The sequence below is a fragment of the Lemur catta genome, chromosome 26 (assembly GCF_020740605.2).
Source record: "Lemur catta isolate mLemCat1 chromosome 26, mLemCat1.pri, whole genome shotgun sequence".
Taxonomy (NCBI): Eukaryota; Metazoa; Chordata; class Mammalia; order Primates; family Lemuridae; genus Lemur; species Lemur catta.
The window spans coordinates 1,475,347-1,606,660 of record NC_059153.1 but is presented as its reverse complement, the minus strand read 5'-3'; the positions used below and the strand labels follow the sequence as shown (position 1 = coordinate 1,606,660).

The following is a 131,314-nucleotide window of genomic DNA, read 5'->3' as shown; positions in this document are numbered from 1 at the left end:
GAGTCAACGGTGGCGACCTCGGAGTCCGACCGGGAACGGCCAAGCCCAGGGAGTTCGCACAAATCGTGGAATGAACTGACAGAAGTGATTTATGTGAATTTCGACTGCTGGACAGGGTGGATGATGTTTAGGATTTGCACTGGCTTACGGATGTCCCCATGGAACCAACAGCAACGGGACGCATCTCGGGCTGTCTCGCGCCCGTAGCATGTGGATTAAATGACTTGTCTGTGGTTGGTAACAGGATGGCAGCAGAAAAGAGCGTACAGGGCAATCCCCAACCGACGACTGTAAGGTGTTGTCACAGGACAGAAATTCCCCTCCAGTGAAAATGCACCTGAAATTAACCAAACGCTCCACATCATTGTCGTGGGAAATGCACCCATTGGAAGCTACGGAAAGGTTAAGAACCCAGAAGAAGAGAACCCACGCTGAAATGTATTTACCTTGGGTTTATTTTTCCTTTTCAGTAAGGAGCTTGTTTTCAATTTTACAAAGCCCAGGCATTTTGCCCAAAAGGCAATAGCAGATGGATTGGTTTGCTAGGATGCAAAGTAAATGGAAATTCAAACCAACAGCTTTTATGCACAATCACGGGTCCAATTCAGAAGTTTGCTGTCCATTTTGGTAACAGAGTGACCAGATTCAAAGGTGTAGCTGTACACAGGCAAGTTTGGGTGAGTATTCTACCTACTTCCTCTACTTTCTGACCCAAATATTTGGACATGATGATGTGTATAAATAAAATTTTCTACAGATCTCAAAAGATGTTATCATGGGCTTTTTGGTCCACGTACAGGGACGAAGTCAAAAAGCTCCAAATGAAGCCTGCAAGTCCCGTCTGCGTTCTTGCACGATATAAACCCCGAGGCTCCATCATGGGCCTCAGCAGGGAAGGCTGTTTAATGGGTAGTTTTGAATTTGTGGTTACTATTGAGCCTCAGTTTAAATATTGTGAAATAAATAATTAGGTCATTTTATTACACCACTGAAACATTTCCAAGTCAATATAAAAGCATAATTGTGAATGCGTCGCAGGGAATTTTTCAATCTACTCATTGTCAATGTGAGAAAGCAAATTATTCATCTTAATATCTATGTTTTGAAAGACAGTGACATCCCTCTCCCAGAAAGAGGTGCTTTCCTTTTCCTTTTCGTTTTTTAACTGCACTTTTTGTTCTTACGATATATCAAAGTTGCCTAAATTTGTAATTTGTCACCTTTCGAAAATAATGGCGCTGATGCCACGGCACTCTAGCCTGGGCAACAGAATGAGACTCTGTCTAAAAAAAAAAAAAGAAAGAAAGAAAGAGAGAGAGAGAGAGAGAGAGAGAGAGAGAGAAAGAAAGAAAGAAAGCAAAAACAATACAAGCAATATTACAACTTGGAAGATTGTAATACAATGAGTCCTTGCCATCAGGTAGCTTACTGTCTACTTGGAGAGAGAAAACCACCGAAAACAACTGGAAGTGAAGGCTGCAGACCCTCTGGATTTGGGGTTTTAGATATTCACCCTGTGCCAGGCCCATCCAAAGAGCAAACACCTATCATTTATTGAGTACTTACTGTATGCCAAGGACTATGCACACTCCTTTACCTACAGTCTCATTTAATCTTTGCAGCCACCTTCTGAGATAGGTATCATAATAACATCCACCACGTAAGAGGAAACCAAAGAGAAGTGAGACTGTCATTTACCCAAGATCACACTCAAGTAAATGGCGTCATTAGGATATAAATCCAGGACATTTTGCCTTCAAGGTTCATACTTTGACCACCGTGCCTTAAATTGCATCTACACTAATATAACTCTTTTGCTTAACAATACTCTTTTTTTAAAAAAATGTTTATTTTAAACTTTATCGAAAAAGCAAATTAAGATTATGTTACCATAATATAGGGCAACTGGCAAATAAAGAAAAATATAACCGTTATTAGATGAGTCTCATTCTGATTTTTTAAAATTTAGCACTATATCGTATGGTTTTTCCTCCCGGTCATTATATTAGTGGCTCCATGACGTGCCAAAAAATGTGTGTGTGTCTTTGTGTGTGCATTCATGGATGTGTTTCGAATTTAGTGTCTCCAAAATCTAGTAGTCTATTCATTTCAGAGCAGTTTAGTACAATAGTTTTACATTTTTCTATTAATGAAAACCCTCAGACTGTTTTCTTTATAGTGTCTACGACGCTATGTATACAAATGTCCTATATTAAATAAAAGTGTTCTGGGTTTGCAGAAAAGTAAGTGAAATGTGCCATGTGCCCACAGCTTATTAACATTATTGTCCACGTTACTTTTAGACCAGAGGAGGCTGGGAAGGCCGTGGGGAGAGGAGAAGTTTTGTGGCAGTCGGGGTGCAGGATGGCAGGGGTCTGGGTTTGGGGATGGAGGAAGTAGGGTGGATCGGAAGGATCTGCGGATCAATTGAGTATGGGATACAGCCAAAGATGACTCCTACTTTTTTCATTGATTTGAGCACTTGGTGGATGGCGGTGCCCTTTGGCAAAATGGGGAGTGCTTAGGTTGCAGCAGGTTTGTGGGGGAAGGTGATGAGTTTTGCACCTGATGAGTTTGAGATGTGAGATGTATAAATAAATGGAGACATCAAGTGGGCCGCTGGTACTTGTCTGGGACTCAGAAAAGAGGCACAGGCTGGAGACACACATTTGAGAATAGTCGCCATATAATAATGGCGACCATGAAAAAACAGGATGGCCTGGAAAGAACAGAGTGAGAAGAGACCCAAGGGAGAACCCAACGTTGTCGGTTACGTAAAGGGGGAGAACGCAGCAGGTGAGGCTGAACATACACAACCAGGAGAACGTGGTGTCAAGGAAAAGTCTCTTTTTGCAAAAGATGGGATGGTCATTGATACCAAATTCTCCTGAGAGAGCAAGTAATATACAGACTAAAAAATGTCCCTTGTACAAGAACAGGGTCTCTGTTTAAAAAAAAAAAAAGCCATTGGATTTGGTGACATATGGAGGTCTTTGTTGGCCTTAACCAGAGGAAGTTTGGCTGTTCCATGGTGGAAACCATTGAGTCGCACACCTTAAATGGGTGAATGATGCGTTTATTATATCTCAAAGCTTTTATATATATACACACATATATACACATATATAGTCAAGAAGTTATTTGGTTTTGAAACTAGCAAATTAAAACCAAAGTGAGAACATGAACAGAGAAGTGGGGAATATTTTACCTCTCCCTTTCGCTCAATAGTGTTTCTCTTCTGTCCGGTATGAGTTGGGAAATGAATTTCTGTTTTAGTATACTTTTTTTTTTTTTTTTTTTTGAGACAGAGTCTCGCTCTGTTGCCCGGGCTAGAGTGCCGTGGCGTCAGCCTCGCTCACAGCAACCTCAGACTCCTGGGCTCAAGTGATCCTCCTGCCTCAGCCTCCCGAGTAGCTGGGACTACAGGCATGCGCCACCATGCCCGGCTAATTTTTCTATATATATTTTTAGTTGTCCAGCTAATTTCTTTCTATTTTTAGTAGAGACGGGGTCTCACTCTTGCTCAGGCTGGTCTCGAACTCCTGACCTCGAGCGATCCTCCCGCCTCGGCCTCCCAGAGTGCTGGGATGACAGGCGTGAGCCACCGTGCCCGGCCTGGTACACATTTTTGTTAACAAAAAATCCCTTACTTGCCATTCTCACAGAATAAACGTGGAGCGAATGTCTCAGTAATACCTAGGATGGGTCTATGCTGAGCCTCCTTGAGGTGGCTTCCCCGGGTCAGAGCAGGCGTGTGACAAAATGAAGGTGATGGTGTGAAGGTCCATCTGTGGAGGTAAAGGGAGGGGCAGAAATGACAGGGTCGTGGGAGTGTCTCGTCCACGACTGGATGCTGCTGGGAGGACTTGGCAAAGCAGCTGACGCGGAGAGACGAGGGGGAGGACAGTCGGTGGACACGCCGGGAGGGGAAACATCCAGAACACAGAGGGAAGCCACCGTCGAGGAGATGGGAAGGAACAACTCCAGTACAACAGGCGGGAAAGGGAGAGAGGAAAAAGCATGCGGGCGGGCAGCGGTGATGGTGGACTGCTCGCAGAAAGCTGGAAAGGTTCCTGTCTGCGTTCCCGATTTCCTGCTAGTGAGGACGTGTGTATCAGCTTTCAGTTGCTGCTGTAACAAGCGATCCCAAACTCCCCCGCCTGGACCGACACACACACGTGTCATCTCACGGTTCTGTAAGTCACGAGTCCCCCAGACTTCTCCGCTGCTCTCTCATCTCCAGGTTCCCCACGGCCGGAGTCGAGGTGCTGGGTGGGCAGGGGGGGCCCGACTCGGGAGGCTCCGGGGAGTGGCCAGACCTGTCCTGGTGCTCAGCAGAATCCAGCTGCTTCCAGCTGCGGGACCATGTCCCTACTCCCCTGCGGCTGTCAGCTGGGGCCACGTAGCTCCTAGAGGCATCGTCCAGATCCTGCAACAGCCTGTAGCATCCTCTCGCACTGGGGATCTTTCTGATTTCTCCTGCCATGTCCCTGTGCCTCGGCTGGAGAGTGTTCTCTGCTTTTAAGGGTTCATGTGATTCAGTTGGGCCCACTAGGATAATCCAGGCTAATCTTGCCATTTGAAAGCCCATAATCTTAATTATACCTTCCGGGTCCCTTTGGCCAGGCGATATAATGCCTCCCCAGGTTTCAGGGGTTTGGGTGTGGACAGCGTTGGGCGCTCATTCTTTCGACCACAAGTTGACATCATCGACTGAGAATAAGGAAGTGGAACGGATGGGAAGTTGTAGAAACAATGGAAACAATTTGAAGCGACCATTCTGGAGAGTGAGAACAAGACCTGCCTAGAGAAACTTGGTAAAATGGACAGATGGCCCCGAAGGTGGAAGTGGAGTCATCCCAGGAGCACTTTCTCCGGCCGCTCTCCACCACCGGCATGGGCACAGCGGGCGGGGGGCACGGCCGGAACAGGGGGACAAAGGCGAGAGGGCATCCAGGGTGACGTCAGTGATACAATGGACAAGGGAACAAATGATGACAGGGTGAGAAGCAAATAGAGGAAGGGGCTGATCAATAAAGGAAAAGGGGACCAATGGCTTAGAGATCCTGAAGACACCGCGGAACATACGAACCACGGTGACAGGAGGAAGAATGTAGACGCGTAAGAGATCAAGTAGTAGAATTTATTATTCCTTATTTTAAAATATTTAATTGCCGGGCATGGTGGCTCACGCCTGTAATCCTAGCACTCTGGGAGGCCGAGGGGGGTGGATTGTTCAAGCTGAGGAGTTCGAGACCAGCCTGAGCAAGAGTGAGACCCCGTCTCTACTAAAAACAGACAGAAATTATATGGACAGCTAAAGATATATATATAGAAAATTATCCGGGCATGGTGGCGCATGCCTGTAGTCCCAGCTACTCGGGAGGCTGAGGCAGGAGGATCGCTTGAGCCCAGGAGTCTGAGGTTGCTGTGAGCGAGGCTGCCATGGCACTCTAGCCCTGGCAACAGAGCGAGACTCTGTCTCAAAATAAAATAAAATAAAATAAAATAAAATAAAATAAAATAAAATAAAATAAAATAAAATACAAAGGAGAATGCTGTTGCTGGAGGTCGTGCTGCCTGCAGACCTGAGTTCTCCACTGTCAGCTCAAACTAAAATGTCCACGGAGTTCAAAGTCTGCTTGTTTACCCAAACCTTTCCTAGAACGCAGGGAAGGTGACAATCGTACAGTTCTGCGCTTTCCATATGAAAGTACCCAGTCAGGGGCCTCAGACGTGTAATAAAGACCCTGTCCCTCATGTTTACAATTTCTCCATGGTGAATAGGGTCAGGCATAAAGAGACAGAAAAGAGGAGTAATAACAGATCAAAATCATTGAGTTCTCAACCTCCTCAACTTTCCAAAGCTTGTTTTCGGACAGTGGCCATTAAAGCCCGAGGTCTGTCCAGAAAGTATCCAGCCCTTGTTAATATACTGGGAACAGTTACCTGGCCGGATACTTTCCATATAGACCTTGGTATAAACGGTATACACAAGCTATAAATTCAGTGTGAAATAACACCTTGCTTTTGTCCTAACGGTGTTACTGAAAAGAATCCAGAGCACTTTCATATTCCATTAATCCATTTATTAGATCTTTACAACATCCCCGTAAATTAAGTTTCTCTGACTGCTTAGTCTGCATTCAGTATTTAATATCAAATGCCTAAAGATTCAGAGGAAAGTACTTGCCCTTTTCCAGCTGGTTCTCGTAAATTAATCTTGTCCTCCTTTTAACCCTTGCTTCCTCTGGTCTGGTTTCATTAATTGTATTTACTTTTCTTCTGATTAAATTTGAAGGAGAGAATTTACCTTATTTTGTGGGTGTGGAGTCCACTTTCCTCCTTTAGCAGTTTGTTGCTACTCAGTAAATACATTTGAATAATTGTACTCACCCATGTCGCATCCACCTCTCCCATAAACGTTTATCAAGCACTTACTATGTGCCGCGTTTTATAAGGAAGACAAAGGTGTAGCGTATAATCCTGGCTTCAGTGTTCGCAATACGGCTGGGGAAATAAGATAAACATAGAATTACATTTATCATAATGGGATCGTATTTCATCTGGAAGTAAATTGAAACTTCGTGTCCTTGTTTCACATTTATTTTCAGATGTTTCCAGCTCAGCTCACGGGCAACACGCCAATCTGCTTAGAACCGGTTTTTATTGTCTCTGGCAGTGCCAACAGGCTGGCTCTGGTGTCCCGCTGCCCTTCCTACATGCTGGGTAACTGAAGTTGCAGATAACTACAGAAATAGAATAAGCGAAGAGAAAAACCTGGAGTAACGATAGTAATTATACTCCCTGAAATGCAGAACCTCAGGTATTCAGCTACACATGCCCCCATGTAGGCAAGATCTTGGCAGGGAAAAAGGTGGCGTATTCAAGAGGGTAACTAAAAAGAGTTAAATGAAGCGACTATTTACAAAGGGTGGAGTCAGAGAGGCCAGTAAAGAGGCAACGAGAAACGATGTAGGACCCGGGGACACGGGGAAGTCACTACCACGTCCAGGCCTGCAGGGGGGACGGGGAGGGAAAGAAGTTTCCAGAGCTGATGAGAGCTGGAATCGTGGGAAAGGGGTTGCCACATGGGAGCTGCGGCCTCAGGTGGAGGAATGCATCTGCTCAGACCTGCAGCGAGAGAGAGAGAGAGAGAGAGAGAGAGAGAGAGAGAGAGAGAGAGAGAGAGAGAGAGAGAGAGAGTGAAACCTCCTCTCAGGCTTCTTCCTGGTTCCTCCTACTGCCCGACCCGACTCAGATGGGCAGGAAACCCAGGTGAGTGTGGTTGACCGACCCGCACGTCTCCCTGCGGCGTTTTGGGAGGCCATGGTGGGTGGGTTTGTGATAAGGTACTTCTAAAGCAGGAAACTCCAGCATCCCCAGCCCAGCTGGGGACAGGGATAAGAGGGCACAGGGAAGAGACCACAGTCTCAGAGTTCAACTTAGCCAATCACTTTTCCAAGCCCCCTTCTGCTACACCAATTGTGGTACAGCTTAGATACACAGTTGTCTGCCAAGACGCTAACATTCTATCGCTTCCTACTTTGGTGAGAAAGGGTTCTTTTTTTTTTTTGAGACAAAGTCTCACTCTGTCACCCAGGCTAGAGTGCCGTGGCGTCAGCCTCGCTCACAGCAACCTCAAACTCCTGGGCTCAAGAGATCCTCCTGCCTCAGCCTCCCGAGTAGCTGGGACTACAGGCATGTGCCACCATGCCCGGCTGAGTTTTTCTATATATCTTTAGTTGTCCAGTTAATTTCTTTCTATTTTTTAGTAGAGACGGGGTCTCACTCTTGCTCAGGCTGGTCTTGAACTCGTGACCTCGAGCGATCCTCCCGCCTCGGCCTCCCAGAGTGCTGGGATTACAGGTGTGAGCCACCACGCCCGGCCGAGAAAGGGTTCTTTTGTCAGGCCAAACCTTACCTTTATAGTGACAGCCAAGTAGAAGAAAAGGAAGTAAAATAAAGGTGAATAGTTATGCAGGGTTTCCCTGGAAAATCCCAAGTACACACAGCCACCCCCACACACACACACACACGCACCCTCCCACCCATGACAAAAGCCATCCTAAGATTTGTAATGCAAAAACTCCCTGTATAGCAACAAGCTGAATGGATAAATACGATAAATTAAAAAATAAAAAAAAAATTAAAAGAAAAAAAAACCTCCCTGAATGGCCTGTCCTTGGAAACATGCAGATAATCTGTGCTTAGGATCTTAATGACTTAGAATAGTTTGTGAGAACATTCTAGGGATATGGTAAGACACAAGTAATTCTTGAGTGTCACAGTGTACCAACTGCTTAGCCAGTTAAGGCTCTGGGACCCTTTGCTTGTCATAATGGCCATTTCTGGCCATGGATTCCCGGGCGTTGTCTGTTGGTGACAGAGTTCTTCTAAGCCGCTGGGCTTTCATCGAGGAGGTGGCAGAAGAACGTAGCCTGCCTTTATCTCCCCTTACTTTCTGGCCTCCAATTCCACGTGATCTTGACCCAACAGTGGCCATTGTAACCAAAGGATCTTCATCATCAATAAACTCAGCTACACAGCAATGAGGACAGAGAAGCAGATGTTGAGCTTGTCAATGAGGTCACTAGTGTCCCCTGCAGGAGCTTAGTGGAGCAGACCTTCCCAGCCGGCAATGCCGAGGCAGCCTGGGGGTCAGGAACAATTACAGGTGGGCTGAAGATAAACCCCTCATTTCCCGACACGGTCAGGAGCAGCTAAAGTGACTTTGTTGTCCTCAGGTGCCAAATGAATATGATCATTTTCTTTGGGTGCCGTAGCGCGGAGAGGTTGGAAAGAGGCTGCAGGGTGACAGCAGTGCCAGTCAGCCGGCAACTCTAGAGGACTAAGTGGAGAAAGGGAGGCGGAAGCTGTAGGTGTGGAGAATTCCTTCAGGACACAGGTCAGGGAAGGAGAGAGGAGGCATGGAGAGGTTCCAGCAGATTCAGCAGGCAAACGCTTGGGCACACACGCAGAGTGGGGAAGAGGAAGAAGTGAAAGATGCAGGGTGTCAGAGGGAACAGCCCTGAGGGAGTTACCGCCACCACTGCTATTCTCGTTATTAAATACGAGGTTCAGTTAACAGCAGAGAGGAAAGAGGCAGGGTCTCCATAAGAGTTTAAGAGAGGCCAGGCGGTGGCTCACGCCTGTAATCCTAGCACTCTGGGAGGCCGAGGCGGGAGGATCGCTCGAGGTCAGGAGTTTGAGACCAGCCTGAGCAAGAGCGAGACCCTGTCTCTACTAAAAATAGAAAGAAATTATCTGGCCAACTAAAAATATATATAGAAAAAATTAGCCGGGCATGGTGGTGCATGCCTGTAGTCCCAGCTACTCGGGAGGCTGAGGCAGGAGGATCGCTTGAGCCCAGGAGGTTGAGGCTGCTGTGAGCTGGGCTGATGCCACGGCACTCTAGCCAGGGTGACAGAGTGAGAATCTGTCTCAAAAAAAAAAAAAAAAAAAAAAAATTCAGGTTAGACTAGAGAGTCGCTGAAGCTGGGAAAGGCTGAGATTGGGGAAAGGGGTGAAGACTGAAGGCTCCGTGAACTTGAAGTGTAGGCTTGAGGACACTGTTGTCAGAGAGAGAGAGAGAGATTTATAAGTTTATTATTTCAGAGTCGGCACAGTTCCAAGTAATGATATAATTTAACCGAGCTCCGGCCAAGGAGTGTTTTTGCATAAGCGGCGTGGAAGGAATCCTGCAGCAGTCGCGGCAGTTAAGGATCTCGAGGTGGAGCTTTGAAAGGTGTGTGAAGTTAGCAGCTAAGCTGCACAGGGGAGGAGCGGAGGAAGAATCTGTCCCGACCTGCACCGCCTTCTGTTACCTTCCTGACTCCAAATCCATGTTTTCCAGCAAGTTCTTCTTGCCTTCGGGTCTGAGATCATCTTTGCTTCCCTGGGATTGGGTCCCCCTTACACTAAGAAACGTGTACTGAAGTCTTATGTGAATCAGTTTGTCCTTTTCCTTGCTTTCAAGACGGTGGCAGGCTGGGAATGCAAAGAACAATGAATAACAGAGAGGGAAATGCTGTTTAAGTTCCCCTCCTTGACTTAAAATTGTGCTGGAGGCTGTTCTGCCCAGGGCTTCTACTGGACAAAATTAAAAACAAAAACGAACCATAAAACACCTTCCTCTGCAAATCCCATGATGCTTTTTATGAGAAAAACAGTTGAGGCCAGTGACCTTTAAAATGGCATTTATTCTTTATTTGAGTAAGATGTTTATTACTCATGTATCTTATCGCGATTTGCAATCTCTGCGTGCGCTCTGCCAAGTCACATTGTGCTCTGACGGTGAATTAGGCAATTCCAGGGAGCTGGGCTCCCACAAAAGAGCTCATTTACACCCCCGTCCTCCCCAACACCTAAGCCATTTCCAGGGGATCATTTTAAAATAGTTGGAGAGGGCATGGTCAGGGGGTAAAGATGCTTGTGACTCGTTTTAGGATCTTATGAAGAAGTACTTGTCCTCCTCCGGGTAAAAGGTAAACATTAAACTTCTGGAAGGAAAACTGCGGTGCTCTCATCTCTGCCACACCGCCGGTCACATGGTGTGTCTGGGGGCAGTTCCACATGGCAGCACAGAGGACTAATGGTACGAGTCTCGGCAACGTGTGACTGAGACTTGCTCTCCCTGTGGGAGACCAGGAGCACCCAAACCAGCAAACACTTGGAAGGATCCTCTCGCACCTGAGCGTGTGGCCCCACATGGTGGCGAGTTTCAGGAGGACAGATTACACGCCTCAGTACAGCAGGTGACAGGAGGTGAACCTAAGAGACCGTCACTGTAAACTCTACGTACACGAGGACAGAGGACATTTCAAACCGAACACGTGACATCTTCTGCCTCCAGTTTTGGTCCCCTCCGTTCCAGTGCACGGGTGCTTTCTAGAATGCCCTTCTGGCTTTGTGGCTCCCCTGCTACAGCCCATTCCACAGTGGCCGGTTTCTCCCATTGCTCAGGGTGAAGCACAACTGGGAGAATAAATGACTTGATTTCTGCCTGCCACGCCCAGCTCCCACTCTTTTTTTTTTTTTTTTTTTGGAGACAGAGTCTCACTCTGTCACCCGGGCTAGAGTGCCGTGGGGTCAGCCCAGCTCACAGCAGCCTCAAACTCCTGGGCTCAAGTGATCCTCCTGCCTCAGCCTCCCGAGTAGCTGGGACTACAGGCATGCGCCACCATGCCCAGCTAATTTTCCTATATATATTTTTAGTTGTCCATATAATTTCTTTCTATTTTTAGTAGAGACGGGGTCTCGCTCTTGCTCAGGCTGGTCTCGAACTCCTGACCTCGAGCGATCCTCCCGCCTCAGCCTCCCAGAGTGCTGGGATGACAGGCGTGAGCCACCGCGCCCGGCCTCAGCTCCCAGTCTTACCATGTTAAACTTCTCTGAGTTTGTTTACAATGAGGAGGCTCTTCTCTGACTTCCTCTTTTAAAAGCTCCCTTCCCTTCTTTTTTATCTGGCTAACTCCTTATTTATCTGCACTCACATTAGATATCCCGCCGGGTGCACCTACGGCACCTTGACCTTCTCCTATCATAAGTCATTTCATTCCTCAGGTTGTTTATTGACTTTTCTTGCTGGACAATATTAGCTCACACTGAGTGTTTAGTACTCACCAGACCCTGCATCAAGCATTTTTCTTGGCCTATCTAAGGTGATTTTCATAACAATCTTGTGAGGGAGACACTTGATTACGAATAATTAAAGGAAGGTTTATGTTGAGTCATTTGCCTAAGTCACATGGCGAGTCATCGTCATAAGCACAGGATGGTGTCGGTCTCGCCTCTCATTTGATCCACGGCAGCAAGTGTACACCTGGCACCTGCATTTGAGACGTGCCGGGCGTATCTCAGCCTCACATCCCAGCAGGACGGGAAACTGAGGGACAGGTGAGAAGCAGCCAGGCTCCGACCGAGCAGCGGCTCCAGAGACCCAGCACTGAACTGCTCCACGGTTCTTCCTTCGCAGGAGCAGAAATGCTTAGAATTGCAGAGGTTTTAAGGAAATTAACAGCCAACAAATCAAAGCAAACTGAGATGCCACCATGTAATAAGGCAACTCCTTAGTCCTTGAGACCACTTCCCACGAACTCTTCCATCACATTGACAGCAGGATGGACGCGTCCGAAAGAACCTTTTTTTTTATCCTGGAGCATCCGAACTCCACTGTGTAGTAACCAGTGCTATAAAAATATTCAACTAAAACATTTCCTTCATTCTTTTGGCGCTGAAATATGTCACTTAAATGACATTCTCTGGAGAAAATGGGGAGAGGAATCCAATGGGATTAAGGTGAAAAGTTGAAGTCAACCAGCTCTGCTGGAAGAGGGCGGCTTCGGTCTGGGAAAAAAAAGAAGAATGGAAAAATCCCTGCAGCTCCTAACAAGGACAAAAAGTTTAGTTTGGCCTCGTCAAGTACAAATAGAGCTTGGGTGGCAGAGGAAAAAAGCGAAGGAATGCCTCGCAGTTGCCTTCTTCTCCCTTCCCCGGTGGAAAGTTTTATCGCTCTGTTGTTTCTGCTTTCCGAGCTATTTTGATAGTTTTTTTTACCCCCAAAGAATTGTTTTAAAGGGTCATCTCAGCAATTTTTTCCTTTTTAGAAAATAAATTTGAAAAATGATCTGATCTGGAGAAGGTAGAAAATAAAATTTAAAAAAAGGAAAAATGAATAAAAAATATTTATTTTGGGGTGATGATGATGGGAGGGATGAAGGCAAGGGATGCCTGAGTGAGGGGTCCCTCCCCCCTCAATCATCAGGTGCCGTGTCCCTGCAGCTGCGGTGGCTCTAGCAAAGGCCGCCCTGGTCATTGTCACACATTTGAAGCCAGAACCTTATCTGACTTGGCCGTTGTCTTCTCTGTAGCACCGCACTGTCCCGTGACGTGGGGCTGAGATCACATCCTGAGGGACAGCGCTAGGTGCCGACTCGGCCCCTCGGGCAGCTGCGTCCAACCCAGTGACTCCATCACACGCTGTCTGATCACCGCTGCTCTGACATTTTTTTAATGTTAAAGAAAGAAACTTCTATGTTGCTCGAGTCCCTATTACTTTGGGTTTTCGAAAACTTGCAACCACACCTAAACCTAACTCACAGAGTAAGAAAAGTTTTAGTTTAAATGCAGTGACAAGCTATTAAAGGATTTTTTTAAAAGTTGAGGTGAAATTCACGTAACATAAAACTAACCATCGAAAAGTGGACGGTTCCGTGGGATTTGGTACATTCACGGTGTTGTTCAACCACCGCTTTAGCTAATTCCGAAACAATCCCACCGCTCCAAATAAAACTCTCACTTGTTAAGCAGTTTCTCCCCGTAGCCCATTAAGAGGTTTTAAGCAAAGAACGATGTGGGTTTTTGTTTTTGTTTTTTTTTTTTTGAGACAGACTCTCGCTCTGTAACCAGGGCTAGAGGTCCGTGGTGTCAGCCTCGCTCACAGCAACCTCAAACTCCTGGGCGCAAGCGATCCTCCTGCCTCAGCCTCCCGAGTAGCTGGGACTACAGGCATGCGCCACCATGCCTGGCTAATTTTTTCTATATATATTTTTAGCTGTCCAGATCATTTCTTTCTATTTTTAGTAGAGACAGGGTCTTGCTCTTGCTCAGGCTGGTCTTAAACTCCTGACCTCAAGTCATTCTCCTGCCTTGGCCTCCCAGAGAGAATGATGTGGTTCGATTTCCATTTTCAAAAGGATTGAGCTGGACTCAGTGGCAGCAGCAGGAGGAATTAGGAGGCAGCGGTGACAGGCCAGGCAAGAGATCATGGGGCTGAACAGGGATGCGAGTTCACGGGTAGGGACAGGATGTTGCGGTGGACTTAGGGAGAAGGAGGTGACAGACAGGAGGAACTGAGTCTGACTCACAGCTGTCTGGCCTCGGGTTCTGGGTGGAGCCGGTTACTGAGATAGGGAAGATTGTGGGGAAGAACAGATTCAGGGGAGAACACTTAAAAATTCAACCTTGTACATGTTAAGTTTGACATTTCTGCATTAGGAAGACCAGATATCCTAATTATTTTACCCATATTCCATTATTGTATCTATTATAATACTTATTCATTGCACAGCACTAAGAGGAGACTTTTAAATTTTATTTTATTCCAAAACCATGCAGTGACTCCACGTCTAACTCTGAGTTAAAGCCACAGTCATGCCAATGATATATAACCCTTATATTCCCCCACCTCCAACCCACTCCCATCACCTCATCATCCATGGTCCTCGCTCATTCTGTTCCCCCTGGCCTCCATGCTGTTCCTTGCACATGCCAGCTCTGCTCTCACCTAAGGACCTTTGTTGTGTGTCTTCCTTTTGCCTGGAATGATTTTCCTACAGACGACATAAATATCTTCCCGACCTCATCTCCTTCAAGCCTCTGGCCAAATTTCAGCATCCCATCTCTACAAAAAAATAGAAAAATTAGCCAGGTGTGGTGGGACAGACTCGTAGTCCCAGCTACTCGGGAGGCTGAGGCAGGAGGATCGCTTGAGCCCAGGAGTTGGAGGTTTCTGTGAGCGAGGCTGATGCCACGGCACTCTAGTCTGGGCAGCAGAGCGAGACTCTGTCTCAAAAAAAAAAAGATTGGATGGGAGGGAAAGGAAGGGAGGTAGGAAGTGGGGACGGTTCTTTCAGGAAGCTCTGCCTGCAAAGGGATGGGGCAGCCGCCCAAATAATTAAGGAGGGATTTAAACTAAAAAAAAAAAAAAAAGAAAGAAAGTAATAATACTCAGCTAACACATCGATTAGTGCAGGGTTTATGAAGAAGAGCAAAGTCCCCCGCCCCACCCTTTCCAACTCCTGGTTCTCTGTTCGCTGACAAACATTGCAAGGTGGTTGCCCTGGGCGCAGGGGCAGGGCCGTGGTTTCCTGCCTGGAGGAGGAGGGCACAGACCACGGGACCCACGCGCGGCCTCTGCCTGCCGTCTGCTCGGAGAGGAGCATTCGCCGTCCTGTGAGCCAGCAGACGGGGCTCCAAGATCCCCCGTCCAGTGCTCCCCAGTGCCCAGCCCTGCAGGAGGAAGCCTGCCCACAGCGGGAGCAGGAGGTGAGGCCATCGGTCAGCACTCTCTGCAGAGCCCTGTGCTCACTCAGCATCACAAAGTCCTCGCTAGGAAAGGGCCCGTGCAAAGGTGAGAGAAAGAAAACTCACTCAGTTTGCAGCCCGGCTGGAAGTGAGGACGGCATCCCACGGGGCTCTGGGGCTCAGGCCTGAGATCCCAGCACTTTGGGAGGCCTAAGGCAGGAGGGCTGCTTGAGCACAAGAGTTCGAGTTCAGCCTGGGCAACCTTGCAAGACCCCATCTCTACAGAAAATTTAAAAAAATTAGCCGGGCACGGTAGTGTGTACCTGTAGTCCCAGCTATTCCGGGATGCCGAGCCAGGAGTATTGCTTGAGTCGGTCGAGGAGTTCGAGATCAGCCTGGGCAAACTTGCAAGACCTCATCTCTACAAAAAATTTAAAAAATTAGGGCTGCTTGAGGCCAGGAGTTCGAGATCAGCCTGGGCAACCTTGCAAGACCCCATCTCTACAGAAAATTTAAAAAAATTAGCCGGGCATGGCAGTGTGTACCTGTAGTCCCAGCTACTCGGGATGCCGAGCCAGGAGTATTGCTTGAGTCCAGGAGTTTGAGGTTGCTGTGAGCTGTGATGGCACCACTGCACTCTAGCCTGGGAGACAGAGCAAGACCCTATATCAAATAATAATGATAATAATATTTAGCAAATATATCTATGTGCCAGACACTATTCTAACCATTTTATTTGCATTATCTGATTTACCCTCATAACAACCCTATGGAAGGGGTAGTGTGACTTCCCTTCTTCTGCAGAAGGTGTGACTGAGACCCTGAAAAGTTCACTAGCCTGGCCAGGGGAGCGGAGCTGGTACGTGCTGAGAAGTGGGGTTCAGATGCAGGGAGTCTGGCTCCAGAACCTGTCTGACCACTAACTGTACTACACACTAGATAAATTCTTCAATCGCAGTGGAGTGAGCAAACTAAACAGCCCGGTTTGTTTATTTTGACCATGAAAATATTTGTTTTTCTGTGCCTTTCCTATGAACATAATCTTGACAGCTTACAGTATAACTTTTGCCTTGATTATGTGGTTATTGTTAGTTGTTTTGCTAAGGTTTCATTCATATTGGTCTTTTTACAGATACGATCTAGTTATGCTCAGGATACACGTTCTAAATTTTTTGTTTGTTTGTTTTTTGTTTTTTTTTATTCCCATGGATTTGCTTATTCTGGAACGTTCTCAATTTTGACTGCAGGACAGAGAGGTGTCTTGGCCGCAAACTAGATTGATCAAATAAACCTTCCAGCTGAATGGTTTTCCAAACAGGTTTGGCAAAAGATACATGTCTACTGAAGAGAGGTTTCATATCTAAGCATTGGTAGAGAATTCCCTTAGGAGGAAATGGCTAATATTGCACAACTAGCATTTTCCAGGGCAGTTTTAAGATACACAAGGAAATCTTTTAGTTTGGGAACTGATGTGCTGTCTACAGCTGAAGCCTTATCCAAAAGCTCATATTTCAGATTCTAAAGATGGATGCTGGCCGGGCGCGGTGGCTCACGCCTGTAATCCAGCACTCTGGGAGGCCGAGGCGGGAGGATCGCTCGAGGTCAGGAGTTCGAGGCCAGCCTGAACAAGGGCAAGGCCCTGTCTCTACTAAAAATAGAAAGAACTCAGTTGGACAACTAAAAACATATAGAAAAAAATTAGCCGGGCATGGTGGCGCGTGCCTGTAGTCCCAGCTACTTGGGAGGCTGAGGCAGGAGGATCGCTTGAGCTCAGGAGTTTGAGGTTGCTGTGAGCGAGGCTGACGCCACGGCACTCTAGACAGGGTGACAGAGTGGGACTCTGCCTCAAAAAAAAAAAAAAAAAAAAAAAAGATGGATGCTTCAGTTACTCTGTGTGTGTATGTGCATGTATACACCACACTATGGCTTTTCTATGAGTGAGATGACAATGACAATAATAATAACTATTATAACAAAAATTTACCGTTGGTGCTATGAGCCAGGATCTCTGCTAAGCAGAACACTGGGATAAAAACGAGATTTAATGAGAGACACGGAATGCAGCTAAGAGGTCAATGCACGGAAACGCCGCAGCGTACCGGGGCAGGATGCCACAGACTGAAAGGGAAGCAGGAGAGGAGTCAGAGCAGGCGAGGCTCCCTCACAGCAGCGCACGATCTTCCTGCAGAGTGTCCCGTCAGGATGTCCTCAGCTGGAGCTTCCAAGCCGCGACGTCCCTCTCCCCACAGGAGCCAATGCCTCGGTTGGCCGGATGTCCAGGGTGACTTCCCGGGTGGAAGGCTCTCTCCCCGCTGGCCTTCAGCAGCAGGAGGCTAGCAGTGGGGGACCGTCACGCCCCTGAACAGGTGAAACAACCAAAGGAGGTGTGGGGAGGAGGTAACGGCTTGTGATCGGACCTCCCGTGGTCCCTTGGTGTCCGTGCACAAGCGCTGACTTGTTGTTTTTTTTTTTTTTTTTTTTTGAGGCAGAGTCTCACTCTGTTGCCCGGGCTGGAGTGAGTGCCGTGGCGTCAGCCTCGCTCACAGCAACCTCAGACTCCTGGGCTCAAGCGATCCTCCTGCCTCAGCCTCCCGAGTAGCTGGGACTACAGGCATGCGCCACCATGCCCGGCTAATTTTTTCTATATATATTTTTAGCTGTCCAGATGATGTCTTTCTATTTTTAGCAGAGACGAGGTCTCGCTCTTGTTCAGGCTGGTCTCGAACTCCTGACCTCGAGCGATCCTCCCGCCTCGGCCTCCCAGAGTGCTGGGATGACAGGCACGAGCCACCGCGCCCGGCCTCCTAAGTGTCTTTCAATGAAATTTTATAATTTTTTTCTGTACAGGCCTTATAATCCTGTATTAGATTTATTTTTAGATATTTTATGTTTGAGTGATTTAAACGCAATCTCTTTCTGAATCATGTTTTCTTCGTGCCAGTTATGGTATGGCAATGTTTACCGAATACCTGGTAGATTTTACAGACATGCAACTACAGTTTGCACGTTGATGTTATGGTAATGTATTGTTTCGGCTAAGTTGTCTTTGCGATTTTTTTCATATAGGCTACCATATCATTTGTGAAATACTGAAGCCTGTTGTCTTCGATTTAGTTTTTTTGTCTTTCAGAGCGAGATTAACAGAAGTGGGCAAAGAGCCAGCAGTCTTGGAGCTGCTGCTCCCCTGTAAACCTGCAGTCTGGCACCATCTAGTGGCGACTGCTCCCTCCAGCCTGAATATCCACCCGAGAATGATTCAGGGTCTGCAGTTGAAGGGACTTCAGGAAAGCATCCGGGATTCCAGCAAATTCCTGGCTGGACAGTGCGAGCACACTGTTGGCCCAGTTTGGGAGTATTGAGTGGGGCAATTGCTGAGCAAGCAGGATTCGAACTGTACGTCCCCTCCGGGTTTTGTGCCATTTCCCTGCCTGGCTGCCCCTTCCAACTGTGCCCCCAACTTCGAAACAAGAATTTTATCCCCCCTTCCCCTCTGGATTGGGAGCAAAATGTCCATTCTATGGTCTCAAAATCTCTGGCATCCTGGGCGTAATTTCACAAGGCTTTACTAGGTTTTTGTATTTGTATATTTCTTCTCTCTCCTTCTAATATAAGCTTCAAAAAGTTGAGGATTTTTATCTGTTTTATTCACAGCCCTATTACCAATGAGGGGAAGAGGCCCCAGCGTGCAGACACTCAAAAATATTCATTGAATAAAATGAGTAAATGAATATGGAAATATTTTATCATATGGTAGATTGAGATGAGGGGGGTCTCATTCTTGCTCAGGCTGGTCTCGAACTCCTGACCTTGAGCGATCCTCCCTCCTCAACCTCCCAGAGGGCTGGGATTACCCGTGTGAGCCACCGCGCCCGGCCATTTGAGATTTGTCAATTTCTTCCTATAATTCTATCAATTAGGCTTTATATTTTTTATCAGGTGTGTCTCTTTTATCAGGTGCGTACAAAAACACCGTGTTTTACATATAGTAAGGTGTGCAAAGACAATTTGTGGTTTTGATTAAATTGCTATTTTCAGATGTTGATGACACCTAAATTAAGAACCTAGACTAATTTAGAGCAGGAAAAATCCCTTGAGATAAATTCACCCACTTCTGCCCCCTTATCTTATAGATGAGAAATAGGAGTTCCATAAAAGTTATGTGGTTTACGTAGGTCATGTAACCGGTAGAATACCTAGAATCCCAGCAAGTTATTTCCACTCACTATGAAAGTCTCCTTTGAATTACAGGCAAGCCATAGAATAAAAATATAATATTTAGTGACTGGCCTTATGAAAATCTTTATTTGGGGGCTTTTATTCCTAAGAAAAAAATGATGATGTTAATCACAAAGAAATGCTTCAGATGATATTCCTAAGTGATGTTTCAGAGTTTCTTTCAGCCTTATTTCTCTTCTCTTGTTCTAGGATATGCCTTCACAATTTTGCTGAATTGCTGATAAAATGGCACTGCTTCACTGAAGGTATAATTTTCTTTATAGATTGACATGGAAATCTTCTGGCAAGTCCCAGAGATTCGAAATGGGTAGACCCCATCTCCTAATTTCATCACTTTAGGGGTTAGGATTTCAACGTATGAATCTGGGGGGTGAACACAAATATTCAGACCATAGAAGCATTATCTTGGTTTCTCACTGCGGAAAGTGAGGATTCATCTCTCTCTCCCCTCTTACCACCATCACACACACGCTCATTCTCTTACCGCTCAACCTCTCTGTCTAGTTCTATTGCAATTTTTTTTTTTTTTTGAGACAGAGTCTCGCTCTGTTGCCTGGGCTAGAGTGAGGGCCGTGGCGTCAGCCTAGCTCACAGCAACCTCCAACTCCTGGGCTCAAGCCATCCTCCTGCCTCAGCCTCCCAAGAAGCTGGGACTATAGGCATGCGCCACCATGCCCAGCTAATTTTTTCTCTATATATTTTTAGCTGTCCAAATAATTTCTTTCTATTTTTTAGTAGAGACGGGGGTCTTGCTCTTGCTCAGGCTGGTCTCAAACTCCTGACCTCGAGCGATCCTCCCACTTTGGCCTCCCAGAGTGCTGGGATGACAGGCGTGAGCCACCGCGCCCGGCCTCTGAGGGCTTCTAACCTTGCTAACCTCCTCACGGGTTGCCCTAGGCCCGGCTCACAGCAGTCATCCTGGGATCTCTCTCTTCTGTCAATCTGGGGATTCCCTTTGGCTGTCTCCTGGGTGGAAATCCTCACTTTCCGGGCGCCATGTCTTTCTTTCATTTTCATAGAGTATGTCCTCCAATATATCCTTGAGAAAGGGTGTTTAATAATTCTAAGTTGGAAGTACTTTTCTTTCAGAGCTCTGATGGTATTGTTCCATTTATCTTCTATCAGTGGTTTTTCTTGATATCTTCGAATTCGTTTTTATTTCTGAATCTTTATTTGTGAACTTTTCATCTCCTCGGAAGTCTGTAGGACTTCCAAACAATTTGAGACTGTTGAGGAACAGTGTTCTGAAATTTCACAGTGCTATGTTTTGTGTGCTTGATTTTTATCTGTTGAGCTGAATATTCAGGGAAGGACGCAGGCATTTCGGTTCTAGAAAATGTTATTGAATAATTTTCATGGTTATTTCCTTCTGTGAGTTTTTCTCTGTTTTTCTTCCTGGAACTCCTATTATTTGGATGTTGGGTTTCCTGGACTGTTCTTTTCCTTCTTTCTTTAAAAAAAAATTCTCCTCTATTTCTCATCTCTTGGGCTTTCTGGACTGCATTTTGGGCAATATCTTCTTCACCTACTCTTTCATTCCTGCCATTATGTTTTTAACTTCCAAGAGCCCAAGTTTGTTTTCTATTTATGGCATTACCATTTCACTGGTAAATCAGTATACATCTCTCAAATAACTCCTTTAAAAATATAATTGCACTGCTATTATCACACCAGAAAAGAAAGTCTCCAATATCAAGAATTCAGGAACTTTTCAAATTTCACATATAGCCTCATACATTTGTTAAGAAGTTTTTTTTGTTCGAATCGGTATTCAAATATGTTCCATACATTTCAATTGTTTGATTTTTCTCTTAAGTTTTATTTTATTCTTTAGTTCTTTCTCATTTTTTCCCCGTCTTTGAATTATTGAAGAATCAGGTCATTTACAGAGTAGAGCTTTCCACAGCTTGGCTTTGACTGATTGCATTTGTCAAATGCAATTTCCTCTGTGTTAACTGTAAACTGATGTTATAATTAGTTCTAAAGGCTTGATTAGAGTCAAGTTTGATATTTTTTTGTTTGTGTTTTGCATGACTACTTCATCAGGAGACAAAAATGTAATGATGGTCTTTATTTTCATGATGTTAGTAGATGTCAAGGATCATTGTCTTTATCCATTCTTTCAGTAAAGGGTGTAAAATGGTGATGTTATAATTCTATCATTTCTTCTTTATTTATTAGCTGTACTTATATAAAGAGAAATTTTCCTTCATCAACTTTTTGGTTATCTGTTCTAATAGTCCAAGGAAAGCAGAGTAAATGCTTAATTTGCCCCCTTTATCTGCCAGTTTTTGAAATGAGTTGGTTTACTAACATTCTTCAATGTGACAATAAATTCTTCTTTTTAAATTATCATTATGTATACCTAGGTTGAAACCTATTTGATATGTTTCAATATCCTGTAGTTATTATCCCTTTAGTGTTCTAATTGTCCTATCTTTGACATGGGAAAGTTTCTTTTTTTTTCTTTTTTTTGAGACAGAGTCTCGCTCTGTTGCCCAGGCTAGAGTGCCATGGCGTCAGCCTTGCTCACAGCAACCTCAAACTCCTGGGCTCAAGCGATCCTCCTGCCTCAGCCTCCCGAGTAGCTGGGACTACAGGCATGCACCACCATGCCTGGCTAATTTTTTCTATATATATATATTTTTAGTTGTCCAGCTAATTTCTTTCTATTTTTAGTAGAGACGGGGTCTCGCTCTTGTTCAGGCTGGTCTCGAACTCCTGAGCTCAAACAATCCGCCTGCCTCGGCCTTCCAGAGTGCTAGGATTACAGGCATGAGCCACCGTGCCCAGCCCGGGAAAGTTTCTTTAAATTGGTTCCTGAGTCTGTTTGACATAATCCTAGTAGTTTTTGACAGTTTTTTTGTTTCTGGTTTGACAAGATGTTTCCGGCTCATTTGCATGACCCACGTCTGGTACCATGAATTTGAATTGACAGTATCAGTGTAAACTTACATTTTACCTTAAAAATTCTTTACTAAGATTAGAAGTATGGGCTAACTTACAGCAGTGAGCAGTTCTAGAACCCAGACTGTGAGATCTAAACATCATCTCCCTCTAACCAGCACCAAGACTGTTGGAGAAATGGCTGATTTCAGAAGTGGCACTGTTTTCTCATCAGAAGTTTGAGATCCTCTTCCAAGCTCATTCCTGTTATGGGCAGAATTCAGAATTATACTGAAATTCAGTTTTACATATAGACCCCAGATTAGGAATCCCCTAGACAAAGCTTAAGAGAACCGTTGAGATTTTCAATTGTCGAGTAACCTGATCAGATTTCCATCTTAGAAATGCCATTCTGACAGCAGGGTCAAGAATGGTGTGTGTGGCAGGGTGTGGACAGCAACACGTGGGAGAATGTTTAGGGAATGGGCTCAGTGATGATTCAGGTTGGATATAGCATGGGCCTAATTTAAGACAGTAGGCCAGGGCAGTGGCTCACATCTGTAATCCTAGTGTTCTGGGAGGCCGAGGCAGGAGGATTGCTTGAGGTAAGGAGTTCAAGACCAGCCTGAGCAAGAGCCAGACCCCGTTGTCACGGTTCAGTACACGGCTGGACTTTGAAGTGTTGCCCCAGATCTTGGGCTCCAGGCTTGGAAGAATCACAGGGAAAGATGACAGACACTCAGCAAGTGTGAGGGAAGAACTGATGGTGAACAAAGCTTAAGGGTGCGAAGCGCAAGGACATTTCCAAAGGAGAAATGGGTCTGTCTCTGCTAGTGGAAAAGACACCGTCCACTTCTATGTGTTTCCTTTTATAGATTAGTAGTCTAGGTAAAGGTTAGTTATAATTATTCATAACTATACATCACTGTTTTGGGGACTGAATTCTTTCCAGGTATAGACATGACTTAAAGGTTATGTTTCAGTCATTCTTTCTAGCATACGTACGGTAGGCAAAGAGCAATAACCTGGTGGTCAGTGTTCCATGGCCCTAATTACCCCATTCTTTTTTTTTTTCTTTTTCTTACACCGCCCCTCCCCTACCCCATTCTTTAAGACTGAAACAACTGCTTCCCCTGGTTATTTTCCTGTAACTCCTTCCTCCTTATGGTTTTTCTGTCACTTCTCTTTCCTATCTGTCTCGTTCCCATTAACTCTCACTTGGTTTTCTGTTGCTAATACCATCTCTACAAAGAAATAAAATCAGCCAGGTGTGGTCTATACTTAGCCAGGTGTGGTGGCGCATGCCTGTAGTCCCAGCCACTCGGGAGGCTGGGGCAGGAGGATCGCTTGAGCCCAGGAGTTTGAACTTGCAGTGAGCCATGATGATGCCACCGCTCTCTAGAAAAAAGATAAAACACAGCAGCAGTGGGGTCAGTGACAGCTACCAAGAGGCGGCGGTCTCAGGTCTTGGTGTGTGCTTAGCGTGTGCTTGGTGTGTGCTTGGTGTGTGCTTGTGCGACAGATGGGCAGGCTGCAAAATCTCCCGGTGGTGCCGGAGGAACCTCGGACCAGGGAGCTCAGACCACGACTGGGGGGGGGGGCGACAGGCGACAACCCGAGGAAGCTGGGCCACCCCGCGGCCCGTTCTCGAGGAACCAGCCCTGGGACAGGCAGGTGAACTTGGCAGTGGTCTCACGGGCCGGGGTTGCAGCCTGGGTCACCCAGCCCCGGCTTTCCGTCCCCGGAGGGTGTCCCGGGCAGCCGGAGACGCAGAAGCCCCTTCGGCCTAGCCGGGTACCTGATCCGAAGCGAGGGCTGCGAGCCGGGCAGGCGGCACCTTGTCCGTCGTCACCGGTCCCCCTTGAGAAATGGGGGACTGAGTTTTTTTTTTAATTGTGCGTGCAGTGGGATTTTAAAGCAAGCGTAACGCGGAGCATGATCCGCTCAGTCCACCGAGGGTCCCCTTTCGGGGCTGGAGGACATTTTGCAGACGTGGCCGGGCCGACGGGGGAACGGACGCGCGGACAGGAAGCGGCCCGGCCCGCGCAGGAACTGAGGGGCCGCAGCCCACGTCAGCGACCCCTTGCGCAGCCCCTCGCTCTGCGCATGCTCGCTCCCGGCGCACGCAGCGAGGCTCCACCCCGGTCCCCGGGCCCCGCCCCTTCCTCAGCATCGGGGCGGAGCGCCGAGCGCGCTCGCGTCGGGCCGAGCGCGGAAGCCCCGCCCCCAGCTCCGGCCTCGGCTTCTCGGGCGCCGCTTCGGCCTTCCCTGCGTGCCCCGCCCCGGGCTCATTCCGGGGCCGCGAGCACGAGCGCGTGCGCACGTCAGCGCGCGCCCGGCCGCGCCGCGAGGAGGCCCCGCCTCCCCGCCCGGCCCCGCCCCGCCCCGCCCCGCCGGCCCGCCCGGCGCCCGCTCCCCGCCCGGCGCCCGCGCGCTCCGCGGCCATGGAGATGCCCGGGAGCCTGTGCAAGAAAGTCAAGCTGAGCAACGACGCGCAGAGCTGGGTGAGCGGCGCGCGGGGCGAGGGCTGAGGCGCCGCGGCGGCTGGCGGAGCGTCCGGCCGAGCCGCTGCCTCCGTCCCGGCTCCTCTGCATCCTCGCGGGGGCGCGGGGGTGGGTTCCGGGGCGGCGGGCGGCCCGAGCCTGCGTCCGCGGGAGGAGCGCCCTGCCCGGCGCCGCGGCCCCGCCGGGACCTGAGGAGAATCCGTCGCCCTGAGGTGGCGGGGCCGGCGGGGCCGGGTTCGGTCCCATCCGTCACCGCGTCTTTCCGCGTCGGAGCCCCCGAGTGCGGCGCGCGCAACAATGTGGCCATTCACGAGCCGCGCCGCCCGGGGCACTGAGGGGCTTTGTGTCCCCGGGGGGGACTGCAGCGGCCCCGCACACCGGAGCTTCGGGGGCTCCGCGCCGCGTGACCCAGACGTGCGGGAAGGACGTCCGGCGACAACCGCCCGTTGGCTTTGTCGAGCCCGGTGTCCCTGTGTCCCCGTTCTGCGATTTGGAGGCGCAGAGTGGGGTCCCGCTCTGGGGCCCTGGTTTTCGGGTTGGATGGAGATTGGCATCGCACGGTCCGGAGGCCGCGCGAGGTTTAAGCGCTTTCTTTGCAAACCATTACTTGCCCTTGATGAGTCAAAGGAAAAAAAGAAAAAAAAAAAAAAAAAAAGAATCCATTTCGGGCAGATGCTCTTTTGAAATCATTAATTCGCCGTATCTGTCATCAGCAGGGATTGTCCTGCGAGTCCTCTCTCCGTCTAGTCGTTTGACCTCTCCATGCCAGGTGAGGGCGGAGAGGAGGTAGAAGGTGGGGAGCGGGGACCCCCGGCCTGGTCTCCGTTCTCAGCCTCGTCATTTGTTCGCTGTGGGATCTTGTGACTTCTTGGGACCTCAGCTGACTTAAGGGTACAGCAGTGTGTATGTCGCAGGGTTGTCTGCATGAGAGGAGGAGGCAATCTGCAAGTGCGGTGAAACCACTACCTTGAAACTGACACTGTGTTGCATCTGTTCCCTTCAGGAATTTCATGGTTACGTAAATATCATTGGCTAATTTATATTTACAGATAATTTCAGTTACACTGTCCTTTTTTTTTTTTTTCTTTTTCTGTTTTTTTTTTTTTTTTTTTTTTAAACAGGTCCCAAGAGAGGGGCCCGGGCGAGGTTCACGGGTCCCGAGAGAGGGGCCCGAGAAGTCGCCTACACTGCCCTTTTATTTACTCTGTTTGCCAGATTAGTGCGTATTCTATGTGGAAGCCTGTGCCAGACATGGAGATGAAAAATGTGGGACTTCGTGCTTTGCCTTCTGGTTGTTCATGGCCTGTGCTGGGGTTGTAAGTGGCACTTGCCGGGTGATGAGTATGTCTTTGCGGACCGCAGTGAGTGGTGTTAGAAGTCTTATTGTAATTTAGAGAAGTGAGTTTGGTGTGGGTGTCTGGGGGAGGTTTAATGGAGGAGCTCAGATTTCTGGGGCAGACAGAGACTGTGTGAATAAGTGCTGGGAATAAGAATTATTGTTTTTTACTCCAGGAACAATGAAGAAACTTGTTTGACTACTCTGGGGAGTCTTAGTTCGGGAGAGGAGATAAGATTGAATGGGTAGGCGGGGCACAGTGGCTCACGCCTGTAATCCTAGCACTCTGGGAGGCCGAGGCAGGTGGATCGCTTGAGTTCAGGAGTTCGAGACCAGCCTCAGCAAGAGCAAGACCCTGTCTCTACTAAAAATAGAAAGAAATCAGCTGGACAGCTAAAAATAATATAGAAAAAATTAGCTGGGCATGGTGGTGCATGCCTGTAGTCCCAGCTACTCGGGAGGCTGAGGCAGGAGGATCGCTTGTGCCCAGGAGTTTGAGGTTGCTGTGAGCTAGGCTGACGCCACGGCACTCTAGCCCAGGCAACAGAGTGAGACTCTGTCTCAAAAAAAAAAAAAAAAGGAAGATTGAATGGGTAAGGTGGGGCTAGGTTGTGCTCTTGCCAATGTTTGGCAGTAGAGTGAAGACATGATTTTGTGGGAGATTTTTGATGGGGCTAGAATTTTTAATTTTCTGAGGCTTGCAAAGTCTTTTCTCTTCTCTGTAGACCACCCATCACCTCTTCTTCTTGTAGACTTAAGTCAGCTGATGGGGATGCAAGTGTGAAGAACCCAGAGTCCTTTAAAGTTCTCCTCCTGGGATAGGATTGGTAATCCAAGAAGAGCCATCTGCTGAAGAAATGGAGACATGGCTAGAGCCCTGATGCAGAAGCCCTGGCGACCAGACAGGGTTCTAGTGAGGTTTACATGAATTAATAGATTAGTAGCCTGCCTGGCACCTGAGCACTGTTGATATTCTGGTTATTATCATTCGTCCACGGTGAGGGGGTGAAGGGCTGGCTCAGGGGCAGTGGCAGTACAGGAGGGGCTGCGTTCAAAACATTTAAGGACAAGTGTGGAGGGCCTGACCAGATTTAGGGGATGAAAAAGGGAGAAGTGTTAAAAGATGATCCCGAAGTTTTGATGCTTGGAAGTGGGGAGGAAGGTTATTACCTGCAGGGAAATGGGGAAATAGGTCAGGGGCAGGTGGAAAGGGGATCATAAACAGTGAAGGAGAGTTTACTGTGTGCCAGGTGCAGTTTGAAATGTTTTACCTAAATTAACTCATTGGATTTTTGCAACATTTCCAAGGTAGACATCACGGGAGACAGTGGTTAAAGGTAAGGACCCTGGAGCTGACTACCTGGGCTCGAATCTGGGCTCCACTGTTGATTAAACATATAACCTTTGGCTGGTCACTTAATTTCTCTGTGCCTCTCTCTAATCATTTATAAAACAGGAATGTAGCCTCACAGGGATATTACGAAGGTTAAAGAAGTTAACTGTTACTGTTATCATCCTCTTTATCATGATTAGTATCTCCGATTTGTAGATGAAGAAACTGAGGCACAGAGATGTCATAGAGCTCGTTAGTGGTGGATTTGAGGGACTGATTAGTGAAGACAGTCTATAAAAACAGAAATATGAGACACTTATGTAATTCAAAATTTTCTAGAGGACACATTAAAAAAGTAAAGAGAAACAGGTAAATAAATTTCAGTAACATGTTTTATTTAACCTCATATATCCAAAATACTATCATTTCAATATAAATATGTTTAATAATGTCATAGTATAAAATCATTAGTGAGATATTTTACCTTTTTTCTGTACTAAGTCTTTCAAATCTGGAGTATTTTTTTTTTTTTAACACATTTCAATTCAGACTAGCCACATTTCAAATCCTCGGTAGGAACATGTGGATAACACAGTTATAGGGATTGAGTTAGGTTGAGGTTGGAAGTAAAGATGTGTTGGTTAAATTTGTGTTAGAGAATATAGAGTAAATGTGAGACCAAATACTAAGCTTCGGGTAATATTTCCTGTTAAGGATCAGGTAAAGGAAGTGGATTTGTGGGAGATAGTAGGCAAAGAGACAGGGAAATGTCGTGTTCTGGCTCTGGGAAACGGTTAGAATTCCAGGAAGATTTCTCTACGTATTTACCAGAATAGTGAAAGAAAAACCAAGAATCTCCTGTCCCTGGGAGCTTTGTCGTACCTCCGTCTGGCAAAGCATCAGATGTGAGGAGTGTCATTACCTGATGGAACCTTTCTCCAGAGGGACCTTGCTCATCTGCTCTTGGGATGTGTTGGTTGGGCTGGGGGAAATTTGGGGCACTCAGCTCAGACCCAGCTGTCGTTCACGCATTTCGTGGAGTGGTTTTGGGCTGAATCCCTTGCTGGGCCCTGCCTTGCAGTGGCATTGGGTTCTGCTGCCCGGGGCAGGGTCTGATAGCCAGCGTGGCATTCACAAGCACAGACGATGTCGCCCGGGTTTGTTCTGCCAGTCCCTCCCCCATCGCTCCCCAGATTTCCACAGCTCAGCCCCGCTTGCCTTCTATACCTTACGTCCTCACGGTTTCACACAAGCCTTCCTTCTGCCTGGGGTGCCTGTTACTTTTCATCAGGGGGTGAAATCTTTAGAGCCTGGTGTTATTTTAGCTGAGCTGTGGGAAGTGTGTAGCCCTCAGGTGCACATATATGCAGTCGCACGTGGACTGAATTGCTCGTGCACCTCCGTGTTACATTGCACTCTCTCTGCTGCTATCACGTATCACGGAATCCTGATTCATCATAGATGTTTTGTATATGTGCTGCACTTCTGATACAACAACATGGGGGTGAGGGGCAGGGTGCAGAGTAGCTTGGGTGCTTCTGATATTAAAAGTCCTTAGATAACTTATTAAAACATTGATGAAGACAATTGAATATACAAAGAAATGGAAAGATATGCTGTATTCACGGATTGAGAGAATAAATATTGTTAAAATGTCCATACTACCCAAAGTGATCTACAGATTCAATGCGATCTCTATAAAAATTCAAATTCCAAGGATATTCTTCACAGAAATAGAAAAAAGCAATCCTAAAATTCATGTAGAACCACCAAAGACCCTGAAAAACCAAAGCAAACTTGAGCAAAAAGAACAAAGTGGGAGGCATCACACTACCTGACTTCAGAATATACCGCAAAGCTACGGCAGTAATCAAAACAGCCTGGAACTGGCATAAAAACAGACACGTAGACTAATGGAACAGAATAAAAAGCCCAGAAATAAATCTATGTGTTTATGGTTAATAGAGTTTTTAACATCAGTGCCAAGAATACTTAATGGGGAAAGGAGAGTTCATTAAATGGTGTTGGAAAACCTGTATATCCACATGCAGAAGAATGAAGTTAGACACTTACCTCACACCACAAAAATCAACTCAAAGTGGATTAAAGATTTAAATGTAAGATCAGAGGCTGTGAAACTACTAGAGAAAAACATAAGGGAAAAGCTCTGTGACCCTTTTGGCTATGAGCCTGTCTAAATTTTTAATGTCTTTCCCTCTCTCTTATTTCTTAGCAACATTTTTTGCTTTTTTTCCCCCCTTTTGACAGTTATTACTGTTTAACTTATATAACTTATTTATCTTGGTCCTTCCTTTTTTTTTTTTCATGTCCCTTTCACTAGTTCAGTGGTTTTTAAATTGAGCTTGCATCAGACTCACTTGGAGGGCTTGTTAAAATGCAGGTTTTTAGGCCTCACCCCAGAGTTTCTGCCTTAGTCAACCTGGGTCAGGATCTGAGAATTTCATTTCTGGAATATTCCCAGGAGACGTTGAAGCTGCCGGTCAGCACACCCTGGGAACTGCTGCACTAGCATGCCAGCTTCATGAAAACAGTGACTTGTAACAGTATTGTTGACTTGTCCATCAGCACCTAGAAGAATGTCAAGAATGTAGTATGCATTCAGTAAATATTTTCGAATAAGTGAATGATGAATACATCTGTTTTGAAAGATGAAAGTATATTCACATCTATTTCCTAACAAAATAGCTTGTTGAAAAGAACCTAAATTATGTTTTTTCTTCCTAGGAAGAAGAAATAAAGGCTAAGCAATTTTCTTTTTTTTGAAAACAGCTTTATTGAGATATAATTTGTATACCAATCGGCTGACCCATCTACAAAGTATACAATTCAATGATTTTTAGTACAAAGGCTCCTTGACTTAATGATGGAGTTATGTCCTGATAAACCCATCATAAGTTGAAAGTATTGTAAGTTGAAGATGTATTTATACACCTACCTACCGAAGATAAACATGCTCAGAACGCTTACCTTAGCCTATAGCTGGGCAAAATCATCAAGAGATGGAAACCCTGTTTTGTTCACTTGGCATGCAAGTAGGGCTTCAGTAAATGCTGGTGGAATGAATGATTGAATAAATGAACACGTGAGAAGACTAGGCTCTGGCCTGCCACTTACTATCTTGGGCAAGTTATTTGACTTCTCTCGGGTTTAATCCCTTCTTCTGTAAAACCACCATAGCAAGAGCACCTACATCATTAGGTTGCTGTGGGAGTTAAATTAATTGGCTTATGTAAAGCACTAGACACCATTCTAGTAAGCTTAGGAAAAAAAAAAGTCTAGGTGTTAGTTTTATCTTTTTTCTTCCTTTTGGCATAGGGCACTGACTGTGTGTTTGTAAGGACTATGTATTTACCTTTTAAAGGACTCAAGTGAACCAGAATTCTTTTTATTTTCTTTTTTCCAGGGGATGCAGAGAGCAACGAATGTCACCTATCAAGCCCACCATGTCAGCCGGAACAAGAGAGGGCAGGTCGTGGGGACCAGAGGTGGCTTTCGTGGCTGCACAGTTTGGCTAACAGGTACGGTCAAGTGAGGTAGACTAGCTTATTTTAAAAGCAGTGCTTAGAGACAGACTGGGACTTAGGAGTAAGCATATTGAAATTTTGAGCCGTGTTCTGTATTTGGAGCATTACAACATGTAACTGACATAGTTGCTTAATAACAACATACTTCCTTTTGGTAATTCCTCTCCTTCGTCCACAGCATTGATGTCAAATAAAGGGGGGAAACCAGAATGCATCTTAAAACTACCTTCCAGTAGATACTGCATTACATTCTGTGAAGTCCGGAGTGCAAATAAGACCTGGATTCTGCTCCAAGAATCTAACCATGTAAACCACATGTCTCTGCCCGTTTTATGCTGCTATAACAGAGAACAAAGACTGGGTAATTTATAATGAACAGGAATTTATTTCTCACGGTTCTGACGGCCAGATACAATAGGCTAGGCGCAACATCGGGGGGCCAGCATCTGGTGAGGGCCTTCTTGCCGTGCTCTGACGTGGTGGAAGGCGTCTGTTGGTGACAGAGAGCAAGAGATCAAACTCCCAGCTTCAGGCCTGTTTCTCATTGTGTTTATCCATCCATGAGGTGTTGCCCTCCTGACCAAACTCCCCCTCTTAGGCTCCACCTCGCTACACTGTTCCAACCATGCACCGTAGGAAGAGAAAGAATCAGCGATGGGGATTTTTCACATAAACATTTTCTATCATTCATTTTCTATCATTCAGCTTTTGCTTTGCCTTCTGATTTTTTGTTTTGGTTTTCCCAGTTTCTCTTTGGGCTTAGCCATAGCAGGCTGGTGGGAGGGTGAATTGATCCAGATTTTAGAAGTAGCATTAAAAATGATGGATCCTTTCACTTTTAGGAATTATATTTAAAATTTTGATACATCTCGCTAAATTGCCCACTAAAATTTTATAACAGTTTAACTCTCCCACCAGTAGTGTGGGAGAAGGTCCATTTCCCAGTGTGTTTGTCAACACTGGATATTACCAGTCATTAAAAATTTATGCTGATTTGCAGAAAATAACATTTCTGTGTTTTCTTGTTTTTTGTTTTTTTTTTTAAAGACAGGGTCTAACTCTGTAGCCCAGGTTGGAGAGCAGTGGTGTGATCATATCTCACTGTAGACTTGAACTCCTGTGCTCAGATGATCCTCCTGCCTCACCCTTCAGGGTAGCTGGGACTACAGGCATGTGCCACCACACCTGGCTAAATTTTTTTTAAGAAATTTTTTGTAGAGGTGGGGTCTTGCTATGTTGCCCAGGCTGGTCTTGAACTCCTGGCCTCAAGTGATCCTTCTGCCTCAGCCTCCCAAAGTGCTAGGATTATAGTCGTGAGCTACTGCTCCCGCCCTGTTTTCTGTTTCTTTAAAGTTACGTGGTTCAATTTTAGACAGGTCTGTTTGGTTTTGTATGAAAGAAGCAACACTCTCATATTCTTCCCATCTCCGCATTCTTAATTCTAGATTGTGGTTAAATTGTTGTTTTTATATTTCCTAGGTTTGTTAGCACTTAGATTCTGTTCCACATCTTAAATTTCTAAACTGTTTGTGTTTTAGTTCTATAAGTACGTTGGTTTAGTGCTCACCAACTCACCATCAGCTCTTTTACTATGGCTTGTCCACTCATGAGCTCTTTGAGTCAAGCCTTAATTGTCTGTGTTTCATTAAGTAGTTTTTGTAGGATGGTCTTCCGTGGGTTCTACATTCTCTGACTTTTATGTTTGAGAATGTCTGCCCAGTTTTTATCACAACTTGGCTGGGTGAAATGTACACTTGGTTCATAATATTGTTGTCTTGCAGTTTGAGAAACAGTACTCCATTGTCTTATGACATTAACTGTTCTGAAGAATTGTGAGGCTAATCAGATTCATTTCCTTCTCTTTTAGGAGCTTTCATTTTTTTCATCTGGATGCCTAAAGAATTTATTTTTCTTGAACATGTATATTCTGTTTATTTCACCACTAATGATGGTTGTAAATACTGTTTATCTGATCTTTTGGTGCTTGCTTTATGGTCTAGTGTGTAATCAGTCTTCAGAGACCACAGTCCCCGCCCCACCCCTGACTGGGACATGCTGGCTACAGGCAGCCGGGGTGGGCGTTTCCCTTCCCCGGGTCAGGTGGGCACTGCTAGAGCCCCGGCAGGTCAGGCTCTGGTTACGGAGTTTTTATAAAGGTCAGGCCTCGTTAAAGAGAACAGAGTGCGCTGGTGTATTTCAGAATGGTTCCTCTCTCCCCTCCCCATGTTGGAAGCAGGAAGGGATTTTTCTCTTGTATTTACTGTGGGAACATGATCGAATTCCTGGGGGTAAGACTCACAGTATTGTGGGGAGCCTCCATGATGGGCCCCCTTGGAATTTTTAACTTTCGGACTTGCAGGCGCTGAGCCGCCATCAGTTCCTCAGTCCCAGTTGAGGTTTTCCTACCCAGCACTGGGTCCCTCTGTGGTTTTCTGCCGGTCAGTCTCTGCTCCAGGGAGCTGTAGCTCCCTATGCTTGCCTGTCTCCCCCGTCTGGGGGCAGCGATTTGCTCTGTGTTCTCCCCTCTCTTACAGATCCAGGAAAAGTTGTTGATTTTTCAGTCGGTTCAGCCTTTTACTTGTTGTCAGGACATAGTGGTGACTTTGAAGCTGCTCATAGGCAGACCTGGAAAACCTGCAGTTTCCATAAATGTTTATTTGAAAAGAGTACGGGCTGGGCACGGTGGCTCACGGCTGTAATCCTAGCACTCTGGGAGGCCGAGGCGGGTGGATCATTTGAGCTCAGGAGTTCGAGACCAGCCTGAGCAAGAGCGAGACCCCGTCTCTACTAAAAATAGAAAGAAATTATATGGACAACTAAAAATATATATAGAAAAATTAGCCGGGCATGGTGGCGCGTGCCTGTAGTCCCAGCTACTCGGGAGGCTGAGGCAGGAGGATCGCTTGAGCCCAGGAGTCTGAGGTTGCTGTGAGCGAGGCTGACGCCACGGCACTCTAGCCCGGGCAATAGAGTGAGACTCTGTCTCAACAACAACAACAAAAAAAGAGTATGTATTCCCTGATGCGTGCAATATTCTGTTTATGGTCATTAGATCAAGCTTGTTAATTGTGTTGTCAGATGTGACAGCCTTCATTGCTTTTGTGGTTGATGTTCTTGGAAATGGGAGTCAGGATGTCTTTCTTTCTCTTGCAATTCAGTGGCTTAACCAGGATCTGTCTAAGGTAGGAATGTTTTGTGTACCGTTTTCCTAAACGTGGTTCACTGTTTCTCAGATTATGTTTCAGATAAATTTTCTTGTTTCGTATTTTTACACTTGCTGGTATGTTGATTTCCCAGGGCTGCTGTAAGAAATGAGACAGTTCTAGAGGCAACAAGTCCAAAGGCTTTTTCTTCGGTGAGGCTGGTGTTTTCAGTGGGCCGTTAGGGAGAATCTGTTTTGTTCCTTTCTCCTGGTGGGTGCTGGCAACGCTTGGTGTTCCTTGGTTTGTAGACAAGTCACTTCAATGTCTGCTTTTGTCTCCACGTGGCTTTCTTATAAGTTCACCAGTCACTGCATTTACGGCCCACCCTAACCCACTGTTACCTGCTCTTAATTTAACTTTGATTCCATCCACAAAGACTCTATTTCCAGATGAGATCACGTTCTGAGGTTCTAGGTGGACGTGAATATTTGGGGGGCACCATCCAATTCAGTGCAGTTGGTTTCTCTTCTTCAGGTATACCAGTTATCCTTACCTTAGTTGGGGATTGTCTACCCTCTGCATTATCTGTTAGTGTCCACCGGCTGCTTCCTGCCTGTGCCTTTTTGTCTGTGTTCACTGTGATCTTCTCAATTATACTTTTAACGTCAGTAATTCAGTTTACTACAGTGTCTATTCTTTGTTTCAAGTTAAATATATACATAAAAATATATAAATACACGTGTATATATAAACAGACAATTTTATTGTAATTTAAGTGGTTTTTGTTGTATAAAAAGTTTAGATTTTCGAGTTTCAGTTATTTCCTATCATACTTGGTGCTTAATTGGTAGTTAAAAACAATGATAGTAAAAACAGAGTGACCCAGTGCTCCTCAGCCACTATCTTTTCTTCCAGTTACTGTGTAACAAGTGACCCAAAAACCTCGTCGTGTCAAATAGCAACCATCAACCATTTTAATTTGCTTACCAGTCTGAGGGTAAGGAGGGGGTAAAATGGTAAGGAGTTGAAGAGAGCTCAGCTGGTTTTTATTTTTTTATTCTTTTTAGAAACAGGATCTCACTCTGTCGCCAGGCTGGAGTGCAGTGGCACGATGGTAGCTCACTGCGTCCTTGAGCTCCTGGGCTCGAGCGGCCCTCTCACCTGAGCCTCCCACGCAGCTGGGACTACAGGCATGAGCCGCTGCACCTGGCTTCAGCTGAGCAGCTTTTGCTTGGGTCTCGCTTGGCCATCGTCATGCTGGATTGGGTTGCAGTCATCTGAAGGCGCAGCTTGGCTGGGTGTCCAAGATGGCCTACTCTGTTGATGCTGCTTGTCACCTGGGAGCTGGGCTGGCTGACACTGTCAGCTAGAACGCCTGCTTGTGATCTCTCTAGCACGGTGGTCTCAGGGGAGTTAGTGGCTGGCTTGTCTCAAATTAAGTGACCACAGAAAAGCTGCATAGCCTTTTCTCGCCCAGCCTCAGAAGTCACACATCATTTTACTACATTCTTTTGGCCGCAGGGGAGTTCTAAGGCCAGCCCAGTTTCACGGGAAAGGAAACCAGACTGTACCTCTTGATGTAACAGTAGCAGCGTCACATTTCAGAAGGGAGCTCCTAGGAGGAGATATTTAGTTGCAGCCATCTTTGCAAAATATGGTGTGTTACACTTGTTAATATTTGGTTTTAAGGCCTGGGCAGGAGGATCGCTTGAGTCCAGGAGTCTGAGGTTGCTGTGAGCTAGGCTGACGCCATGGCACTCTAGCCAGGGCAACAGAGTGAGACTCTGTCTCAAAAAAAAAAAAAAAAAAAAAATATATATATACACACATATATGGTTTTAACGTATAAAGCAACTGATACTACATGGATCCTCTCAACATATCATCCTCTCTCACACAGTGTTTTCATTTAGCCTTCTGTATTACCATGACTTCTTTCAAGAGCATTGGTACATTAGATTTCAATTTTTTAAAATCTGTTTTTTTATAACCCATCTGGGCTATGAGTTTTGCAGTTACATCCTCACCAAGGTAGCAAGCATTAGAGCATTAGTGTGCTTTTTTTCCCTCTACCTCTTGGTTAGTGAGTAAACACCATTATTAGTAGAGGAAGGTGGCTTGAAATGACAGTATTCTTTTAAGGCTGATTACATTATAAATTAGACACCCAGATACTTTGGTCACAGTGGTCTGTGGCCCTGATGATCCTGGAGTACGGAGGAAACTTTGTAATATTTCACTTACTATTGTCCTTTCTTTTTCTTCCCTTGCTCGAACCAATGTGGGCATATAACTTTGTTTTAGAATGTGGTATGCAGCTGTAGAAACATGGTGACAAGGGGACAGAGTGAGTATCTACCCATCCGTGTCTGATACTAAAATTGGTTAAGCCCTTTTGAAGCTTACTGGTGATTTCTAGGATACCTTTGAGCATGGATACAAGTTATTAAAAGCAAATGCTTACTATGTGTAAACTATAGATACTTTCCCAGGTAAGGGTTAAATCTTAAAGAGAAGTATTGAATAAGAATGTCACTGAGAGACTGCCATGAATAATGAATGTAATTAAGCCCATAATTAACATTTTTTGTCACTAAGGAGTTATCCTTCTAACTTTGCATATGGAATCTGTTTGCTATGTTGAATTCTAGGCCTGTCTGGAGCGGGGAAGACGACGGTGAGCATGGCTTTGGAGGAGTACTTGGTTTGCCATGGTATTCCGTGCTACACTTTGGATGGTGACAACATTCGTCAAGGTCTCAATAAGAATCTCGGCTTTAGTCCTGAAGACAGAGAAGAGAATGTTCGACGCATTGCGGAAGTTGCCAAGCTGTTTGCAGATGCCGGCTTAGTGTGCATCACAAGTTTTATATCGCCTTACACACAGGTGTGTGGCTTTTGTGCCATTGCTTTTCTAATTACATTTATTAAGAATATGGTATCAGGCAAAGCATATAATTTAAACATTGACATCCAAATTAAACTAATTGACCTAAAGTTACAGGTCAGTTATTGTGCTGTGGCTTTCTGAGTACATCCAAAACTGAGAAAACCTGCCATTAAAACCTGGAGTATAACATTGTTGAACTCATGGCAATGGCCAAATCATTTGAGGCTTGACTTTGTAATTCAGTAACCCTATGGTGAATGCCTGTCAGGTGTCAGCCACCAGGGGAAAGCTAAGCTTCCCGTATGTCCTGCGGTGGCTTCTTTGCTCACACGTCTTTGGTTTCAGCTCTCATCATAGTCTTCCTCTCATTGTAGCAACACTGAATGACTTTTTCGTATTTCTCAGAAAAAAATCATGTTAGTTTCTCATCCTGGGAGTTTTGTTTCCCCCCTGCCTGGAAGGTACCTTCCTCTTCCTCCTGTTCCTCTCTCTGCAGTGTCAGCTGACTTCTGTTCATACTTTGACACTCACGTTGGGGATCTCTTCCTCCTGTGTACCTGCCTTCCTCCCTCAGGCTTTGCTGGGTACCTGTTTTGGGGGACTTTGTTATGTACCTTAGCACACTGTTTTATAAAAAATCCCAGTTCACTGATTGGTGGTACTAATAGTAGCTGTAGTGATGATATTGTTAATGATGACTGACATTTATCGGGCACTTACGATGTACTGGTAGCTGTTTCAAAATGCTTTTATGTAAACTAGCTCACGTAGTCTTCATCCCCCCGTGAGGACGGGGGACATGAGGAAGCAGGTGTGCGTGGCCCGAGGTCACACACTGCGCTGGCAGAGCCGGGACTTGCTCCCTGCCTGTCTGTAGCACCCGTGCTCTGGTCCCCCACGCTGTGCTGCCTCCAGACCCCACGGCTGCTTGAGGACCGAGACTGTTCCTTATTTATCTTTGTAATGTTCACATTAAGTCCAGCTCAATGTTTAGTGTTTGTTGGACGATGGCATATGGTGTGGAGGTGGGAGGCTAGTGAGTCTCTGCTCCGTCACAGTTCAAGCAGCAGCAACGGGAATAGAAGAGACGGGACATGTTTGAAGGCTCTTGAGCCTGTGGCATCAGTAGGGCTTAGTGTCTGCCTGATTGCTGGTTTTGGGGGGAAGTGAAAGAAGGTGCTTTCTGAATAGAGGGTGACACGACTGGGTTATGAAATGGAGGGTGGAAGGGAGGGGATGAGTATTCCATTTTAGGTGTGTCACTTTTGGAGTGCTAGTGGAGTGTATCCATGGAGATGACCACTGGGCCATTGGAAAATTGGTTCTAGGATCTAGAATCAGGAGTTACTAACTTGATTAGCTGAAATCTAGACGAGGTTGAGTATATTCAGAAGAGTATATAAAATAAGAAGAGAGGCACGGAAGGAAACTTGGGAACACCTTCATTTAAAATGACAGTTAGAATAGTGAGATCACAGCTTAATGGCTGTGCCAGAGACTACAGCTGTAAAGCTAATGAGGTGGTTTTAATATATGGGAATAAGATTTATGACAGAGGTATACAGTGGATCCTACTCTGAGAACCCAGAGGTAGCAAGAGCCCCCTGTCAGCCTGGGCATGCAGGGAAGGCTTCCTGGAGGAGGGGACCATGGAGATGTGCTGTGAGGGAGCACATTGCTTTGGCGTAAGGTACAGTGAGCCTGGTAGACTAGGCAGGTATTCGTCATTGATAGGGCATCACATGCAAGACTGAGAATGGGGGGCAGGTACAAGGTGATGCCTCACACTCAGAAACCTTGATTTTATCCCAAGGGGTGGCAAGGAGTCTCTGAGGAGTTCAGTGACACGGTCAGGTTTGCAGCTCTGTCATCCTGGGGACAGTGTAGGGTACGGCATTGGGCGGATCTAAGTTAGAAGCCAGAAGACTGACTGAAAGGACGTTGAAGTTGTCCAGACAAGAGAAGTGAGGGTGGACCAGGGAGTAGGGAAGGGCGAGCACGGCAGGTCGGAGTAATCTTTAGAGGTAAAACCTGAAGGGCTTTGTGGCCGAATGAAAGTGGAGGAAAGAGAGGAACCAGAACAGCTTTTGGGATTGTGGGTGAACAGTGTTGTCATCGTGTGCTTTGTGTGGTGTAAGAGGAAATGCAAGCTTGGAAGGAAAGGGAATGGCTTCTGTTTTGGGACCTAAGTTACTGGCACCTGTGTGACGTCAGTGAGGTGGGTTATGTAGGAAGAAGTTGGAAGTGTGTGTTTAGCTTCGGGAGGGAAGTCAGGGCTCAGCTTCAGTGTTGGTGCATATATTGTCGTTTGCACTATGAGGCCGTTGAAGGAAGCGCCCGAGGACTGTGTAGCGTGAGCAGTGGGCGCCGGTTGGCGTGTGGGGTGGGCGAAGGAGAGGATCCCCGGGGAGCCGCGTAGGGGGACCGGGGAGGGGCAGCTTGGGCATCCTGCGGGCAGCGGTGTGAAATGCACTCTGGTGTTTTAAACACGGAGAAGAACGTATGGATAAGGGAGAGTTTTTGTATGCTGTGTTAGTTCATTTGTTTTAACGGATGAGAGTGACTTGCACTTCTCTGTACAAGTTTGATGCCAGGGGACGAAGCCAGCGGACAGGGGGGAGGCTGCAGATCTCAGACCAAGTAGGGAGAAGGGGCTGAACGAGGTCCTGGAGGGGGGCATGAATGGGGAGGGGATTTAGAGCGTGTGAAGGGAGAAGTGGAGGGGAAGGTTGTTAGGTTGGAGATAAACTTGTGTGGCAGGGAGGGGGCTGACAGCTCTCACGCTTGAGGTTTCTTTTGGAAATAAAAAGTACGACCATCTGGTCAGCGTGGAAGCAGGTCGGGTTTGTCAGAGGGGCCACAGGAAGGTGGCGAGTCTTAAAAGGAGCTGCGTGGGAAGGGAAGGGTGGAAGTTGCAGGTGGCAGTTGAGGATGTTGGCACCACACTTGGGAACAGGGTGCGAGTGTGGCGCCTGCGCCTGGCATGACAGGACGGGTGGCTTTCTCCGGGGAGAACTGGGTTTTAGCTAAGACCAGGAAGAAGAGGAGGTGGACTTAGGAGGGACACAGTGTCCGGGCCAGGGTGGAGAGAGTTTAGACTGAGAGATGGAGGCGGCTGCTAGAGGTTTGGCGCACAGGGGCTGTGCAAATAGAGAGAAGCGGCCGTGGGGCTTGCGTTCGGCAAAGGAGTAAACCAGCCTCAGGGTTCTGAGTGGAGCCTTGGCCGGGTAGCTTTCGTGCCAGCCCAGGCTGCAGCTGAATGTGACGTTACAGAGGCCTCGTGACCCCTGCCTTCCAGCTGGACTCAGGCTCCACGTGGAACTCAGGTGACAGATTTCATGCACATCTGTCGCTTCCCTCCTGTTACTCCCCAGCGTCCTGGGTTTGCAGAACACGGTGCCTTTTAACACTGCTGTGAAGGACAGGAGTTACACTAATACAGTCTTGGGTTTATTTTTTCCAACTTATATTTTACAAGTATAAATTTTGCCTAATATATTTTCCACTAAATCGAGTGAAAAGCACTTTTTACTCGTCCTTGATATTAATACAGTACCTTTATAATCGGTGTGATCACTTGTTATTATTTCTGTGCACGTCTTTTTCTTTAAGGATCGCAACAACGCAAGGCAAATTCACGAGGGTGCAAGTTTACCTTTCTTTGAAGTCTTTGTCGATGCTCCTCTGCACGTCTGTGAACAAAGAGACGTCAAGGGACTGTACAAGAAAGCGCGGGCGGGAGAAATCAAAGGTCGGTGATGTTTTCCTCCCAGCTTGTCTTTGCTTAGATATTTTACCTTTCCCATCTGGGACTGAGGATCTTTTCTAAGAGACTGGCAGTGTGTAAGTGACTTGGGCTGCCTTGGGAAGAGAAAGTGGGTTTTATCCCCAGCTATTCAGAGCGGGGACTTTGGGGGTTGGTGAAAACCTGCTTGATATAATTCAGTGCTTGGCATTAGGTCAGATGTCAGTCAGGAGCTGCCGCCACTTCTCCTCCTTTTGTTCCATCAAAAATGCAGTGAGTGCTACAGCTATTGGGAAATACACCTGACCAGGGACAGTGTCTTGTGCTTATTTCCTTATTCATTCCATGTGCAACTGTTGAGTTAGAGTGCATTAATGTGGGGATGACTTAAAAGCGTGCGGGAGGAAGTGTGTAGGTTATATGCAAATACTGTGCCATTTCACTGAAGGGACTTGGGCATCTGCGGATTTTGGTATCCACAGGGAGTCCTGGAACCAGTCCCCACAGATACGGAGGGAGAGCTCTAGCCTTTGCTTTTTTGGTTTTGTGGTCTACTCCCGGAGTTTCCACTTTGATGAACATTTAGACGTTGAAGGAGAAATGTAGAACCCATTTCTGCTGTGGCCTTTGACACAGATCGTATTATTTACCTTGTAGATATCCTTTGACATTTTCCTGCTGTGTTATTGTTAGCAGAAGCCAAGGACATGCCGGCGGCATTACGGAATAAAGATAGATGGCGTTGTTTAGGGATCCGTGATTCATGCAGGTGACTTCTGTTTGCCTTCCTAGAAGTGGGTGTGGTGCCTGGGATTGTTACAGGAGCTCCTCGGAGCTCTCGGAATGATGGATTTTGATATTCAGCTTCTGGAACCGAAAAGGAAAATGTTGAATGGGAAGGACAATGCTTGTTATTCTGAGTTCTGTGTTTGGACCCTGGGACACTTTAGCATTTGGGGCAAGTGGCACCTGCTGTGGTGACATGTAGTCCCGAGGGCAAGGCTGATAGCGAGTCCTTCTGCCACAGGAGACCCAGCTCCTGGGTGAGGGCTGCTGCCCGTCACTCCTGTCACCTATGACGCTGGCCCTTTCTTAACTCAGAAGGAACAGGCTGCCTGGCCGGAATACGTCGCGACAACAGGAAGGAAAGCAGTTTCGCCCTTCAGCTCCTGTGTCACTCTCCACTGATAGGCCGTGTTCAGTTCAGTCTTTCGTGTAGAGATTTGGGGCAGAAAAGCAAAATGGTATGTCCAGGTTCCTAAAGTCTAAACCTTTTACTTACTTTAATTGTAGTTGGTTTTGTTGTTTCTACAAGGCTGGATTGGCGAGGGAGGTAGGTTTGTCTGCCCGGCTGGAGCAAGCTGCTTACGAGCAGGAACAACGGCTTGGATGTTTTTCTATCTTTCGAATTTAGCACAGTGCGTGGCCCAAACTGTATCCCCATCACATACGTAGTAAACGTTGGATGGGTGAGAAGGCAGAGTGCGGGTGGGGTGTTCAACGCACATCTACCGACACTTTCTATTCGCAGGGCGTGTATCTGGTGCTAGGGATAGAAAGATGAATGAGGCAACATCCAGAATGCCCTGGCGTCACTTACAATCTCTGCTTTATAACCGGGAGTGCCTCTGTGTTGGTCTAGTTTCTTGTTTACTTCCCCAGGTGTTGGCTGCATTCCCCTGAGTAGATGTTGATAAGACATTCCATACGTTAGCGTGTGTGTGTGTCTGTGCGCACACACTGATACGTTTTAGGTTTGTCTTGGGGCTGGAGTTCCTGATTGTAGAGTTGTTTAGTTTTTTAAAAAATCTTTTACTTGTGGTCAGAATGGTGCTGAACAAGTTCCCTATCAATGCCATTTCAAACCCTGGTGATCATTCAAGGACAGACCTTTGTATGACATTTACTAGACAGTAGATTTATCTCTGTGTCAGCCATTCTGCTATCTAGATTATTTTCATGATTACTACTCAAGTAGTTACTTGTTATCAACTTATATATACAATTTTTTTACAGCATACGTTTATTATAGTCATTTATGGGATAAATTAGCTGGAGGAGAACTCTGGGCTTCTAAAAAGTTCAGCCAACTCCTCTAAGCCAGTGGTTGTCAAGTTGCTGCACGTTGATGTTTCCTTGAGAAGGTTTAAAACTCCAGTCTGCGGCTCTACCCCAGACTGGTGAAATCAGAACCTCATGGGGTGGGGCCCGGTGATTCTAGTGTATTGTTGCATTCGAGAACCAGAGCTTAACAACCAGTGTTCTAACCAAAATTATTTTTTTTTCCCAGCTATTTTATTGTGACCTGCAGCTAAATACAGTTGGGAATATTGGTAATGCAGACATTTCTTCTTGAGTTCAGGACTGCAGGTGATGCTTAGAAATATGGAATATGAAAAAATGAAATAAGTGGACTATAGGCTTATAGTATGTATTTTAGAACTCTTTGGTTAACTTTACTTCTTTTTTTTTGAGGCAGAGTCTCGCTCTGTTGCCCGGGCTAGAGTGCCCTGGCGTCAGCCTAGCTCACAGCAACCTCAGACTCCTGGGCTCAAGCGATCCTCCTGCCTCAGCCTCCCGAGTAGCTGGGACTACAGGCATGCGCCACCATGCCTGGCTAATTTTTTCTATATATCATTTTAGTTGTCCAGATCATTTCTTTCTATTTTTAGTAGAGACGGGTCTCGCTCTTGCTCAGGCTGGTCTCGAACTCCTGACCTCAAGCGATCCTCCCGCCTCGGCCTCCCAGAGTGCTGGGATTACAGGCATGAGCCACCACACCCGGCCACTCCTGGCGCTCCTGTGGTCAGTTGTGCCTATGAGCAGAGCAGTGAAAAATGAGTCACCTGACATATCCGACACACCTGACATAGCTCCCCGCTGACGTTATCAAAGTGATTTCCTTCCTGGCCTACAAAGGACAGAGAAAATTAGATTAACTGAAAAAAAAAAAAAAAGACAAAGTGACTTCCTGTCCCAGTTCTCGTACTGTAAACAGGTATCTTTTTTGCAGCCTATGTAGTGCCATGGTTTTGCATTTTTGTAGCTCTTTGGGTGGTTTTGCTGGTAAATGGCCCTGGTGCTGGCAGTGCTGTCTCACATGTCTCAGCACACGACAGCCGTGACGTGCCCTGCGTGGGAAACACACGTGTTAGGGAAGCTTCACTCCGGCACTGGTTAGCGTGCCGTTGCCATGAGCTCAGTGTTAGTTGGTCAACGACGTGTGTTGAATAAGGTGTCTTTAAACAGGAACACACATAAAACAAAGTGAAAGAATCGATCGATTGACAAAAATGTTGCCACCAGAGGCCTGCAGAGACCTAACCCCGTATTTCACCTGGGAGCATTTGTTCAGTACTTGCTAAGTCAGTGTTTGTGGCAACTTTATTGAACGTAACTACTGTGAATAATGAGAATCAACTATACTTCCGTGTTTAAGGAAGAAACAAAAGTTTAATTAGAAATCCTCTCCCAAGAAAGAAGTGTCAGTGTTATAACTCTGTAGCTTAGAGGAGAGAGAACAAATGTTAACTTCATACATAGCAGAGACCTGCACTGAAGAAATAAACCTGTTTTAATTTCCACCCCCACCCCCCCCCCCCCAATTATCTGGTACCTTTACAGGGTTCACCGGGATTGATTCTGAATATGAGAAACCAGAGGCCCCGGAGCTGGTGCTGAAAACGGACTCGTGTGACGTCAACGACTGTGTCCAGCAGGTGGTGGAACTTCTGCAGGAGCGGGTAAGAGACAGCGACAGAAGGAGTCATCAGAGGAGAACCGTTTCCGTCTCATAAGCGTCCTCCTGTTAATCTCAGACGGGCATGAGGGCAGGTGGCGGAACCAGCGACCATGTGACGTTCAGCTCAGAGTTCATGGTCGGTGCTGGTAGGAGGGCGTCTGCCCACGGCACTCGGATTGCAAGGGGACTTGGTGTAATGTGCCCTGTCCACGTCAGACCCTCTGCTGTCCAAGGCTAGCAAGTGCGATTCAGCTTCCTTGTCATCACAGGGACATTGTTAGGTTTGGCAAAGGTGGGTTATGTCGGAGCACGTAGCAGAGTCTGACTGCAGGTTGGGACGTGAAGGCGATGAGTATGTCGACTGCAGTGTTGCCTTGAAGCAATAGTGATAACCAAGTCATCATGGCTTTATGGTGTGTGCTTTGAGGAGGGATGGGAAGATTAGGGGTTCTGCATTAACCAGCATTACGGAAAAGGATCCACGTGAGTGTGCCGAAGGACAATGCCGTGGGCAGCGTTGGAGACCATCAGCAATAACTCGTTAGTTGAACTCTTACTATGTGCTACGCCCTGTGTCAGGTACTCCAGTAGCATTATTGCATCTAATCTGTGTTAAAACTCTGAGAGGTAGTTATAATTATCCTCGTTTTACTGATGAGGAAACAGATTCAGGAGGTGAAGTTGTTAGTCCCAGAACAGCCAAGCTGGGGAGGGTGAGATTTGAACACACGTCTGACTGATTCTGCAGCCCACACGCTGGCCTTTCTACGATGCTGCCTTTCCTGATACCTAGATTCTTTCCTTTCCTGGTTTATTTCTGAAATATGAATCTTTTTCTGACTCCCTTTTACATTCCTTGACCAGTTATTTCCTTAGTTGGGATTAAAACAGTGGAGAGGAATGGGCATTTCATTGACTTTAGAAAGATTTAATACCTTTAAAAGTACTTGAGCAGGTCACAGATAACACTGCCTGGGTTGGAAAGAATGTTTATTGTGTGAAGAAGTAAAGTGCTCGTGCTTGTGCCCAGCTGGTGGGAAATGTTTGTTCTGTGCAGTGTGAAATAAGAGAAGTGTTTGTGGGTTATCTAATTTGCCTTGGAAAGCAAAGGCAGGTTTTGCCAGATGAATTATGATTTACTTAAGTCTTAAAACCTACATCTACCTGGTAAATGAGTGACTGGGCTTATTGTACCACATAAAATGAAAACTTTATTTCTAAAACAGTCAAGCTGAATAAATTTTATCTCTTCTTCAGACTCAGTTTTATAAGACAAATTATTTGATCTCTGATAGCATCTGGATGTCCAGCAAGTCAGTTCAGTTTTGACTCTAACTGTCTGGAGGTGGCTCAGACCCCAAAGGCGAAGGGCTCAGCCCCCCAAGATCGCCCCCGTTGCAGATGCCAGCCACACTTGGGGTGCCCAGGCTACCCACTTTTCTGCCTGGCTGATAACAAATTCAAGGGTTCCCATCCCCAGCCCTCACCAGGTCTGCTGACTTGCTAGAACAACTCACAGAACTCAGGAAAGCCCTTTATTTACTGTCACTGGTTTATTTTAAACTCAGGAACAGCCAAGTGGAAGAGATGCACAGGGCAAGGCTGGGGGGAGGGGTAGCAGAGCCTCCATGCTTTCTGCAGGCACGATTGATGAAGTCATTGGCCACTGGTGATTGAACTCAATCTCTAACCCCTTCTCCTCCCCAGAGACTGGGGGGGGCGGGTGAGCTGAAAGGTCCACCCTGTGATGGAGGCTTGGTCTTTCTGGACCAGCCCCCACCGGAATCTGCCCAGGTGCCCTGTCAGCCAAGAGTCATCCCCTTATTGTACCAAAGACACTTGGATCACTTAGGGGACTCTTTGATCATCCCAGGGGTTTTGGGAGCTCTGTACCAGGAACTGAGGGAAAGGGCTAAATACTATGTATTTCCCATTGCACCACGACTTGCTATTAGAGGGAGGGGATTAGTACAGTCTGGGACTTTCTGGAGAGCGAATGGGTTTGACGAGTGCTGTCTCCATGGAAATAATAGTGGTAAGTAGAGTTTTCTTTTTTCTGATGCTCGGTATTGCTTTGGAGACACTCTCTGAAGTGAATTCTACCTGGAATTGTTTCTTTAATGTTCTTTAGTAAAATATAATATTTATTTTACTGTCCAAGAAAAATATCTTTTTAGTCTGCTGCACACTGGGTATTTCAGGACGATGGGTACTTTGGTTGCTGTACCACTTCAGCATCATGTCAGGGATCCTCTGTGATCCCTGGCTTGTTTTCTTTCTTTCAATCTGACTGCATAATGTCATTGGGGTAGGTAATGTGTCATTCACATAAAGATGGCCTTTCTCTGCATTTGGTCAAAACATCTTTATTTTCTTGGTGTGCTGCATTTGGCATATATTTATTCAAGAAAATAGAAGACACTAACAAAAAATGCAGATTTTTGATTTAATATGTAAATTAAACCCTTGAATGGTCACTAGATGGCCTGCTAGTCTTGCATTTTAACTTGGCTTGTTAGGACATGAGGAAGTAGACTTTTTCCTGCTGGTTTCAATCTAAAGTGATATTTTAAATACCGGTTTTAAATCTACCAGGAACTCTTAGATTTACTAGTGCTATAAGTTATTTAAAGGTTTGTCTTTTTATGAAATGGTGGTTTAGTGCCCTAAATGGATTTTATACTGCCCATAAAAGCCGGGCTTTACAGCTCAGTTTTAAAGTGTTGCCAGAATGTTGTTTGGTGTTCATGCTTTGGATGTGTGTAGTTTAGATAATAAAAATTTAATAGTCACATAAAAACATGAATGAGCCCTGGTTTCAAATGTGTTGAGCAGATTTGGCTCAAGAAGAAAGTACAGAAAATATTTAAAGGAATAACTTGAAATGTGGAATTGCTATGTTTATTAATGTGTTCAGAGTTCTTCAGGAAGATTAAAATGAGAAGGCAAGAGCTACTATTTCGTGTTGTGAGCGCTGTTTGCCTGCCGGCCAGTTTCCAGGTAGAAACAAGCAGTGGCCTGTTTGAATAAACACACGGATATAGCATGTGTTAGATCTTAGGTTGTCTTTAGTCAATCAAACAAAAAAGTTTTGGGTACCTTATGTTACATTTTCAAATTAAATTAATAATTAAAAATTCATAATTTATTTTAGTTATTTTGTTTTTTTTGGAGACACAGTCTCGCTCTGTTGCCCGGGCTAGAGTGCCGTGGTGTCAGCCTAGCTCACAGCAACCTCAAACTCCTGGGCTCAAGCCATCCTCCTGCCTCAGCCTCCCGAGTAGCTGGGACTACAGGCATGCGCCACCACACCCAGCTAATTTTTTCTATATATATTTTTAGCTGTCCAAATCATTTCTTTCTATTTTTAGTAGAGATGGGGTCTCGCTCTTGCTGAGGCTGGTCTCGAACTCCTGACCTCGAGCGATCCTCCCGCCTCGGCCTCCCAGAGTGCTGGGATTACAGGCGTGAGCCACCACAGCCAGGCCCAAAAATTCGTAATATTGAAACATTTCAAGACTTACAGGTAACAGAAGTCGCCCCTCATTAATAACAGTGTGTGAATTGTTTACTGACCCCTGCAGTGTCCCTGGGACTCCTTTACCCGTAAGTGCTGGGTGACCACGAAGCTCTTCAGGGTGGGGGTGGGGCGTCTGGGCATATAAAGGCTTTCTCCTGGCCTGGCTTGTGATCAATTTTGGTTTTAAAGGAGATTTCTAGAAATAAAGTTGAAGAAGAACACGTTGTTTCTAACAGCTGTGTCTGTGGAAATCCTGATGAAACGTGAACAGAATGGAGAGCTTGTGTGGTGGGGACTCCATGTCCTGTTGTCCAGATATCTGGTCTCACTTTGAGGTGGTTTTGCTCCTTTCGGATGTTCAGCAGTGGTTTTGGAAACTGAGGTTTGTTACTAGAACGTGCTAGAAACTGGCTGTGTTTGCATTTTTAAGATTTTTTATGTATTCCTGATAGAGACTGAGTCCTTTTGTCTTTACACGTAGCATCTACGTAGAACTCATTTCCACTGAGCAGATGCCCCATCTTCCTCTTGATTCATGCTGTGTTTGTATTAATTCTAGAAATATTTGCTTTATGTATTTTTTTTTTTTTAAAGAAGAGAAAAATAGTGGCAACCTCTTGAACTTTTATTTTGGCATTGGTTAAGCATGAGAAGAATTTTGTATCTAAGTTTTGAATCCAAAATTCTTTTAAAAATACTTGCTGGATGTGAATTTTGAAAACCGAAGAATTTTGTGAAATTCTTGTAATGAAAAAATTATTTTGACTGAAAAGTAAAATATGAAAAGGATTTCCCCTCATAAAAAGAAAGTGATTATCACCTCTATGTTAATACACGTTATTAAAAACATGTTCATTCATGCTAAAGTACAAATAATTTTGTTGTTGGTACACAAAACATTTCTTTTAAATAATTTGGTTGAGCTCATAGTACAGATACTACCCTTTTCATATTCAAACTAGTTATGTCAGAGGCAGATTTGCTCACAAATTATCTGTACATTAGTTTTTTACGGGTGTGGTTGGAAGGAAACTGTGGACATCATCTAGAGAGACTGTGGTTAGTTCGCAGTACTCTTCCTCCCAGAAGTCCTAGCGGATGCCTGACTGTTTGTGTAACTTCAGTTGGTTTTAGAGGGTTTTTGTGTGTGTGTGTTTGTATGAAACCGCTGAACTGTCTTCCAAAGTGGCTGTACCGTTTTGCCTTCCCACCAGCTGTGAAGGGGAGTGTCTGGAGTGACAGGCATGTCCCTCAGTAGGTGGATGGCAGTGAGGACAGTAAATCACCCTGTGTCCCTGTATGTGGTTATCATTGTCATTTTTCCGTCTTCCCTTCCAGCTGTTCTCCACCCATAGGACAAACGGTAGTTCCAGCAGTCTGTGCAAAGCCTGTTACTTCACCAACTAGAAAATAAAAATTCAGAATAAACTTTTCCTGAAAGGACAGTATGATGTGCATTAAGTGAAATGCACACGCACATTCTGTATGTTCCATGAGCTTCTTGGATACGTAAAGCCCCCAAAGATGCCTTGTGGCATCCACATTCCACATTCTTCGCAGCTGCAAAATGAAGAATTGAAATTCTTTTTGGTCTTGTTTTGAAATGTTACTTTTCTTCTTTAAGATACCCTTTGATGAACTCTAAACTGTCCAGTCCACCATTTAATTATACTTTTGTTACATAGGATATCGTACCTGTGGATGCCTCTTATGAAGTCAAGGAACTGTATGTGCCAGAAAATAAGCTTCATTTGGCAAAAACAGATGCAGAAGCATTACCAGCACTGGAAATTAATAAAGTAAGTGCTTTGTTGCTTTTCACACCGAGTGATATATCCTTAAACTTGTGGTTGATAGCATTGTTTGAGGCCAGGGGTAGTAGCCGAAGGGGGGACGGTGTTGCAGTGTGTATCACAGTTTCCAGGAATGGAGAATGTGTTTAATTGTGAAACCACGTTCTCAAAGTAGCATGGCTTTTATTAATATTTGCTTTCATTAATATTTACTTTTAGTCATAATATTTATTTATTTTGAAATGTCAAAGAATAAAGATTGTGTGAGATTTTTAGGTTTATCAGAAGGAAAGAATTTTAAAAGGTTAAATACTAATCCATACTATTAATAATTAAAAAAGAACATTTTCCCCCTTTAACCATGTTTCCTAATCTCTTGCCAAACACTTGACTTGCCCTTTCTTATATTGTTAAGAGTAATTCTGTTGTATATTTTAGCTTTAATGATGTCATTATATAGTCTTTCCTAATAAACAACTGCTTGGTTAAATCAGACATGGTGAGAATGGAAAGTATACTTTATCTTTTTCAAATCTTAGAGAATTTTAAGCTGTATGATTTATTTATACTTTAAAAACAGGAAGATTAAGGAATAAGCATTTGGACTAGAAGTTAGATTTCCCATCCGTCCTTTTTTTTTTTTTTTTTTTTTTTTGAGACAGAGTCTCACTGTTGCCCGGGCTAGAGTGCCGTGGCATCAGCCTAGCTCACAGCAACCTCAAACTCCTGGGCTCAAGTGATCCTCCTGCCTCAGCCTCCCGAGTAGCTGGGATTACAGGCATGCGCCACCATGCCCGGCTAATTTGTTCTATATATATTTTTAGTTGGCCAGATAATTTCTTTCTATTTTCAGTAGAGCCGGGGTCTTGCTCTTGCTCAGGCTGGTCTCGAACTCCTGACCTAGAGCGATCCTCCCGCCTCAGCCTCCCAGAGTGCTAGGACTACAGGTGTGAGCCACCACGCCCAGCCTTCTTTAATGTTCTGATGGGAGGTGCTAGAAATCTCAAAGTTCAAGAAACAATAGTTTTTTAGGACAATGGTTATTAAAGTGTGGTGTCCAGGACATCACTGTGAGGATTTTCTGGGAACATGTTAGAAATACAACTTCTTGGGCCACGTAGCAAGCTGGATCAGCAACTCTGGGGGTGAAGCCGTCTTCGTTTTAACGAAGCCTTCCAGGGGTGTCTGATACACATTAAAGTTTGAGAACCACTGGTTTAGGAACGGCTGTCCTTATTAGAAATACTTGGAGGCCCAATGTGACTTAAATCTAGTAGGAGAAATACATTTTTTCTAGTACCCTAGTCTTTGTTAGATTTCTATGATCTATAATCATCCTTAGAGTGTTTGTTTCTATTGCTTTCAAAATCAAACTTCTAAAGGCCATTACTGCTTTTGCTGATAAACACGTGACCTGGGCATCTTGCCCTGTTTTCTGACCGGCCAGGTGAACATGCAGTGGGTGCAGGTGCTGGCGGAGGGCTGGGCGACCCCGCTGAACGGCTTCATGCGGGAGCGCGAGTACCTGCAGTGCCTTCACTTCGACTGTCTGCTGGACGGTGAGACGCTTCACAGTTACCTTGCGTGTGGCAGAGACGTGACACGGTTGCCGGGGCTTGTCACTGTTTATACAAAGCGATGGTAACATGGTAGCATTGTATGATAGCAGTACTGAACACTTTATTGAAGGGAACCATGAGATTTTGTTTCCATTCTTCCTCTTCCTGATTGTGATTTATCGCAGAGGGAGAGGGAGAACCTGGGGATTAGGACTGGGAATGGCTGTAAAAGCAGACAGGTTTCTCGCGCCGTATCCGCCTGACCCCTGTGGAGTGTTTTCTCCGTGCAGTCCACGCACACACTGCGTTTCGCTGCACTGATGGGAACCTGGAGTCCAAGTTAAGGAATCCTAAGTAGGCGGCAGAAAGCGTGGTTCTTCCTATTCTTTTTTTTTTTTTTTGAGACAGAGTCTCACTCTGTCACCCAGGCTAGAGTGCCGTGGTGTCAGCCCAGCTCACAGCAACCTCAAACTCCTGGGCTCCAATGATCCTCCTGCCTCAGCCTCCCGAGTAGCTGGGACTACAGGCATGTGCCACCATGCCTGGCTAATTTTTTCTATATATTTTTAGCTGTCCAGATAATTTCTTTCTATTTTTAGTAGAAACGGGGTCTTGCTCTTGTTCAGGCTAGTTTCAAACTCCTGACCTCAAGCGATCCACCCGCCTTGGCCTCCCAGAGTGCTGGGATGACAGGAGTGAGCCACCGTGCCCGGCTGTCGTGGTTATTTTTAAAGCAGCTAAGCAATCATCATTGATCTTGTTGCCATCTTTTGTCTAAAGAAGGCATGTCATGATTCCCAAAAAACGTATGCTTTCTTCAGTATGGAAATAAATTCAAATATGAATTTTATTTTTCTAACCTATACATGATGAGTAGGAAAAAAAAAAACTTTTGCAGCTTGAAAGGCTGGGAATTGAGACTGTGCCTTTGGGGTCACTGACGGCACATTTTGGTTTGAGTGGAGCCACTGATTACTGCGTTTGTGTCTTGCCCGGTAACAGCTAGTACCAGTTTGATTCTGGCTGTATTAAAAACACAAACAAGAAAACTTTACGGATTTTTTTTTGTCTTCCTATCTCAAGGTTACCCAAGTGTACCAAGTATACTCAAGTATACTTAATCCACTTGCCACTTAAAACGTAGTTATTTATATCATCCTGTTATCAACAAGGCTTTAAATTTTTCCTGAAAAGGTCCTGAAACATAGTTCTTTGTCTCATTCATACATTGAAAGTGCACAGTATATGTTTGGTGATGTTTAGCTTAACTGGTTGATTTTTCCTTATTAAACAGTTTCTTTAATGTTTGTAATTTTATACCAAAAATTTCTACCCAAAGACAGTTTGATGAATTGTGAGAAATATTACCACACACTGGTGGTTGTCTTCATTTTTGCTAGTTTTTTTTTTTTTAATTTCTGAGGTTGTTGCTTATTCTCCCTGACCTCGTAGTTTGTTCTGTGCCAGGTACCCAGTGAACACTTGTTAGTAGACCCATAAACCGTTTATTATTTGAAAAGCGTCCTTTGCAGTGATAAGGTGGCTGTAACTAGGGCCTGTTGAGTAACTCCCCCGGCCGGCCGTGTGCTTTGTGTCCCTTTGTGCCCTGCAGGAGGTGTCATTAACCTGTCGGTGCCCATAGTCCTGCCGGCCACTCGCGAAGAGAAGGAGCGGCTGGACGGCTGCACGGCATTCGCCCTGGTGTACGAGGGCCGGCGTGTGGCTATTCTTCGCAATCCGGAGTTTTACGAGCACAGAAAGGAGGAGCGCTGTGCCAGACAGTGGGGAACAACGTGCAAGAGCCACCCCTACATCAAGGTCCTGAATAAGGCTTGCTGCGTTTTATGTTGACTTGCAGTAATGTTTGTGCTGTGGGCATTACCTGTGTATGGACTGCCCCGCTGGGAATGTTAGTGTTTTGCAGAATTGAGACTGGATCTTGGTGTGATGAGCAGATGTCATTTTGGTCAACAGATTTTTTTTTTTTTTTTTTGAGACAGAGTCTTGCTCTGTTGCCCGGGCTAGAGTACTGTGGTGTCAGCCCAGCTCACAGCAACCTCAAACTCCTGGGCTCAAGTGATCCTCCTGCCTCAGCCTCCCCAGTAGCTGGGACTACAGCCATGCGCCACCATGCCCGGCTAATTTTTTCTATATATTTTTAGTTGTCCAGATCATTTCTTTCTATTTTTAGTAGAGACGGGTCTCGCTCTAGCTCAGGCTGGTCTCGAACTCCTGACCTCGAGCGATCCTCCCGCCTCGGCCTCCCAGAGGGCTGGGATGACAGGCGTGAGCCACCGCACCCGGCCAACAGATATATTTTAAATACCTGCTCTATACCAGGCTGCCAGACACTGAGCTGGGGGCTGGTGCTGGGAGTGCGGGGATGGGGACAGGACGGGCACAGTGTTTATGCTCTTACAGTTTACAGTCTGGTGGTGTCCTTCATCATATACGCACAAGGAGGATGTAAGGTCAGGGCGTGGAGGGGGCCCTGCCAGGGTGGTCTCATCTAGCCTGGGCTTTTAATTTAACATTGTGTTTCTGGTGTAAGAGCAGCGAAATGTAATTAGTCTCCCTGAAGCACCTCATTTATTGTATGTATTGTATGTGAAATGTTATCAGAGTCAAATTCCTGTCAGTTGTTAGGTGTGTCAAAGTAGACTGAGCTTTAAAAGAGACTGGGTGCATTCTTGGCACGTGAGACAGAGCAGCGCGGGGAAGATGGACGGGCTCGAGAGGGTCATGTCCCCTCCTTGCAGATGCAGGGAAAGAAGATGCGTGAAGGTGCAAGAAATTTGAGGCGACGTGGTGATTGGAAGGCATGAATTTGTGTCTGACTCAAAGATCGTTAGTTCTTTGAAAGATTAGGATTGAGAACACAGGGTGGGGTGACCCAGGGTTACAAATTATTCTGTCAACCCGTAACAACGATGAAAGGGATGTTTTTGTCACTTAAGAAGTCATCGTTGTTATTTGCATTGATTTTGTTTGCCTTGCACGTGGGAAAATAACAGTCGTTTCACACGCGTTTTGAGAAATTACAAAGTCTGTTCCAATTCTGTAGCATCTCTAATCCCAACTTAGTTGATAAATCAAATGGATTTACCATTGACTTTAAGGTAAGAGTAGTTTATAACAATGGTAGTTAGTTTGGATGAGAGAAATGTTTTTACTTATTTTGATCTTGGTTTCTGTTTAAAAATTTTTTTTTCTTTTTCTTCCAATTAGATGGTTATGGAACAAGGAGATTGGCTGATTGGAGGAGATCTTCAAGTCCTGGACCGAATTTATTGGAATGATGGTCTCGATCAGTACCGCCTCACTCCTACTGAGCTAAAGCAGAAGTTTAAAGATATGAATGCTGGTAAGACAGGGACCTAATTATCCATATGGGACTGCCTGGAGAGAAAGTTCTAGAAGTGCCAAGCGCTGAGGTTCCATAAATAAATACAACAGAAGCTTATGGTGTAGGAGAGAAAAACATTAAACAATGACAGAGAAAGTTGCTTAAGAGGAAGTGAATGGATTTCAGATCATGTCAGGATTAGGAAGAAGCGGAGCAGTGAGAACAGAGAGGCTGCAGATGCTGTTCGTGACGCCGTGTCACGTGTGAGGAGGCGCTCCGGGACAGGACTGTGTCGGGCTCCCGCTCTCAGGTCTTTCACACAGAGGTGGGGATGGTGTGCTTCCCTGCTGTACCCGTACTCCCTGTCCCTGCACTGCGACTCCAGCTGCCGTGTCAGGGACTAGCACTGACTGTAGACTGAAAGTCGTCTTTAAGATCTGAAGAAGCTGCAGTACCCTGCAGGCATGCTCCCAGTTAATTTCTGTCCGTGGCAGAGACACTTAAGCCCTGAGTCCCGGTGCTGCTCTCGTTCGTAGTTCCTGTGTAGAAACCAGGTGGTTGTGGTTGTCTTTTTGGGACATACGTGGCCACCAAGCCATATTTGTGGACCAGAAGCCCCTGTTGCCGGGTGACTGCGGAACATCTGGGAAGGAGCGGCCCTGTCGTCAGCTGTGTCCCGTGGTCATTCACAGTGCTGTGTGCAGACTGTCCCCTGCCTCACCGCCTGGCAGTTCCGTGCTTTTCTCTGTAAGGCTCGTGGACATTTGATGAGGGCATTGATGGTATCTGATGCATAGAATTTTATTTTAAAAAGAGAAGTAAGAGGCGTGAGGCTCTTTAAACAGTATCTGACACATAGTAGGAGGTTAAGGTGTCATAACTTCTGTTGTGTGGGCCAAAGCTAGTCTGTCTGTATTTGTGTGAAGGTTCCAGAAAGAACACCTGTTTATCCCTAAGCCCCGCTGTAGTTTGCTGAAATTCGAAGTGATACGAAGTGAAACCAGGTTCAGAACTGGAGGTCTTGGATGGGCTCCACCTTCCTCAGTGCCCACGGCTCCCCCGGCCGCCTCATTGAGCCTCGTTGCCTTCTCGACCCCTTTAGGATATTTGAGGGTATTGGGCCTTCCCCCTTTTTGCAACTCACTCCTCTCCTCTGAATTTGAAGCAAATATTTGGCTTAAATTACCTATGCGGGAACTTTTCTAGTGCTGCACTTGGTGCTTGTCTACACCACACCTCATTCTCTTCTTTCTAGCACGCTTTGGGCCCAGTCATACAGGAATGGATACAATAATGGCAGCCCATTCCTTTTTGCCAGTGTGTGATTTAAGGGTCAGCGTGTCAGTCATTTCTGGCCATTGAGCTATGAGGAGAGGGGCTTCCGAAGAAGATTTTCCTTCCTGGTAAGAAACTGGCTTATGACCAAAAAAATCATCTTTCTTCCTGCTTCCTTCGATGCTGTCGTGTGAGGTTAGTGTTTGGAGTTCCTGCCGCCATTTAAATCACGAGAATCTCGGATGTACTAATTGCGTCCTTACACTGTTTGGAGCTTCTGACCCAACCCTGGAGTCATTTGTCTCCAGATTTGTTATTCGGAGAGATAATATATATCCAAATTATTCAAGACACTTCTAGTCCAGTCTTCTGTTATTTGCAGCCAGAAGCATCTGATAGTTTATAACATGTCGATGTCCGTTTTTTTTTCCGCTGAACAGAAACATATTTAAGGCAGGACTCGCCAACCCCACGTTATTTAATTTTTTGCCAAAATTTGAATTCATATCTGGAATCGATGTTAATAAATACATTGTTGGCACTGTTGAAAGGGGGTCTTATCAAGGAATTATCATTTATAATTGGGGACTTTCATATTACATCTGTTTTGCACTCTTCTCTGCAAGCCAAACGGTTTAAGTCATCGAGAGCATTTGTTGCATGACGAGTGATCGCAGCTTTGTTTAAAGCAGCGGAGAGCCAGTTATTAGCCTTACCCCCAACAACAATTTCGTGGAGTATTATTTTATTTACTTTTCCATTTTATACTGAGGCAAATTAGCCAACGACCAAGGAGATTACTTTGTAGTTCTCCGTCACTCTTTTAGGAAGCCGGTAACAAGTCGTCTACTGATGTGGGCAGGGAGTATTTGTGGGTTGTTTTTTTTTTACTTAGGATTTCTTTTCTACCTCTTCCTCCTCCTTCTCTCAACTTAGAAGTGCTTTGAGACAATGGGTGTGCCCTTGCCCTGTGCACAACATTAATACAGTCAATTGTCTGTTCCTCCACCATTCCGTATCTTGGAAGGATTGACAGGTCTTTGACGTCCACATCAGTGATTGCAAAGTGACACGGTTCCAGGTGGCAGGTTCTATGCATCACTGATGATTGACCAAGATCCTGGAGAGGAAAAATGAATTTCACTGACGCCAAGTAAGAGCCTGTTAGTGTTTCTTCTATGCAGAATATTGGGGTCCTGCTGCTTACAAAGGGGAAACGTTGACACATTGCTTTCAAACTAGTAGGTGCTGGTACAGGGTTGACTAAATCCAATTTGAGAAAGCTTTGTGGAGATTTTTTTTTTTTTTTTTAGACAGAGTCTCGCTCTGTTGCCTTGGCTAGAGTGCCATGGTGTCAGCCTAGCTCACAGCAACCCCAAACTCCTGGGCTCAAGCGATCCTCCTGCCTCAGCCTCCCGAGTAGCTGGGACTACAGGCATGTGCCACCACGCCTGGCTAATTTTTCTATATATATTTTTAGCTGTCCAGATAATTTCTTTCTGTTGTTTAGTAGAGACGGGGTCTCGCTCTTGCTCAGGCTGGTCTCGAACTCCTGACCTCGAGCAATCCCCCCGCCTCAGCCTCCCAGAGTGCTAGGATTACAGGCGTGAGCCACTGCGCCCAGCCTGCTCTCTTTACTTCTACCTGTCACATTTTGTCTACTTATAGAGGTCACCATACTACAGCCCGAAGGCCAGATCTGGCCCACTGACAGTTTTTGGAGATAGAGTTTTATTGGAAAACAGCCACACTTACTGGTTTTTGCACGATAATGGTTGGGTTGAGTAGTTGCAACAGAGATCCCAGCCTGCAAAGCCTGAAATATTCGCTCTGGCTCTTCAAAGAAAAAGTTTTCTTTCGTGTGTGGTGTCGGCAGCTTCCCAGTACTTTCCAGAAGTCAGGGTTATAGATCTCCTGGCCCCTTCCCAGGAACAGGGGAATGGAGGGCCAGGAAGAAGTGGAAATTATCAATGTTAAAATTAACTTTCAGTCATCTTTTAGATCATCTCTCATTTTCAAACGCAGTAGAAATCACAGTCTTAGGTAAAGCAGTCTTAAACTAAACCATAGGAATTATAAGTGAAAAGGCAAATGTTTTTTTACTAATTATGGTCTAACAATCACTGTCCTTCTGCAAATGGGGATAAGAATGTGAGATGTCAATGAAAGTTGCTCTAAATATCAGTGGGCCCGGATGCATGGTTCTTTTTCCATCCTTGATGGAGGAAAATTTAACAGTGATGCATGTTGGGTTTTGCCAGCTGTGACAATATCCTGAGAATGAGCTTCCAATGGATCAGGTACTCATGTGACAGTTTTTCATTCATATAAGTTCTCTGGTGGAAAGACCAGATGTTAGGAATGAAAATATAACCTGGAACAACAGAAAGTTAAAGCCATGTGTAATTCATTGGTAAACAGTTACAAGGGATTGAGAAGATTACAAGTTTAGGAAAGACCTGGTTCTGTTGGAAAATAAATGGGCAGACAGATCAAATGGCCACTGGATTTCTGAGTGGAACTGTTAAAAAGAAATAATTCTATCTGAAAGAAATTTTGGCAATAAAATCCTTTATATGTTGCTACTATGAAGTTTTAATAAAGCATTCATCTTAACTTTATCAAAACATCTCTTGTGGAGCCAAATTAATTCTTTTTGGAAAGAAAGCCTAGATAAATTACTACTGTCTTTGAAATACGTGCATTTGAGACAGGTATTTTTTATGCTTTCTTTTGAACATCCTGTCATATAAATGCTCTTGCTAAATGGTGATTTTACAAAATCATATTTGGCCTGATTGAAGTCTAGAAATGTAGCTGTCATACACCTGAGATGTAATTACCCAAGGGTCCTATGCAAAGGTACTTAGATTTATTAACTGCAGTGTGCTGCTCACCGTGCTAGACACTGTATATTATTTTATCTTCATGACAGTAACTTTACTGTCATCCCCATTTCAAAAGTATAGAAAGTGAAATTCAGTCCTACAAGGCCATGGCCACAACTGGTAGACTATGATTTGAACCCACAAATAACCGTATTCCAAAGCATTGCTTCTTCAGGTACCCCATATATATCTTCTAAAACTTGTTATTATGGAAAATTTCAAACATATACTGCTTATATTTATAATTAAGACAATAATGAGTCCCTGTGTACTCTAACCAGCTTCAACAGTAACTCTTGACTAATCTGTTTCACCTGTGCCCCTTGCCACCCCCCTTCTCCCTCCCCTCCAGTATTAAAGGTAAGGACTTGAAAAAGCCCAACTGCAATACCACTATTGCACCTAAATAATAATGGAAGTTTCTTCATATTTTCAGATATCCAGTTGGTGTTCAGATTTCTAGTAATTTAATAGTTCCTTTTTTTTCTTTTTACGGTGTGTTTGTTTGAATCAGGATGTAAATAAGATCCATACATTGCACTTGGTTATGTCTCCTGTTTTAGTTTTTTACTTTTTTAACTCTTCATTGTAAAATAATTTTACATTTACAGACAGATTATAATAGTACCGCAAGCTCTTGTATATTCTTCACCCGGATGCCACAGACATTAGCGTTGTGCTTTCTTTGCTTTCTCATGCTCACTGTCTTTGAGAGGAAGTTGCAGACATGAAGCCTCATTACCCCTTAATATTTCCACGTGTATTTCCTAAAACTAAGGATAGTCTTCTGCCTAACCCCACACCATGTTCATCAAACTCAGGAAAGTAACATTGATCTAACCCATATATTCCATTTAAATCATGCCATTGTCCTAACAGTGTCCCTTATGACAAAACCAGCAAACAACCAGTCTCTTTCTACCGACCTGTCCTTGTCGGTTCAGGATCTAGGTCATGTGTCTTTAGTCTGCTTCAATCTGGAACAGTCCCTTAGCCTTTATTTTGTCTTTTGCGTTTGTCTTGACGTTATTGTGGAGTACGTGTCATTCATTGTGGTGGTTTCAGTTTGGGTTTATCTGCTGCTGCCTTAGATCAGATTCCGGTTACCGATTTTTGTCAGGAACACGACAGGAGCAAGGCTGTGCTCTCAGTGTGTCATAGTAGGTGGCTCACAGTTTGGGTCTGTCCTATATTATAGATAGAGTGAGCTTTTATCACTCGTTTAATTTATGTTTGCCAGGTTTTTCTGCTGTAAATGTAACAAATTATTTTAAGTATTAACTAATAAGTATTTGGGGGGAGAGACTTTGAGACTCTGAAATATGTCCTTGTCCTCAAACTTTCACCTGCTGCAATACTGCCGGGTGGTGATTTTCCAATTCCATTGTTTCTTCTCCATTTATTACCCGACCCTCTGTCATAAGGTAGAGTTTCTGCTACTCCCTGTTGGTTTGTTCGTTTATTTATTTTATTCTTTATGGGCTCACAGATTCCTGTCCTAGTCGGTGACAGTCCAGTAGTATCACTATTCATTATACTTTGATATTCACCTTGTCCTGGGTTTGGCTGTTGTGACCTTTCGGGGTATCCTTGTCATTCTTTGTGCACTTTGCAGCTTAATGGCACAAAAAGCTGTTCCAAGTCAGGTTTTATTTTCCTCGCCCTAGCCCTAAAAGCAGCCGTTTGCCAAAGAGCCAGGTCCATTTAAATGGGGAATGGTATTTAGAATGCAAAGTTTGGGTTTTAGTTTTGCTTAGTGCCCCTGGGTAGTCATTGCTTGTAGGACCTTTCAGTGGGCAAAACGAAGAAGACATGTGCATATAATGTGCATCCACACACACGTCTACATGCGCTCACGCACATTTGTATCTGTTCTGTTATCTGTCTGCATAGCTGAAAACCATGAGGTCATACTGATATTTTCCATTCTGGTCTATTCTGGCCTTTCTCCTTTCACCGTTTCATGCTTTCTCCTCCAATGAGTTCCCTGGCCCCGTTACCCTCAATGTATTGACACATCTGTGCTCCCTCCCGTGCGTAAGCAGCCTCCCAGTCTCCCAGGCTGTCTTCTCGGCCCTGTCCCTGTTGGCCCCAAGAACCGGTCAGTCTCCTTGGCCCGGGTGCTGCCGACTTGGGCTGGGCCAGACATCTCTCCCTCCCAGAGCGGCGACTCGCGTCAGCCCGGGAGCAGGAGTCCTTAATGCTCAGCCTCGGTGACACTGTGGTTCTCGCTGTTTATAAAGAACGGGCGGCGAACAGTGAAGGGATGAGAGAGGAGAGAACTAAACCGAGTCATGAGATTTAGGCCAGAATCAGAATGGCAGATTAAGTTCAGGCAGTAATCCCCAAATTAAGTAATATTAATACTCTTATGAAGGAATATTAATGTCTTCTGTGTTCAGGAGACATTCTTCATCTGTTCTTTTTTAAAAAACTAGTATGATATAGTCAGGAAGTAAAACTGCTTCTTGATCTTGAGGAGAGGGGAGTTCCAGAGTTCTACTGGAACTTAATGGTCAGAAGAAAGGTTTTGGAATCTTTTATGTCCATATGCAAAAAATGAATTTGCAGTGAATTCAGAAGGATAGAAAAATGTTCAGGTCTGTTCCCTTCCTCCCATCTCAAAGCAGGATAATTGTACATGCTCACAGTGAGAAGAGCTTTTACCAGAAAGTCCCCAAACAATAAATGTTGGCATGGATGTGGAGAGAGGGGAACACTCATACACTCCTGGTGGGACTGCAAACTAGTGCAACCTCTGTGGAAAGCAACATGGAGATACCTCAAAGAGATACAAGTAGAACTACCATTTGATCCAGCAATCCTATTACTGGCATCTACCCAAAGACAAAAAAGACATTCTATAAAAATGACATCTGCACTGGAATGTTTATAGCAGCACAATTCACAATTGCAAAGATGTGGAAACAACCCAAGTGCCCATCAATACATGAGTGGATTAATAAAATGTGGTATATGTATACCATGGAGTTCTACTCAGCCATAAAAACAATGGTGATCTAGCACCTCTTATATTATCCTGGATGGAGCTGGAGCCCATTCTACTAAGTGAAGTACCCCAAGAATGGAAAAACAAGCACCACATGTACTCACCATCAAATTGGTATTAACTGATCAACACTTATGTGCACATATAGTAATAACATTCACTGGGTGTCGGGCAGGCGGGAGGGGGAGGAGGGGATGGGTATTTTCACACCTAATGGCTGCGGTGCACACCGTCTGGGGGATGGAGACGCTTGAAGGTCTGACTCGGGTGGGACAAAGGCAATATACGTAACCTAAACATGTGTACCCCGATAATATGCTGAAATGAGAAAAATAAAAAAATGACTTTCTTGTTCTTTGTACCTGTGTCATATCAGCTGTTTCCTGTGCGGAAACCAGCCCTGTTCATGTATAAAAGGTAACTTGAGAACTTCCAAGAACAGCGGAAAGGCTGTAAGCCTTGGCTGTCACGGGACATGGTGGACGTGGCAGAACAGAAGTTCCTGGTGAAGCAGCCACAGGCCTCCTCCTCTGCCTTTCGTCTGGGTGATGGGAGAGGGTCAGAATGGAGAATAGATAGGAGATGTACTATTTGGCTTAAAAGTTATTAGAGGACAGAGGCTGTTCCTCTGTCTGAGTCAAGCTTGGACCAGCCTGGCAGGATGACATGCCAGGTGTCACGAGGGAATGAAGTACAGAGCTCCGCTAACTGGATTGTCCCTCTGTTCTGGGAAATTCTACGGCAAAGAACCCTGCCTTCTAAAAGGGTCACCTGGTAGGAAGCACCACGTAGGAGTGAAGCCAGGGTTGTGAGCAGGAGATGGAGAGTCAACCGACTTAATTAGTCTAGTAGTTCCCACTGTTTGAGTAACAGCAATGGCCCTCTTAAGGGGTATCGTTGTTGCTAAACTGTGATCCAGAATCCAGGCTTGGATCACAAAACGATCAGGTTCTAGTCAAGGAAAGTGATCAGCATAAATGAGTATATTTGGATAGTAAGTTAGTGTTTGGAACCATAAATACTTCTGCTTTTTGCCTCTCTGTAATAAAGCAGTATCTCAGGTTCTATAGAGGGACTGATCTGGTGGGTAACTGAGGCACAGACCAAGAATTTATATTTTTTATGAGCAGTTGAACTGGGATGTTAGGACCAGAAAATCTAATGATTGTTCTCGTTTCCCATGAATGTAGAATCCACGACATACCCTCAGGCATGTGAGATTAACTCCATGCTGTATACATGTGCTGGGCACGTTGCCCCGAGCACGCATGTGTCTGCTTAATCCTAAGTGTCGCGCTTCAAGAAAGATCACTGACCCTTTGGAAGGTGGTCGGTTAGACGTGTGTTGTTCTCTCTGCAGACGCCGTCTTTGCATTCCAGCTGCGCAACCCCGTGCACAACGGGCACGCTCTGCTCATGCAGGACACCCACAAGCAGCTGCTGGAGAGGGGCTACCGGCGCCCTGTCCTCCTCCTCCACCCCCTCGGCGGCTGGACGAAGGACGACGACGTCCCCTTGATGTGGCGCATGAAGCAGCATGCCGCGGTGCTGGAGGAAGGCATCCTGAACCCCGAGACAACCGTGGTGGCCATCTTCCCGTCCCCCATGATGTACGCTGGGCCAACCGAGGTAGACGCTCTCTAGATTCCGGTTTTCACTGCGGCAGTGTTAAGGCCACTCCCAGTAACACAGCTGGTGTCCCCAGAAGACCTGTTGATTTTCCTCGGACGCCTAGGCTGACTCCAAACATTCAGCCCACCTGGAGGCTGTCCTGCCCCGTCAGGGATGTTCCCTAGAGGCACCCCTCAGAGAGGGGAGACGGGGAGAAGTTTCTCTTGCTCTTACTGTGGGTCTTGGTCCCGGTTGTGAAAGAGGGAACGCTGCCTGCAGACAGGGCTGGGTGAGGCTGGGAAGGAGTGTCGCAAGCTCCTCTTCTGACGACCGGCTGTGTTACGGGTCCAGCTCTGACACCACTGATCTCTTCCTTTATCTAAGTCCTAGGTCATTCTCCCCAAGGGACAGATTTGGTCTGATGTTTGCTTCTGTGAATTTTGGAAAGGCTAAAGGGATTTCGGTGTGAAGAAAAGCATGGTGCCTTTAAAAAAAAAACATCGGCCAGGCGCGGTGGCTCACGCCTGTAATCCTAACACTCTGGGGAGGCCGAGGCAGGAGGATCGCTCAAGGTCAGGAGTTCCAGACCAGCCTGAGCAAGAGCGAGACCCCGTCTCTACTAAAAATAGAAAGAAATTATATGGACAGCTAAAAATATATACAGAAAAAATTAGCCGGGCATGGTGGTGCATGCCTGTAGTCCCAGCTACTCAGGAGGCTGAGGCAGGAGGATCGCTTGAGCCCAGGAGTTGGAGGTTGCTGTGAGCTAGGCTGATGCCACGGCACTCTAGCCCGGGCAACAGAGTGAGACTCTCTCTCAAAAAAAATAAAAAAAAAACATCCAGGGGACATTCCTCATGTGTTCTTTTGTGAAGGACTGCAGCATGATGGGGTCAGGAAGTTAAAGTGCTTCTCCACACTGGCTGTGCCGTGGGGTCCTGGAATTCTACTTCACAGTCACTGGGGCGTTTGAGATCTCTCGATACCCATATATAAAGAAGAGGGCTCAATTACGTTGTAGCTTCAAGGCAGAGTAGGCTTTCAGAAAATATTTGTTGTATAAGGAACTTGCTTAAAGACAGTAAGGGGCAAAGCTAGGACTCAAATCTAGGATGTCCTGACTCTAAAGTCTGTGTTCTTAACCAGATACACCATCACTGAAGGCTGATTTACGTTCTCTTGTTTAAAGCATATTAACTTTTCAGTAGGTTGTAAGTTGACTCATACAACAGGCATTCTTGGAAGAGGTACATGTATTTTATTTATTCATACCTGTTAAATTTAAAAAGTCTTCTCATAGGAAAAACATTCATTAAAATGTAAATTGAAATTATTCCGGTCTCCTGCAGGAGAATGTTGACTCCATGTTTGATCTGTTTACATTTAATTTACACATACGACCTCTAGAAGTGGTCAGAGAGGCAATTTTCTGGTAATTTTACAAGACTTCAAATTAGAACTGGCCATTTACCAGCATGTTCTGTGACTCATACTGGTGCTTAATTTTTATGGGCTTTAGTTTCCTTTTTCATTTTAAAAAGGCAAAAGGAATTGGATTAAATAATCTGAGCTTCCTTACATATTAAAATTAAGCCATACATTCCCAGTTTATCAACTTTTTGGTACTTGAATGATAGACATGAATATTTAATGAACAAATTAAGTTCACTTAAGTTCAGAGAACTTAGACTGTCTTTTTAATTTTTTTAATTTAAAAAATGTTTTTCTTTAGAGCTGGGGCCTGGGCCAGACTGGATTGCTGTGGGGAGATCATAGCTCACTGTAGCCTCGAACTCCTGGGCTCAAGCGATCCTCCTGCCTCAGCCTCCCGAGTAGCTGGGACTACAGGCATGCGCCACCATGCCCGGCTAATTTTTTCTATATATATTTTTAGTTGTCCAGATAATTTTTATTTCTATTTTTAGTGGAGACGGGGTCTCGCTCTTGCTCAGGCTGGTCTCGAACTCCTGACCTCGCACGATCCTCCCGCCTCGGCCTCCCAGAGTGCTGGGATTACAGGCATGAGCCACCACGCCGGGCCCAGTAGACTTTTTTAACCTGTTAAAGTATCATGGAGGCAAGTTCCTAAGTCCTAAGTGTCCATACAGCTCAGTGGACTTCACAGCGAGCCCACCCTGATCACAGCACCCAGATGCGGGGCCAAGAAACAGAACACTCCCATCAGCCCAGAAGTTTCTGTCAGTTGCTGCAGTTGCTTCCCTCCGAGGGTCAACCGCTGTCCTCACTTCTAACCTCATAGCTTAGATTTTGAACTGTGTAAGTGACATCTAGCAGTTGTGTAAAACTATACACACAGGCACATACACATTTACGTGTCTAAGTAACTAATACATGTATATATACATCCATACATGTTTATGCTGTTTGAGGGGTTTTGGGGTTTTTTTTGGTCTAATTTTGTTTCCAGTTTCCCAAGATGATACATTTAAACTTGTTGACATTTCCTACCAATAGACAATGATTATATAAAAAGCATATGTATTTATTATCCATTTGCTACTTTTAAGTACTTGGTCATAAAAAATAGTTCTCTCAGATGAAAACTGTAATTCTAGGTCCAGTGGCATTGCAGAGCGCGGATGGTTGCAGGCGCCAATTTCTACATCGTTGGGCGAGACCCCGCTGGCATGCCTCACCCAGAAACGGGGAAGGATCTTTATGAGCCGACTCACGGTGCCAAAGTGCTGACAATGGCCCCTGGTCTGATCACCCTGGAAATCGTTCCCTTTCGGGTTGCAGCTTACAACAAGAGGAAGAAGCGTATGGACTACTATGACTCTGAACAGTAAGTTCTCCATTCTCTGCACCGATCTGTAAAAGACGGTGGCCTTAGCTAGTCCCAGGGCTCTAGTGTATTGTCTTATCTTTACAACTGTGCTAATGACAGGCTTTGCTGCACCCATTTCAGAGAAAGGCAAACTCAGGAAAAAACTAAATTCTCAATATTCTAGAAGTTAGAGGTACAAAAGAAATTGAATCTAGTTTCATAGTTCATGGTTTCAGGAATTTTGTTTTGAGGTCTTTAGGAAATGGAAGTATTGACATTTCTCTGTTTACCGTATCTGCTGGAGCTTACTGAGCATAAAAAGTCATCCAAGGACTTAGTGATGCTTACTCTGGTTAGCCCAGGGCATCTGTGTATGGAGAGAGTTGAGCTGATAGTTGTGCAATCACTGTATGACAGGTACTGGCCTAATTGTTTACAAGTATTAAATTATCTACAGGTTGAGCACTCCTTATCTGAAATGCTTGAGATCGGAAATATTTCAGATTTTGGAATATTTGTGTGTGTGTGTGTATATATATACATATAAAATGAAATATCTTGGGGATGGGACCCAAATCTAATCTTGAAATTCATTTATTTCATATATTCCTTATACATATAGCCTGGAGTCAATTTTATACAGCATTTTTAATAATTTTGTGCATGAAATAAAATTTGTGTATGTTGTACCATCAGAAAGCAAGTGTAAAAGGACTCCTGACTGTTCCTTATGGCCTAGGTGTGGAATTCGAGAAAGGAACCATTCTAGTCTGCATTTTCTGAAGATCTGAAATGTGGCCCAGATCAGTATACTTCTAAACCACACCAGGAGAAGAATCTGTAACAAACTAAAACATTTTTACCTGTGTACAAAATCAGGTTTGCCAACATTCAGAAATAGTTCTAAATCATGTGGGGATTTTTTGTGTTAAAAAATTAAAAAAAAAATATATCCATATATATAGATATATATTTATGTGCGTGTGTGTATATATATGTACACACACACTCTGATTTTACTGTCTAAAAAATGCAGCTGTAAAAGTGGCGTGCTGAAAGTTGTAAATAGAATTTTTCTACCAAAGGGATTCTTTAGAAGCTTTAAAAAAGCAGAATTTTAAGCAAAACAAAAGCAACTATAATAGACTTTGAACTGGTTTATCACAAAAGGTGATTGAAACCTTTACATTGATTATTAAGGAAAGGAAAAAAAAAGTTTTGGGTATAGTTCTGCCCTTTTGTGGTTAAAATTATGTAAGTCACCATGAAAGGTTGTCATTTATTTAGTCTGGGGAGAGGCCTACACATTTGTAATTCTTTTAAAAGCCTCCCCACCCCAAAGCCCCCAAAGGGAGGGTAGCATTGTCTTCCTACAAATCCGTAAGGCATACAGTGTCAGATGGAATGCTAGCCCCGACAACCTTTTGCATCTTTCCTAGCGTGTGAATTATTTGTTTGTGTACAAGAGATTATGAGCAAATCTTGTTCTGAGAGTTACGATTAACTGCCTCAGATCACCTATATAATGGCAAGGGAGAGCAAGGAGAGAGAAATAAAATCATTTTGCTGGTGGCTGAATACTTAACACTTAGGTGAGTTTCCATTTTGATGAGTTAAGAAAACAAAACCAAATTAAAACAAATTAAAAAGAGTTGAGGTTTTTTTTCCTTTTTTTTTTTTTTTTTTTTTTTTACACTTCTTGTGCTGGTATGTTTCATTGCTGTGGTCTCTTTGCATGATCGGTTGGTTTAATCACACGCAGGACCCTAAAACCCAAATGTATGTAGTTGACTGATGTGCTAATAAGCCCTTGATAACTTTGATGTTTTGTTAAATCTGTGTGGTATTGCTTTAAGTCTCTCTTTTAATCATTCAAAAGCTAAATAATTACATCAGTTCTCATAAGATTTTCCAAAGATGAATTCTATATCAGTTGCATGAGTGGCTCATTTCCTTGGAATTTTTTTGGGTTACCAAATCTTAATAAGTTATAACTTGGGAAGCCTTAAAACTGCCTTAGTTTTCTAACTTTGTGTTCAGATATAACTAAGTTGGTGGGAATATGTTGGAAAATGATTAAAATTTTGTGGAAAGGCGATAGTCTTTGATGTAGTGACAAAATACCATTATTAATTATGCACATATGAGGTTGTCTTACTTTCGATTAATGGACGTTACTCAATGCTAGCTTTTATGTAATTAATGATTTTGTAGCTTTTGATTTGATTAAATACCAGTGTAAGACAAGGGTTGGGGGGGAAAAAACAAACTTCATGAATGTTTCAGGGAAGATATTATTGATAGGAATTACGATAAAAATCATCTGTTTATATTTAAGAAGTTAAGGGGGTTCATATTAGCTGTAATAGGAACTCAAGGAAATTTAGTTTTAGGACCACAAGATTAAAGCTCATTCTTTCAGATATTACAAACAAACTTTTAGAGGTAATTCAGTTATCTTATTGGTATTTTTTTTCCTCCTTTATGAAGTAAATCTTTGTATTTGAGTAGATAAATGCAAAATTATTCAGATTACTGAAATAGCAAACTCAAAGAACAGTACACATGAGTGAGAGTGCCTTGTGGAAGTGGGTAAATGAAAGGATAGGAACTCAATGTTTGTTGTCTGGTTATTTCCACATTTTCAATAGAGTATTGCTTTTATGCTTTTAATGCTAGAGTATACCTTAAGTCATGTACTATCAGTGCCATTTTTAAAACGCTCCAGTTGTGGCATCCTTAAAGGCCTTTTCAGATGTTTCCCTTCTTTTACATATTTTTCCTGGGAGAGCTCATCTACTCTGGTTTCTGTGTGGGGGACTCTTCAACCTATACTTCAGTGTTTCCCAGTTGCTAACTGTGTTAGTTTTCTGTTACTGTGTGACGAATCAACGCAAACTTAGTGGTTTAAAACAACACCTGCTTATTACTCACACTGGGTTCTTTAGGTCAGAAGACTGGGTGGGCTTGACAGGCTTCTCTGGCCAGCTGGGCTCTGGTCTGAAGGCTCTGGAAAGACTCCACTTTCAGGCTGATCCTTGTTAGCAGAATTCAGGTCCTTGCAGTTGTAAGACTGAGGTCCCTGTCTTCTTGCTGCCTGATGGCTGAGGATTGCTCTCTGCCCCCGCAGGCTACTTTAGGTCCTTCCTTGGGGCCCCCTCATGTCAGCAATAGAACCTCCCCCAGGTTGAATCACGCTAATGCTTCAGATCTCTGACTTCCCCTCTGCTGCCAGCTGGGAACATGCTTTGTTCTTAAAGGGCTCCAGTGATTGGCTTATCCACCCAGAGAATTTTCCTATTTCAAAGTCAACTGATTAGTAAATTTAGTTCCATCTGCAAAGTCCCTTTTGCTGTGCAACAAGATCTCATGATAGTTAACATCAGGGAGCACAGGTCACTGGGGCCGTGTTAGAATAATGTCTACCACATCAGTGGACATTTCTGTTTAGATGTCTTCATAATACTGAGAATGTCCAAAACTACCTTTACCAAATATTTCCAAATCCTAAATTTCTTTAGTTACTTTTTCTTCCTAAGGGATACCATTTTCCAAAACTCTTTGGAAATGTGTTATTTCTCTCTGTGTGACCTCCTGTCTTTAAAGGCATTGTTCCGGAAGCAGCACCCCGAGACATCAGTGGGGGTGCTCAGAGCAGTCCACAGTAGCCTTATGAGAGGGGAGGGTTAATACAACCAAAGTTTAGCCATAAATCTCAGACCAGATCATTTTATTTGGATGATTGGGCATCTGAAAGCTTCTGGGTTTAGCTTTCTGAAAGTTCGGGTACAGTCTTGAGTAATCAGAGGCTTCTTTCAGAAGTAGATGAAAAGTGATGCACCTTCTCCCAGTTGAAAGCACAGAAGCCCCAAATTTTGCACAGCAAAGTATTTATAGATGCCTTTGAAACTGTCCACTGGCACTCAGCTAAAGACCCCTGTTCCACACTGGGGAAAATGATAGATTTCATGACCCCTTATGGTAAAGGAAATTGAGTTTCTTCTGCAGTACACTTCAGGGAAACCCTGGAAATTCATTAATTGACTGAATGATAGGAGCTGTTCTCTAGCCTTTATATTTAAGACTGGGGTGCTGGGAGGAAAACATGATGAATTTTAAGGACTTGGGTTAATTAGAGTCTAGATAATTACATTTTTCATGTATGTCAATTGGTCTTTGGTTTGAAAATAAAAAATTTTAAATTTGTCATATATGATGTTAACCAATGCTTTGTAGTCCCTGCAAAGAAAGCCATAAATGTTTATTTTGTTTTGAGAACTTTTAACCCCAGTCTTAAGAATTCTTAGTGTTTTGATGCATACATATGACCTACTTTCAAGTTAGATAAAAAGTTAATTAGACTTAAAATAGTCAATTAGATTTACTTATAAATGACCACTGTTATTTTTAGTTCTGTCAAACAAGGAATTCCCTTTTGCTTCTCTGAATTGCTCATTGTCTAGTTAGCATTTTTTAAAAAGCTGGTCTAATTGAATATGAACCTTCAAAAGACACACTGGAGGGCCATCTGCTGACCCCGGCTCTTCTCCGTGTGAACAACTTGTTTTGGTGGCTCTGATAGCCACATGTGTGGAATGAGGGACGGCAGATGGTTGTCGAGATTTAAAATCTTCAACAAGTGGCCAAGAGTCATTGTACTTCGGAGTCAGTCAAGATGCTGGCCGCATGTGGTTAGTGTGTGATTTAGAATTTCACATAGTCTGCTGATGTTGGGTTTTCCCCCTTCCTGCTGCTCTAACCTCTTCCCTTTTGTTTTTTTAACAACTAGCATTCTGTCTGCTGTAGATTATAAGAATTGGTAACCAAGTGGTCTTGGGAAGTAAAAATCCAGACATAATGATGCTTCTTTTTCCAGGTGCCATGGAAGATTGGTTAACTAGTATAATGAAATAGCCCTAATCAGAATTGCTTTGTAGTGAAAACCTAAGGTCCTTTATTTAGTAGCTTTTTCTGCTTCTGGCAGATTCCTGATTACTCACAGGTAAAGTTCAGAGCTAATTTTAGATCATTCAAGAAATTCCTCATCTTTTATTTGACTTAGTTATTTCTATAAAATAATATCCATTTAAAGATGCACTTGTGAAGAATATCTCATTGTATAACAGATGGTGACTCTTGCGTCAGTTCCCTGAACCTCGATTCTGATACAAAGTAAGATCCTTTCTGTGGCAGAGAGAGAAACACAGGCAGGAGGCAGAGGGAAATGTGTTTTCTGTAGCCAGGGTGGAGTGGAGCCGCCGCCATGTGGAAGCGGAAACTCCCACTTCATGGGATGAAGCAGTGCTTGTGGCATGCGGGCAGATGGAGTGTGAAATAGCTTCAGGAAAAGAGGTGCCCAGGGACCTTGGTTTAAAAATGCAATTTCAGAAGGAATGCCGGCAAACTTCTGGATTTCAGACAGTTTGGCATTCGGGGGAAAGAAAGGACGTTAACAGGTCTGGCTTTTTTCCTTTAATCAAAAAGTTAAGGCAGAGTCATTCAGCAAGCTGCTCTTAACTTCTTTCTCATTGCCGTCGAGGACAAGCACTTCATGCGTGTTTCTTTTTTTGAAACCTAGGTTAAAATATACATGGGAAGAAAGCTTTAGGGTCGTGCTTTTCCTCAGTGAAGCTGATTTAGGGAGCTGTAAGTGGACCTGCTAAGAAACTGACACATTCAGTCAGTATTTTGTCAAATGATTCTCAGCTAAACTAATTTTCGATTTTATGTCAGGTTGGAGCAATTATTTTTAGATACAACTGGAACTGTATCTGGATCCCTCTGTAGCCACTCAGCTCCCTCGACCTCCTTTCTGGCCTCTGCTTGCTAAGCCCCGTACGGAGGTGTAACTCTGGCCTGGAGATAAAGTCAGCTGTGCTGGTGGATTCTACTGTGAATTCTTTCCCGTGCACGTTCCTACTGCCCTCAGAAGGCAACCTGGCACCATCTTTGTGGAGAAGGCTGAGACCACCGCGCATTAACCACCGAACTTTTTCTAACTCTAAATCATCACACTCTCTCTTCACTTTTAAAATTATTGAAAATCACTTTGGATAGAGATTTTTTAAAATAACTTTTTACTCATTATGAAAATTATTGATAATAATTTGATATTATTTGCTTTTGATAATGATAATTGATAAAAAATCATTATTGTAGAAAACTTCAGAAAACATGATGAATAGTGTGGTGTGTTTTGCTCATTGACAAATGTGAAATCAGACTGATGCTCACAAATACTATGTTTTATCCAAGTTAGTTTTCATTAAGCTTGTTTAATATAAACAGAACGAACAAATGCTTTTTAAAAATTGCACTATCGGCCGGGCGCGGTGGCTCATGCCCGTAATTCCTAGCACTCTGGGAAGCCGAGACAGGAGGATTGCTTGAGCTCAGGAGTTCGAGACCAACCTGAGCAAGAGGAGAGAACCCTGTCTCTACTGAAAATAGAAAAATTAGCCAGGCATGGTGGCGCATGCCTGTAGTCCCAGCTACTCAGGAGGCTGAGGCAGGAGGATCGCTTGAGCCCAGAACTTTGAGGTTGCTGTGAGCTAGGCTGACAGAATGAGACTCTGTCTCAAACAAAACAAAACAAAAAAACCAAACAACAAAAAAATTGCACTATAAGTTTCTAAAATTGTGAAATAATTTTCTTTTTCCCCCCCCTCTCTTTCAGCCATGAAGACTTTGAGTTTATTTCAGGAACGAGAATGCGCAAACTTGCCCGAGAAGGCCAGAAACCCCCCGAAGGTTTCATGGCTCCCAAGGCTTGGACTGTGCTGACGGAATACTACAAATCCTTGGAGAAGGCTTAAGCCATTAACCCAGTGATGCTACCTCTGATGCTTCACTGGGAGGCAAGAGGGGACCACATTAGTCACTGTCGGCATTTATCCGTGGTGGTGTCTGTCCGGATGTGCTTCCTAAAAACAGACCGTTTTCCTTAACCGGCGTCAGTTTGCATCTGCCTTATGACTTCTGTTTTGAACTAGTGTAACACGCTGCTGGTTTTAATGTATCTCTTCTGCTTATTATAGTTGTATTCCTACAATACGATTTTAAAATTTTGTCTTTTTATATTATATTTATGCTTCTGTTTCATGATTTTTTCAAGCTGTTATATTAGTTATAACCAACAGTACACACATTGAATCTCACTTTTCATTCTTTAAAGAAAGAAAAAAAAAAGACTAAACAATAAACTTGGCTAGACCTTGTTTTGGGAATTTAACAAGACATCTGTAGCAAGTAGATTTTTTTTCTACATTGAAAATAGAAGCTGCTTCCTTTCATCCTTCCAATCAGCTATTGATCTTTCAACTGTTATAATCTAAAATATTCTTATGATCTGTGTAAGTTCTGAATGAATTTCTTTATTCAATAAAATTAATTTTTTGGCTTCTTATTTATGTGATACTTTTTATATTGCTTTGTTTACACACACCCCTTCCTCCTTGTGAAAAAGTTTCTCATGCGGGAGCAAAAATACAGGCATTTTTTATTACGGGAATCTAACACTTCGTTCCTTACGTGTGTTACATCGTGAAATTTTGGATAGCAGTAGCCTGTGTTCCATCATTTGAAGTGGGAAAATAATAAAGCATTCTTAGTTCATCTAAAAACTCAACCAGTTTTACCAAGTATCTCTCCAATATTCTTAAATACGTACGTAACAATCCACCAAGGATTTGGAATATAGGTGGAGTAAGTACTGCTTTAGTTAGGAAAAACTAGCTTATGTTGTAGAAATAATCTCTAAATCACAGGGGATTAAAATAAAGGAGATTTAATTCCTCTTTACGCCTTGTGATCCACACGGTTGACAGATTCTGTTTGCCTTAGTCATTCAGGGTGTGGTTCTACCACCTTATGCTACTATGTCAGCAGGAGGTGTCAGAGGAAAAGAGCATAAACAGCACACACCACCTCTTAAGTGCTTTGGCTCAGAAGGGACCAACATCACCAGCTAGTTCCCTGGGCAGAACAGGTCACAGAGCCCCCACTCACATGTACGGACTGTTAAGAAATGTCAACTTCCACGGGTCCAGGAAGGCAAGGAGACCGGAAATATTGGTGACCATCAGCAGTGAGTACCAGACTGGCCATTCTGTTCTCTGTATTGGAGACGGGGAGTAGCGATCCATTGTCTCAAGGAGCTCGTGGACACACACCAGCGATTGTAACGGTGTTAGAAGGGGAACAATAGATGCATTTAGAATTCACCGATGAACAGTGGTGGAGCAGGAGGAGGAATAAACTAGGTTTAGGAGGTGGCATTACAGGTAACAGGTGAGAAGAGGTAAGAAATGATTCACAGCCGTGGTGGGAATCCCGGGCTGAGTTTTCTGCGACGAGTGCTTGTTTGCTGCGTAGACGAGGTGGGGAAGCACACTCCAAGGAAACCAGGGCGGGGGCGAGGCTTCCCTCCCGCACCTCAACTGCCAGCTCCCCTGCACCCCGAGACCGGAGGGCGCCCACAGTTTGCTAAGTGCAAACGGGCAGCACCCAACAGCGCTGGAAGTCGGCGCCGCGCGGAACCCCACCCGCCGCCCACAATCGGGGCTGGAACCGACGGAACAGACACGCCACAGACCAGGAGACTAACCCAGAATCCCCACCCCCCACCCCCGTTCCAGGCGGAACACTGGAAGGTTCCACCGCCAACGCGCGGCTCGCCCTTCCCCGCGGCTCCTCCCCTGCCGGCCTCGAGCTCTGAGACGGTGCAGATACCCGGATGGAGTCTTTGCTTCCCCTGGCGAGGTCCCGGAGGAAGGTGTTGACACTGTCAGCCATGTCCTCATCACCCAAACTGTCAGCTGCACAAACGCGAGACGAGCACCCCCCCCCCCCCCAAAAAAAAATCTCTCTTCAGGAAGGACGCGCGGCTCTGCCTCAGCCAGGTGCTCGGCGCCAGCTGCGCCCCCACTGCGCATGCCCGCCCACGTGGCACGCACACTGCGCATGCCCGGCCACGTGGCACGCACACTGCGCATGCCCGGCCACGCGACGCCCACACTGCGCATGCCCGGCCTCGCGGCGTCCTCACTGGATCTCTCCCGCCAAGCGGTGGCCGTGAGACGCTCAGCTGTCCCCTGTGCGGTGGAATTGGAACGTGTCCCCTCCGCCGCCGGGGGGACGACGGCACTGAGGACGTACCGAGAGCAATTTCGCGGGCGTGGAGTGGCGCGAAGCCTGCTGCGTGAGAACGCGGCGGCCACCGCAGACCCACCGGGACGGGCCCGGGTCCCCAGGGCGGCGGTGAGAGGTGAGTGGCGACTTCGGTGACTTCGGCCTTGACGCGCGCGAGCGGAGAGGGGGCTGGGGAGGCAGGTGCGGGACGCTGTCAGGCCGGGGTCGGGGGCAGGCGGAGGAGGCGGCGGGGCGGGGACGGTGCCTGCGGCTCTGGCTGGTTCTTTGGTGGCCTCGTGCGTGTCGCTGCGGTGTTCGCTCACGCGGGCGCCTTCGACACGAATCCGGCAAAACGCGGGTTGTTGCCTTTGCTGCAGTTGCGGGCGCCGGATGCGTCTGCTTTTGGGGTCCGGGCCGCTCTGGAGGCCGCGCGGTGGGGCGCCCCGCGTGTCCCCGACACGCCCCGGCCGGCGCTGGCTTCGCCTGTGAAACCGCAGGTGGCTCGTCTCGTCTGGAGTCTCGGGACTTGGCAGGAAGCGCCCCGAGATAACCCGGATGCGAGTCGCCGCGGGCCGCGTGCGCCGGGGTGGGGCGTTGACGGCTCTGGTCTCGCCCCGCGGGGTGGGGTCGTGGACTCCGCTCAGCGGGGCCCGCGGGGACCTGGGGGGGACCTGGTGCTCACAGCCAGGCGGCGCTGTGGCCCCGTGCGGAACCGACAGTGTCGCACCCGGCGAGGCTGCTCCGGGACCGCGACAAAAACAGGGCCGCTCTGGAATTGAGTGGTGGGGACAAGGACATTTTCCTGGAGTTGTGTGCCGGGGACAGGGACATTTTCCTGGAGTTGTGTGCCGGGGACAAGGACATTTTCCTGGAGTTGTGTGCCGGGGACAAGGACGTTTTCCTGGAGTTGTGTGCCGGGGACAAGGACGTTTTCCTAGAGTTGTGTGCCGGGGACAAGGACGTTTTCCTGGAGTTGTGTGCCGGGGACAAGGACGTTTTCCTGGAGTCGTGTGGTGGGGACAAGGACATTTTCCTGGAGTCGTGTGGTGGGGACAAGGACATTTTCGTGGAGTTGTGTGCCGGGGACAAGGACATTTTCGTGGAGTTGTGTGCTGGGGACAAGGACATTTTCCAAAGCGAGAGGTGACCAGACACCCTCCTTTCCTAGTTACGGTGAGAGGCTGCCACCTGTTTACCAGCACAACTTGGCTTCTCTTCTCATCTTCTAGATAAGAAGCAAGATTGTCAAACGTAGAATCACACCCCCTTCCCGACAGCAGCCAGGCCTGAGCGAAGTCTCGCTTCCTTAGCCTCCCCTCGACACGAGGCCAGGTCCTGTAAGTCCCTTCTAGTAACTCTTAGTAAGGACACCTATGTTCTTCACGATGGACAGTCATTGTCATTGTAACGCGTCAGTAATCCCGAAACACTACGGGGATGGTCTTGGCGACCTTTGTCTGGAGGCATTCCCAGTCCCCTTGCTCTTGGCCCTGCGAATATTAGGGAAGATTCTGCCTGGAGTGTGGATTCTGATGCCAGTTCTGCTTCCCCACCAGCTGGGGTTGCTGCTCCCCACCAGTTACCGGAGGAACAAGCACAGATCCTTGGGGTCATTAGTAATCCCATCCCAAATAGCACAAGATGAAAGGAAATTTTTTCTATTAAAATAACTTCAACTGTGCTCCTGGTGAAATGGAAATGCTGGGGTTACTTAATTAGTCATGGGAGGAACTGATGGATATTTGTTAAGTACCAATTATGGTTAGTCACTGTTATATTTGCTGAGGATATAGCAGTGCATAAATGGACAAAAATGTGTCCGTGGTGTTTATGTGCTATGGAATGTGATGACCGCTTCCTGTGTTTGGTTTATGTTGAGTCTCTACAGTAGATGCGCACGGCCCTACCTTAGCCATTCGGGATGGGTAATGCCAACTGAGTGAGAAGCATTTTGATGACCAGTCGTAACTACCCCATCCATCCTCCTGCTCCTGGGTGCCTCCTCAAGTGAAGAGGCACAGGGGGGTTTTAAGTTTCAAAACACAAGGTAGAAGGCAACTTTGTCTATTATGGTTGTGTAGAATTATTTGTTATCTGCAGCATGTATTTGTATACAAATGATTTATTAAATTTAAACATTGCTTTCAAATTAAACATGCCCACTTTAATCTCTAGCATTTGCAGGCATTATTTAAGGAAATCAAAGTTTTTCTTTGTAGTTAGAAAACTTTAATTTCAGCACTGATAAGGCTTTCCCCAAATCTAAAATAATACAATCCAAATTTAATTCAATGTGACAAATTTGTATTGAATACCTTCTGTGGGGAGGGATCGTATCTTTCTTTTATAAAAGTTAAAATGCTTTGCAAAAATCAGTGGACGTTTTCAAGATAATGTCTATATCTGATCTTAATAAATTTGTAGCATACGGTATATATAGTTTACTATATATATAAAGCAACATTTTTAGTAATGACTCATATGTAATAGTGTCTGCAATGTGGTTTCCATTATAACTCTAGTCCTCATCTGCTAGTAACTTTCTCCAAATTTAATCTTTTGGGTTGAAATTTTCCATGCCTGGTTTAAGCTCAAAGGTATTTAAAAAATTATTTTTTAAAGTTGCAGGGCAATTCTTTTGGCTATCATATATACCTCTTCTAATTTCAATGTAGGCAAGTGAAAAAAAAAAAGGAAAAGACTTAAGTATATGAGTATGGTATTTGTGTGTTCAACTAGAACCATAAAAAGGCCTTTTTATAGCGTATACCTAAGATCATTTTATTCAGCTCATTTCCTAAAGTAACTGGAGCGCCATGCTCACTGTTATCTGGTATGCCTTAGTTGTTGCAGAAAGTAGTTCTCTGCATAAAAACAGAGGATAAAAAGGTCCTTATAGATTAGATTCCCATGACATTGAAATAAGTATGTTTAACTGATTATTGTGACGAATTGCACACAAAGCCCTGTCTCTGAGGCTCTTGGGATGGGAATTCAGGCCTCGATCATATCCTTTCCCAACATTCCAAGCCCTGTGGAGCAAATATAATATTATTTTAGGAAATTAAAAGTGACTTCTTATCAGAAAATATGGATAATTATATCCTTTTTAGATGTTTATATTGAAAAAGATGTCTCTCTGGGTTTAGTTCTGGTAGTCACATCGCCAAACAGGTCTCCGAGGTGTTCTGCAGATATTATTTTTGTCATAGGATATCTAGAAATGCAGCTGTAAGTTCACCACCTCCGTCATAGTAAGCATGCAGCCCTCACAGAGGTCTTTGGTGGTTGGGGCTTGGTGCATGAGGATAACCAGCATTTTTTAAGACAAAAAGAATGAGGCAAGCAGGAATTCTTTTTGGGCCCACACAAGATAAAATGAAATACTCTGTATCTTATATTCTTGTGTGTCATGAGTCTTCACCTCACGCTTGATTTAAACTTTGTTCCCATCTTAAATGTCATTGGAAAGTTATCACTTTTAAAATGGTCTTGCTTGATGTTTACATAAAAAAAAACCCATCAAGTTGTCTCAAAGGCCTGTAAAAAGATGACATCTTAAGTATATATTCTTTCTAAAGGCATACCCACGTAGGTATCATATACATGTGTAACTGCTTTGTGTGCCTAACTGTCTGTTCTCTTTCTGTAGCTCTCCCATGTAGACATAGACGTATACATCCGTGTAAATTAAGAATTTCCCTCAAGGAACAAAGGGAATCTCATAATGAAAAGCAACATTTTTTATGGATCCATGCCAAGGTACCAGATCCTTGTTCTTTTCCAGTTGATTTATCTTAATGATTCTCTGTCAGGCAAAAGCCTTTATGAATTCTGCATAATGTCCTATTCAATTACAGCAGCATGCTTGTCTCAGCTTTGCAAGGCTAAGCTTGAGATGATTTTTCTTCTAAGAATCTATCCCATAGTCAGTAACAAAATGAGACCAGTTACTGCTGGAGGAACATAATTAACAAAAATGTTTTACTTTATAAGATTCATGCTTAGAAAAATTCTGCCTGGACAAGTTTTCCCAACTTTGTTTCAAATTTGAACATAGGTTTTCATTTATATATAGGTCTCAGCACTGTGCTTTCAATTAGCTATATGCTTAAGCAGATAGAACACATTGTCAAAATGTTCCCTTTCAGCCTCATCTTTCTACAGAGAAGCATGGACAGACCTCTGCATTGGTCCATAGTAGTGCTAATAGAACTTTCTGTGGTAATGAAAAATGTTCTCTAATCTGCTCTACCCGATATGGTAATCTCTAGCCACTGTGGCTGTTAAGCATTGGAAATGTGGCTACTGTAACTGAGAAACTGAATTTTAAATACAAATTAATTAATTTAAATTTATATAACTGTGTATGGCTAGGAGCTTCTCTATTTCACCATTTCTTCTAGATTTTTTAATTTGTTGGCATATAGTTGTTCATAATAGTCTCTAAGGATCCTTTGTATTTCTGTGGTATCAGTTAAAATGTCTCATTTTTCATTTTTTATTTTATTTGGGTCTTATCTCTTTTTTCTTAGTCTGGCTAAACTTTTGTTGATTTTGCTTATATTTTCAAAAAACCAAATTTTCCCTTTTTTTGATCTTTTGTATTTTTAAAAAATCTCAATTTCATTTATTTCTGTTCTAATCTTTCTTTCCTTCTACCAATTTTGGATTGGTTTATTCTTGCTTTTCTAGTTCTTTAAGGCACATCAGTAGTTTGTTTGTTTTGTTTTGTTTTGTTTTGTTTGATACAGAGTCTCCCGCTCTTTTGCCCTGGCTGGGGTGCCATGGCGTTAGCCTAGTCACAGCAACCTCAGACTCCTGGGCTTAAGCGATCCTCCTGCCTCAGCCTCCCGAGTAGCTGGGACTACAGGCATGTGCCACCATGCCCGGCTAATTTTTTTCTATATATATTTTTAGCTGTCCAAATCATTTTTTTCTAATTTTAGTAGAGACAGGGTCTCGCTCTTGCTCAGGCTGGTCTCAAACTTCTGACCTCAAGTGATCCTCCCGCCTTGGCCTCCCAGAATGCTAGGATTACAGGTGTGAGCCACCGTGCCTGGCCAGTAGTTTTTTTTTTTTATTTGAAAATTTTCTACTGTTTTGATGTAGGCATTCATTGCCATAAACTTCCCTCTTAGTATTGCTTTTTCTATATCCCATAGGTTCTGGTATGTTGTGTTTACATTTTCATTTGTTATAAAAGTTTTTAAATTTCCTTCTTTATTTATTAACCTATTGGTTATTCAGAAGCATGTTGTCTGTGTGTCCTTATAGGTGACATGAGTCTCTTGTAGGCAGCATATAGTTGGGTCTTTTTAAAAATCCAGCCACTCTATATCTTTTAATTGGAGAATTTAATTCATTTACATTTAAGGTTATTATTGATAGGTATGGTCTTATTACTGCCATTCTGTTAATTGTTTTCTAGTTGTTTTGTAGGTCATTTGTTGCCTTCTCACTCTCCTGCTTTCTTCCTTTGTGGTTGATGGCTTTTTCTAGTGGCATTCTTTGGTTCTTTTATTTTTATCTTTTGTGCATCTGTTACAGGTTTTTGCTTTGTGGTTACTCTGAGGCTTACATAAAATATCTTACGTTTATAACAGGTTAATTAAGCTGATAAGAGTATAGAATTTAACTTTTGGAAAATTGCAGTGAGATTTTGGCAAATTGCTACTATTCCTACTATCTATTACTATAACAAGCCACCCCAAACTTAATGACTTAAAACAATAATTGATTATTATTTCTCACGATTCTGTGGGTTGACAGTGGGGCAGTTCTCACCTGGGGTTTCTCATCTGGTTACAGTCAGATATCAGATAGGGCCAGTGTCATCTGATGGCTCAAATGAACTGATGTCCAAGATAGCTTCTCACTCCGTGTCATGTGCCTGGGCTGGTTTGGCTTGAACTGCTAGGAGCTGGCCAGGGATCTCTCTCTCTCCACGGAACATCTATACATAACTAGCTTGGGTTTTCTGACAGCGTGGCAATCTCAGGAAGTTGGAATTCCTACATGGTGTTTGGCTTCCCTCAGAGTGAGTGTTTAGAGAGACTGTAAGTAGGAGCCACCATGTTCTTCAGGCGGGAGTCTGGCCCTGCATCACTTCTTCTATGACCTATCGGTTAGAGCAATCACAGAACCTGCCCAGATTTAAAAGGAGCTGGCCTAGACTCTACCTCTAGATGGGAAAAAGGTCAAAAAACTTAGGGCTACTTTTTGTTTTCCACAGCTTCTCTGTAGAGTGACACATTTTCCTAATTGCAGCCAGCGGGAAATGTGAGTTGATGGCTTTACTGTATGGTTTGTTAAAAGCTCCTGAAGGCAAATGCTCCTACCTTACCAATAAAGTAATTTCAGTTCCCTCTCTCGAGGCAAGAAATGACAAGAATAAAGAATGCTTTTGATGATGTCTAAACTGAACTTGGGGACCTCAGTGTGAGGATGGATTTAGTATTTTTCTAACCTAGAATTGATTTTCATGAGAGAAGCAAATATGGCTGAGGTAGTTTTCATGGTTCCCAAATGATTGAGAACACAAAATTCTGGCTCAAAGTCCTCTCCACACTGCATACATGTAAGTGTTGTTTTTATTTGTGAATATATAATGGTTATTGTTCATTTCTTGTTTATTTAGTGCAGCTTCAGTGATTGGGTTTTTTTTTTTTTTTTAATTTAAACTTTTTTGTCCTGCCACATTCAGCATCAGCTTGATATTTTCTTTAAGAAACTAGTTAATAATCCAGTGTTCACAAAAACTCATCAGTTTCTATAAGCAGTGCATAAGCTTGGTGTATCTGGATTTGTCATGTTGCTCTGCAGATAAGTTTGCTCATCTGATTTGTGTTTCATTATACATTCAGAACACTTCTTCAGTTTAACATCAGCCGCCTTCAACTTTCAAACATCTGTATGGATATCCTTTTGTCAGCCAGCTTCCATCTGTCTTGTCCAAGAGAATTATGTACAGGTGAACATTGCTTCTGTCCTTAAAGGTTGACTGCATTATGGACTGCTGTTAATAATTTTGTCTTGCCATGTTAATCAGTAATGTCCACAGGACACCACAAGATAACCTGGGTGTAGGTCTCTTCGTCATATGGAGGGCTAGCGCTTTCATCAACGTAAGGCCTCCATTTGGTTTTGGGATTGCTCCCACATCCAGTTCCTGCACTGTCACATGGCCTCCTGAGGGAGCTTTTTGTATTGCTTTGATTTGGTTTTTTACACTTTGCTTCTTAGAGCTTCATGGCAGAGAGTGTTTTTAGGTAATCAAATTCAATAAGACTTTAAGATCTATTTTGCAGAAGGAAATCTGGTTGTGTAGGGTTTCCTTGGTGCACAGTGACCAAAGGAGTGCTCTTTTCATTACTGTTTGGAGGCCAGATTAAGGGGTGACTGGTGCCCTGCTGATTCTGTTTCATTGACTCCTTTTCTCTTCCCTGCTGTTACCTCTGTTACGATCCCACAGTAAGTCACATAACCCTATTCCTTCAGGTCTTGCATGGGTTTGCTTCAGTTCCATTTGCTCTGGCAGCTGTGTCTGAGGATTTAGCCCTCTTTATCATCAGTAGCCATGGCTGTTGGTACCTGACAGGTCCTCCTTAGCACAGAGAATGGGATGAATAATGGATGTGGTTTTAGGGGCGGAGGTGTTTGGCAGAACTGAGAAACCAGTGCCTGGGAATTGAAATGCGATTTGTTGCTTCCCATACCTCATAGGATTGCAACATTTTTCCATCCCCACAGCTACAGTCTAGTCCAGACCATCAGCAACTAATCTGCTCTTCCTCTTCTTCAGTGTGTTCTTTATCTACTGCCAGAGTGATGGTTTAACACATTAACTGCCACGTGAGCTGTATTTAAACACACTAGTTCTGAGCCTGGGGCCTCGTGAACCATATGTGACTCACACGTCTCTTTACCTTAGGAGCTGTGTGTTGTACAGGCTACTCACACTGCTGTGATGTGGCATACATGTTACATGACGGGTGGTGGGTGGTCTCTTGGGCAAAACCCTGCAGTTGGTTCATGAAAAAATCTTATTGTTACAATTAATATTGGCAATTTAATTGCATATGACTCATACACAGAAAACAATAAAAAACAACAACTTTTTCATTAAACTAGAAAGGATCATTTTGTTTTCAAAATTTTTATTTTATTTGCATAATAAAACACCGTGGCCTCAAGGAAATTTTTTTTTCTAGTGTGGCAGTGTTAAAAATGTGTAACTGATCAAGTTACTCCCCTGCTCCTGTTGCTTCCTGTTGTCCTTAGCGTAAGCTCCAATACTCCAACCATGATCAGAACAGTATCCACTTGTCAGATTTAACCAGGAACAACTTTATAACGGAGATTTCATTTTTATCAGAAGAACTATCTTATCCACTGCCTTTAGTTCCAGTGCTTGCAATAAATAATGATCTCTGGGCCACAGCTCATACATTCACAGTGGTGACACGGCCTGAGATATTTTTAGTTATTCTTAGTACCTAGGTACAAAGAAGGCCGTAAGTCACAAGTGACAATGAGAAAAGATTTCTTCTCTTTTAGGCAGCCTTGATCCTCATTTCGCATTGCTGGACTTTGCTGTGTGCACATTGTGCCTGGCTAACCCCAGCTTTACATAAAGGAGCTTCATCAGCTTTTAGCAAACCATATGGTAAAACCATCTATGCATATTCTCCTGATACCTTCAGGCACTGCTAAGCAGCTGGTATTAATGAATAAGAAGGGCCAGTGAAATCATAGTGTGGTGTTGCTAGGAAGGAACAGTTTATAGCCAGGAGAATTATAGATTACTAGGCAGGAACACACAGGAATAGAAGGAATGTGTGATTTCTGCATTTCATCTAGATTTGGCCTCCTGTACTGCTTAAGGCAATAGTGCTGTGCTGATTAGCAAGGATTAATTCTATTCCTACTGATGGTGGTCCTAGGAGATGGGACCAATACTTTCAAATACCTATCAAAAATATTTCAGGGCCAATATCTCTAATTGAAGCCACTAGGGGAGCTATGAAAAGAGATCCTGATTAAACAACAGCAGCAACATTTTGTAATGTTGTTTCTCTAAATTTTCCATCTTTCCTTGCATAAAACACTTATTTCCTCCTACTACACATGTTAAAATTTTTATTATGTTGAGACAATTCCTACTATAACCTTTTAAGAGACTCGATTACTATCATAACCCAGATGTAGAGATTTTCCCTTGTCTGCATGGGATCCTTTATAGCTTTTTATAAACAATGCAAAACTCAGTCCTTTTACCAAGTTCCCTGCTCTCCCCCAAAAAACCAAGTATATTTTTTGGTAGTTTTCATAGCGTTCTGCATTTTACTTTGAAGCATCCCTATTGCTATAATAGTGCAAGTGTTTGCTTTGGAGCTCTGGCCTCCAGCTTCATCTTTTTCCTGTCCTTTGCCCAGTTCTGGGCTCAGTCCCTGTGACTCCTCTTTCATTTCTACGTTAATTAGAGCGGATTTCCCTTTGTAACAGGAAATCTGGCTGACTTTGACCAGTAGGTTTAAAAAAGAGTTTTTATAGCAATAGGTGTGATAAAATTTTCTCTAATTCTTACACTATATGTTGGAATTGGCGTCTCTTTTTCCTTTTCCTAGTTCATCTCTTTTTCCCCTGTCTTCTATTTGATACCAGTTTGTTTTTATCTATTACTTTGCTCAAATGACTTGTTTTCAGATTTCAGAAATAATAAAATAAATTCTCTAAAGGGAGTTTGAGTGTGAACTTTTTCTTCTTAGTACAGTGCTTTTTGTATAGTTGGCCAAATTATAGTGTAAAGCAATTATATTGAAAGTACTTGTGCTGCCTGTATACACCTGTGGGTGTGAGAGTGTCCCCTCCATTCCCCCTGTGCAGCTAACTGTCAAGAGTTTCACCTGCTTCTTTGGAACTTAGACTGTTCTGGGATATTGTTAAGGGATTATCCAAAGTGGGTAGGAAAGACAGACACATTCTCAGAGTTTGGACAGATATAAATTTCACTGGGCAGCTTTGAAGCTATGTCCTGAGTGCTGCTGCAGAGAATTTCTTACCAGATGTGGATGGAAAGGATAGTTATCTTGGCTTTGAATGGAGGCTGTGAAGAACTCTATAAATGTTTTAAAGCTTATTATTATCATTATTATAAAATATAATAAATGAATTTTTTTGACTCATAGTCAAACCAGAATCCAAAAGTAATCCATAACAGTAGAGAGGTATGTGGGAGCTGAAATTAAATAGGGCGATGGGGTTATGGAAAGTAGACAACATTCTAAATGTTGTCTGAATGGCTGGGGCCTGGGATTTTGATGTCTGCAAAGGAAGAGAATTCTAGGTTGAAGGCACTATGGGAATGAGAGCTAGAATTGAGTATCTTAAATGTATAATACCAATAGGTGTCATGTAATGAGTACTGCTATGCTTGTACCCTCCCCCAGATTTATATATCAAAGCCTAATCACCAGTGTAATGGTGTTAGGAGGTGGGGCTTTGGGAGGTACTTAGTTCATGAGGGTGAGGCCTTCATGAATGGGATTAGTGCCCTTATACGAAAGGCCCTCGTGAGCTGCCTTGCCTCTTCCACTGTATGAGGACACAGGGAGAAGGCATTGTCTGTGAACCAGGACACAGGCCCTCACCAGACACTGAGTCTGCTACTGCCTTAATCTTGGACTTCTCTACCTGTAGAACCGTGAGAAATAAATTTCTGTTGTTTATAAGCTACTCAGTCTGTGGTGCTGCTTTTATTGCAGCCCAGATGAACAAAGACAAGTATCTACTCTGTACCAAGAGCTATTTGAAGCATGTAGCCTTTTAAAACTCTTAATACTTACAAAAATCCTGTGAAGTACATATTATTATATCTTATAAACCCAGGGATCATGAAAAAATAATTTAAGAAAGAATTCTCCGTAGGAGAGTTACGTATTAAACTATCCACAGTTGAAGAGAGAAGAAATAAATTATAAGATTTCTCTAAGAATATCATACAACAGAAACAAAGAGAAAATAAAAAAGTTTAAAAGAAAAAATTACAGAAACACCAAGAAAGAAATTAAGAGACGTCATGGAAAACAGATGAGAGAGTTCAATAAATATATAATATGGGTTCCAAAAAGAGGAAGAGAGAAATAAGGGGGAGGAAATATTTAAAGAAATAATGGGGGATTTTGGTTGGCTCTAGGATAATGATGATCACCCAATTCTAGATCTCTCCAAAATGCTCCTTCAGATCGTAAAATAAAAAATGAACCCAAAGGAGTGACACATGACCCATGCCTACTGCATCACAAGGAAACAGAGAATATTACAAACTCCAAATTACCCGTAAGTAGAGAAATTAATACCCATTTAAACAGAGTTAACGTTGCAGTTCCCACTGCTGCTGCTAGTCTGTGGGTGCTCAAGATGGGAGAGAGAAGCATGGAGGCCATAGATGTAACACAGATAAAAAATCATCACCCAAAAAAGTCCCACACTGAGGACTAAATTATTAAATCGAGGTCTGGGACTTAGTGCATGGCGCCGGCAACAATGCTGAGACTTGAACGTGAGTGAAACTGGAGTCTGAGAGAAGCATTCCTTCTGAGGGAATAGGAGGTAACTAGAAAAAAGGGACTTCCCTTGAAGAAGTAGCAGGGAAGGAAAAGAAGGCAATAAGGGGGGGGGGGGAATTAAGAATCATACCAAAATGAAAAGAAAAAGACACACCAACTCCTCCTTTTCTCCAACAACTAATATGATGCATTAAAAAAAACTGCACTTCAGAGGCCGAGGCAGGAGGATCACTCAAGGTCAGGGGTTCGAGACCAGCCTGAGCAAGAGTGAGACCCCGTCTCTACCAAAAACAGAAAGAAATTATATGGACAGCTAAAGATATATATATATATACATATATATAAAATTAGCCAGGCATGGTGGCGCATGCCTGTAGTCCCAGCTACTCGGGAGACTGAGGCAGAAGGATCGCTTGAGCCCAGGAGTTAGAGGTTGCTGTGAGCTAGGCTGACACCACGGCACTCTAGCCCAGGCAACAGAGCAAGACTCTCTCAAAAAAAAAAAAAAAAAAAAAACCTGCACTTCATTATACTGACAGAAGAGGGTGATGTTGAACTAGAAATCATAATGTCTAACATAGGAAAATCAGACTGACTCCATAAGAAGGCATTGCAAGAAGAAATTAGAAAATGGAAATAAAATATTTCAACTGATGAAAATTTTCATCGAAAAATCAATCAATAAGCAGAATACTATTCCATACTGAATTTAATATCACCAAGCAAGCATTTAGAGCTATTAAAAAAAAACTTAGAATAAAAATTCAAATAATAAGAATAGAAATGGTAAAAAATGTAAGAAATGAAAGTTGATTGAAACTGAGAAAGAAATTCAAGGGGGAATATCAGTTTCAGAAATGAAGATTAAATAACAAGATGGCCAATGGAGAACAGACTCAAATGGCAATTTAATAAGAGGCATCTTAAAAAGATAGGAAAACAACTAAGAAAATAGTAGATAGAAGATAGTAAAAGGGTGACTAAATTAAAAAGATAATGAAAATCCAAATTAAGTATAATTGGAGTCACTGAAAAACTAAAAATGAAACAAAACAATGAAATGGAACATATATTTAAAGCTGTGATACAAGAAAACTTTATAGAAATGAGGGAAAACTTAAGTCTAAATACTGAATGTGCCTGTGATGAACCTGGAAAAATTGATTTGAAATAATAAACTCTAGCAAAATGACTGAACTCTAAAAACGAATTAAAAATCCTCAGGTCCAAATTATTTATAAGAAAATTAAGTTGGCATCATATTTATCAAAACAAGATAATAGTTGAACAGCATTTTGAAGAAACTCAAGAAAGTGAAAGATAAGTATTTTATATTCAGCCAAGTTGTAGTTTAAGTGGTGTATTATTAATAGCTTCCTAGGGATGCCTTCACAAATTACAGTAAACTTGGGGGTTTAAAACACATTTATCTTCTACGGTTCTGAAGGCCACAGGTCTGAAATCAAGGTGTTGGCAGGGCCATTCTCTCTCTGAAGGCTCTAGGGAACATGATTTCCATGCCTCTTCGTAGCTTCTGGTGGCTTCTGGAATCCTTGGCATTTCTTGGCTTGTAACTGTGTCATTTCAGTCTCTACCTTTGTCTTCACGTGGCCTTCTTCTCTTTGTGTCTCTCTGTGTGTCTCTGTCTAAACCTCTCTCTCTTTCATAAAGACACTAATCATTGGATTTAGAGCCCACTCTCAATCCAGGATTTCATCTGGAGATCCTTGACTAATTATTAATATATCTGCAAAGACCCTGTTTTCAAATTGGATTGTATTCACAGGTACAGGAGGTTATGACTGGAATGTCTTCTTGGGGGACACAATTCAACCCACTACCCGTGCCAAAGCAAAAAAAAAAAAAAAAATGTTTTAAATACCATAAGAATTCAGAAAATATCATACTCACAAGCTATTCCTGAGGAATCTAGCTTTGTTTAACTGAGAAATGACATTTAAGAAATCTAGCTTAATTTATTTGAACTGCATTTAACTGAGAAATGACAGGGCAAGCTTTGGCAAGAAGACTGATGTTGAGTATTTAATCAATTGAATTGTAGACCTAAGACTGAATAAGGCTAGTGACATGGGAAAGGATAGTATGTAAACATTATATAATCCTACAAAGTAGTAAGAATAGACTAAAACTGGGAAGAATGGGGAGAGAAAAAGGGAAAGTGAAATATTGTTGACTATGCAGGTAATAAGTAGGAGTACAGGGATGCCATTTTATAAAATTATGAACTGCATAGAAAAGAAAAGAGGATTAAAGCATAAATACAAATACAATTACTAGAATAAAAAATTAAATCTTCCTAAATACCAAAAGAAATTAAGGGAAAAATTAAAGAAGTAAAGAAAACATACTATGTAGAAGTACAGTAAATATTACATAAATTATGTAGTCATTATAACATGAAATAATTTGACAGTGTTTAGATGAATATGTCAATAAATCTAAGTGGGTTTAACTTGCCTATTAAAAGAAAAAAGACTTTCATATTGGTTCATGGAGCAACTCCAAGTCTATGCTGATTATAAGACACATACTTAAAGCAATGGGAATTAAAAAGGCTAAAAATAAAATGATGGACAAACTTATATCAGGCTAGTGTGAACCTAATACCAGACAAAGCAGATTTCATGCCAAAAAGCATTAATCAAGACAAAGCAGAACACTTAATAGTACTAAAAGCCACAATTTACAACTAGGGTATAATAGTTGTGAATACCTATGCATTAAGTGGTACAACTATCAGCATTATAAAGCAGAAACTATAAGAGATAAAAGGAATATAGAGAAACTTATAATAAGAACAGATCAAGTGGACAAAAGAAAAGGTAAGAACATAGAAACACTAAAGAACACAACTAGACATTTAAAAGGAATCAAAAAACAAAAGCAATCTTCCATGTAGATATAAAAAATCTTTTTTTAAAACAAATCTTGAGTGAAAGGGGAAATGCAAATGAAATTTATGAATTTTTTGGAAAATAATGAAGCACTACATAACCACATCTGTGAGATATATTTAAAGCAGTGATCAGACAGAAGAATTAATAGTCTCAAACACCTGCATCAATAAAAATAAAAGAATAAAAACAAACAAATTCTAAATAAAAAAGCCAGAAAAAGAACAATAAAGAAAAAGAAAGCATAAGGAAGGATATAATAAATTCTAAGCAGAATTTAATAAGCTAGAAAACAGAGAAATAGCAGGTTAAACTAATAAATAAGAATTCTGATTCCTTGAAAAAAAGATTAAAATACAAAGACCAATAGCAAAATTAATCAAGAAAAAAGTACAGATATGCAAAAATAGCAAAAGGAAAATTATTAATACAGAGAAATCTACATCATAAAAGAATAATTAGTGTATCTGCATGTAAATAAACTTGAAATTAAATTTTTCAAAATTGATTCCAGTAGAAATAGTTTCAATAGACTGATATGCCTAGCAAAAATGGAGAAAATTGTCAAGGAAGTAACACCAAGCTTAGAAGTTTTCACAGGGGAAATGTACCCAAGCCTTAAACATCAGATAAACCCAATGGTACTTAGATTGTTTTAGAGTATAAAAAATAAAGAAAATGAGGAACACTCTCCAAATTCTTTAAATGGGGTATAACATTGATACCTAAGCCTGATAAAGATAATGCTAGTATATCACTTATGAATATTGATGTAAAACTCCTTAATGAAATATTAATCGATAGAGTGCATTGCCACATTAAGGAAATAATAAACCATGGGCAAGTAAAATTTATATAAAAAATGCAAAGATGATTTAGTAACAGAAAATTTATTAATATGATCCACTATATAATAGGTCTAACAAGGAAAAAAATTATGTAAATTTTTCCTAAATATAGCAAGGCACATATGTAAAATTTGCTCAACTAATTGATTTCATAGAAACCATGTTTCTATGAAACCTCTGTCTAAAATGAACTTAGATTATAAATCAACGATTTAAACAATTCTTACACATCTGAAATCTAGAAAACAATACTAACTAAACTAAGAGTTGAAGAGAAAATAAAAATTGAAATTTTGAAATATTTATAATAGATGGCAATAAAACTACTGATGTTAAAATCAGCCAGATGCAGCTATAGCAACACTAAGAGGAAGATTTATAGCCTAAGATGTATTTTTTTTAATTAACACAAAAATATTAAACATTTAACTTACAAAGCTAGGAAAAGAACAGAGAAGAAACACAAAAATGGTAGAGGAAAAATAATAATAAAGATGACATAAAAATGAAGCAAGCAAGCTAGCAAACAAACAAATTAAAACCAATGAAGATGATCATCAAAGCTAAAATCTGGTTCTTTGAAAACCTTAGTAACATAGATAAGTTCTGGAAAGATTGCCGATGAAAAATAAACAGAAGGAATAAGTCAGTAATATTAAGAACACTACCAACAAAAAGGCTATAACTACCACACGGGAAAGAATGATGATGTTACAGAGTAGAGGTCATGTTCAGCATTCATTCAATGAAGACCAGATGCTGACTCTGCTTTTGTAACAGGCCCTGAATTTCTTTCTTTGCCCTTTTAAGTCCAGCCTCTTAATCTGGCCATTCCTCTTACTCTTTGCATATCTTCTACTTCCTTCCCCACAGCACTAGAAACCTTACCAGTTCAAGCCCCTAACTTAAAATACTTTTTATTTTGTTTTAGTTGTAAATTCATAGTTTTTGAAACACAAAACCAAGTAGGTCTTCCCTTTGAATCTCTTCTGCGTTGTCTTATCCCTTCTCTTTGCAATAAGCACAGGAAAGCATTTGCTTTAGAATGTGATTCAGTAGGGGAAAAACTAAATCTCTAAGAGAAAAAACTTTAGAGCTAAAAGTATGTTTTACCACATATGTTTGTACATGTAGATAATTCATTAATCATAATACAATAGCCACCTTAGGGGCTGAATCAGAAGGCAATATACTATGTATCTTGCTTGAAACCCCCTATTTCAGAATAAAATTTTTCTTTTTTATAATTGTACATTTGGGTGGTTAGCTTAAACAAGAATACTATATAAGTGGAATATACTAGACCCTAGGCGGAAATGATAAATGGAGATACCTAATGGTGATGATCAAACTCTTAACATGTAGCCTTCAATTAGCATGAAGTCAGCTTGTTTTCCTCTATTCTGTGACATTTTCTTTCAAATGTTTGAATTCGGTAAACTCTCAATGTGTCTTGTTAGACACTTTTGCCTGTAATTCTTTAAAACCATGTGTGACTTAATCCATATGCTTTTCATTCATTTACAATCAAATCATCAAAATACAGCCTTTAAAGAGCTATTTGATTTCAAAGAACATTTTTAAATAAGCATTTAAAGCCCTTTGAGAATAAAAATGGGATGCCACATTTTTCCAAGAGCAAACACAGCACAACAAAAAACACACTCATGCCCAGAGAAATCCAATCTTGTGAGTTTTAATTCTTTTCCATTCTTGGCTACATGAGCCATCCTCTATCTTCCTTTAACTCCCGGTAAAGCAGGAAGTGTTTTGAGAGGAGGAAGTAGTATTTTTCAATTAGTATTTAAAAATCAATTTAACTACTGTTTGAGCCACTTCTCTTGAGGCCCGAGGTCCAAGAGATTGATGATTCTAAGGGAAGAGCCTGGAGGACTGGTGACAGCCACCGTTATCCTGAGTTAAGATTCTACTGATTTCACAAATGTTACTGTAGAAATATATCAGAAAGTTACTACCTGGCTTAAAAAGTCTACACATACGTACCTGTGAGCTCTGGTCTCTGTACCTGCAGGAGCAGTTACCTGGTGAAGATGAGTTTTTTGGCTTGTGGAGGCTTAAGTTCTACTGTGACACTTTGACACTCAGAGGTCCCGTTGCTCATCTCTGTTGACAGTCACACGTGACTCTCAAATTTCACTGTCCTTTAGGGGTGATCTACTTTGTAAATAACAAAGGATAAAAGAAGTTGCGTGAAAATATTTGCTTGGAGGTTCAATTTCGTGTCAGTGACTTTGTGAGAAATTCATTGTAAAATCAGTGAAGGAGCACCACATTGTCTTCGTGGTGAAAATGTTTACTTATTAAGTAGAGGTTGCGTATACTTCCCTACTCCTCCCTGATTTTTAGAGAAATATTAACCTGATTGCAAAGTGGATCATTTAGGTGACACAAATAGAGGCTGTAGCCGTCAAGGACTATGCAAAGATACTTTCTTCAATCTCTTGAAAAGCAGTGGGGGTAAGATCACATTACTGACTGGTGGGTGAAGATGAAAAGACTTTATTATTTAAAGACTCTAATATGAACTTTTCCTCATCCCCACACTAGTCCAAAGGCAAGTCCTCATCAATTCTGTCTCCGGAACATGTCCTGTGTCTGGCCACATCTCCCCAAGTTCACTTGTGTTAGTCAGGATTCTCCAGAGAAATAGAACTCATAGGAAATCTACACACAAAATATATAATTTATCTTAAGGAATTGACTCACATGATTATGGAGGCTGACAAGTCATTCAGTAATGTAGAAATTGTGAAAGAATGCACTGTCCATGTTGTAGGATACTTAGACCCCGATAACATTTCGAAGTACAAACAGCTGCCTCTTTCAAGGAGAACCGTAACTGATCGGCAGCATGAGTTAGTCTTCAACTTAACAGAACAACTTCATGCAATACTTCAAAAGGAAGATATGTATCATTCAAGTGCTTTGGCTGAATCAACTGGTACTACTGACTCAACACAGGTTTTATACTTCATTCAGGTTATAATAGAAGATTTTCTTTGCTACAAAGAGTTACTCACTTTGAGCACTCTTGCAAACAGAACACAGGGAATAGATATCTTCAACAACTTTCAGGATAAATGTCATGAAGTTGGACTGCATTTGGTAGGTTTAGTCAGTGTACGTACAGACAGCACACCTTCCATGAAAGGAAAACATGAAGGGTTTATTGCACAGATAAAAAAAGTATTAACAGATCCAAATGCTGTTGTTTATTTTCATTGTATTAATATGAATATCTTGCATCAGCAAAATCTCTGTGCTAAAGCTAGCATTTTAAGTGACACTATGTGACAAGTTATTAAGTATTGTTAACTATATTCATGCAGATGCAACACGGCATCTTCAGTTTTGTAACATGCTCAAGTTGAACGATGAGGTATTCAGTGTGGATTTGCCCTGTCATTCTAAAGTGCACTGGCTATCACAGGGATGGGTGTTAGCCAAAATTTTATCTCTGCAGGAACATATATTAATAGCTAAATTTTGTGAAGAACAGAATCAGCAATGTGAGTTATTGAAAGAAGATTTCTATGAGAATGCAGCATTTTTGTGTGATACCATGTCAAATCAAAAATGACTTGAATATTTCTTTGCAAGGTAAAACTAAGGATATATGTGGTATGTGGAAAAAAAATCCATTTCTAAAAAAGCTATCTGCTTTCAAAACACTTCTTCTTCAAAAGGAAATTTGGATGAACATTTTTCCCAGTTAGCAAAGGTCATTGATGGGCAAAATGATATATGTGAATCATTTGAAGAATACACAGCTATTATAGACCTGTTAATAATTGGAGAATGCAATGAAAGATTCACTGACTTTGAGAATCATGACATCACACTCAAATTAGCATTTCGGCCTGACCTAGTTGGTATCACGAAGGCATCTAAAGAACTACAGGTGGAATTGATGGAGCTCTCAGTAGATGACATTTTAGAGTCATTGTTTGATGCTAAGAAAGATCCAACTGAAATATGGAAAAATGCAGTAGAATACCCACGCCTTTGGCAACATGTCTGAAAAATGCTTTCTTGCTTTTCAGCCACTTATTGCTGTGAATCTACATTCTCCTACCGAACCCAGATCAAATGCCCTTAGGGTCACAAGTGACTGACACTCATCTAGAGGGTCGGCTGAAACTGCGGACCTCCATCCATGCTTTCCGACAAAAAGCCGATACCACAAAGTTATTGAAGGTTAATTAACTTTAAAATTAACAAATAGTTTTCGTTTTTTGAAATTATTCAGTACATAGTAGTGTGATTTTTACAAAATAATGTACATTTTAAAGTATATCTAATTGAAGTTTCTTGAATGTGGTCTTATTTGATTACAGCTAAATTAATATGCCCTTCCAACATGAAAAGTTTCCCCACCCCTGAATTAGTGGTTCAATTTAGTCATTGTGTATACAGGCAGAAAGTTCAGAGGGTTAAAATAAAAAATAAAAGTTACACAACTCTTCCGAGTGTGTGTTGGGAGAAGAAAACAGCTTTGACTGGGTGTGTCTTCCAGACTGAGCCTTTTGTTTCGTCCTGGCCCATTTGTTGGATTGTTAGATCCTGGGGCTTGTTGAGAAGGGAGCCCTGAATCAGGCCAGTCCTGAAGGCCTGCTGTGGGAAACCGCCCCCCTGTCCTTAGAAGTTTGCCGTCAGAATACTGTGGAGCCCACGCTGAAAGGGAGTTAATCAAAGGAAAATTCTTCAGACTTGAAAGTCAAGAGTAAGGCAATAGAATTATGATTCCGGGACTATTTTCACAAGGAACTGACTGAGCACCCTGGTTATAAGCTTCACATTTCAGCTTATTTTGTCTTTCAACTTGTTTCAAGGGGCAGTGCCAAAAAATGTTTTTTAATAGTTTTTCTGAAAATCTTATTGTTCATAATGACCTTTCAAAAAACTTGGAACTTCTCTTTGTACCAGTTTTGTCCTTTTCAATTTGGCAAAAAGGGCTTTGTGTGTTTCTAATGGAACTTTTGATTTTCAGTTTTTTTTAAAGATTATGCTGATAATTTCAGTAGGAATGGAGAACTAACTTTTTATTCGGTCTTCTGTTATTTGCTGAGGATATGTCAATCCACTTTGCTTATAATTAAGTGCCAGTTTTGTCAAATGGAGGCACAAAGAGGAGAGGCTGTGGTACTGATCAGAAAGCGTGGTCTATTAATGCAAAAAAATATATTGTTCAAAAAATGAGGGTCTTGAGGGGGGTGTAATCTTGAGGCCAACTCCCAAATTTGAATCTTTGAATGATTTTGAGAAGAAATGTTTCAAAAAAAAATTAAATGACTTGTCAGGTTACGCAAATGGAAAGGGAACTATAAAGGTCTTTGGGGTCATATAATCAAAGTTTAGTCTTTGCATCATTCTCACGTACAAAAGTTCAATGACATTGAGAACTTCATCGAGGTCCCAAGTCTGTTGGGCCTACTACGATTTGTGCCTTAGAATTTTTCAGGTATTTCTGAGGTCAAGTTTAAATAGAAAGTTCCATATGGTATTAGTAGGAAGTGGATGTCATATTAGAGGAGAGATATGTATTAAGGCTAGCTGGTGGAACAGGGATATATTAAAATAAAAGTACAGCTTAAGGTTTAAAAGCCGCATTCCAGTGTGGTAGAAGGTCTTATGCAAGACATCGAAAGCTGGGTTTTCAATTTTAGTTTCCTGTTGAATTAATAACAGAGTATATTGGGCTGGGTATTCTGAGTGGAAGTACCTGTAGGAATAAGATGAGTCTGGCCAGTGAGACATAGAGGAAGGGCTCTTCCCTGCTTCTGAGTACTACTTGTACCCTAAGAGTGGGATGAGTGGCTACTTGGGGTTCAACCAAGTGGAGTCTAAATTTCTGCAAAGACCGAACTGTGCCTGCACTGCCCTGAGTTGGCATTTCCTTTATGTTAATCATATTATGGAAAGATAATCCTTAATTAAATAAATGAATTAACGTCCAGGAAAGGTGCAAAAATATGATTAGGTTAGTTCCACCTTAAGGGAAATTTGGCAAACGTGACTCAGAGGAAGGAAGATGAACGATTATAGGGGATAGACCCGTGTGTTGCAGATTTATTGAGTCTGTGTGCTTCAGCGCTTCTGGGTACTGAGCCTACTGCTTGTTTCACCCCCTGCTGGGCTGCAACCGATGCAGTAAATCAGGGTTTGCAAATCTGTGTTGCCTCACTTCTTCTAGCTGTCTGCATTGTTCCCTGGAAGGGGCTTCAGGTGGGAAACAGGGAATTCAGTTCTCCTGGTGAGCTGGCTTGTTACTGGAGCCAGCAGAGCTGTGTGCTGCTTAGTTTGAGCTGCCTCCGTGTCCCAGGACGGTGGGACCCAGAGGGGAGTCATGCGAAGTGGAGTAAGTGTCTGTCTGGAGGAAGCCAACACCTGCAAAATGAGAGAGAGGTCTGTGTCAGGACCCTAGTTCTGCCTTTTAACAGCTATGTGACCTTGAGCAAGTTAATTTACTTAATCCAGTTGCCTCACCTACGCAATTATAACATTATATAATCTTCATAGACTCTTCCTGTGTTCCAGGCACTGTGTTACGCACTTGCCAAATATTATTACTGTAAGATAAGGACTACTATTATCCCCTTTTACAGACGAGGAAGAAAATATTGGAGAAGTTAAATAATTTGTCCCGGTCATGTTACTAGTAGGTATTGGAGTCCAGAGTCTGGATTTGAACTCAGCAGCTTGGATTCTGATGTGTGTTCCCTTGACCACCACAGTTACTTCATGGGATTGTTGTTTACAAGCTCATGTCTTGCAATGTACATAATGCAAATGTATAAAGTACTTAGCCCAGGTACACAACACACAGTGAACACACAATAATTATTAACCATTACTACTATTGTACATTAAGGGGTATGTATATTTTAATGCACACAAACTGTACCCTAAAATTAGAATTATCAGATAAGGAAACTGGGAGTCAGAGAGATTAAGTTCATGCAGCCGATAAGAGGCAGAGCTGTGATTTAAACCAGGTTTTTCTGACTCCAGGGACCAGGTACTACCAGTAGTATGCGACATGTAGTGTGAGGATTTCCGAAGACCCAGAGTTAGTGTGGAGGCTCTGCAAATTTATGGTTGTGCTAAGTCTTTTCTGCAGACAGAATGTGTAATATATTTCACACACATATGTACTATTTCAGATGATGTGATGAACGTACAGAAACCTATTCTTGTAATTAAGAAAGCATCGGCTCATTAATAAGGCTATATAATCCATAATATCTTCTTGCCATTATGCATTTTTCTCAATGGTCACATACTAAAAGTACAATTACTCCTAAGTGGAAATTCATGAATATTTTTAGAGTTATATATTGAAGTTATCTTTATATTTGGAATATTTAGATATAATAAACAAGTTCATAAGTCTGCATGATTAGTAGGACTATGCCTGTCATACACAAACTGACTGGTACCCATTTCATACACCAAGAGGAGGATTATTAGAGTGAAGAAACTATAGTGTACAGACACACCAGGGGAAGGAAGGAAGCTGCAAGTATCTTGTTCGTGGACATGCACCATAAATTTCTTACAACAGTTTTAATAGAGGAAAAAACACCCAGAGCAAATTAAAAGCAACAGCTTTGGCTATTGAAATGTGAATACCTAAATTGCTGAAGCCCTTTGTAGAATTTAAGAAGTGTGATTTCTATTAAAAACAATGGGATTCACATGGCCCTCACTCGGAGGAAGCGTGTGAGAATTTCTCCCTTAAGGGTCAGATGAGTTATGAGCAATTGAAAAGAGAAAATTTAGAGTCAGTTTTCCAACTCAGCGTTACGCTGGGGACTGTGGAAAGGGGGAAAATCCGATTCCTGTATGGGGCAGTGTGCAGGACGGGAAGCTAAGCAAGTTTTTACTGGAGTCTTCAGTGATGTGCTGTTTCATGAATACATAATTTGAGATATCTATCAACTCTCTCCTCAGTGCCACTTATTTAATTTTAAGCTTCATTTCTACTTGGACTGTGCATTGCATTTGTAATTTAATTGTCTGTCTCCTTTTAGTGATTATTTAAATCAAATTTGTTGACCCATAGAATTATAGTGAAAAAGACTCCAGGGAGTGAGTAATGGGAATCAGTGTAGCCTTTGTTTGTTTTAGCTTAAGAGCCCTTTCTTCAAGTGCAGTCCAGTGCATACCCAGATGGGGTGGAACTGTTCTGATGGATGCAGTGAACCTCACTGCTCACCAAACCCGCCTCTTCAGCCCTGCCCCACACTGTGGTCTTGTGGCCTTTGAGACACTTTGGAGGAATGCTTGGGTCTGGTAAACACACTTTAAAATCTTTTACAAGGATAAATTTTCTATCAAACCATTTCCCAAACAGATTTTCATTTTGGTAGAAAGTTTAATGTGCATATCCTTTTTATGCCTCTTCTTGAAAGAGTGATTAGTTATCACCCAAGAGATAATAACTTTGTCATGGTTTATCATCTCTGATTGTGAGAAATGAATTCCTAAAGATTGAATGCCTTACTGTATATCATTGTATTTCTATGCCGTGAAGGAGTTTTGAGTATAGTACGAATGTACTATAGTAATATGAATCAAAGCATACCTAATTGAATTAATAACAGAAATCAGTGCTACCATTTGTTAAGCACATATGTGAGGCACTCTGCCTACATTTTTTACTCATTTAATTCTTATAGCATCTCTATGAACTGGACATTATTACCTCCACTTTCCAAATGGGGGGATCGAGGCTCAGGGAGCTCATGGGAACATGCCAGTAACTGGTAGAGCTGGGATGCTGTCCTGGTTCTCTGCGGTTTCGTGCCTATGCTCTTTCCACCACGCCACCTGCCTTTATGTATGTGCTGAATCTTATATTCTGCCAATGTCTTTCAAATCTGTTTGTACATATTTTTATATATACTGCGCACGCACACACACACACACACACACACACACGTCTCTTCTAAGACAGTGCTAAGAGTAAAAAAGTTGTATTAAGATTGATTACACTCTGATAGAATCTCAAGTTATAAAAGTGGACAATCATATAAAATTTATGGCTGAAATAGTTTTTAACTTATTTTGGAGTTGGTATATATTTGAGAATGTCTGTAATAATTTATGTTAATTCATTTAGTATTTCTGAGAAGCAAATTAACTCATAGGTTAGGGTACAGGGTAAAGAAAAAGATTGATAGACTCCAATAATGGAAACCAGAATTCCTTAAAGAAATGGCAGACTTCAGGGCTGGAACAGGAACAGTATTGGGTGATCCCGAAACATCTTGTGGTACCAAAAAGTAAAGTGTTCAAAAATGGCAGAGGCATGTCCAGAGGAACCAACTTGAAAATGTTCCACTGGCCAAATCTGAGATTTTTTTGAGCAATAACATAACTGATGATAACAACAGATTAAGACCTATATAAAAAGAAGTACCTAATGATACAAATAAAAAATTAAGTAAATGTAGAAAAGGAACAACTCTTTTTAATAGTATATTTCAGTTAATAAATATGGAAGAAATGATGGAAGGAGAAAAATCATCATTTTGCAAACGCTGTAGTAAACTGTAGTGTTTAGGCACGAATCATCGATGGTTACTAAAACTAATGGAGAAGAATATGATGATGAAAGTTAGGATGCTCACCTGTCTCAAAGTATCTCCCTACAAGATACTTCTCAACTGCAAAAAGAATAATGGTAACTTTACACTGGAAAACTCTGACAGACTCATCATAACCAAGTGACCCAAGTTAACATCACCAGTAATGAGACAGATTGATTTCACGTAGTGCTAAGAACGCAGCATCATATTTGCAGTATTTTTGCCAAAAATGCATGACCTGAATTTAATCATGAGGACACCTCTCCTGATCTCGTGTTCTCTTGCAGCCGATACTTTAATAGGAAATTTCTCTATTTCCTAATCAGGAAAAAACTCTTGGAGAGGGTCTCCGCCTCTCTGTTGAAAGAATCCAGTGTGCAAGTCCTATGGCTAATTTGTAGTCCTCATTTTACTAGGTTCCCAGCATCATTTGACACACTATATCACTTCTTCCATTTGGAAACTCTTTCTTCTCTTGGCTTCCATGATGCTATACTCTCCTACCCTGCTCGCTCTCATTCTTTGTTGCTGCTCCCTCCCCATCCTGAGAGGTCTCCATCCAGTTCTTGCCTGGTTCACCTACCTTGTTATTTACCTCTCTCCTCCCACTCCTCCAACCACACCGGCTTTGCTGATTCTTGACCACACCATGCTTTTCCTGCCTTAGATCCTTGCTGTTTCCGTTCCTCACCATCTGGTACACTTGTGCCTCATACACCTGCAAGGCTAACTCCCTCGCTTCATTTAGGTCTCTGCTCAAATATCATTACTCTACCCCCTACCCCAGGGTCATTCTGAACTTCCTTACTTGGCTTTATTTTTCTTTAGAAAGTGATCATGATCTGAACTTACATAATTATTTGTTTACCCACTTTGTTTAACTTGCTAGACTATAAGCTTCTTGAGGGCATAGACTTGGTCCATCTTGTGCACTGCTGTATCCCTAATGACTAGAGTAACATCTGGCATTTAGTAAGTGCTCAAAGATATTCAGTAAAGTAATACATTTATGAGTTAAACAGCTCCATGTGAAATGACAATGCTTTGTTCTAATTTTAGTCAAATTAACCACACTCTTGGTTTTCTTATGTTCATTTCTTTAGTTCTGTGGTGGCTACTTTAGACCTAATATATGGAATTTATAAGCTCAATCCTGATTTGATAACCTTGTACATTATTTCTTCAGGTTTCAATTTTGTCCTGTTCCTATGTGTATGTTCTTTAATGTGAGAGTTTTACTTTGAAATAACGAAGATGTGTATTCATACATATTTGAATTTGCAGTGATATTCTTAGGTTAATTATGTGTTTTATGCAAGCACAAGCACATACACACACATTCACCAGGGCACAGAGCCCATAAAGAAATTGAAACCAGATGAGACATGAAGAACTCCCCAAAGGTAAAGCACCAAATCTGTCATTCGGAAGAAGTAGTTTCCACACTGAACAATGGATACACATACTGGCTTCTACAGTAGCTCAAGGGTAGATTTTGATGATCTGAATGATAGCTAGGCACCCACTAACCCATTTAATTAACTGTTTTCAATTAGGCAATTCACCAAATTGGGAATATGTGTTAAATTAGTACTACTGAACAAGGTAATTAAATAGGTCCTTTTACAACATAGTGAGCAACTTGTATATATTACTTTCCAGTAAGATAGCTAAAGTCAATCATTAGAGCTTTTTTTGGAACAAGGCTGTAATTTATTGATTCTATTCTATTGGAGACACTAAAGCAACTGGATAAAAAATGCAAAGGAAGTATACGAGAGAAAGATATGCCTTCACTGTTTTGGAGAAAAGAATCTCAGGTATGACCATGTGTAGGTGTTCTCCACACTGGACATGTTGATGAAGCCTGTCTAAAATAGTGGGTTTCAAACGGTCCTTTGGACTCATTCCCTTTGACATAGTGGTGGTAACATTTCTGTGTTAAAAGGTTAGAAGGTTACATTACATGTGTTACAATGCAGTGAGTAATTACCTTCATAATGTAATATAAAGGTTAAACTTGTTACAATGTAATGAGTATAAGAAATATCCCTGACTATCCCTTCCCCATTCTCTTTTTATTTTATCTAATCCTGGAAATTATTCAAGTATGCTTTATTTTGTAAATAGAAAAAAATATTGTTGAGAATTGAGAGGACTGTTAGAAAACAGATTTCTGTGTGGAAATCACAGTTCAAATATCCTCCCCTGTCTTGGTGTGCAGTTATATATCCAATCTCATAAAGTTTGTACAATTAGGAGACTTCTAAACTCAGAGGTATCCATGATTTAGTTTTCTAGACGTTCAAATGTGAAACAGAGGAAGCAGCTTCTTTACACAGACAGTTCTGTTTATTCATGAATGTAAAGGAGTATGCCCGTTGTAAATTTAGCAGACTGTTTAAAATATAAGTGAATTCTCAGAGAATGAGCAGGCACTTTGCTAAGGGTGATGTATGACTCTCTCTGAGATGAGTAAGTGTGGTAAACATGTAACTTCTGGTCACATACAGTTTGTCTGCCAGAGGATGCCTAACCTCGCTCCATCCTTCATGCTCAACCCACCCCTGACCCCACCTCACTCCAGACCCCCATTTAATCCCTGATTGCTGCCCCAGGGGGCGGGGATCTTCGACAGGGTGAGATTCAAGGCTGTGGAGAGATTTTAGAATGGGAAGACTATGTCTGTTTCACGCATTACTTGATAACAGAAACAGCTGAGAGTTTAACAGTTTGTTTTTTGGGCTGTGTTTAAAAATCCTTGCATGAAACAGCTGCGTCAGTGCACAGCTGTGTCAAGAGAGCCTTGTCAAAAATGTCATGTATGCGTATATTTTTTCCTAAACTATTTTGGACAAATCACATTTTCCTATGTATTTCTTGTCTCCCCAGGTATACAGTCATGTATACTTTATAGCATATGCCTGGTAAACAAGTTTATAAAGTGTAAGGAAAAAAATCTGATGCCTACTTGATACATTACCGTTCAAATTAAATCGTATTTTCACTCTTGGGGACTCCATCCTCTTGGGGTATCCCAGGCCATAATCTATCTGTTGCTGGGCTTTATGGCTTTGATATCTAGTAACTAATATGCCAGTCTGAAAACCATTAGCTTTGCCTTAAAAGAGAAACTCTTTGATGAGTTTAGGAGATCAGAAAGCAGTTGCGCACGCCAGATCAAAAAAAAAAAATCAAGTTTTATTTTGGCTGTAACTATAAATTCAATAAGCAATAACCACCCTTCCCCCACCATTCGCAATAGGATGACTCTTTAGATCCCTATTGTTTTCTTTAATGTTTTACATTATGAAATGGAAATGGGTGCACTGAATTTTTAATTTTTCTCGGAGGGCCACTCTAACACGATTTTAAAGTTGAGGTGAGTGAAAGGAGTAACGCGGAACTTAGTTGTTATGTGTCAGATTTTTAAAAGATCAGTTTTGGCCATGGCTTAGATACTTAAGGTAGAATTTATAAACTTACGTTTAATCCTATTTCTAAATTTTTAGAATGTACAGAAAACTACATGGGCTTGTGTAAACCGTGTGACCTTGGGTAAGTCACTTGACCTTTCTCAGGGACGGCTATGGTTTAAATACGTCCCCTCCAAAGTCCAGGTGTTACTAACGTAATAGTAACAAGAGGTAAGGCCTTTGAAAGGTGATTAGGCTGTGAGGGCCTCTCCCTTGGCTCGCCTGCCTTCTGCCTGTGAGGACAGTGTTCCTCCTTTCCGCTTGGGAGGATGCAGCACCCAGGCACCGTCTTAGAAAGCAGCCCTCACCAGACAGCCAAACCTGTTGTCACCTGGGTCCTGGACTGGACTTCCCAGCACTCAGAACTGTGACAAGTAGATTTCTGTTCTTTGTAAGTTACCTAGTCTCAGATATTTCTGTTATAGCAGCAAAAACAGATGAAGACAGACTTGATCTCTTCATCTTCAAAATGAGAATTTTAATATTTGCTGCCCAGAGCTGTAGGGAGGGTTAAACTTGATATGCCCGTACGACCCTCAATCCAGGATACTCAACCCTGGATGCCACCAAATTTGACCTGGAAGGTTGCTGAGGCCCTGCCTCTCTTATTCATGGCCTTGAATTGAGACTTTCTGTGTGCCTGTCCCTGTGCTTAGTAGCTCTCTAACTTTACCCCTGTTTTGCCTTGGAGTGACCTGGTTGCTGTTAGGGGAGTGTTCTAGGGGGGTGGAAGGAGAGGCCTGGGGTCGTCCCTGCTCCTCTTCCCCAGCTGGTGTGGGACTCCCGGGAAGCGGCCAGCCACGGCCAGCTCTGGGAGAGCTCAGACCAGCACTTCGGCTTCACTTCTCCAGATGTTTCCGCAAACCCACTAGAACAGTCTTAACTTGAGGCCTTGCCGGAGGCACAGACTGAGTCCCACCACGACAGCCCTCCGTTTTTGTCCTCACGCCTACCCAAATTCCACTTGCGAATCTGCTGGGAGAGAGCCTGGAGTTACACAGTTAAACATAAACACGTTGATGTGAGATAAAGGGCAAAAACAAAAACAACAAAAATCAGAATTCCACCTGTCCCCTTACAGAGGGTCATGTTAGGGAGTGGTGTTGGGCCAGAGTGGGGTGGGGAGGTGGCAACTGGATTGATTGGACAATGGCAAGAAACAGGAAAGACTGGCAGTCCTTTCTGAATTCTGTAACTTTACCGTGATCAGCTGAACTTACTGTGCACTAAAATAGTGCCCGTGTGAGGGAGCTGGTTTACATCATGTATAGGAAAATGGAAGGTTTGCTTGCTTACCCCTTATGCTTGGAGATTTTTATAACATATTCATTTCGTACTAAGTTATTCAGGAATTTTTGACTGGCACCTAACTCAGTGAAAGGCCTCAGTAAGAGATTAATAGTTATTGTTTGATATATAAAATTGATGGATGCACCTTAGTTGAATAAACTTTCTCATTTTTGATGGCTTGTACATCAGATAAGCCTGTCTCAGTGTTCTCAATTTTGACTGTCCATTGGGGAGCTTTAAAAAAAATAACCCACTGATGCCTGGGTCTCAACCCCTGAGGTTTGAACTTAATTGGTCCAAGTCGTGGCCTGAAGAGCAAGAATTTTAAAGTTCCCCAGGTGATTCTAATATTTAGACAAGTTTTAGAACCACTGGTCTAGATTAAGGATTAAAGTACTTGGGCTAAGCCTATTATTTATATAACCTGGCAAAAAAAAAATCTCTCTTCCACTCAATTCAGTGAATGCTTACTGAGAAGCCACTCTCTCCAAGGCCCTTTTCTTTTAACCCCAACTTTGCTGTTTTGTGAGTAGGTACTTTGGAAAAAAAACAACCAGAATCTTAAAATTTTATTGGTTGAAATGTGGTTAGAAGTAACATAATCCAAATCTGCTATTCTAAAGAGAAGTACAAATTGATGAGAGAATTCAGAAACGTTAGTGCAAAATCACTTTTATAATTAAATACGTAAATGAGAGGAGAGATAAAGTAAAATAAAGCAAAACAGAAACAAAAAACTTGAACTTTCCTCAGTAGGAAGACTAGACAGCACTTTATCCTTATTAAACAATGAACCATTCTAAGCACATAACTGACAGATCTTCCCTAAGTGGGACTCAGAATAACTTGAATACAAATTGATGTGCAAATGAAAACCAATATAGTGTCATTTGCCAATTTAGAAGGCACACGAGAAAGCCCAGAATCTGGTTCTTTTCTCTACTTCTTATAGGATCTGTTTGTGGATTTTCTTTTCTTTTTTTTAAATCAGTATACTGTTTGTCATTTTTTCCTGCATTTAAAAATCTTTTGCACAAATCCACAAAATTAAAAACAAAGAAGAAATGACTACAGATAAAGAGGAAATAAAATTTTAATATAACTTATTTGAACATCTTCAGATATTTGAATATCTACAACAAATGAATAGGTTTATTGGAAAACATAAATTACCAATATTGTACAGAAAGAGATAGAACAATGAAATAGACAATTTAGCATAGAATAAATTGAGATTTTTGAAAAAAGAATTTCCTCTAGTTCAGGTAGCTTTACAGGTGCAACTGAGCATATTTTTGAAGACTTTGTAATTCCAATCCTACTAAGTTACTGAGTCCAGAGACAGTAGGAATGCTTCTAAATTCTTTTTTTTTTTTAAAGAAAAAGCTGCTATAATAATGCCACCCAAACTTTACAAAGGTGGTACATAAAAGGAAACTACAAATAAGTCTCTCTTATGAATATCTATAGCATTATATTAAATAAAATATTGTGACAGGAGACTCTCAGATATTTGGATTTATTTGATTTTTAAAATTTCAATTTAATTTCTTTTTTTTCTTTTCATTTCTCCCTTTGTCGTAGAGTAGGTGGCCAGCTTTGTAATCTTTGTCTCCGGGGAGGTTTGTGACAATAAAGAAAGCCAAAGTTATCTGCAAGAGATTTTCTTTCCAGATCTGGCCTCTGAAAGCAGGAGCCTGTTGAGGAGATATGTTAGGAGTCTTGGAGGAGGAAGGGAGAGCTTCTGATGGAAATTCTGAGATGGAGGGGGCCTCCCCCCAGACTCCAGACGACTATTAGAGGAATGTTATGGCCTGGGAAGGAAAGATGGAGCTCTGTGAGTGGAGGTCTATACCTGCTCTTGGCCCTGGTGAGCATCTGCCTAGTATCTGGTATTGCCATTGTTCCTGCATTGAATACGGTGGAGAAGGACAGAACCACTTCCAGGCCTAGTGGGAGTATGTGGGGAAGAGCAGTGTGTCTAGGTGGGAACAGTGCAGAGTGACAGCTTGTGCTTAACCAGCCTTCCCCCAAACCTTGGTCCTCTGTAAGACTCCAAGCCCCTTAAGCTGCTTGGTGGTGGAGGGGAGGGGTTGAGATGAAGACAAGGAGTACAAATTAAGTAGATTTAAAGAAAATAAGTAAGATATTTATTACTTACCTGAGTGTAACCCATTATATTAGCAATTAAACCCTACTTCACAATAAAATAACAAACCTCAACAAAGTGTAGTTTATTTCAACAATGTAACAATTTTCAACTTCTGAAAATTCATTGATATAATTTACTATAGGTTAACAATGAAAAACCATGTATCATTCCTATGAATGACAAGAATATGACAAAAATCAACACCTGTAACTGTTTAAATAATGTTTGTAAGTGTATATATAAATAGTTTAACTGTATCAGTAATATGTAATATATATCTCATGAATTCATTATTCTTTACCTTATTTGTTTTTGCTAAACAGCATACCTGGAGTTTTTTCCATGCTAATATGCAGAGAGCTTCCCAGTCTTTTTTGTAGATATTGATATACCTGAGTTTATCTCACCAGCTCCCATGGATGGGTATTTGTGGTGTAGCCAATCTTTTGCTGTAAAAAATAATGCTGCAACGAATCATCTCGAACATACTTTTTCCCAAACTTTCTTCCCTAATTACTGACCTTGCAAATTGCCATTTCTACATCAGACACAACTTTTGGCTTGTTATTTTAGGGTTAGAATTTAATTTTATGCATAGTTGCCAGTGCATGTGTTTAAGCGACTTAGACTGGATCACTCTTAGGCCTGTGCTTATCGATTTTGTCACTTCTCTTATTGCCTCTCCAACTCGACAGAAAGACAACAAATCATCATAGTTTAGTTTTTCTATAAAAAAAATTTCCAAACCATGGGAACAAGGTAAGATTTGATATTAATTCTCTTTGTGGCAATCCCTACACTATTCTGTAGCAAACAAGGCCAACTAAGTCAAATACTTTGCTGGCTGGTAGTTTTAACCTTACCTTTAATCTCTATGATGATGCCTCTAGGTTCTTCTGTAGAGAATCAATAAAGTTTGTCACTTCCAGTTGAAAGAAGCAGACATGAATTTTAGGATCATCAACTAGAAAGAAGATAAGAAATGTAATGAAGAAAATTGTGACTTACTAAGATTCCCAGTACAGTGAAATAAATGCTCACAGCTGAGCTGTTGGGGTTAATGTGAGATGGTGGAGCCGCCTGTGTGTGAGTAGGAGAGAGTCCCACCACCACCCTGTGGACGCAGTGAACTCGTTTGCTTCTCATAGGCAGATTACTTCATATTTTAGTAGACTACTAGCTACGAAAAATGGCTTTCAAATGTGTTTTCCTGGGTGTCAAGGGATAAAAAAGAATATATTTAGTACAAACCAGCAGAATTTCAAGTTTGAACTAAATAACATAAAATTTTCTTAAGAGCTTAAGTTACACGTAATTAATATTCTAAAGGGAAAAAAACGTCATTACCAGTATTTAACATTTTTTAAATCTTCTCGTGGATAATGAAGACTTTACTTCTTTGAACAGCTTAATTGTTCTGCAGCAGTTTGTTTTCCCAAAGTATTTGTTGATAATTTATTCTTGGCCCTTGGCATTATAAAAGTTAATGAGACCCTAGGTTATTGCAAATATGGAGTAGATGACATTTTAAAACAATCTTTTAAATATAGTCTTAACCCAGACATATATTTGCAGATCAAACAAATGCAAATATATTTACTACATTTCATTGCTAATACTGAATCAGTTTATTTTATAGAATTCAGAGTAATCCATGCAGAGGTCTAGCAATGCACTGTAAATGAAATAGACCCTATTTACATACTACCCAAGGTTTCTTTTGCAAAATAGACATCAGTAGTCAAATAGCCAAATATATTATGTTTATAATTAACATAGTGTGTGTAGTATGATAGGAAGCAAAAACTCTAATACTCTAAGGGTTATTTATAATACTGAAAGTGATATTGAAGCAAGGGCAAGTGAGTTAATCATTTTTGTGTCTTTTCAACAATGGCAATTTAAAAATTCTTCGCTGTGTGTTTTTGTATCTCTTGGTCATTCTCCTGAGATGCACCTTATAGCCAGTGGACTCCTTAGCAGTCCAGCTGGTAACTGCATTGCCGACGGTTGTAGGACATAATCTGTTCAGCTCATAACGACAGAACAGATTTAGTAGTGGAATTTCCTCTGGATATTAATATATATCTGACCCATTATTTTCCCTACTTCTTTTATCCCCTCTGTCTTTAAATTGCTATTTTACTGGGTCCAGGTTAAAAATTTTTGGATCTTCAATATTTAGTTGGGGTATGTGTGTATAGATGTGTTTCTGGGAGGAGAATATTGTGTATATAAATGATTATGTTTTCTAGACATCAAGCTAAAATTTTCCCCCACTCCGAGTAGTTCTTCTTTGAAGTAATTTTTTCTTCTCAGAGGGGAGAGAACCATTACGCTGTACTTCATGTTGAACATGGCCTTGTGTGTCTGCAAATTGGACTATTGGGAAGTATTAAGATCAAGAAAACATGGGCTGATTTTACCTTGCATGTACTTAACAACTTTCACATGAGGAGGGAACCTCACATTAGACAAAGTCTGATTAAAGGCAAAAATTGAATAGAGAGGATTTAAGCTAATGCCCTCCAGAATGTGGCATGGAGAGTCTTATTTGTTGTGTTTGAGGGTTGCCTGTTTGTTAAATTCTTTTTGGTTTAACATGTATTTTCCCTTCTTTTTAATTCTTCAAATTGAGACACATTCAGTAAATTTTGTTCAGTGGAAAAGAGACTCGTGTGTGTTAGTGGTGTAATGGAAAGAAACCTGAACTAGAAGCCTGTTTTCAGAATTAACCTCGAAGATTTTCCATGTTTTTAGATTGGGTAAAATAATACACATAAATACAGGAGAAAATGAAAAGTTTATTAACAATAAGCTAAGAAATACACTAAGCGACGCATGAATATGAGCTTGCTCTGGTAGGAACGTGGGGAACAGGAGTTTCAGGGTCCCCACACCTGGACATCTCCCAGGGGAATGTGTACATGAAGGGAAGAAGCAGCAGAAAAATGACAGTGTGCTTGCCAACCCAGATCCAACTTTACAACAACGTGGGCTTCAAAGCCCTGCCTCGTCTTCCTTCTTGGCCCAGCATGGGTAAATTCCTGAAACATCCTATTAAATTTCACCTTTCGTCTTCTGGAGAATGTAAGTGGCTTTGCCTGCTTGTCTAAAAAAATGAAACTCTAAAAAACCAAAGCCTTTGTACAAGCTATTTGCAGTAAGTGCAAACAAGGAGGCAGGATGTTGTATCATGAGAATGATTTCTGTTGCACGTAATAGAAAACTCTAACTGGGTCAATAAATTATGAAAAGAGATTTATTGGCTCATGTTACTGAAAAAGTCCAGAGTCAGGACAGGCTGCAGGTGAATATGGTCTGGGCTCTGTCTGTGCCTCTCTGTGATTTACTGCTCGTCCTTATGGCACTCAGCTTTGTTCACACACTGGCTTTGTCCTCAGACTGTCTTTCTTTGTGGTCACAATATGGCCTCAACTCCTAGACCTCATATCCTCACAGTACCTTTTCCAGAGCAGAAGAGAACATCTGTCAGGGCTACTGTGTCCCACAACCCCAAGGGATCGGCATGCCAGAATTGCTAATGAAAATGGTCTTGACTGTTCCTGTGTTGGCTCCAGTGTAGACCCCGTATCTCCCCAGGAACCAGTCGCTGTGCCCTGGGAACAGAGTGCCTTACTTGGTTTAGTCCAGGGCCATGGATGCCACCCCTGTAGAGAAATAGGATGAGATTCATTGGAATCACATGATTTCCAAAAGAAATCTAAACAGGATCATTTTCAAGGGCAAGTGAAGAATGGTAGCTACAAAGGAAAACAACAGTATACTGCTTTAGAAGTTTTGGGTGAGAACTGTCGCTTCTGCCCTGTGACAGCAACCTTGAGCACTCGACCTTTCGGATGCTTTTCTGACGCCTCCCTTTTGTCCTTACACTCCTCAAACTATCACGTCGGATTTATGCCTCCACCATTCTGCTGAAACAGCTCCTGACTTGTCAGATCCACTAGAGCCTCCAAGTCTAGATATGCTGGACCCCTGTAGTGTTTGATAACTTGGTTACTACTGCTCCTTCCTGGGCTTCCGTGACACCGTTACTCACCATCATCTACACCAGTGACTCCCAGTAAAGTAGTCACTTATGATTTTTAAATGCTTTAATGGACTCTAATGAGTTTATAACATCTAAAAAATATTATTGACCACTCCTTTCAGTGTTTAAATGAAAAATGTTTTTCCCCATAAAAACAGTTATTAAAGAATAAAGTTACGTATCACATAATTTTATTGCTTTATAATATCACTATGGATAATGTGGAAAGTTCAGAAAAGCAAAGGGAATGAAAAACAGTTCTGTCGCTCAGATGTAAATGTTATTACTTCAGCAGTCCATTTGATATGTCATTTGAAATATATGTGACTAAATAATTTATGCAATTTAAAAGTTGTTTTGTATATACCAGGATCATTGCAGAAAAATTTAAAAATATGGAAATATTTTTCCCCAGAGATAGCCATAATTAGTATTTTTGCATTTCCTTACTGTTATGAGATGGTATGAAAAAATGCTTGGAAACAGTTAACATCTGCAGCAGGAGTTCTGTTAATCTTTTGCAACTGAAAAACTTCCAACCATTTTGTGTGGTTAATATGGATTTTAATGTTATAGGAAATCACTACTCCAATTCCTCTGCAAAGGAAATAATCCTTATGTTACACTATGCAGTTCTTTGTGGGAGGGTAAGTAAAAATATTTTATTTATTCTGTCAGCACAATGCCTAATCACTGAAGTATTTTCTTCATTATTAACAAGGCAATAACAGAACAGGGCCAGTTAGTGTTTTGTGAACCATCAGAGACGGCAGGAGATTCCACGTACACTATGGGATGAGGATGGGCACAAGATAAATTTCCTGATGCTGGAAAAGGAGAAGCAGTAAGTGGAAGCTGAAAGAAATAGGTGGAGTCAAGCTTCCCTGCCCAGGCCACAGAATCCACCTGCCCATGTGTTGTCCAACTATATTGCTGAATAAGAACACAGAAATCCTCCTAAGTCATCATTATTTCTTCTTTCGATTAATTTGTATTTACTTGAAGAAGTCTCCAAGTAAAGTTTTTCAAGAAAGAACTTTGACTAGTATGTTTTCTAAGCTTCTGTATACTTGAGAATATATTTTGTTGCCTTCACAAACTGGCTGAATATAAAAGTTCTGGCACACAATATTTCTCCTCTTTTTTTTGTATTTATTATTTTATTCAATAAGTCCAATGACAACCTGAGTTTTATACTTTTGAAAAAAATCCTCCCTGTACTTGTAGATATTTTTATTCTTCTTTGCCATTCAGTTATTTTGCCAAATGACTTTAGCTGTATCCTTTCGTTGATTTTTGTCAGGCTATGGTAAGGACCCCTTAATATGAGAAGTCAGGTATTTTATTTTCAAGTCAAAAGTTTTCTTCAATTATGTCTTTAATTATTGTTTTGGATTCAGTTATGATGCTATCTTTGTTTAGGATACTAAAATTCTTATTTAAATATTCATTTTCTTTTGCCTGGTATCCCTTTCTCTTTTACCATTATCTCTGTCTTTTTAAAAATCCAAACTCTGGTAAATCATTTCAAATTTGCATTTGTCCTTTACAATACTGATTCAGTTTTTCACAAGTTCAGTAATATATTATTACCTTTTATAAGGATATAATTACATTATTGAATTTTAATTTCTTTCAGTTCTTCCTTCATGTATACTTTATCTTATTTTGTTGTCTTTTATTTTTAACTCCTTATTTATTTTCTTTTTCTGTCTGATAGAGAAAATGTCTCCTTATATTCTACTAAGGAGACTAAACTGTTTAACATTCTTTCCAGCTTCCTGCAGTATGAGTCTTCTAAGACTTCATTAAAAGCTTCATTTCCCATAGACTTCAGATTTTCCCTTATAAAGCTCTATATTTCTTCTGCTTTCTCTTTACTTAAAAGAGAAATCTATCCATACCTAGTGTTTTACAAAACAAGGTGTATGGATTGTCCTTGGTCCTATTTACTGGGCAGTGGTTCTAGAAGAATCTTCTCCAATGTGCTGAAGGCAAGTTGATGTGCTCAGCTAGCTCATTTCCCAGGGCTTCCAGGGCTTTGATTGACTGAAATAGATTCTTCATTTACCTGCTAAGCTCAAGTACTCTAAAAGTAAGTAGGACATGGGGGGAAAATAAAATTCCCAGCATGCACTGCAATGAAGACTTTTCTTGACTCCCAGAAGGCAATGTACCACTCACTCCATATTCTCCTAAACACACACACACAAACACACACACACACACACACACACACACACACACGTATGCAACTCTGAGGATTCCGGGAAGTTGCTTTCTTTATTAGATTGTGGAAGAATGAGGAATTAGTGGAGATGGTTGCCTTTAAAAAGCAGCAGTCAAGAGTTGGCTTTCAAAGAAAGATGACAAATTAACAACCTAATGTCACACCCTCAAGAAAAAGAAGAACAAACCAAACCCAATGCTAGAAGAAGAAAAGAAATAATAAATATCAGAGCAAAAATAAATGAAGTATAAATCAAAAAAATTCAAACGATCAACAAAATAAAAAGTTGGTTCTTTGAAAAGATAAAACTGATAAGACCACTAGCAAGATTTATCAGAAATAGAAGAGAAAGGACTCAGATAATCTCAATCAGAATGAAAAAGGAGACCTTAGAACTGATACCACAGAAATACAGAATATCATCTGTGATTGCTATGAAAACCTCTATGCACACAAACTAGAAAATCTAGAGGAAATGGATAAATTTTGGAAACACACAACCTCCAAAGCTTGAATTAGAAAGAAATAGAAATCCTGAATAGACCAATATGAGTAGTGATATTGAATCAGTAATAAAGAAAAAAATCTCCCAGCAACAACAACAAAAAAAGCCCAGGACCAGATGGATTCACAAATTCTAACAGACCTATAGAGAACTTGTACCTATCCTACTGAAACTGTTCCAAAACATCAAGGAGGGAATCCTCCCTAACTCATTCTACAAAGCCAGTATCACCCTGATACCAAAGCAAGGGAAGGACACAGCAAAAAAAGAAAACTACAGATGAATATCCCTCATGAACATAGATGTAAAAATCTTCAACGAAATAGTAGCAAACTGAATCCAGTAATACATCAAAAAGATAATTCACCGTGATCAAGTGTGTCTCATCCCAGGGATGCAAGGATGGTTCAACAATGTAAATCAATAAATGTGATTCCCCACATAAACAGAATTAAAAACAAAAGTCATGTTAACATCTAAATGGATGCAGAAAAAGCATTTCTTAAAATCCAGCACCTCTTAATGACAAAAACCCTCAACAAACTAAGCATGGAAAAGAACATACTTCAAAATAATAAAAGCAATGTCAACACCATACTGAATGGGGAAAAATCGAAAGCACTCCCCCTAAGAGCCGGAATAAGACAGATCACTCAAATGGCACATGATGGAGCTGGAATTTGGTCTGAGGAGTTTGGCTTCAGCCACTCTGATGACTTGCTTGAAATCCTTTATTGAGTCTTATTGCTACAGGATGAAGTCAATGTTCTTCACCACAGAACACGTTTCTTCCTAGCGCCTTACGTATCAGATGTGTCAGTACCAAGCTGTCTATTGCTACGTGCACTCACCATGGCAATTCATACTCGAAGCCTCTGGGCCTCAATGTGCGCTGTTTCCTCTTCCTGGGTCTCACCCCCTTCTCCCTGTTTTTCAGCTGCTGATCTCTGTCTTTGACTTCGTCTCTGTCTCTCTCATTCTTCCTATGAAACATCATTTCTGTCTGGGGCTAGTTCTTTTGCTTTTGTTTATTTCTCTTTCCTTGGCATCCCCTTCCTCTGTTCCTAATGGAGAGAAGCGAAGTATTACCTCCTGGTATATGCAATTCTCCTAAAAAGTGATTATCTTTTAGTTGGTATTTTTCTCAGTCCATTTTGTGCTGCTACAGCAGAACACCACAGCCTGGGTAGCTTACAAAGAACAGAGGTTTATTGCTTACAGGCCTTTTTGCCCTGTCCTCCGGAGGGGAGGAACATTGTGTCCTCACATGGCGGAAGGCAGAAGGGCAAGAGAGGCAAAAGGGGGACAAACTCGCTTTTTTATAACTCCAGGAATCCCGTCCATAGGTCAGAGCCCTTATGGCCTAATCACCTCTCCAAGGTCGTACCTCTTAACAATGTTACAATGACAGTTAAATTTTAGCATGAGTTTGTGAGGGGACAAACGCTCAAACCATAGCGGAATCTGATAGAAAAGTGAGAATAGGAACTTACAAACATGACCTAACCTAATGCCCCTGAATTATCTTTGAATGATCTTCTCCCTCTGTCTTTGAATGTGCTTCTGATTTCTTTTGGAATTTGTAGAAGCAGAACTGGCCTTGGAGTTATCTAGTGCACCACCTTCATTTGAAGCATAAGGAAACATAGTCCCAGGGAGGTTGACTCAGCCAAGATAACACAGTTAATTAGTGACAAATCCCAGATTGAGTCCAGGTTTTCTGTCATGGAAGAGTGGTCTCTCCTCCGCACTTTTAAGCCTCGCTGGATAAGGGAGAGAAAATGAAAAGCATTCTTGCTTTACATCCTGTTCCACATTTTTCTTCATGCCAGCAATCTGTTTTCCCCTTTTGGCCTAAGTTTGCAATATGTAGGTGTCTGCTTCTCTCTTTGAGAGGGAGCCAGGCAGATTCCCTCAGCTGTCCTCTCCCTTCCCCCTAATCTTTCCCTTGGGCCACCTTTCTCTTGCTTGTCCCAAATTCATGTCTCTGATTGCTCATAAGAAAAACATTATGTGCACTATCATCTTTATTAATCTCTCAGGTATTTAATAATACTAATACAGAGAGACAGAAATCACATGCTTGTCATATGGATGGCATGTGTACTTTGGTTGTCCATCATTAAAAATAAAAAATTGCTCACGCTTTTAGTTGTGTGTGTATGCAGTAAATGAAATAGCTTGACCCTTGGAGAAAACAGAAACGTAGATTCAGCCAAGAGTCAACATCATGGATATACTTCCTTTCCTTTTGAGATAACGGAGTAAAAGCATCTAACAAGGACCGTATGCTTGGGCCGGGGCACATAGGCATGTAAATGAAAATGTGGCCTCAGTGAGAGGCACTGTAGGTAAAGTTCACAAGAGAAAAAGCAGCTTCACAAACATCAAGGAAATAGTAACCATTTACTGACGGTCAGACATTTGAAATAATACCGTGGATCCCGGGACCACTTCAAAGGGAAGTGGTCAGGAAATAGACAAGTAATGAATTTGAATACTTCTGAGATTCCGGAAATTTAAAAGCAAGGCCTTCAGATATTTGCATTAAGGTAGAACATGAGCAGTGATTTCATTTTTGGGAATATCGTTTAAAGCCTTTTGTAGAAGCAGATGACTAAGACCATTTTCTGCCTTTGAATGATGCCTATGTACTATTGCAAACTTGGGGCAAATTAAAAGAAATAAATCCTGAAATCATGAAAAATGCATATTGTGCTTACAACATAGTGTTTTTCTTTTTTTGAGACAGAGTCTCACTCTGTCACCCGGGCTAGAGTGCCGTGGCGTCAGCCTAGCTCACAGCAACCTCAGACTCCTGGGCTCAAACGATCCTCCTGCCTCAGCCTCCCGAGTCGCTGGGACTACAGGCATACGCCACCATGCCCGGCTAATTTTTCTATATATTTTTAGTTGTCCAGATAATTTCTTTCTATTTTTTAGTAGAGACAGGGTCTTGCTCTTGCTCAGGCTGGTCTCGAACTCCTGACCTCAGGCAATCCTCCCGCCTCGGCCTCCCAGAATGCTGGGATTACAGGCGTGAGCCTGGCCCATAGTATGTTTTTCTTTTGAAGAGTAGCATTCCACGAATTACTTACTTTATCAGGTAGATGAAAAATAACCCTTGAGGCATATCTTAAACCGGCTGTACCATTTCAACATTCAGAAGCGTACCCAGTGTTCTTCAGATTTGTTAAGTTCCTTTAGGATGATTATATAGGCAGGGAGTAATTATTAATTTCCAGACTTTATTGATTTTTTATAAGTGTAATTAAACATTAATTTAAAATGTTATGTAAGGTACATAGTAAATGGAAGATCTTTTTTTGCAATTTTTGATTTTTAGGGATCTTAGGATCATATATTCCTCATAAGTAAATCAAACAATTAAGATTTTTAAAGTACAATTATTCAAAGTAGTAAAAACAAAGTAATTAGGCTGTGTTTATTTGATTTCTTGGTCTTGCTTGACATTTGCAAAAATCTTTCCCAGGGCTACCTACTTATTTTTCTTATTTTTAAATGAACAAAAATGTTTCTATTCCAAATTCTTAACAATGGGCATCAGTCTTTCAGAAAACAAATCACTCGCATCATTCATAACCCAGTATTTGGAAGCAGACTTCTGGTATAAAATGACATAAAATCTAGCTACCACCACTCTATAATTATGCACAATTGGATTTGCTTTTCTCTAGACACATCCCTGCCCAGAAAACCCCCCACAGGGAGGCAGTGTGGTCTAGAGAATGAAACACCTGTCTTGTCTACAAGTTTTTACTGTTCTTTAAAAGTTTCCTTTGGTCATTCTGGTCACTAAGGCAGCCTTTTATTATACATAAAATTCATTTATTTTGGTCAGCCAGGTTTGTCTTTTAATTAGAAATATGTTTGTATGGGAGATGAGGAAAAAATTCCTTGACCCTGTGTTCATGAGTGATTGGCAAAGCATAGTGAGGAAGGGACAGTGTCTGCTTGCACTGCAGCTGGTGCCGTGCTCCAAGCACCTTGCTGCTTCTCAAAAATAATTTTGACGTGGAATCTAAAATGTCTTGTAAGTAGTTGAGTGTGTGGTCAGGTGAGAGTGAGGAGTCCAGGTTGACTCCTCTGTTCCTGGTTTCAGTGGCTGAGCAGGAGTTGGAGCCACTCAAGGCGTGAAGTTTGAGTGCATGTAAGGGGAGGGACCAGTGATGAGGAGCTAAGTCCGAGGTGTTTGGAGCTCAGTAGATGCTCAGTAGATGCTCGGTGAACGTTCATTCTCTCCCCCCCGCCGCCCTCCCCTCGCCCACCCACGTGGAATATCTGTAGGTGGCTTGTAGACATTAGACATGTGAATCTGAGCTGGAAATAGTTCTGCAATTAATTAACATTTACACAGTCATTTCAGCTACTAAAATGGATGAAATTTCCCAGAGAAATGTATGTAGAATAAAAAAAGAGGAGGCAAAGGACTGACCTCTGGAGCGAGTCAATATTAAAAGGACAGAGGGCTGTAGAATTGTTAAAATACGTTGTTTTTGATGTTACATTTCTGACTTCATATTTCAGGCGGATAGGAGACTGGATGTTTAGAATCTGGCTTGAGAAACATCTGAACAACTCTGAAAACCAGTGAGAACAATTTTTTTCACTCAGTGGGGTCTAGTAATGACATTATTTCGAGAAGCAATTATTTTTATAGCAAATACAAAGAAAAGAGCAACTAAATGGCTGATTGTTATTGGCTCTAAAAACAGACCTACTGATAAGCTCAAATTCTGAATTGATGCAGCTCATACAGTGTGGTTGTGATCCTTATGGCAGAAAATATATTTACTTGATCAATCTTGAATCTTTGCATAGATTCTCTACCATATCTAGAGAGATTAGGTAATGCTTGGTGATTTGTTCTTTTATTGTTGTTATTTTGTTAGTTCAATTTAATATTCTACATAGAACGATTCTTAAGACCTTTTTTTTTTCTGTCTGGTTGTCTTCATTTTCAAACTACAAAGGGCATCTCCAGCCAACTTTCTCTCTGAGAGGCTTCCTTTTCTTTTCCTCACATAAAAGATAAAGTACAAATGCAAACAACTACGCTGGAGGAACTGCATATGCCTGCTGTTTTTTAAAAGGTGTGAAGATGGTGGCCATGGGGCTCTGTGTGGCCAGAAATCGGGCAGACTGCTGGGCTGCCACGGAGGGTGGGGGACAGAGCAGCTTAGAACAGGCAGATGGACAATGAGTAAGAGAGGGTCACTAAAGCAGGTTAAGTTGGAAATGGGAGTTACCTAATGTATAGAAAAACATGAGCATCGGCCTTGAAAAAGGTAAAAGGAAGAGAAATTTGTTTTTAAATTTCCTCCCTCTTTATTTTTATCCTGGAAGGTTCCATCGTTTGGAGCCTGCCATGTATGCACTTGGGTCTGCGTGCTGCCCCCATGCTGCCTTCCGAGCTGTGCGGGATTCGCATTGCTGGAAATCCCATGATGAGTCCTTATCACATGAAGACATCTCTTGGCTTTCTTCTTCCTCTCCCTGTTTTCTGTATATATTAAAAACAAAAACATTGTAGATTAGCGTCCTAACCCTGACCTCCACTCTAAACCATTGTGGGCCCGAATAGGCAACCAGGTTGTTGACTCTTAGCTAACCTCATACACAGATCTGTGCTAGTATGTTCATGCCTAGGAATTAGAACTCAAGAATTCTCTATACATACCAAGAGAGCAAACTACTAGAGGTTGGAGCCTATGAGATACAATGGGCTTTTCTCTCTTACTCAATAGGAGGACTTTATAAGTAGAGATGTCAGGGAAGGGTTGAAAAACCATGGCAGCAGGATTATGTAGACAGCTAGCTGATTAAGTCGTTTCAGCAAAAACTTGGATCTTTCTCAAGTCATTCTTGTATTTAGAAAATTAAATCAGAACTTCACAAGCTAAGCCTGCTATGGGTCAAAGCACAGGAAATTAAATTTGACTATAAATATATGTTGAGGAAATAAAGCTTGTGGAGTGAAACAAGTAAGATCCACTGCAATATGCTCACTCACATTGCTCCAGTCGCATTAGCTGCCTTCTCTTCCTTGTTTGCAACAAACACTCTCCTTTCCTCAAAGCTTTCCCTTTGCTGTTGCGTCAGCCTGAATGTGTTCCCTTTAGATGCCTACGTGGGCCACTCCCTCATTTCCTGCGCTTCTCAGACCTGACCACCCCGTCTGAAATAGTATCCCTCCCACCACTCTTCATCCCCAGGGCTATTTTTCCTTGCAGCACTTATACGTTATTGAATAATATATATTTATTTGTTGTTGTTGTCTGTCTTACAAGCTCCTTGAGGTCAGGGATTTGCTTCCTGCTGTATCCCCAGAGCCTAGTGCAATGTTTGCTCTATGGTAGGTACTTAATAAATATAATATTTTGAATACACTAATAATGGAGTTGAGCATAGAGCCCAGGTTTGTGGGGTCCTAATCCAATGTTCTTTTGACTCTACACAGCAGTTTTCACGTGGTTTAGTGCTCATCTCTTGAAGTCATTGTGTTCTCTTTCCTCCACATAGATACTTCCTACACCAGTATAGATGCATATATGAAGCATTTCTTGGGAAAATTACCTTGGCTGGTGGTTTCTATTCTGTAAGGCATATTAGAACCAACTAGAAATCTTAATAGTGCAGATTCCCAGGCCTCATGCCTGTGTTCCTGATTAGTTGGCTTGAGTTGGAGTCTGGGAAGCTGCAATTTAACAACACTATAGGCGAATCTGAAACCAGTGGTTGTGTGGTCCCATTTTAAGACGCGTATGTGTAATAGCACATTCCCTCAGGCTCTGTTAAAGTCCCTTCTTTTAGGTTTTTGCCATAGGCCAAGATTTAGACTTCAGACGATCTGCAAATTCTGTGTGTGTTCTGCCATCGCATCCATGTAGCCTCACTACTGGTGTGGGCATGGCAGGAGAACACAGAAAGAGGTGATAGCTGGGAGGGAAGGATAAAGAGTGTCTGAATGACGGTGTGTTGGCATGTGTGTGTCAGCAGGTCTGAGTGCAACACTGGGGGTCAGAGCTGGGGCAGGGTGGTCGCTCTCAGGCTGTTAGGGAAAAAGTCTCCTGAAGCCTACAGCTGTCTCTGTCCTTAGCCCTACCTAATGAAGAATGGAGACTTTTCAAAATAAGTCCATAATCACTTTGGGTTGTATCACAAGGTGGTCACGATCATTTCAGGGGCTAACTGTAAGAGAGGACGACCAGGAGAGGGCAAAGAGGGGCAGTAAGAGAAGCGATGGCTACACAGATTTCCAAATCCATGACCGTTCAGCTGCCAAGAGGCCCGAGGCTTTCAGGAATGTGGGCGACTAGTTGACTCCACAGAAGGGAGGGCACTGGGACCTGCCTCATAAGCTGTTTCTTAGATCCAGTGGGATCCTGTGTGTAAAACACTTAGCAAAGTGCCTGGAAAGTAATAATCACAATAAATGATGGTTATTACTATTGATGCATGTGGTGTGGTTAAGTGGAGAGTCGCCATGCCTCATTCCACCTCATGAATTTCCCACGTTTGTACAGCCTACAGCAAAGAAACACAGTTTATACAACGTCTGTGAAGTGTGTTGAGCTCTTCAGGAAAACAAAGAAAAAACCCACTTACCTAAACGATGGTATACTTATTCTCGTCAGTGTTGCCATTTAAGAGTTCATCGTGCACTTCTAACCATTTTCATAAAGACTTAAAACTCAGTAATTTCCAAAATATATTTGGCTAAATGCCTCATTTTTGAAGCTGTGTGTTTGGAAGAGAACTTATTCCACATGTTATTAATTATTGTACACATAATTAAGGACTTCCAACCAGTTAAAAGCATTTCCAAGATTTATTTTCATTTAGAAATTGAAGTTGTCTTTGGTTCAGTTTTGAACTGAAACACTAACCATGTCAGCTCTATTCAGGCAGGAGCAGTTTTTTGTGTTTTGTTTTTTGTGTGTTTTTGCTTACCAATGTATTCCCGGTAGTTAGCGTAGAGCCTGGCAAATGGTAGGTGCTCAGTATTTATTGGAGGGATGAACCATTAGGTGACACATATTTTTGTGATCCTAGTAAGTATTTGCATTCAAAGGTCCTGACTTTTTAAAGTGTGTTTCTCTTGCTAATAAACTCTATACAATTGTATTGGGTTAATTTGTTTCCTAGGGCCACTGTAACCAATCACCACAAACTGGGTGGGCTTAAAACAACAGATATTTATTCTCTCATTGTTCTGGAGGCCAGAAACCCAAAATCAAGGTTTCAGCAGTACAGGAGTATTAATTATTATTGTTATTATTATAGTATTATACTGTATTATTATTACCATGTATGAGCCATTATTGTATTGTCGTTGTTATTACTGTGTATGCATTGTTCGGGAAGGCTCTGAGGTACATACAGTTATAACCTAAAGACGTTCTCAGGAACATGCTCTGTTTGAAGCCTCTAGGGAAGAATCCTTCCTTGCCTCCTCCAGCTTTTGGTGGCCCCAGGTATTCCGTGGCTTGTGGCTGCATAACTCCAATCCTTGCCTCTCCCCACGTGGCCATTTCCTCTCTGCGTCTTCTCCTTTGCTATCCGTCTAAGGACACTTGCCACTGGATTTTAGGGCTCACCTGGATAATCTTGGGTGAGATTCCTAAAGTCCTTAACTTAATTACATCTGCAAAAGTCCTTTTCTAAATGAGGTCGAAGTCACAGGTTCTGCGATGTGGACATTATCTTTTGGAGGTTCATCATTGAACCCGCTCCATTGGGTTAATGGAAGTTGTCAACATTTATTAGTGGGGTTCTCACTCCCCTGACCAGTTTCCTAACTAGGCGTCTGTACACAGATTTTTCTGCAGTTTTGTAGTGGAGAAGTTTGAGAATGTGGTTTGTGTCGAGCTCTAATTTAGAATGGAATATGAGGGAACAACAAATCGACATTTCACCTACAGATGGGAAAAATACAGTGAATGTTGAAAACTGGTGGGTGGAGAGAGGAAGTTAAGTAAGTGCTCAAGAAGTAATGTTACACCCAACCTGATGATGTGTGCATGATATATTAGGGATGGGTATTTGATACATAGTGATGTGAGTGATGACAAATGCAAAAGAATAATGGTTATGATAGTATAAGGGGCCATTTTGCAATAATCTCAGCATTTTACTCTTTGAGAGGGAAAGGTGGTTTGTATAGAGAATTGATAAGTCGTAAAGACAAGGGCAGAGACTCCTGGGATGAACAATTTGAAATGAAAGTCCCGTGAAGAATACTGATCAGGAAAGAGACCGGGGTTAAATTGTGGCTTCCACATTGAAACCATCTGCATTAGATTTGGCAGCAGTAAAATGCAAGGTCTTGGAATGTATAAATATCAAAAGAAATAGTACATCAGTGGTAAGTTTTTCCAGCATTAAATAAGGAGCCAGTGAGAACACATTCAGAATTATTGTAATTCTGGTCAGCATTTTATTGAGAGGAAATTGTGGAAATTGAAAATATTCAACAAGTGGCAACTGCAGTGACTTTTTTTTTTTTTTGACCAAATGAGGATAAAAATTTTGCTGAAAAATGAGCCAGTATTTATTACCTAAGTGAAAGGATTCTCGGAGAAAAGAGAGAAATCATGGAGTAGAAAATATCCTGAAGGGGGAAGAACACACTGAATGGGTCAGAACTAGAACTTCAGCACCACAGCAAGACCTGGATGAATAAACTCAGTGTGCTGGTGAAGAACCCTCCAGTAATTGGAACAGAGTCCCTTTTGTTCCTGCATGAATCATTGAGATGAGATTTTAATGCGTGATCTTTTATGAAATATTGAATAACAAAAATTTATTTATGACATTTAGTGGCAGACAAGTCATGCAAAAATGTATTTGTAAAAATGGAAAGCACCTGAAACTTTGGGGGTGAAAAACACCTGAATTTATATTTGGCATCTCAGGGGGAAATTGTAAATCTATCTTTTCCCGTCACTGGTAATTTCTTTTGGTGAATTCATGATTACAGCCAGGCAGTTGAAGCCAAATATTATAGTAAGGATGCTAAGGAAGATATTGAGGATTTATACAGGAATGAAGGTATATAGTGCCCGTGTAAATATCATTGTTTATATGCAAATAACATAAGTTCCTCCCATGGACTATTTTGTCCTTTCAAAATGGCTGAGATAAAGATGTCCCTACAGTGTCAGTTTCTGCTTGTGCCATTCAGATTCTCTTATTTTTCTGTTTGTCTTGCATTAGCAGTTTTCCCTTCCCTATTTCCCTATCTCTGGCTAGACACACTGTCAGCCCAGTTGTCTTAACAAGTTTTTCTTTTAGGCTTGTTTGGAATTTAATATTTAAAAAGAAATAAATTTTGTGTACAGTACAGTAGTCCCCTCTCACCCATAAGGGATACCTTCCAGGACCTGGAACGAAAGCCTGAAACTGCAGACAGTAAGGAGCCTTATATATATACTGTGTTCTCTCATGTAAATACATATGATAAAGTTTAATTTAGAAATTAGGAACAGTAAGAGATTAGCAACAATAATAAAATAGAACATTTATAACAATATACCATAATAAAAGTTATGTGAATGTGATCTCTCTCTCTCGTTCTCTCAAAATATCTTAATATTTTTGGACCAGGGTTGATCATGGGTAGCTGAAACTGAGGAAAGTGAGACCACAAATTATGAGGGACTACTGTTTGTACAATTTGAGAAACTCATCCTTGATTGCTAAAAATGTAATCATCCCATTAATTACATGACTTTTTTTCAGCTTTTATAAATAGTGTGAGAATGAACTTCTGATTATATCCTCATGGAGGGCAAATCAACCCATTCTTCTAATGCCCTTTTCTCCTTCAAATTTCCTACCACCTATTTTCCAATGTAATTTATGATCTTGAACATTAATTTATCAATTTTTGAACTCCCAAAGTAGAGGCCCACTAAGAGGGCTGCACAAAGCTTTGGGAGAGTGCGTGTTGATTGGTTGGGGAATAGGAAGAAAGGAATAGAGTTTATATTTTTTTATGTAAAAAATCAAGAAGGAAATAAAACTTTACTAATATACTATTTAATATATGAATTGATAACACGTGTATGTACTTTATAAATAAATATACATATAATGTGTATGCATTTTAGAAAATCCTAGAAGTGTTAAAATATATTTTGTCTTTATATATTTTAGCATAAAGCTTTTGACTTCAAAATAACTTTTTAAAAGTAAACAATTTATTCAATAATAGCTCAGAACTTAAATTTTTCTCAGATGTCTTTTTCTTTCTGAAAGTTTTCCCTTTTTGACATACGAAATAGTGAGCACGCCACATGCTACGTTTCTGGTCTCTGAAGCTGCTTGTCAGAGTTTCTTGTTGCAGTGCTGGGTGGTGAACGGGGACGCCTGCAGGTCTTATGAAGACCCTGCTGCAATATTACTGAATACTAACATGCCGAAACAATGATTGGTTTTCCTTCTGCATCTGTTTTGAAGATTTGGTCTATTATATTCCTTTCTCTTCCTTTATGATTTTTTTTTTGCCTAATTACTGCATTAAAATACTCATTCATTTGAAATTTCCTCTTTGAGTACAGTGGTTTAGCTTAGCTGAAATGCAATAACTTGCCAAATCTTAGTTTTAGCAGGAGGTTCTAATTTTGTGGAGTTTTTTGGGGGATTTCTAATGTCAGAGGAAGTCATGTGTAAGATTAGCTTTGAGATAGGTAAATTCTCCTCTCTGGTAATCTCACTGGTATTTCCACTATTGTACTATTGTGCAGCTAATATTGTACGTTTGCTTTCTGCAGTAGTTCATCAGTCTCTGCTTATAACATGGATTTTAGATTTTAGTCCATTTACAATAAAACATTTGTTATCAAAAAGATAAAAAAGTGGTAATGTGGTCACAGTGTTAGAATTTTTTCTTATTGTTTTTTCTGCCCATGCAACTTTTTAGTCTTTTTTTTTTTTTTTAAAAGAAAGCCTATTCTCTAAAATGTTTAAATCCTTACTTTGTCCTTTAATTAAAAATAATTATTGTGGGCTGTGGGCGGTGGCTGACACCTGTAATCCTAGCACCCTGGGAGGCTGAGGCAGGAGGATTACTTGAGTTCAGGAGTTCAAGAACAGCCTGAGCAAGAACAGGACCTCGTCTCGGCTAAAAGTAGAAAACTTAGCCGGGCATGGTGGCACATGCCTGTAGTCCCAGCTACTCGGGAGGCTGAGGCAGGAAGATCAGTTGAGCCCACTAGTTTGAGGTTGCTGTGAGCCATGATGGCACCACTGCACTCTACCCAGGGGTGACAGAGTGAGACTGTCTCTAAAAAAAAAAAAAAAAGATTGTGTATATACTACATTCCAGGCACCGTGCTAAGGCATGGAGCATGGGCCGGCCAGTCATCAAAACAGACCCAAACTCTGCTCTTCAAGGAACTTATATTTATATTATATTATGTTATTTATAATAATGAATATTGTAAAAGAACTTCAAAGTGTCTTTTTATCTAAAACATTATTTTAAAAAGGCTTTATGTAATCACTTTTCCAGTGGAACGGAGCCAAGAAGGTTTGCGGGACCCATTTCTCCCCCTCTGCTTCTGGGAGCGAGCTCTGCTCTCCCCGCTCACATGAGCAGGACAGCGACGGAGACCAGCAAAGGGACGACTCGCTTCCCCGCAGTTCTATTAATCTGATTTGTCTACAGACCTAAATGTGGGGGTCAATTCAAATTCTTAAAGCCATTTTTTGTGGGTATAGTTATTTTCACTGGAAGTGTGAAAACTTTTGACCAGTTTTCTTCACCGTTGTGATTCAAAATTTCCATTGACCCAGTCTCTTTTTACCAGTTGTCTCAGGCCAAGTTCAGGGATAAAGGTGATTTGGATGCATATGTCCTAAATATGATCTTGTGTTTTAGAAAAACAGTAAAAAATTAAAGTTTAATAATTTCTAGAAGTACATAGTGTTTGCAGTTGTATCACATATGAAACAAACATTTTGCAGATATTATTAAGATACGTCATGATCTTTCTGTAATCCTTCTGTATGCCAGTTAGCTTAGGTAATTAATTTGGATGATTGGACAGCTCTCAAAACAGAATTCCTTCATTTTAACTCACTCATTGTACACACGCATTACACACATATGTGTGGGGGGGTGTGTGTATGTGATTAAATGTGTCCTTGCAGAATCTTAGAACTATATTACACCTGAGAGGAGAATAGTATTCTTGATTTCTGAATGCATAGATAATATCTCTTTTTCTAATTTATCCTTATAAATGGAAAAAAGAACTAATTAGGCAGTTCTGACCATGGACTTTTCTGTTTTGATTTGTCCATCATATAGAGCTTTCATATTTTCAATGTGTTTAGCAACCATAGTACAAAATAATCCTGCTGGTTATAGAGAGCTGCAAAAAAAAAAAAAGATGTAAAAACAGAAAAGTGGAACGAGTGGGTAGCAGAACAGAATAGAATTCAGTGCTACCTATTCTCCAGTTTGTCTTGATTGCTAGGATCGTATTGCTAGGACCAAGAAAGGCTAGGACAGTGCTACCAAAATTTGGTTACAAAAGGTTAGGGATTAATCCTATAAGAAATTTTAATAAGGAAACTTTACAAACTCTTTTAATTAGATTGTTTTAGGTCATCATTTTCTTAACTTACGTTCTGTGAATTCTTTGTTCAGACAAATTTGAGAAACAATGTACTACATGAAATTAACAAAGATTACAAGTTTCTTTAATGTAGGACTTCTCAGAATCTTTAAAGTTTTAATGTGCCCTGTAACTAACTAAAGAAAAATAGTATGTTGTATTTTTCTAATTTATTTGACCCATGAACCATTCTTTGGAGGCTCTCGTATTCATATTTCATGGAACACAATTTAGAAAAGATTTATGTGAGACGGTGGCTTTCATTGTGTGCCTTTCTATTTGATATAATGATCTGTGGCTGAGTGTGGTGACTCTTGCCTGTAATCCTAGCACTCTGGGAGTCTGAGGTGAGGAGATAGCTTGAGGCCAGGAGTTCAAGACCAGCTTGAGCAACACAGTGAGATCCTGTCTCTACAAAAAAATAGGAAAATTAGCTGGATGTGGTTGTGCATGCCTGTAGTCCCAGCTACTCGGGAGGCTGAGGCAGGAGGATGCTTGAGTCCAGGGGTTTGAGGTTGCTGTGAGCTAGGCTGACGCCACGGCACTCTAGCCCAGGCAGCGGAGGGAGACCCTGTTTAAACAACAGCAAACCCCCAAAAAACAAACAAACAAATCCAATTTGTATACCTGGTGATCACTTCATATTATAAGGGTAGGAAGGAGTCATACATATTAGTGAAGATTCCAGCCAGCATATGGAGAAAAAAGATTTCCTAGTAAAGAGATTTTCTTTGATTGTCTTTAAGGCCCCCAGATCAGCAGCAAATGGGAGAAGTTGCTCTTTGGCTGCAATTACTGCCAGATGAGGTATTTTGTAAGGTAAGCTTAACGGAGACTAGAGGGATGGCTCTCAGATATGGAAAAAATAGAAGAAGTGAGGGGAAGCATGGAAAATCTCATTAAAAAAGCTTCATGTTGTGGCCTCAAAGTATTTTCTACCTACCTTTAATATTGAGTCAGTAAGTACCAAGGAGTAAGTAGCAGTCTGGTGACGAATTGAGAGTGTGAGGGCAGCACATACCGAACGTGGATCTTCACAGATATCAAAGAAGCCTTGGTGAGCCCCACTCTCCTCACCACCCCAATTCAAAGTTAGAATCCTAGCTAGACCTCAGACTCCACCTCAGTAATGCCTGCTGCTTGAGTTGCCGTGCCAGTGATTGAGCTCTCTCTGTGCTCACAGTGACTGGGCCTCGGCTCTCAATCTGCTTCTCCTATCTAAGGAGGTCAGAAACTGCAAAATCAGAAACAAGAAAGTAGTTCTGACACTTGTTTCTTTTCATTCTTTGGAAATTTAACAACATATGTCAGAGAGCCCTTACAATCACCCACCTTGCAGAACACTGACTTCAAAACCTTCAACAGAAAAGACCCACAATAATTACATTATTTTCCAAATGCAAATGTACATGTGTGTGTGAGATCTACTTGCACCAGTTCTAAATCTGTGATTCAGTTGTAGAGGTTTAAGTTTTATGCTTTTAGATTACATTTTATTTATGAATCACATCAAAGCATTTAATAGGGACTTGTGGTTTAAAAAATATTCATCATCGAAAGCAAACATGCGGGTATAAGAAAATCATTTGGGTTTCAATTTGGTATAGCCCTTTATTTCTCCAGGTGAACAAGAATGGACATTCAGGTGAGGCCCAGAAGAGGCCAAAGTCTGTGGAAGGATGGCTTTGACTCTCTCCAACATTGCGCAGACCTGTCTTCACACTGAAGATCTAAAACAGCGCATGAGAGCAGAGACACAGGTGTTGACCAGGCCCAGGAACCAGGCCTGCTTTGTTTGTATGAAACACAGTGGCCTCTTTTCCTGCGAGATCAGATTGCAAATGGAAATGGCGAGCAGCATTTTGGTGCCTAATAGGTGCTGAGCGCTAGGTGATGCCTCTTTCCTCTGGGCCGTGGCTTGCTGCATTTCACAGGTGCATCTCCGCAGTGGGTCAGAGTTCGCAAGTGCATCTCCGCAGTGGCCCAGAGACATCAATGTCCTCACCTGCACACTTGAGTACAAACCAGTGAACAAAAACAACCCACTTAACGCAATTAAATGTGCACCTCCTTTTAGGGAATTCCTATAATTATCATATTTTGGTGATTCCACCTGTTAATTTTGTCTTATAACTTCAGATTTGTTTTAATTTCTGGTTGATAGGTAACCCTCTCTGGTGAATATTTAAACATTTATGAGCACACTTAAAAATGCCCCATAAAGGTGTTCTGTGATTCTTTCGTAATGTGAGAAATCCTTTTATTTTATTTTATTTTATTTTATTTTTTTATTTTTTGAGACAGAGTCTCACTCTGTTGCCTGGGCTAGAGTGCCATGGCATCAGCCTCGCTCACAGCAACCTCAAACTCCTGGGCTCAAGCGATCCTCCTGCCTCAGCCTCCTAAGTAGCTGGGACTACAGGCATGTGCCACCATGCCCGCCTAATTTTTTTCTATATATTTTTAGCTGTCCAGCTAATTTCTTTCTATTTTTAGTAGAGATGGGGTCTCTCACTCTTGCTCAGTCTGGTCTCGAACTCCTGACCTCGAGCGATCCTCCCACCTCAGCCTCCCAGAGTGCTAGGATTACAGGCGTGAGCCACTGTGCCCGGCCTGAGAAATCCTTTTATAATGAGAATAATTTTACTCTATATTTACTGATAAAATATTGGCGAAAATTTTCTATGTGAGAGACAGAAAGTGAGACACACCATTCTTTTTCACCTTTGAATTTCTCTTGCATGTGTTTGACCCTAACTAGACAAGTACTTTTCAAAGGGCTTTAGTGGTTTTATAAAAATTTGATTTGAATATCACTAAAAAACTGAATTTTAACAAAAATCATTAAAAAACCAAAAGGCACACTTAACATGTTAAATACAAAATTTTAGCATCATGAAAGCCACTGACATGTTAATGGGTGTTTTTACTGATTAGCAGCAAGTCTTAAAAAATTAAAAAAATTTACAAAATAACTATATATTTAAAAATATTGCTTTTATCTGTTTTTTATATTGGGGTCCTTATACATTTTTTTTTGAAAAAGGATTATGCTGGAGAAATAAATTAAAAATCATTAATATAAAATTTAAAATTAGAGAAAAATGCCAGGAGTCCTGTAGGTAGGGCTATCTCTCTAGGTTGCTGGAATGGTGCATCCTGCTTCCCTGTCTCCTTCCTCCCCAATTCTGGACCCAGGTTGCTCCACTGTCCTGAAAATATTTGGAAGAATCAAGAATGAGGAACACTGGCCTTGTTTGAGGTCTTTTCTGAGGGTCTGTTGCCTTTGGAAAAACATTGAATTCACCTGTTCCCTAAAATGCTTGAGTGAAAGTTAGAGTCTGTATTTATAAACCATTTCTTGAATGAAGACTGAGTTTTATAAAGGGAATGTAAATCTCCTTTTTTAACCTAAAAATGATATTCTACAACAATAAAAATAAACCCTTGCCTCACTTTTGACAGAACAAGCTAACACTGAAGGTTACACAAGGCTTCCAGTATTTAAAATAGAATAACCTCATTTGGTAACTAGGACTTTTCTACATACTGTCTAGAACGATGTCTAAGAAAGGCATATACAGCGAACGGAGTAATGACTTTAAAGTCACCACGCTGTTTATCTTGGGGAGACAGTACCATGGCTCAGAATCTTCTTGAGAATTGCCTTTGAAATTGGGAGCATCCAAATAAGAGGGACACGAAGGG

At 42.2% G+C, this 131,314-nt stretch overlaps 1 protein-coding gene across 5 annotated transcripts; it reads left to right on the top strand.

The window, feature by feature from the left end:
* Positions 1 to 18,340: 18,340 nt before the first annotated feature.
* Positions 18,341 to 73,582, top strand: PAPSS1 (3'-phosphoadenosine 5'-phosphosulfate synthase 1). Of its 5 annotated transcripts, none has more exons than XM_045537428.1 (13): positions 18,341 to 18,420; positions 19,453 to 19,508; positions 30,747 to 30,861; positions 36,662 to 36,897; positions 40,513 to 40,651; positions 44,270 to 44,388; positions 49,593 to 49,706; positions 51,148 to 51,259; positions 52,872 to 53,077; positions 54,488 to 54,623; positions 63,139 to 63,407; positions 65,966 to 66,195; positions 72,854 to 73,582. In XM_045537428.1, the coding sequence occupies exons 3-13, from the start codon at positions 30,750 to 30,752 to the stop codon at positions 72,990 to 72,992; spliced, it is 1,812 nt and encodes a 603-aa protein (XP_045393384.1). In that variant the 5' UTR covers positions 18,341 to 18,420; positions 19,453 to 19,508; positions 30,747 to 30,749; the 3' UTR covers positions 72,993 to 73,582. The 5 variants fall into 5 exon arrangements, with proteins under 5 accessions (XP_045393384.1, XP_045393385.1, XP_045393382.1 ...); XM_045537427.1 differs by lacking the exons at positions 18,341 to 18,420; positions 19,453 to 19,508 and adding exons at positions 24,569 to 24,653; positions 25,775 to 25,969; XM_045537425.1 differs by lacking the exons at positions 18,341 to 18,420; positions 19,453 to 19,508 and adding exons at positions 26,567 to 26,907; positions 27,302 to 27,326.
* The last annotated feature ends 57,732 nt before the right edge of the window (positions 73,583 to 131,314 follow it).

Bases quoted from the DNA above. Each gene is read 5' to 3' on its own strand.
- PAPSS1 (XM_045537425.1), top strand. From the start codon at position 26,855: ATGGCTAGAGCCCTGATGCAGAAGCCCTGGCGACCAGACAGGGTTCTA. The intron at 40,652-44,269 runs GTCGGTGATGTT...GTACCTTTACAG, and splicing joins GCGGGCGGGAGAAATCAAAG to GGTTCACCGGGATTGATTCT. The intron at 51,260-52,871 runs GTGAGACGCTTC...TGTGCCCTGCAG, and splicing joins CTTCGACTGTCTGCTGGACG to GAGGTGTCATTAACCTGTCG.